Genomic DNA, 121896 nt, shown 5'->3' with positions numbered 1-121896 from the left:
CCGTGAGATCCGCCTTTCACATTGTCCAGCACTGCAGCAGAGCAGAATATGTGTACACATTGTCTTTTCATTTGTAAACACAGACAGCTCCCAGGTTCAGCTGCAAACCCAAGTCATGCACCATCAAAGCAGTATTGCACACGCCCCCCCCACCCGCTCCCCACACACACACACACACACACACACACACACACACACACACACACACACACACTCCCCATGGCTCAAGTGACGATACTAGGGCCGTCTCTCTGAGCCTCATCGCGCTCCGTGGCCCATACAATGTTACTTGCACAAGTGATTTGAATAACAAGAATAAATGGTGGAGAATCCTTGTAATCCCTCTCCCTTATCTGCCTTTAACCCTCTTCTCTCTTTCAGCCCCAGGAGCCACATCTAAAAGCCGTCCTTTGAGTTCTCTTAGAAGTGGGACAGCCAGGCCCGATCCAAATGTCACACTGCAGTGGAGGCATCTATTTCTGCTCCCGTTCTGTCCACACATCACACTCTTTATGCTTAGCGCAGGTTCACGAGGGAGACAAATCAAAAACAGCCCCATGAATAAATCAATGTGAATAAGTATTCAAAAATCATGTTGAAAAAACCTCCTGATAAATAAACCATAACAAATACCTATAAATACAGCGTAGAAGAAGGCAAACTCTCAGTATTTTTTTAAAGGTCAGACAGATTTCCGCTGGATGAAACGAGCCTCCTGAGCGTCTCTCGCTTGACAGCTAATTTCTCAAATGTATCGCTTGCATAAGGTGGCATATTGGAAACGTGTTCCTCCCGATCAGTCAACCCTGCTTGTCATTTTCATGGTATATGGTTATCATATGTCGTCCCGAGGCGGTCTGATTTCTACTGTCCTCCTTGTACCTAAACGCCACGGGAAGAGCAACTTCCATTTGAGGCGGAGAAGTATGGCAGCTCTCTGAGATGCATCCCCCTTTTGTCTGATGAGCATTCAAGTCATGTCACACACAAACACACACACACACACACACACAAATAAAAACGTTCAATAGTGTTGTGTGCGCGGCTCGCACACACTGGACTCTTAACACACACAAGCAGCCATTCAGACACATTCAGAGGCACACACATGCACACGGGAAATTGAGAAATTGTCACATTGGGCTGTGGATAAATGCTGAATCTATCCGTAAGAAACAGCAAAATGCAATATTCTCTGATAGCAAAACAAACGTCATTATTTTACATGCTAAAACCCATGTTGTTAAAAGTATATAATCTGGTTATATCTTCCAAATAATACAAGAACAAACCAAATCCCTTCAGCCACAATGCTTTATCGTGCCTGTGAGGCACACAATGACATTTTGATGACATCTATGTTGCTTGCCTCACACCTCCCGCTGCCTTCTGCAATTCCACCCCGGGAATGTCAAAGGTCAAACATTAACTACATGTAACGGATTATATTACATCAAAATTCTGCCGGAATATTTTTTTTGTTCCGTTTTTTTATTTGTATAAATACAATTTACTACACATTATAATCTGTCTCTCTCTCTCTGCCTTTCTCCCTTTTTCACTGAGTGGCACAGAAGAGCGAGAGGGTGAGAGATCAAGCAACGGGGGGGAGAGAGAGAGAGAGTTCATCATTCAGTTCACAAACTCCAAAACATTTTATTTTTTTCTTTCGTTGGTTTGTTGCAGTACAAGAAGTCATATTTCATAGTATTTGTTACTTTTTGTTGCTTTTGATCATCTGGTGTCTTTATTTACATAGTAGGAATAAAGTAGATTCATGTGTGGTTCTTATGTACACGGCTATACCAATTGGTCGACCAGTGAGTTTGCGGTGTTTACAGTCTTGCTTGTCACAACCACGCACAGGAAACAAGTCCACTTCAACTGGCTCTAACAGCAAAGTACAGGGGGAGGGGGGAGGAGGCGACACCAGTCCGCTGTTGCAGCCCCCAGAGGATGCAGACCCCAAAGTCAACAAATTGAATACTCTCTTCAAAACAAAAGCAAGGCAGTCATTTAACTTTTCAAATGCCTGAAGCAAACAACCAGAGAGAACAGTGGAGATGATCGGCCAGCCTTATGGATGCAGGTTCTGCTGCTCTGGAGGGCGGGTGCAGCGGCTCTTCAGTCTCCATCTCTGCCTCTACTCCACTTCTGTACATTGTCGTTTATTCACAGCAAGAGAAAATGAAGGCAACTACTCTGAATCTGCTCCCACTGCCTGCTTGGAACAAAGACTCCTGTTCCCTTTTACTTAGATGGAGTACTGTCTTCACTTTTGATGTTCAGTAATGAGCACTTCTGGGTGAGTGAGCATACGCGTGTGTGTGTGTGTGTGTGTGTGTGTGTGTGTGTGTGTGTGTGTGTGTGTGTGTGTGTGTGTTTGTTTGAATTGTGAATGCTCTAGTTTCTGTTCTGGCTCAATAAAAGATATTTTTGGCAACAATGAAGAGCTTTCAGTGAGACATTTTTTAGGTTTTAATAGTGTACTATATTCCCTGTCTCCACAGCTAACTACTCCGATCAAATGATGACTCAAAAAAGACCTATTGATGGTACGAACGGGAAATGAGACTAAATATAAAATGATATTCCCATCTCAGGAAGCAGGTCTGAAGAGAAATTACATATAAAAAACTTTTAAGTAAGTTTGTAAGTTTTTAAATATCTGAAGGTAAAGGGGGTGGATCGGTACATTCAGAGTGCTGGACTTGGCCTTAGGGTACCAAAGGAAGTGGGGAGGACTGGGGTTGGAGAGAGCCGACGAAGGCTCCACAGAAATACACCCATCACTCATCTCCTTAAGACGAGGGAGGGTTCAAGATAAAGGCAGCCACGACTCCCCCTGAAGGTCACTCTGCTCATCTGTTAGCTAAATAAAAGTCAAGAGAAATAAAGGCAACCAAACAAGCAGAAAGTGGAGAGACACGAGAACGAGGCGGGCTAGGAGGCGGCTTTGGCCATCACATTAGTCTCCAACTTCCTCCTCCAGGCGCCAGTCACAGGCTGGTGACCAGCTGCATCTGTCCGTCTCCCTCATTGTGGGCAGGCTCCTGGGCCAGGTGTCCGTCCCCACTCGGTCTCCGGGGTGGAGCCTGGTAGAAGGTCTGCATGGGGGCCCCACGAGAGCCCAGGGCGGGCCTCCCGGAGCTGTAGTACAGCTCCTCAGGGGGTTGGGCTGAACGGGGGACCACCTCCAGGGGCTCAGGACTGCTGTCGGGGTAAGGTGAGTCTCGCAGGTTGGTGATGCTGGTGTACAGGGAGTCACGGGCAGGGGAGTCTGGCGCTCTGTTGCCCACCTGCCCACCAGCGCTCTGGCCGCTGTGGCCGCTGTGGCCGAGGCTCTCGGTGAGGTCGGCTGTGTAGCTCTCTGACTCCTCTGGGTCGCTTTGGTAGAGGACCGACTGGGCTCGCTGCAACAGCAGGGGCTCCTCCAGAGCTTTATATAGCAGCTCCACATCCTGCGGGGTGCGCTGCCGCCCCTCTCTCATAAAGTCCTCGTCTTCATCCATGCTCATAGACAGCTCTGGCCCGGCCCCCAATGTCCCCCGACCAACCCCACCGTGAGGACGTCCCCTGGCCAGGCTGCCACACACCCTGTCCCCTACGTCACCTCCTCCTCCTCCTCCTCCTCCTGATCCTCCTCCTCCTCCAACACCACCTCTTAGGTTGTTGTGCACGAGCTCAGAGATGATCATTTTTTCGAAGGCAGCGGCATCAGAGAGGTTTCGTCGGATGCCTCCGCCTCCCAGTGCCTCTGAGCCGCGGGGATTGAGGAGGGGCGGGGGACTGTCTCCGCCTCCACCACCCAGGAAGTCACAGCTGCCCCCGCCCACACCCCCTGGGCCACTGCGCAGGGAGTAGCTGTTATTGAAGTTACCATTCAAGGGCAGGGTTTCCATCCCACAGGGGTCGCGGGCCTTTGATAACGTGCTCTCTAGACCCAAACACAAATAGAAGAAAGACAGGAGACAGAGGGTTTTGGCATTGTTATGATACAGTCAGATACAAGTGTTGGTGAGAACAGAGGGATAAATATCAGATAGAATTATGTGGACTGGGGTGAATTGCACTTACTTGGATCACGGAAGGTTCCTATGTGTCCCAGAGAAAGTCATGTGAAGAGAATAAAATGAAAGAAACTAGTCAGTAAGTGTTCTTTAATGGTGTAACATTAAGTTGATTCATTCATCATTAAGACATTTCAAAAGGGAACCATTAATGGAATAAAAAATATCCTTGTCCATTGGCCCCTTTTCTTTTCTCTCTGTCTCTCTCACACTCGATATCAAACCATCCAACTCTTACCACACGCAGAAACACATGTGCAGTCACATGAACTCTGATTTATGCAAACTCGGAGCTGTTTGTTTGGCACCAAATTCCTCCTACATTTACATCTAAGCCAAAGAAAATATTCTGGATATTTATTTACCACTGTCAGTGATATGTGGGTACATACATAATTCATATAAAAACCTTGTACAGTAGCAGTTATGTTTATTTTACGACATTCTTTCAACACACCAGATGTTTTGCTTTTTCTCTCAAATTACCATCACACCGCAAAGCAAAAACCACAGCCTCCAAAAGTGATTTTCTTCTTTTTTTTATATGTAGTAGTAGGACTTTAATCAACGTTTTTCAGTGGTGGTGTGGGTAATTAGACATTCTAATGAAGTGCTCTCCCTACTTCCTCTCCCACTCTCTTCTAAAAATGTCTTGGCTGCCAAGCCCGTGGCCATCAGCCCTGACGTATAGTGCAGAGAGGTTTTAAAATATTTAACAGAAACGCTGCCTTAAATTTCAGTCCTCAGACACTAGGCCTGATACACTGCAAGTGCACTCTCAGCCAGCAGCCAGCCACACGCAGTCACAGTTCTCCCTTACCAAGTAAATATTAGTATGTAGTGAAGCAATTACCAGAACATTCAGCAGTGATATGCATCCAAAGAAGGATGTAGGCGTGCAGCAATGAGATAAACAGCCATCGGGCTGTTTAAAGATAGAAGCAAGTAGTCACACACGCACGGACACACACACACACCTGAGTGACCTCCACACAGATGGGCCGTCCCGGGCCACAGAGCTGCCTGATCCTTTTCTACAATCTGTCATGATTTAAGCAGACTACTTTTTCTGCCTGGGAACAGAAAAACTGTCCTCAAGATTTCTGGCAGTCACAGCTGCAGCTAAACTTCTAAATCAATTTGTGGCTGCCGTTCTCATGAAGATTCGAGATCTGACCAGATGGCTGGTTAGGCTGTAAGCGCTGTTTGGCTCTGTTCTGCTCAGGCTCGTGAATCTGTCTGACAGCTACAAAGTCGGAAAAAACAACAGGCGCTCTCGCACACAAACACACACACACAGACACACACACACACACACACACACACACACACACACACACACACACACACACACACACACACACACACACACACACACACACACACACACACACACTCACACACACACACACACAGCAAAAAACTATATCATAGAAGCTCAAATGAGATGCAGAGATTGCATGATGGGCTGTAGTATTTATTTCTCATTAATTTACATTCATGATTCATAATTTTATGAATTGCATTTTTTGTTTCATTCAAAATGTTTCCGATTCATTACTCGTGTGAGGCTTACACAAACCAGTGTGCCACTTTTTTAATTTGCTCTTTAAAATACCTTTCTAGACCCATGAAGTTCGAGGTGTCGTAGGCCAACGACGTTGAAGATTTGATCATGCGTTACTCATCAGCGGGTGGACTATGCATGAGGTCACATGACCCCTGCCTCTCGCTCTGGCCCGGCGCCAACCAGCGCACTTCGCGGTCACACCTAGCTGATAGCTGATTAGCTTCGGTCAGCGTGGATATTTCAAACATTATCTTTTCAAGACAAAAGGAGATGCGATCACTAATGGTACAACACCTGGCCTGCGGACAAGGGTTTAAGATTTTAAGGACTTACGTGGAAAGAAGGACCGGCTATGTGTGTTTTAGTTTACCATGCATTCGCTTCTCCTCCAGCAGCGACAGCGTGGAGATGAAATGGAGCTACTGGGACTTGACCAATTTACCAACAGCGGCTCATGTCGGCTCTTAGATCACCATGACAACCCTCAGCAAAAGTCGAATTGACACGACCCTGGATGAGCAACGCAGGCTCCATACCAGCACGCACAATTGAAAGGCACAGAAACAGACATGTTACCTTGCCAAGCAAGAGCAAGGCTTTGAAGGAAACGACGAGAGCAAGAGCTCTGCCAATCTATTAAATATTGTTGAACGCTTGCGTGTGTTTGTCGGAGAAAACAAAAGATAAATAAGGAGATCGGCGCCACAAATCCTGTCAAGAGATGAGTGGGAAACAATATATATATAATGTTCTTGACAGCCTCACTGGAGAAATGAAAGACACGTTTGTCCATCTGAAGGAGCTCGATATCCTTGGCTTAGTTGAAAGCAGACTTTTCGCAGAAATGCTAAACTTGATGACAACGTACTGAAGAGCCTGTCTACATATGCAAAACCCTTCAATCTGATTAGATTAGTCTAGTCCGATTTGGTCCAGGTAATGGCGCCTGTACAGCTGCTTACTTTTTTGACAGACGAGGATCTGCAGGAGACTGTAAACTGGAGGCCACACAGCGGTTGAAGCTGTTTTTAATAACGTCACATTATATAACAATACTAACATGAAATCATATGTTTTCCATCAAGTGATATCATCGCAAAATATTTTAAAAAAACAAACATTTAAAGCCTCATTCGACATCTCGAGGAGAAGCTTAAAAAAACGCTTCGGCACTAAATTATTTATTTATTTTTGTACTTTGTTGGCGGCAAGACATTTTTCTTCATCCTGGTGCGCCGCCGCCAGACGTGCGTGTGGGTGCGCTTTTGGGCATTTAGTGGGATCGATTAAGCGTTTTTCTACCGGCGCGTCGACACTAATATTTCTCTTTTTAAAAATGTTATCCTGGTGGGTTGTCGCCAGAGCATGTGTGTTGCGCTTTTCCACATTTGGTAGTTAGTGAATAAGATGTTTCTGATGATGCACTCCACCAAGATTTTCTCTCTTTTGTTCTTTATCCCGGTGCACCGTCGCCAGATGCTCATTGTGTGTGGGTGTGCTATTGTGCATTTTGTAGGAGTGAATGAGCTGTTTTCCAGTGGTGACACCAAGCGCTCTCTCTTTGTTATTTGTCTGGCTAAGTAATAGTATTATTTAACTATATTGTATTTATCTGCGAGCAATGTAAACCTATGACCACACTGATTTGTTCACTGCAAAGATTCCTCCGCACCACACACACACACACACACACACACACACAAATATAGGGATTCATTTGTGTCAAACTGTCAGAAGGACAGCTACTGATTACGGCATACACACAGGTACCGACAAGCGTGCACACACAGACTTCTGTTTCGGAGCTAACCGGTAGAGTTGAAGACACCCGGTGAGGGTGGTGTGAAGCTCTCAGCCAGCAGAGTGTTGTAGGGAGAGGTACCAGTGCGAGTCTGTAACACCGGGTTCGTCAAAAGGTGGTTGCCCATGGTTGCTGCAAGACACAAACATTTAAGAAACAAACAAACAGTCATAAACGGGCTCTTATCTTTGTCTCAAATGTGAGCAAAGCAGTCACAAGCCAAAACACAACACACAATAGGTGTAACGCTCTGAAATGCACGTTTCCAGACTCGGTAATAACATCTGGAATCATAAAAATATTTACTGTTTATTCAGATGGGGTTATTTTTTGTTATGCCGGTGCTTTATGGAGTAATGCATTTCACAGTGTTCTCCTCAATGTTTATGAGTGCTGATTGTAACCTTTGCGTAAAAATACAATTGCAGGGGAAAGGTGCTGTTTGGAGCGTTGCCATTCTTTTTTTTCTCCTTTTGGCTCCTGACAATGTAGTCAGATGGGGGAGAACAGTAATGCATGCCATTATGTAGTCTAGGGGTGCAGCCATTGAAACACAGTTAATTTCCCAGTGCAATGTGAATGCCACTACAAGACAAATATAATTCAAGGAAATGGCACACGGAATGTTGTATAATGCCCTTGTATGGCTCGAGCCTCAGGCAACTCCAACAGAAATGCCATGAAATTAAAAATAGGACAGCATGACGGAGAGTCGTCCTAGGCAAAGTGCAACCTTCAGGTCTCACGCCTACCGTTCATCACACAGCAAGGGAGTAGGGAATTCTAAAAAAAATAAAATATGCACTCACACAGCTATTTATTTGTCATTTTCCCTCCTCTTACACTTCCGCTGTCCATCTTTCTGGCATGCCACACAAACCCCTCTCCCTCTATTCTCTGGCTCGTTTGGCTGTGTCTTGACTCAACCACATTTCCTCAGTTCCTCGTGCCAGGATTTTTACAAACAACACCAAATTAGTTGGGATTAGCTGCCTGTGCGTACCTCATAGGAATATCCTGTAGAAAATTAAAGGAACAAGCTTTAAGTGGCGAGAGAAAGTAGGACACAGGGAATCATGGTAGGGTGTGTGTGTGTGTGTGTGTGTTCTTCATGCTGTGTCTTCTGGACACATTACTATTCTCAGAAAGAGATTGTGGTTCATAAAGAAGTGAAGTGGAGGAATCAAAGAGATCCTAGATGCCAGTTATAGCGACGCAGCTTCTCTTCTCCGGATTTGGCCTCTTTAATTACTCCTCCATGATGGCGTCTTGCTCTGTCTCTCGCTTCTCTCCTCCCTCCCTCCCTTTGTCTTTTACTTTCTGCCAACTGACAAACTTTTCTCAGAAGCCCCAAAAAATAAAAGCTTCACAGCACAGTTGTTTGTGTTTGACAGCTCAACATGGAAGGATCCACATTGTGTGTCTTAACAGCCCTGGTGATTGCTCTGTCGTGACGAAAAGCCCCGGAAACTGACCCGCCTGACCACACACACACACACACACACACACACACACACACACACACACACACACACACACATTGACACACTCGCACATACATACATACATACATACATACATACATACATACATACATACACCCCCTCATCCTTGCAGCTCACTCAGAGCACCCTCTCCCTCACCTCCTGCCTTGCTCCTGTCACTCTCTTCAATTAGAATAATTACCCCCTGTTCATTCACACGCTAATCAGTTCATTAAAAACAAAATGGATGAAATTAGCATAGAGAGTGACGGCTGATTTAGCAACTGCCTCTGTTGCCATCATCAACACCCTCACCTCCCCGCTCCGGAAACCTGAGCCAACCTTGATCGCCTCTGTGTTAGTGATGACTGCAGCGGTGACGCCACCGGTTGCTGAGGCTGAGACAATCGGTGACTGCATACACATTTTTCACTTCTTAAATAATTGCTAGTGTGCTATTCGTGTCCTGTGGGGAGTTCAGCGGGGAGGGCATGCGTCACTGCATTCAGGCAGGGAAGAAATGGATGCAATTGATCCCGTGACACTATAAAAAAGGCTACGAGAACAGAGTTCAAACTAGGGATGGCAATCTCCGGCTGGCAATCTCGGGTTAACTCGCAGCCATAACAATGTTTTTCCATAATGATGAATCACAACACATGCAATTCTGTATAGACCCTTTTACAGCCAACGTCACAATTACATCACTGAAAAGAATGGAGGAAAACACAAATCACCTCAAATAGTGGGCTACAGTTACACATTGAATATGTCATCTTGCTGTGTTGTTGGGCGCCAGAATCAATATCTCATACATTTGAAATGATAAACTGTGATACGAAGCTCTAGCGAGCAACACTATCAGCAAAAACTGGAAATCGCAAAACAAAATCAACAAATGAAGCAAAGACGGATGACTCATCTTTAAGGATGAACTATTTCATTGCAACTGGCTGCAAACCACTTATGTGTTGAAAAATAACGATACCCCCGTTGTGGACGTGATCTATGATGTGGTCAGGTGGCGACACTCCCTTTTCCTTTAAGATAATTAATATTTATTACTTTAAATACAAAACAAATATTATAAGTTACCCTAATTACAAAAACAAGAGTATATTATGACCCACCCACACACACATTTACACATCAGAGTGTTTGAGCTTTTACTGACTGGCGGCTGCCGCAAACTGAAAACCCACCAACCATCCTTCAACCATATGCTATTCAATTCAAGCCATTAAGGCTGCTAACTGTTATTTGCTGGCTGCCCTTCTGGCTGCAGGGCGATCTAAATCATTAGTTGACCCTAATACACGAGGCGAGGGATATATTTCATCATCCTGTATACTGTGCACATTTAAGACTCTATAACAGTGCTTTGCCTGGGCTATGTCCACTTCTGCTTTATGTGTCTTTGTTCAATACGTCTATATGAGTATGCTGGACTCTATGGGCTATGTGTGCATTTAAGCGCGTACAACTTAACGGAGAGGAAGCAGAGCAGCGATAGAGGGAGGCCTCACCGCGGTTGAGTGTCGGGGTGCTATTGATATCTCCCGCCATGAAAGACGATTCCGTCTGCTTTCGAACCGTGTCGTTCCACATCCTGCGGATCCGACTCTGGAAGAAGGAGCAGAGCTCAGTGAGTGGCAGCAAACAGACAACAAGTTAAATATAGAAACGCGACGGGTCGACTTTGTAACTCAGTGGGGCTGCTGTAATCAAAACTGTGGGGCCCGCTCTAATCCACAAAGAACAATAGGCAAACACGGCAAACAAAGAGATTGAGGCGTTGGGTAAAGAGGTACACAGCCATGTCATGTTATCATGAGGGGGACTAATAAACTGGAGATGTGTAAGACATGATTGCAGTCGTTGATACAATTGTTCTTTGGAAGCGTCCTATTACAGTGTGCGGAAGCTTGTTTGTTGATTGTGAGGATTTATTGTCAATGTGTGTGTACAGTAAGTGTCATATGTGCCATAGCGCTTATGCCAGCGTGCACAGTATTTCCGGATGTCTTGTATGGTGCCGGTGTCTATAAATAGTACATGGGCTTCAAAGGATATCTTTAATAATGAGTCATGTGGAAAGCACAGGGCTGCCAGTAATGGCTGGTAACTTAAAAGTGAAAAGCTGAACGCATCATTATATTTTATGAAGTAACACATTTAACTCTGCTCCGTCACTGAAACAACATGTACTGTGACACTGGTGCTTTACTTGCGGCTTGTCTTTTTCTCATTGGCAAATTAAAACAATTTGACTGTGAGCTGAAAAGTTAACTAAGTAAATTTACGTGCTTCGCAAAAGTAATCATGCGTCATTTGTATTGATTAGGTGCGTCTCTTGCATAACAGACCTTTTAAAACAAAGGGGGGAAAAGCAGCATTACGAGGAAATGTCCCCTCGTTTCTAGAGCTAATTATTGAATCTTTACCGCCCTACAACAAAAAAGGTTACGAAAAAAGAACAATACGTTTTTAAAACTCGACAGTGCTGTGTGTGCACTGCTTTGCGTGTGCCATCGTTCACGTGTGCGGCTCGGTCTTGCACGCACCTGCCGGTGGGCGGCTGCGTGGCGAGCTTGGCTGCCGCTGTAGTAGCGGTTGTTGGCACGTAGGCCCGAGTTCTTCAGGGAGCCGTGGGAGCTGGTGGTGGAGGTGCGGCTGCAGCAGTAGGAGTGACGCAGACACTTACTGTACTCCTTATGGACCTGTAAAGAAACAACACCACAGGCACAGCGGGCAGGTTTTAAAGCCACTCGTAAACACAAACACTTAGTTTAAGACCCAATGTGGAGCAGCAAAGGCTTTTAACACACAGCAGCAGCAAAATGCAATCACTCTGAATATTCAATCTTCAGACATGCACATCCATTCATCTTCACATTCATCTCCTTATTCAAAACTATATATTTATTTATACAAGTCTTCATAGACTAGTCTTGGATCGTTACCTTCTTCTGAAGGGCACAGTGGAAGATGAAGATGAACATGCCCTGGAAGGCGTTGAAGGTGGTGAAGAGGTAAGCCATGATGACCGTGTTCTCATTGATAAAGAGGAGGCCAAAAGCCCACGTCATTCCCAACAGGAACAGCAGAGCAATGGCCCCCAGAGCCCACGACCTTATGGAAGTGGAGTGGACATGGAAATATTGACAAATATTGACTTGATACAGAGTTACTAAATCAATTAGGAATTAATCTGGCTGTGTGGTTTATTTATCATACGTGATTAAATAATTAGAACTCACTTGATGTTATCCAGGCGGCTGGAGTCAGGTTTGAGTGCGGAAGAGTTGCGGATCATCTTGTGTAAAGTGATCATGAGGAAAATGAGGTTGAGCTACGGAAGGAAAAAAGGAAGAATCAAACAAATGTGTGTTGAACATTACAGTCTGCACCAAAAGTACTGGCGTTGCACCGTTAACAACCTCATGAAAACAAGCATCGTGAAACACTTTTGGTTTGACTGGATGATATCAAAATAGAGAGGGAAATAATACTGTCTGACAGTAAAGCTAATACCATAATAACAAATGAAACGGGTCCAATGAAGCTCCAGATGAAGTAGTTATCCACTCGCAGCCAGCATCTGGAGTGGCACAAAGGAGAAGAGAGAGTTACACACAAGCTCACCAACACACACACACACACACACACACACACACACACACACACACACACACACACACACACACACACACACACTTTTCGACACGCGCACACAGCCAGAATTGCACACACTATTTCCCTGTCTCAGCGGATTATCTTATGAAGGCTAATCATCAGGCTTTGGCAAAGTGTGTTCAGAAAAGCCAGTCCGCAGGGAGGTGCAAGAGCCGTTCACACAGCACTGCATATTATATATCCAGCTGGGGGAATAGTATAATCCTACTTCTCAATCTGCAGGTGCAAAAGACCTGTCTTCACACGTACGCTTTCTTGGTCCCATAGCTCCTGTAGTCTATGGCCGCGGAGATGCCCACCACCAGTGCGGGGAAGCAGTAGCCGCACAGATAGTAGTACTTTTTGCGGGAGTACTCGCTCTCAAAGACCTCCACCAGCATGAGATAGAGTTGCACACCCTCCAGACACATCCAGGAGAAGGCAGCCAAGAAGAAGAAATGCAGAAGGCCAGCAAAGATGGGACAGGCAATCTGAAGACAGCATCAAGGAAGAGAGAAGAGAAGAAGAGGAGAATTGAAAATATTAGAATTAAAGAGAAGAAGGACGTGAGATCAAGGACGTAGTTTTGAAAAATTAAAAACTGACCTGATGATGTTGAGTTTTAAAGAAGAATATAAACTGAAGTAAAAACCTATTTCATGAGGTAACCCCAACATCCTGGCCACTTGGCTAGACACTCACATGGTATTCTGTCTTGTCGATGCCAATGAGGAAGAGCAGCTCGGCGATGAAGAGATTGATGCATAGGTTCTTGTGGATGGTGTTGCGGTCAGTCTGCAGGCCCCGCAGGAAGCAGAAAGTGGAGATGCAGATGGCTAGACACACTAGGGAGATGACAATCCCCACCCAGGTGATCACAAACAGGATCAGTTCATGCATTCGCTCCTGGTACTGAGGTCCGGGGAGCGTTGCATAAACAAAGACGGGGAATGAGAGAGTGGAGGGGAATCGGGTAGAAACAGAGGGCAGAGAGACATAGATACACAACAGGATCAGATAAATAGAGCAGGAAAAATATAGGAGGATCGGGGAATGGGAGATGGACAGAGATAGATGGGAAAATAGTGGAAGGATGAAACAATAGGGGATAGATGGACAGAACAGGGGGAGGGGAGAGAAAGAGCAAAATTGCTTTATTTAATATTTGTAAATATATGCAAGGAGCTAAAGTGTAGAGACAAGAGACAAGACGTCCTGAAATACATGACATTCAAATTCATGTGAATGTCAGCGAGAAGTAGCGGGACATGAATTTTTAAGCATGTGCCTCCCTGAATGTCGGAGTGAAAGAAGGAAAATAGAAAAATTCAAAACAAAGCGCTTGTCAGCCTTGAGAGGGTACATTAATGTGCATGTGTGTGAGGGTGTGTGACTGAGAGCCGGCGAACGCTAATGCTCGCACGAATGAACGTCTGCATAAATTACTCCGCTCGAATTTTAACCGTGTGTCTGCCCCGCTCTTGTTTACTCACATCGGGCTCGCGGTGAGCCATGAGCACGGCGAAGTTGGTGAGGTGGCTGCAGGAGCAGGTGGTGTGTGTGCTGTTGGTGTCCAGCAGCTTGCAGCCCTGCGACGACCACTGGCCCGTCATGGAGCGCTCAGAGTAGTTCCAGAAGGAGCAGTTGGGAGTGTTGTAATTATCCAACTGGAGAAGAAAGAAAAGGAAAGTGTGGGATGATGGAAAAATGTTAAATTGGAGTCTATGTGAATGAAAATGAAGTATGTTGTTGACTGCATTATGATAAGCCACCTGTAGGTGTTTGAGAGTGAAGACCACCGGCTCGATGAGAAACACCCTGCTGGACTCTTTGTTGATGGAGGCAGCGATTACATGCGAGTTGACCGCCAGGCGCTTCTTGTCGTGGCTTGGCCCGTCAACTTCCATCTTCACCGTGGCATTCTCAGTGGACAGGAAGGACCCCAAATTTTTATATAGGATGAACACCACCTTGACTTGTCCTGCACATGGAGGAGAGAAACACAGGAAGAGGAAGAGAGTGAAGGGGAAAGCCAGCAAAGAAAAGGCGATTGTATTTTAAAAGGAGGATGCAGACAGAACAATAAAGGGAGGAGGAGAAGGAGGAGAGGGGAGGAGGAGGAGGATGGGGGAGGGGAAAAAAGACCAAATACAGAAATAGGGGCATAATATGGTAATAGCAGTGAGAGTGACAGAGATAGAGAGTGGGGAGTGACAGGGTGAGCGAGAGGGAGACAGAGAGAGAGAGTTAGTGAAGGTTAGAATGATGGTAAGGACCGTTTCATTTTGACTGGGGGAAGAGAGCGAGATTTAATGTGGAGGGCAATGGAACATTCATCCCTCAAGCATTCACAGATCTCTTATTATTCCATATGAATATTTCATGTGCGTTTGTTTCAATCATTCTAATCTCGTTCCCACTGCAGAGCCGAGCGGAGACAGAAAACAGAAAGAGGTATGGGATGAGGGGCTACGGAGGGAGGAGGGGAGCGATGGAGAGGGGGATGACAGCGATGGGGGTTAGAAACAAGAGAGATGAGGGAGGGGGATAAGATGGCGAAGAGACGGAGCGAGGGGATGGAATGGGGAAGAGAGAAGAGAGGGAGTGCTGAGATTGCTCTGTCAGACTGGGGCCGATTGTAATCTACACGCCTCCCCAGCTATTCTATTAAGACTGCTGTTAAGAAACCATCAAGAAAAGAAATTGTCTCAGCACTTTTGTTAATCTGATTAGCCTATTATTATGAACCAATAATGTAGTCAACTGCATGCAGATTGTTTTAAGCTTGCATGAAATGGAAACATAAAAGTGGACTGCACGGGACGGTGTAATTTGTCTGGCTGTGGGGTGAGGACGGGGTGGGGTGAGCGCTGCTGACCGTTGCGACTGTACTGTTTGATAGTGGAAGCTGAAAGCTGGATGGTGCTGTCACTGGCGTAGTTCTGTGGGAAGGACAAGTCCTGCAGGTCCATCTCTGTGTTCAGGACGTGCACCTCGAGATCTGATGGCGGAAACACAGCACGCAAGAGTTAAAAGAAGACTTCCACGCTGTCAAATTTGCAAAAATACAACAAGTTAGATTCACAGCCTGGAGTTTTTCTTTTTCTTCCGCAAACCGCAGTTCATCCATACATTCACTATCATCAGCACACCATTAATGCTGCTTTCTTACCAACGCTGGGCGCTCGGTCGGTAAACCGATTCCCATACATGTTGTTGGCCAGCAGGAAAGCTCCTTTTTCCAGCACGTCTAGTAGCATGGTGGCGGTGTGGGCCTGCTCGGTGCTGTTCATGTCCTGCCACGACTCCAGGGCCTCAGGACGCAGCAAGTTGTCCACTGTCTGCACCACCGCCTGGCACATGCAGAAGACAAAGCGTTCTTTACGAACACTGAGAACACTTCACAGCAAGGTGCACAAAACCCAGAGCAGTCGACAAGGAACGAGTAACAAATAAATCAAGATCCACCCGATAATGAATGAATCGCTTACACGTAGTTCCAGATATGATGTGAATATATAAATTACGTTTAAATGCGCGGAATATTGATGTTTTTAACTTTCTCATCCTTGTGTCATTTGAGATCTAATCGCTCTTTCCCACTTAATCTTTAGAAGCTATTTCTCAGTCCACTAGGATTTTATAATTGCAAAGAAATCATGAAGTAAAGCTCCACTATCTGTTTACTATGATATTCTACTGCACATGAGAGGACAGAAAAATGTTAGTATGCAGATTTACAGATAACTGCAGGAGTAGCTAATTATTAGACACTCCAGAGACAGTCTGTTCTCAGTTTTCAGGAAGTGCTGTTAGATATAAATCAGCTATCTAGTTATTATCAGTTGGTTCTTGATTTGTTTATAAGACACTATTAGTATCACTCAGTTTTCTGCATGATATTGTTAAGTTAAATCATTTTACTTGACCACCATGTACAGAGTCACTCCAATTCCACTATAATTTCCTAGAAACTCACCACTTCCCTGCACTACATTTATTACTGTGCTATGTCAGACATATTACTTTTCTATTTCACACTTACAATTCATTTAATGGCAATTTTGATGGTTGTATCAGCTATCCAATTTATTGGAGTAGCCTGCTTGATGAATCATGTAATTCTCTTGCTCAGGCCTCTCAAAATGAAGGATTGACTGCTGCGTGGAATGAAGAGCATTGCTGTTAACAAAATGAATTCGTCGGCTAGAAAAGAAAAAGACGGAGGGTGTTTTTGGTTTATCCTCTGAACAGTAAGGAGCTAACTTGCAGCGAGTGACATAAAACAGAAGTCAGTGACACACCACACAGCAGCTTTTAAATTCATCTTGCACCAACAGGGATGAGTAGGTGTGGTGTCATATTACAGTCTATTGCAGACAGGTCAAGATACACCAAAGAATATGTGCTGCGGAGCGCCACATTTCATCATTAAAAAGAGGCATGCACATGGCCTTTTCATGATATTAGATTACAGCCTTCTCACAACCAGAGATATTGCACAAATATTGGAAAAGAACAGAAGGGTGTAGTAACACAAACGCTTGCCTCATGCAGTACCATCGTCAAATTACATTTTCTCAGAGCCCCAAATCTTGTACCTTTTTCTGCAATGCACATGAAATGGACCAATATAATACACTTAGGCTGAATCACAGTGCAACACAGCTAAGATTATGTCAAAGACAGAGATGACCTCCACATTAGCTGAACCCATATTTCAAGCATATGTACAGCAACAATGTCTGCCAGGAGTTATACCAAAACTTACTCTCACTGCTCTTTGGGAAAAGCAGAGAAAAAACAAAACAGAAATTCTATAAGTGATGATTCCAAAGGCAATATAAATCAAAATACAGAGCACTGAGCCAAAGGAATCTCATCCTCAAACCCGGTCTACTCAAGGATTTATCTTCCCTCAGTTATTCTAAGTCGCAGAGCAGTCCTACTCCACGGGCATGTAAAGCAGGCAGATAAAAGAGAAAAGCTACCTGGATGTAGGCCCGACAGGTCCGCTCTCGCTTCTGCAGCTGGAAGGGAGAAAACAAAGGATTGAATTAAACAGCTAAACAAAAAAAAACAAAAAAAAAAACACTGTAAATTAAAAACTCACTCGTCCTTGCATGTGCACTAGGGGGGCAAATTCGCATTAACCTCAGCACCCTTTTCTAATGCTTGAATTAAATACAGGCGTGTGTGAGCTTATGCATGGGTTTACACTTTGCTCTACCTTGTTGTAGTTCCGTGCAGCTGACTCCTTGTTTGCGGGCCTCAGGGCCTGAAGCTGGGCATCCAGTATGTCCAGCAGTTGCTCGATCAGTCGCACGGACGAGCTGACATCTCCAGCCTGGATCCGACCCCGCGTGTGGTTCACCAGCTCTCCCGCTATGTTGGCTGCATTCTCGCCGCTCTTTATCTGCCCGGGACCGCACGCAAACGCACGCGCGATTAAATACAGTGACGGTACAATGACACAGCCGACCTGGTTTGATGTTTCTGTTCAAAGTAACTGGTAAACCTTTAGATGCAGACTAAAATGACGAGAAACCACATGTCTCGAGGCAGGCCCATTTCTACTATCATCCTCTCTTGCATCATTGTAAACAAAGATGGGCCTTGTAGAACACTTTGTCAACTTTTTCTGCTCCCTTGTACTGATTCACTTGCAAATCACACCCGTAGCAACCACTTTGCAATTGCAATTGATTTTTGCCTAAAAGGAGAAGGTATAATGGATTCTTTCAACCGTGTTACTTTTCACAGTGATGCTGTGTTCCCTTTCAGGCACACGGACATACTTAAAAAAAGAGAGCTGATCAAGGGTAGGCGAGGCTCAACAATCTGGGTTACCTCCTGCAAAAATGTGACTGCGTTAAACAACTCACTTTAAATTCCCATTTGTGTGAACTGAAATCTGATTACTGCCCAAACTGGGATTGATCATATTACTACTCTGAATATCAGTGAGCCAAGGTAAAATCATGATGTTTAGCTACTGCACAGGTATAACGCATCAAATGAGACCATGGTGAACAAATTGAAGTGGCAGAGCGCTGATCGAGCCGCGAGGCCATAAGCCTGATTTTTAAAAATAATGTAACCAACTGTGATTAAAGTAAAGTACGAGAAAAAAAGAGAGTTAATTAAGTATCAAGAGCAAATGCCTCGTAATGAAGGGCCAGTTGGAAGAGTCTGTGTTTTAATCAGGCCAGCCTTGGAGATATGTTAATGTGTGTGTGGAGGTGGACAGGGAGGAGGGTCGGGGTGGTGGGGCAGAGGACGGGGACAGACCCGTGGCCAGAGGGGACGGCTCCAGGTCTCACCTTCTGGGCCACCTGGTTGACCCACGGGGAGGTGCAGTTACTCAGGTCAGGACCTCGCGGGTTCCACATGACCTGCTCCACCATGCACTGGAACGAAGCGATGCCTGGAGACGAGCAGAGGGGGAGGAAACAGAGGAGCAGGAAGTAATGGAGGGATAATAAGCGTTAGGTTTCTGCAATTGAAGAGGAAAGTGTGTAGGAGAGGAATGAGCACACAGAAAAAGTGCGATGGAATTATTTTCCTTGCCGGAAAAAAATGGAATGAAATGAATTTTAAAAATGTAATAGTCAAAGTGTTTGAAAATGAGAGGTAAGAAAAGAGGAAGGAGGTAGACAACAAATGGGTCACAAATGGAAATGGTTCAGGAGTGGAGTGTAGAGCAGTGAGAAAGTAAGGCAGAGAAAGGGAGGAAGAAGACAGCGTGTCTGCAAGCGCTAAAAGAAACGGTTTAAAAGGAATACATGCAGGCGTGCCACATGACATTTATTGTGTGCACATAGACACACAAACACCAAAGACATCAGGTATTATACCTCACTGTCAAATAAAAACACCTGAAGTAAAGCACCTTCAACCGACTCTCATTTCCAGCCTGGTTTTTCTTGTTCCGTGGGTTCAGAGAAAGGACACCACGTAGGGATAAAACCAGAGAAGGGTCTATATACTGCTGCTAAAACAAATAACCAACGTCATGTCACAAAGACAGGGCTGGGAAACGAGGAGATGAGAGACCACAGACAGACACAGAGAGAGAGAGAGAGAGAGAGAGAGAGAGAGAGAGAGAGAGAGAGAAGCACAATGGAAGAGCAGAGATGACAGAGAAAATGCAGCGACGCCTCACAGTTGTAGACGGATCAGAGCAGATGTGGCGTTGCATTTCATACTGCCTTCTTCTTCTCTCTCTATTTCGCTCTCTCTCTCCCAATGATTTTTTTCCTCCTCTTTCCTCTATACTCTACTCCATCGACCACAGATTGGCTTTGAGAGCTCTGCCAAGATGCGGCAATTAAGCCAGCTACTAATTTAACATTACTGCCGTTCACAGAGAGAACATACAGAAACAGCGAAAGAAAGGATAAACAGGAGAGAGAGAGATGGAGGGAGGCGTCCTTTTGATTGCTCCATGTTTATACGTATAGAAAGTAGCATGAAGGGAGGTAAAGCCTGTGTTGTCTAGCCTTTCATTTAATTATTTGCCACTTCCAATCAGCTCTGTTTCTGTGGGAGATGAGACTTTCATATGTGGAGGACGGGCTTTCATCTGCGAGTCCTCGGGGACTGTGCCTGCTGGTGGGACCAACGCGGGGACGGAAGAGGACAACAGTGGAAAAAAACAACTGTGAGCGCACAAACATGCTGTTCACTTGGGCACATGTTGAGAGATGTATCGCAGGCACAAAACACCCACATGCACGGGGAACATGCCGCGGGAGTACACTCTACCATGATGATGATTGTTTAATGGAGAGGAAAAAATGCACAGCAGTTAAAAAATACACGCATACAGACGTCCTCACCTAGAGACCCTTTGGGACACGGGCGGTCTACTGTTTCTCCTCGCTGCGTGGTGGGCCACCGGACACCGCGGACCAGCTTGGCCTCACAGACATGGTTCTCCGGGCCTTGAGGAGGGTGAGGCGGCCGGCGGGTGACTGGCACAGTGGCTGTGATTGGCCGAAGATCAGGGAGCTTGTTGATGGAGCCGATTGGGCGTGAGGTGGGAGCCAGAGGGCGGGCGGTAGAGGGGCTGGCACTGGAGGTTAAGGGCCTGGCTGCAGGAGTGGTGGTCACTTGGGAGGTGGTGAGAGGGCCTGAGGTAACCCAAGAGTAGCGCAGAGAGAACAGACGAGTTAGAGGCCACGAATGAGAACCAGAATGGGAGACAGAGAGTTATTAAAGGATGTAAGGGATTTGTTAGAGAGCATCGAAACCTGACAGCAAAGCCACAAAATATCAAGAGAATGAAGGACACATGCATGTGAATTAAAGATGTCTCTCAGAAGTTGAGTTCAAAAGTTGGCCTGACAATAATTGGGGTGACAAATACTTTTTTGAGCCTCTCAAAGCCTGCTTTCCAGAGAGATGAGAGAAGGCAGAGGGGGGCGGTGGAGGGAAGGGGGTCGGGGGGGGGGGGGGATGCATCATCTCAAGACAGGGAGAAGTAAATAATTGATCAAATGTATCAGAGAAGTCACCATCACTAACAACCAAACCTAATGCGAAGATAAAAGCAGCACATCACAACTACAAAATCCTGGCTGATCAAACGCAGAGGCGAGCACGCACAGTGAAAGTTGCTGCCTGTGTGTGTCTGCCTCTTCTCTCTCCGGGCCTAATTCGAGCTTTATACGGGCCTTTATGCGGCTTAGATCTCGGCCTACAATACATCCAAACCTCCCTTTTATATTGATGGACTGCCAAAATGCAGTGAGGTGTCCTCATTTTATCCTCCAGCTTATCGTTTCAGAATTACTTTTTCATTATCCATGACATGGAGAAGTTGATATGAAGCACTATAGCAGTCATACCTGAGAGGCTGCTCTTTACTGTAACTATGGCTGGGGATGGAAATATAATGATTTGATATCCGAGGAACCCAAATGGCAGATAAGAAACAGTCACAAACACATTCTGCATGAGCCCAGATTTAGCAAAAAGCTTCTTTTTTTTTTTTTTACCAAACACTGATAAAGGTTCAACAAGATTTCATTTTCTATGAAAATAAAATAATCCCAAAAGAAATACAGCCATTGCACGTGCAGGATAAGAACTGTGTATTGGTACGTGATACCTTTAAGGTGTCCACCAAATAATCCAGTACTAAGTAGAATCACAACCTCTAGAGTCAAACGGGACCTACATTTTACATTATTATTTCATTTTGTGCCCAGATCTAGAAAACAATGACTATTTGTATTTGGGGGGAGGGGCGCTTGATGGTCCGGCCACCGCGGGTCACGGGACGCCGTTATCTGCAGTGCTGAATGAGCGATGTGCGCTGTGAATTCCAGTGGGACTCTGACATCATGGGTAACAAATTAAGTGCTCTGTTGGTGTCTGGATCACAGCTGCTGTGCTTCTCCACATACTGTGTTTCTGTGTGTTCTCAGTGGGGTCACTTCTTACCCGTGGTGGGGTCCGGTGGGCCAAACTCCAGCGGGTAGCGCAGCACATTGTAGTTGTTCCAGACATAAAGCTGGTTGTCTCGAGGGTTGTAGTCCACAGAGGAGATGTACTGATAGGGGTTGGGGAAAGGGATGTTGACAGGCTCCTCGCGGGCTCGGTTCGTATTGTAGGCGTACATCACCAGGTCGCCGCCTGCCTCGCTGTCATCGTCCTGGTAGACGGACCGCACCGCGTAAAGCACACCACACGCCATGAAGGCGTTGGATGCCACCCTCTTGTCAAAGCTGGTCTCCCAGGTGCCTTCAAAACGCAGGGTGTAAGGGTTCACCTATGAGGGCAAAAAGGGAAAGGCTGAAGTCGGCCAAGGCTTATTGTATAATGGACTACTGGGAAGCTTGAAGAAGCTGTTTTGTTTTGGTGCAGGCTTTTACTTTTTTACTTCAGTTTCTTAGCAGAGATTATAAAAGACTAAAATAACAAAAAAGTCTATTTGCGTTAGATTTTTTTGACATCCTTTTTTATTGCTATGTGTGCTGTTTTTTGTTTATTAAACTTTGAAAATGATTTGATGTAACATTTTCATTATTACTCATGTTTACATGAGCCCAAAGCAGCACACATCTTACTTCTGTACAATAATGTTTAGATTCATAAGCACTTTCAAAAAACATTCAAAAAGTAATTAAACCTTCAGCTTTAGCTTTGGAGAAGAGATTTCTTAGCCTTTATGCAAAGCTGCTTCAACTCAATATACTGTACCTTAAAACTGTGTGCAGAGGAATAATAGAGATTTCAATGTGTTTGTTGCACTCTAAGTAGGAAAAAAACTCCCCAGAACCAAAATAAATTCCTTGATGATGAAAGTGATCACTTCCTTATTTATTACTTTGTTGCTCCATTATTCTACACCCCCATAGCTCATGCAGAGTTTGATATTTTAGATGAAAAGCTTAACTTATACAGTTAGAAAAACAATTTCATGGTTAGGTCAAAGATAGTGATTATAAATGGGACCTGTCTATCCAAGCAACACATTAATTCAAACTCTGTTTGTGTGGAAACTTGCTGGCTGATTGTAGTTTTATTTGTAAAGAAACAAAGAACCAACTTGTAGAAAAAAATCTGAATGTCCTGAAGTTCACAAAGATGGATCGTGTTTTGAGTTCATCATGTAAGCTAGGCAAAGAAATGTGATTAGTTTAAAACGGACTCGAAACTATTTCTATACAAACATATCCTATTTTCATCCATCCATTATCTTTAACAGCCTATCCTCAGGCTATTGCAACACTGACACATAGAAACAGACAACCATTCACATTTACACCTACGGGCAATTTAGAGTAATGAATTAACCCAAACTGCATGTCTTTGGACTGTGGGAATAAATCAGAGAACTCGGAGAGAAGCCATACTGAATATGTCACATTATAAGTCATTAAATCAATGTTTGCAGCCATAAAGAAACTAGTTGTGGACCTACATATCATATATCAAAATATTTGGATGCAAGGGGGATTAGAAATGACGCCCAGCCTTTTGCATATCAAATCATGTGACTCTTTTCATCTCATTTGTCAGAGCACCTGTGTAATCTCAGTAGTAAGTCATTCGCGTGTGACACATGACCTTTCGCCTGACTAGTCAAATGAGATTTAGACATAATCCACATCTCATCCCTTTCTGTGCAGCGCTGATCTCCCACCTGGCTGACTACCAGTCGTCCATTGTTCGCCTCAGTGGCGTAGATCACCCAGAGGCCGTTCTCATCCACAGCCAGGTCAATGTCCGACTTCCCTCCCCAGCGGTAGGGTGAGGTGTCGTGGTAGTTGGCATTTGTGATGATGGCCTCGCCGCTCTTGATGCGCGTCCGTAGGTCATACTTGACAATGTTTCGCGTGCGTTCTTTGTTGTAAAACACTGCACCATCGTACACCACAAACCCCGTGCCGTCAACTCTGTTGGGCAACCTGTTGAGAGAGAATCACATGAGCGGGGCAGGCACCGAGGAGAATAAGTCAATTCATCGCCTCGACATGACTGTCATGACACAATCCTACACGATGGCCACACTGTGAGCAAGCTGACACCACAGTGGGACCATTCTGCTATCACCATCCATATCCACATCAAAAGCCAATAAATCAATACAGCAACAGATGCTACTTGATCATCCGGGACAGTGGGAGGCGCCCTCACTTGTAGGTGGTGGTGGCTCGGTTCTGTTTGAAGTCTTCCCAGGAAGCGTACTCAAACAGCATGTCAGTTCGATAGGGGGTCCAGGGCATGACGTACAGTCGGTCCCCAGACTGCAGCGGGTCCTTACACCACGCCCCCGCCTGGTGCTCCGCCTCCTGCAAAGAGCTGGCCGCCTGAACCCGCAGCAGCGTACCCGGACAGACAAAGACTGGAGCAGGGGAGGCGTGTAGCAGCAGAGAGGAGCAGAAGAAGGGAAAAAAAGGAAAAGAAATAGAAAATGAAAACAAGGCATTGTATAAATGAAAGATATCATGGAGATGGCAGGGGAGGGAGAGAGGACACAGGAAATAGCCAAAGACCATGAAATATAGAACAGAAGAGAAAGACACATAGGAGACAGAACAAAGATGTGAGTAGATAATGTAAGTTGAGGATTGAAAAGGAGACAAAGAGTTGGAGGATAATGGTTGTTAGAGGAAAGAGTGTGGAGATACAATATCTGATTTAAAATGAAGGAACATATAAAGGCTCATTTGTGGGACATCAGCATTGTGGTCGGAAAGCATCTGACTATGATAAATGGGAGATTTCTGGCTACAGCCGCGGCTTAGTTGTATTCTTTAATTTAATTTATCTTGGCCTACTTTTTATTCGATTGTGCATTTTCTATTTCAAAGGCTTCGCTCTGCTTCTGGGTGGTAAAACAGTAATTGTGCAGATTGTTTTATTAGAACTCAAATTTGGCTCTCAGTCAAGAGTAATGCCTCAAAGAAAAAAGCATCCCAGGGTAAAGATGAGAGGTTGGCCAGCCCTCCCCTTCCTCCACACCTGAAACTTGGCTTCACACACCACACACACATTCAGACACAAACAACAGCCCCCATTTCAAACAACAGAAACAGATGCACACACAAAAATACATGGGAACCCTGACACACAATCTGTATACCAAACAAGAACACACAGAGGATGTCTACTTTAGGCAGGTGGAGGTCATCCACTGGGGACTGGTGCAAATTGGCTGGCGGGCGCACTGTGTCCCTCCCTGCCTGACAGAGAGAGAATGCCCTGGGAACACTGGGCACGTCAGGTGATATATGAGGAAAGCTGCTGGCATCCTCAGCACTCTGACGTCACAGTCGTTGCGGCAACACACAGAGAGAGAGAGGGAGAGAGAGAGGGAGAGGGAGAGAGAGAGGGAGAGAGAGAGAGAGAGAGAGAGAGAGAGGGAGAAAGAGAGAGGTTGGAGGCACTACAGAATAAAACAGCTGAGGAGTCCCCACATCTCCTCTGCCAACTTATTTATGTGGCTTTCTATCCTGGGGTTGCGACAGAACCAGACACCTGCTGGTCACCCCATGATTGAACGTATATCTGAACTAATTGGACATTGCAGGGGCAATAGGACACACATGACATACAGCACACACAGATGCATACAAACACACACACACACCTACACGCACACACACACACACACACACACACACACACACACGTTATCCCAATGCACACGACACGACAAAACATGCATGCACAAGCTGACACGCATGCATACGCTGTCACACAGTGACTGTTAGAGTGATGGATCAATGTGGGCTCAAACTGTCTTGAATATTGCATGGATTCTGACGCAGGAGGAGAATCATAATAGAGAAACGGAGCCGCTTCGGGCTTTTGGAAATCCAGCTTTCTGTTTCCGCTGCCTGTCGTGCTGCTGTTGTTGTTAGTGGCTGGTGATCTGTGGTGCTGGGCCACTTAGGAATCAGCCTGTTCTGTCTGAGGGTGTCCAACCGGGATTGAGACCGGCAGCCAAACAGGCATCTAATCAAGCTCAGGCATAAACAAACACTCTGAATACAAACTCTTCACAGGGAGGAAGCTTGTCATGCTCCATTGTTGAAGCAAAATGCTCCCATGAAAGCAGGAATGCCTGAGGTGTTTGCTTTGCAAATATGAGCATGAAATAATGGGGGGAGCAATGGTTAAATCTGGCACTTTTAGACAGCCGAACAAGGAATTCCTTGACTCACATCTGGGCTAATTCTAATAAATATGACATTTGTATTAATCAAAACACAGCAGGAGTTCACTGCAAAAAACAAAAAACAGAAGTTGTTCTTCAAAGTATTTCAAATAAAGGCTGTAAAGGGTGATATTGTCGGAGCAGAAAGCTAAGGGGTGGGGAACAAACAACCACTAAAAGTAGGACACTGCCCCAAAAGTACAATGCTACTGTAAATAGAGAAATAAACAGCATGCAGAAAGCAATGCAGCGGCTCTGCATGTAGGTGACCCATAAACAAAGCCAGGAACACTCTGCCTCAAGGTAGAATAAAGGACAAAGAAACACAATCATGCAAGCCGGTTCTCTACAGTCGCAGAAAAAGATGTCCAAACTAAGAAATGTAACTATTAATATGAACGCTAGGCTTCCAACTGATATGTTGCTATGATACAGTGAGACTGATATGTTGGTCATACAGTCAGGGCTCTGAGCTAACGATAGCACCGTCATCCAGGAATCATCCAGAAATTACTGTGGCCCATCCTTGATTTAAATCGTTATACCTTATTTATTTTAACTTCATCATCATTAGTTAAAAAGTGACCCTCGACATAAATGAAACATCAAACATGTAATGTTTATTTTTTGTTTATATCTGAATCATACAATTGAAGTACTTGTATGGGTTTGTTATTTGTAATAATGATAAGCTAATATCAATTTAAATATTTGTATCTGTTACTGCTGAGTGGCTGGCTCGCGGTTTCTGTAACGTTAGCTAACCGGTGATGTTAAAATAACCTCATTGGCCTGGGTTGAATTCCCTGATGCTGCTGCGGTTGTACGAAGGTCAGAGGTCAGCGTTTTGTGCTGTGTGTATGTTTATGTTGTCAAAGAACTGCATGCTGCACAAAATGTGCTGTCAATTTAATCGCGTACTTTTGGCCCAAATTTCCTCCAAAATGTAGATTCATCCCAGCTCAAGTCCTGAGTACAGTACAGTAAAGGACAGAAACACTTCCATGCTGTCTGCATATGCCACTGGACTGATGGAGGAACCTTAAATATCATTGCTCAATAGAAGAAAACAAACAAATGTACAAGTGTTTTCTGATACAATTCTGTAAATATGATTATATTTTATATTCATAGGCAAAAATAATAGTTTAGGATTTGATCTGGAGCTTTAGAGGAAGAGGCATAATGTTCTGTGTCTTGACTGGCTGTACTGTGTGGGGAAAAGACGAGAATGCACTACTTTCTAACACGGCACCAAAATAGTTGTTCTTGTCTGCAATACAATTTACTGTCACTACATTAAAGCCGCCACAGTGTTCCCCCCAATATATCATTGCACCTAACCTTCGAGCCCTGTCCTAAATTGGTAGCAGTCTGTACTCTATTGGGCTCATCATCACAACAACACTAAGGCGCAGCATAGACCAAACGTCACTGGCCTCCTCTTCCTCCTACATGCTCCTCTTTCACCCTCCTCTCCCATACGAAGCCTGCTGGCTGCCGATCAGCGGGCCTCGGTTTATAATAATGAACCGAGCGTTGGGTGGGCTCGCTGTCAAAGGAGCTCATCAGTGGCCTCCAGGCTGTATTGTACACGCAGGCCGTGAGGACACACACTCCCACACACACATACATGCACACACACAGGCCAAACAGAAACAGTGGCCACGCTTCACACCCTGCAAACCCTGCCTAGGGGGGCTTCATTAACTCTGACCTGCGATGCCCAGCCTTCCCGGCTGCCTCCCTGTTTACCAGCTCTTTCTGTGTCCGCTTCTCTCTCTCGCTCTCTCTCTCTCTTTTTCTCTCTCTCGCTCTCCTGCTAGCTGTGAATGGCGATTACAGCAGTGGTAAGCTGGAGCAGGCAATTCACCTAACAGTAGAGACTCTAGTACAAAAGGCTATTATGACCACAGTATGAATGAGGTATTAGGCAATAGGCATTAGACATTAGGCGTAAATCTTGAGATTAGGCATTATCCTAGTCTGGCTCGAGCAGGTTAGCTGGAGTAAGAGCCATCTGGGATTATGTGAGATAGTTAGATTAATAGATTAATTCCGGTTTTGGAGCAGATAGAAATCTTGCAGTCAGTGAAGACATTAGACAGCGCAAACACAACACTCCTTCACCCTAAAAACTAGCCAGATGGCTAATGAAACTTACCTTATCAGGGATTAAAACCCAGGCTGTAGCTATCATACTCTAGCATGCCAATTACTGCCACACATATAGGGAAATACTGGTGTAATAATTGACTATTTATCTCCATAATCCCTTTCCCAGGCACAGGTCAGCTGTTACTTGTCAATATGAGGCTGCAGTATAAAATGATTAAAGCGCCAGTACTTTTCAGAAAATGACAGTAAACATCTCCCATTAGTGTCTCGCTGCAATTTGTGATCGACTGGTAACGCAATTAAAAGTGAGCACTGACAGCTTTAGGCTAAATATAGACTTTTCATTTTGGTTGTCTTCTGCGATCCATGGTGTTTTTATGTTTGATGTGACAGCGCCATGGTGATGGTTAATGTAAGACTTTGATGATCTAAATACCCCCTGCCAATGGTTGGCAGCTGTTTCTAAAGTGGCGTCGTCGTGGTTGTTTGTGCTTTGGTTGTTTTATTGTTGTTGTTGTTGTTGTTTTCTGCCACAGGGATCTGAGAGCTGTGCTGGCCCAAGCCTGTGCCCAGTTCACAGCCATGGCCTGCTCACAGGACTGACTGCTGAGAGCATGCTGCTCTAATTGAATCCCACACCTGTTACTGGCAGGTGCAGTAGGTTGGCAGCAGGGGGCAGAGTGGAGCATGGCGTCCATGCTGGACAGTTAATGGGCTTTAAGGTTAGTTTGTGTGCATGGGTGTGCAGTGGGCTCCTGATGGTATGTTGATGTGCATTTGTCAGTCCATTAGTGTGTAGCTGTGCCTTACTGTGTGTGCGTGTGTGCGCGTGTGTGTGTGCGCGCACGTGCATGCATGCCTGTGTGCGGTTCAGTAAGACAGAGTGATAGAGGGAAAGAAAAGAGTGGAAAAGTATTTGAGTGTGTTCTGTGTGTGCAAACAAGAAGAGAGCGAGAGAGGAATGAGGTAAGAAAGAGTAAATAGGTTATTTCCTGTGAAATGAGAATTAGGAGTGAGTTAATCTTCTGAGGATTGACATATACGTAGTAAGAGAGAGAGAGAGACAGAGAGAGAGAGAGAGAGAGAGAGAGAGAGAGAGAGAGAGAGAGAGAGAGAGAGAGAAAAGAGATAAATAAGGGAAACGACAGAAGGGGTTCCCATTGTGTTTCCGCTTCCTTTTAGTATAAAAGGGGGTCAAGTCATGGGAGTAAATACACAATACAGGACAAACAGCCGTGCAAAGACGTACACATACTCCCTTAGCACACACACACACAAACTCTCGGACAATGTGCGCACACACAAACACATAACCACACACACACACACACACACACACACACGCACACACACTGTCCAGACAGTGGGAGAGGCAGGTGTCAAACTGGCACCTTTATCAACCCAAACATTCACCCCAGAGAATACCCTTCACTGAGACCAAAAGCTGGCAACAGCTCGAGATAACGTCCATTGAAAGCAAATTCTTATCTGCGTTGGAGGGAAGCTGACACTGAGTGACAGGAAACTTGGTCTGGACATGGCTGCAGATACAGTAAGCGACATGGGAGGGAGTTGTACAATATAGACTACTGACTGTTTGCCTAGCCTAGCCTGCCACCGCCCTACACGATCCTAATCTGAATCAGGCCTCCCGAAGGTGCTAAAGGTCCGGAAACCAGAAGCTGTGATTCATATTCATGTCCACCTGCCTCACTCACCTCCCTGTTCTTCGGTTCTAACAATGCTGTGCTCTGACTGCTGCATGTACAGTCAATCCCCACACTCTTTTCCATCTCCCTGTGCCACTAAACAGGGTGTCTGCACTGCCTCGGTCACATGACTATGCTTGTGTGTGGTGGGTCATCCCTAATGAGGCGATGCAGCCTGACTCGTCGTCTCTATTGCGACTGCTCTGCTTCTCGCTCTCCATTTGCGGCGATATCTCTTTGTGCTTTCCTGTCACACTATTGCAGCGGTTTCTCAATCATTCCCTCTCACTTTTCCAAAAATCACAAGTCGAGAGCTGTTTTTGTGAGCAATGGCTCTGTCCTTGTAAACCCCCCTCCCCTCCTCCCCCCGCTCCTTGTCGTGCCCCTTTTTCTTTAGAAGCAAACAGACTGGAGGTGAGAAAAATATAGCGGACACTAGTTTGGTCCTGTCAGCAGTGATAAATGAAATACTGTAATGATGTGGGTAGTGCACTCTGCTAGACTGTCAGCAAAAAGGGTGAGAAAAGGGACAGAGGGAGTGATGGGAAGAAGGGGAGGCGGCTGACGCTGACATAGTCTTAAAATAGCCTAACAGTAGGTAGGTTGACAGAGTATTGGACATTCATTGAACAGGATCTCCTGCATGTAACATCATCACCGCACGGTACACGTCATTCCAATCCAAATCTGTCGATCAGCTAATCAATCAGTGAGGATTAATTCGACAGACACGGACAAGACACAGGTCTGGAATGTTAATTCAGCCATAAACAGAGAGAGGGAGTGTGTTTAGCAGCAGTGGAGGGATGGATTAAGGTAAATGCAGACAGAGGAGAGGGGTTTTCATCTCAGTGTTAGTGGGAGGGAGAGTAGTAAATAAAAATAACTAGTTGGGTGAGGTGGAGCGGGAGGAGGAGGATGGTTTTGTAGTTTGTTATTCCACCGCAAGCAGGAGGAGTAAGCTAAAATGGCTGCTTGCGGTGGGGGAAAAATTTAAGACAATGTTAATGAAAATGGACACGACAACAGACGAAGGGGACCATAAACCATTAATGTTCTATCTGAAGGAGTTAATTCCTCCAACATAGGGATCCATTTCCCTGTCTGGCCTCATGGCCAGACAGGGAAATGGCTGAGGCTGAGACAAACGTAAGTAGGGGGGTTCAGAGAGAGTTGAGGAGGGTGAGGACCCGAGAGAGGGACTTAAGGCTCATTGGGACTCCAGCACTGATGGCCACTACTCTCACTGTGACCTTGGCTATGGGTCAGCTCTATCTCTCCTCTTTAAGAAGCTAGTGATTGGGGTGCCTGGCCATGCTGATTGGGGCTCTTTAGGAGTGCTTGTGGCGAGGCCTGCCTGTATCAGACAGGCCATTATGAGAAGCTGGAGCACTCCCTGCAGGGGATACACCTCCCTCCCCCATCCCGTCCCCTCTCCTCCCCCTCCGGAGCCTCATCGAACACATAAGGAAACAGGAGGAATTGACTGATGTGAAGGAGGGGGGGAGGGGCTGGTGTGGGGGGAGGCACAGGTTCACAGTGAATGTGCAATAAAGAGAACAGAGACAAACTGTAGAAAGAGAGGGATAAGGAGGAGGAGGCGGAGAAGGAGGAGGAGTGTAAGAGATGCTCAAAGGAGCCTGCAGCTGCTTGTGATGGCCAGATGTGATCTGAGAGATAAACCAATCAGAGGAAGGCGAGAGAAGGAGCAAGAGAAGAGGAGGATGAGAAACAGAGACAAATAAGAAGTAAGGAGACAGTGAGAGAAAAGGAGTTAGATGGAAGTGTGATTAATTGAAAAAGGAAGAGAAAGACAGGATGAGAGAAGTACACTGAGGCACCTGGAAATGGGATACTGTGAAATGATACTGAGAGCAACTTTGGCCAGTTACTGTGTTAACTTAACACAATGTTTTGCTTCGAGATTACAGCAACAACAAACTTTGAATCGGCCCTGAGAAACCAAAAAAAGCCGTGAGGGGGATACAGTGTAGAGAAAAGGAGCAGCTGGGTAATGAGAGAGAGTGGTTTTTTTCTCAGCTCTGGAGGGACAAATAAATCGCAATAGCAAAATGAGCTGACAGATACTTGAGAAATGTAATGAGAAATGTGAATTGTCATGTATATGTGAGGCAATGTGAGATAGTTTTGGAAAGGCATGGAAAAGAGAGGAGAGATTTGCCGTCCATGAGATGATATGAACGTATGTGGTCTGTAAATTTAGGCTGAGATGTACTTGGCACAAGAAAGGAATGAAGTTAATCTCTCGTTTATCTCTCATAGACCCCCCATGATGCCTTTGTGTGTGTGTGTGTGTGTGTGTGTGTGTGTGTGTGTGTGTGTGTGTGTGTGTGTGTGTGTGTGTGTGTGTGTGTGTGTGTGCGTGCGTGCGTGCGTGCAGGTCAGGCTGGTGTCATCAGAACCAAGGAGGAAATCTAGAAGGATTTTAGAGTTTTGGTTATAGTTTAAAGAGAGATAGAAAGAAAAAGGGCAGAGGAGGCGATTAGAGATCGAGAAAGAAAGGGGAAGGATATCAACATCAAACATGACCACAACACAAGGTGCTGGGTTAGGAGGGGATATGGGGGGAGGAAGGGAGACAAGGGAGGAGGAGAAGGGAGGAAGGGGCGAGCTGTGGTTGTTATGTTCATTGTGGTCTTTACCTTTTTGATCCACTTCTATTCAAGCATCGGAAAAAGGAGAAAGAAGGAGATAGAAAGATAAAAGAGAAAGACAGTAAAGAAAAGAGAGAGCGAGAGAGCAGGAGAGAGAGAGAGAGAGAGAGAGAGAGAGAGAGAGAGAGAGAGAGAGAGAGAGAGAGAGAGAGAGAAGGAAAGTGAAGAGAACGAAAGAAAAACAGGTGCAGGAAAAAAGAGAAAATTGAGATTAAATAAAACGCTGTCCTTTCTCTCTCGTACTCTCTCTCTCTCTTACGCTCTCTTTTTAAAGCAAGTTATCTGTCTGTGTTATGGTTGGCTACTCAGAGAAAGGATGGCTCAAATGGAAAATGAGGAGGGGGAAATGGCCTGACCTGGGTTTAAATCCATTTCCATTTCATTTCAGCTTTATCAATAATCCCCCAACAACACAATCCTCCCCCAACCACACACTCTCGACCCCACCTCCCACCCACTTTCCCTTACGCCCCAAAAGTGCAGCTCCAGGAACCTGTTGGAGAGAAACCGAGGGAGAGCCTCTTTGCGTTGTAGTCCTCTTCAGCTGTGGAAGCAAGCAAAGAATGAAAGGTGGAGAAAGCGATGAGGCGATGGTAGATGGGAAGGTGGCGATGGGGATGTCTGTCTGTGGCTAGTTGTCTTTGGCGGGATTGTTGAATCCCTCTCTCTCAATGTATAGTCTGTGTTGACATTACAGCGGCCCCCTTGGTCTGAAGAAAGCAACGCTTTAGGCTTTGCTCAATTTACAGAGTTAGGATGCTCACTATAGAAGCCAGCAAAAACACTCAACCCATCGACCGTCCAATCAATGGGGAGCTGCTGGCTTGCCTGACCGATGCTGGCTCATCAAAGAAAAAGAGAACAAACAACAGGGGAAAGGGAGGGCTTGACAGAGTGGAACGTCTCAGAAACACAGAGAGAAACTAACAGACACAGTCGAGGAGGGTGGGGGGAGGAAAAAAAAGATGGGAGAGACAAAAGAAAGATGAGAGCAATGTCTAGAGCGGGCGCATCACACACGAATCAATAGGTTGGTGTGTTGAGTCACACCGAGGCCTCTGCTGACAGCAGGTAAGGTGTGACTCCCTCCAAATCCATGACGCTGTTTGGCACCTGCTTGAGTTGCCTCGTCCTGGGAGGTCCGCTATAGCAACTGGAGACTCCGGCATGGATCTCAGCTCAGCCTTTCTCATCACAGTGGCGGCACACGCCTCTTTCGTCTGTGTCTGCTGAGGCACAAGCAGTGCGAGAGTGGATCGGCGTGTCTCTCGGGAAAGACACGCGTCAAAAAGCACGTGGCTGCTGGACCCCTGCTGCGGGCGTGATTGTCATGTACGTGTCGAGGGAAGTCTGATGTCCCAGGGGAGCCCTGTGAAATTGTCACGACACCGTGCAGGGCAAACCCATGAAGAAGGAATACAAGAAGAGAGAGAGAGAGCGAGAGAGAGAGAGAGAGAGAGAGAGAGAGAGAGAGAGAGAGAGAGAGAGAGAGAGAGAGAGAGAGAGAGAGATGTAAAGAGACAAATAGAGAGCAAAATAAAAAGGGAAAAAAGAGAGTGTTAGCTGCAGTAGCCTGATCTGTGTGGGGGATGGCCTTGCATCTTGCCAGCGATACGGCAGAGGCGGCATCAGCAGCACCACTGATCATTTATCATCTTGTGCCAAGATCAAACTGGACAAACAACCGGCATGAAGACCCGGGGAATGGAAGCCATGTTCACCCTAGAGGAGTAAACACGACAAAGCTATGGATGAGAGTCCTGTGAAGCTGGGGCAGGGGGCAAGAAAGCATTTCATCCCCGCCACCAACTGCGAGTGCAATCATTAGCTCTAAGATCAGGGGGGTGGGAGACAAACCAGAGAGCATCCTGCTTTCATCCTCTCTGGGTGGGGATTCAGGATTCAGCAGAGCTCAAACATAGGGAGCTTTTTCATAGATGTGACTACTGACATCAGAGCTTGTCCACTTCATGCAAGTGTCCTCAAAAATGTGTTTTCTAAATTTCATGAATGGACTACTAAGTATGTTTCCCTGAACAGGAGGCAAATGATATGTGTGATGCACAGCAGTGACGTGTGAAGAGAAAGAGAGAGGAAAGAAGGAATGAAAAAAAAGAAAGAACATGTCTTTGATACTGCAGGAAAGGAGAAGACAAATATTGGTGGAAGACCGTGGACTTCACTTCTTCTGCTCTTGGTCGACCTGAAAAATAGACACGAAGCACACACGCACACAAGATCATCACACGTACCCGAAGACACACACACACACACACAAACACAGAGAAAAGAGACAGAAACTCATCAAACTGTCCTCACAGTGAGCAGGAGGTTAGTTTAAGGCCACCTTGGTTGTTTGTCTGATTCATTCAGCATTTCTTTTTCAGGGCCCTTTTGAGAAATAAGCCACTGCCCTCTCTCCCCTTAATCACTCTGCTCAGCGCTCTCTACAACCCTATCAATTACTCCCACACTAATGAGTACAGCTAGAAACACACTCTCTCAAGCACACACGCACACACTCTCTCAAGCACACACACACACACACACACACACACACACACACACACACACTGTTGTACTCCAGGACATCTTCAGCCTCATCTGTCTCTTTCACAGTGCTGAGAGATAGTGTGTCCTCTCCAGCTTCTTCCGTCCTCTCCCTTCTTCTTTTCTCCTTCTCTCCCTTTAAATCTTTCATGGTAAAGATTCATCCCTTTCCACGGCCTGAGCAAAGCCGCCTGCTTCTCATCCACCAAGCATTTAGAAGCCACATCAACGTGTTTATTTTTCTTCCCCTAAAAACTTCATATTACAATGCCATTATTCCTTCTACCGACAAACTCTACCCAACAAGTCAACTAATATTTCCAGCGGCTTAATGTCCAGAAAGCGATGTTTCATAATGAATAGGCAGCGCTGAATACATTTGTGGTGACGAATCTTTTCCATGAAGTGAAACAGTGGCAGAGCCACGCGATATGAATGTAAAAGTGCAGAATATGGAGTTACTTCTGCAGAATCTCTACTGCACAGCCTCCTCGGTAGGCATTTTCACAGGCAGCTCTTCAGCTACCTGCACTGTGCATATCAGCAAGAGAAATCACAGCTGATGAAGTAGCAGAGGCACCACACTAAGTCTAATGGCTCTGGCATGGCGAGCATGGATGGCCCGAGTGGAGAGCATTAGGAGTCAATAATGATGTAGCACTGTGTCCCGGAGGAGGAGGGCGGGGGCGGGTAGGAGGGTGGGGGGACAGGTGGAGTTCTCTTGCCGGGTAGATTTACTTTGACTCAGTTTACATCTGTGCTATAAGACTGCAGTGTATGGTTTCCACTGCAGTAAATAAACACCGCAGCTGTGTGCGTGGATCTGTGATGTCTTAATGTTACCCAGAAGTCTACAGCAGGCTGTGACAGTGCAAAATGAGAGTTCTTGTTGAGCCGTTTTGTCTTGCTCTGTTCTGGCTGGCAAAAAACAATGCTTTGTGGCGGGGAGGCCTCGCAGGGCTTTTTGGCTCGATGAGATATGATTTGACTTGTTGGCGGATGTTGTATTTTGCCAAGGCAATCCCACGCGCTGCAAAAACCACACACGTTCCGGACCCTTGTTTCAGCTCAGCTGACAGCGATGTGTGTCTGTGTGTGTTTGTGTTTGCGTGTCAGCTCGGCTCTGGCTGTCACCTCGCCGTTCCAGGTGACTGGTAACGTGGCGCCTGTGTGACACGCACATAGAGGACCCTGTCAGGCGCTAACATCACACACAGTCGTCAACGTGGCTGCACAACATCTCAGCTGCTATGACACACAACCTCAACAAATCATCTCTCTTTTGTTCACCTTCTTTGTCGAGACAACCGATGAAAAACATGCGACGGCCTTGGGTGATGCCAGAGTGCCCAGCGTTCCCAGCCAGACGTGAACGATGGGGCATTACCAGAGCGATTAGCAGCAGCAAATTCAATTAATCTTGACAAATCTCTGCTGAGGCAGAACTGAGGAGAGCAACGCGCCCCCTCTCCTAGTAATTAAAAGTGGCCGAGTTGAGTGGCGTGTGGTGCGACGGTGACTAGGTTTTGGGACGAACAGTTCCAGCTCTGAGTTAGGTCGTATTTACTTTGTCAAATGAGAACAAGCACGTGGAGCAGCCCGTGGTGTAAGTTGTGTGTATACGCGTGCATGCTCTTTCTGGGTGTGTGAGTTAGTGTAGCGGAGTCGTGCCTCTCCCGCGGAGGAGAGTGACAGAGGACAGGGGTAATTGGCTCTTCTTTGTCACCTCAGACAGGCAGGACTTTTCATCATAGAGGGATCAGCTTCCAATTTTCTAAGCTGCGCCATACTTCAGACTCAATCATGAGTGTGTTTTTTTGCAAACAGGGCGGGGGGAAAATGCAAGTCAGCAGCTATTTAATCATCCCTTTGATTGCCTCGCAGAGAGAGAGAAAGCAAGCTCCCTTGTGCAGTCAGAGGGAGAAGAAAACAAGGTTAAAATGCATGAAGAGAAAAAGAAAGGTGCAACTACACAATGCTGCCTTGGCCCTTCGTGGACTTTACAATACAGGACACTAAGCGACAGCACAGAACTTCCAGATGGCTAACAACCAAGTCAGGCACCTGGAGAGGGTCAGTCTGACTGCAGCTAAGATCAACTGAAAGACAAGTATAGAGGCCAGAGGAGACTTGAGAAGAACACTTGTTGCCACTTGGGTTGCAGTAAAGAAAAGATTCTCACCAGAAAAAAAATCCCCAATGGGAAGAAACTCAACGAACTTCTTATCTGTGACTGTGGCTGCAACCTGACTCAACAAAGACTCTCAAAAGGTAAACCAAGGACACAAAGGCACAGAGCAGAGCAAGGGCAACGACTGAGAGAGGTGTTTGGATGTCCCTGAGTTTCTGCGAGCCTCTCCATCCAAGCTGGATGGTTGGATATTTGAATATTTGCTCCACCTGTAAAAGAAAACAAATGACAGAGACAGCAGAAGAGACTGAATAGAATGACAAGTGTCACAGTTAGATGGACAGAGAGTATAAATTGAAGAATAATGACAGAATTGGGGGTTGATGGATAAAGATTAAAGACTTAAAGTGCAGATAAGAGGTGAAATAGAGAAAAGCACAAAGAGAAAATAAGGGTGAGGGAGAGAGGGAGACCTCTGAGAGAAGAAATGAGATGAAGAGTAAGAAGAGAGGAAAGGAGGTTAACGGCTTGGCGACGACTCCAAACCCATGGCTCGCCACAACATCTGTGCCTGAGGAAAAAGCAGAGAGAATCACCCCATATCCCCACCCCGATCAATCAAACAGTCCCCTCCCCACTAGAAGACCCGTGTCGCACAGTTTCACACCACCCCAACACCCTTAATTGTCCTTGCACCCCTTCCTGCACCCCAATTATGCTTCTGTCTGGTGCCCCTCCCTTCCAGCCAGGTGTTCCTGCACAGTGAGGGGATCAATGCTGAGAGTAATAATACATGAAAGGGAGGAGGGGAGACTGAGCGGAGATTTTCACATGAATGAGGATCAACACAACGCCATATAATCTTTGTGTGTCTGCTTCCTTGGCTGTGTGCTTTGGTTTGTGTGTGTATGCTTGCTCTGGGGAAGACGAGTAAGAGGGAGGAAGAATGAGATCAACTGTGTTCCCCCTTTTTGCAAGTGTGCGGTAGACCTGTGTGTGTGTCACACATGCCATGGAGCGCCGAGTGGAAGTCAGCCAGGTCATGTGGACAAAAATAAACTCTTTTCTGTTTGTGCTAACATTCCTATTATGAGGTTTAGCACACACACAATGACCCCCCCCTCCTCCCCTCCCACCTCCCGCCTCCGAATCTCACAGCGACTAATTTTTATTTTTATTGGAAATCAGAGGGACAGCAAAGGTGTTTGGCACCTGATAAAGGCAGTGACATGCCCCTGGCAATCAGTGTGTGAGTGCGGGGCGGTATGTGTTACACTGTTGCGTTAAGGGATGACCCCACGTTTGCAGTGGGTCTGTGTGAAGTGCATCGGACCCTTTGTTTCCTTCCCCCATGTGAAAATCCCTCTCAGCGACTGTTGCGTTGCTCTGTCGATAAAGAAAAAAGGTTTAGCGTTCTGTGCGAGTGCGTGCATGTGTGTTTCTGTGTTTCTGTGCATTGTAAGTGTGTGAGAGAGAAAGAAAAGAGAGAGAGAGAGAGAGCGAGAGAGTGAGTGAGAGTGAGAGTGAGAGTGAGAGAGAGAGAGAGAGAGAGAGAGAAGCACAGCGTAAGAGAGAGAGAAAGCAGGTGAGAATGATCGTCTGTCGTGTTTTGTTGTGCTTGTGTCGGGAAAAAAGCCAAAGAGAGCATGTATGCACGTGTAAGTGTGAGAACGCCATTTGACGAGGGTTTTCGGGGGTTGAACAGGGGATGGGAGATTCAGGTTGGGGGAGGGGGTTGGGTGAATGGGGTGAGGGGGTTGGGGAGGTGGGGGAGGGTGACAGGGTCTCAGTACTCACTGTAGGGAACACACTCGTACTGGATCTCCAGGTACTTGTAGGTCCCTGGACAGGGATCTGGGAACACATCCGACCCCGCTACCACCACACACTGGGTGCGGTTATTACACCTGTGAGAGGAGACAGATGGGGGAAGGAAGAGAGAGAGAGAGAGAGAGAGAGAGAGAGAGAGAGAGAGAGAGAGAGAGAGAGAGAGAGTGGAGGAAGTAAGTGATAAAAGAAAACAAATGACGAGTGCCATTGTAAGAAAGACAAAGAGGAGCGAGTGCAAAAAAAACATCTTCAGGCTCTGAAAGATGAGGAGAACGGTAGGGAAGGGAGTAATTTCACACTAGACTAGATCATGTGACAGCTGCACCCGAGGGGAGGTGGGAAACGAAGAGGGAGGGACGGTGAGGGAAAGGAGAGGGATGAAGGATAGAGAGAAGGAAGGAGGGAGGTAAGAGGCAGCGAGAGGGCGAGTGACGTAAGAGGCTCCTCTCCTGGGGGATTGTGAGTGGGAGCAATTAGAGGTGAGAGAAGAGGGAAGGACGTGAGGGGCTCAGGCAAATACTCCACCGCCACATGCACAAGGAAAACATTCATATGCACATAATACCTACATCTAAACCGCATCACTGCATGCCTTCTCACGTTTGCACACCCAGAGACACCCAGATGAAAAGATACACATCCACACACATGTGCTCACTCATTCTCATCCCTTAATCCTTCTCTATCCAGCTTTTAGCATTTCTCCCCTGTGCTCTCTCTCTTACTCCCTTCATATCTCAAATCTCTGCTGAACTCACTTTATCATCCCATCATTTCTATCAGTCTCTCTTCCTTCTTTACCCCCTCCATGCTCCACTCCACGCCTCCCGTTGTCACTTCCCTCCCCCCCCTCGCTCTCTTCCTCGCTAGCACCCTGTGCCTCCATTACATGCGTGATGGATAGCTGGGAGAGGGTTTCCATTGATCTGAGCTCAGAGGAAGCAGATGCTGAGCGCAAACACAGTGAGCAGCTGTAGGAAGCCCAACAAACACTCCCGCAACAATCCAGAACATACGCATTCACATACACACACACACACACTTAATAAACCACCTTAGGCATGCACGTCTCGCCAAGACGTAGCGGGTGCTGACTTCAGTATTTCACACAGACATCAACACCTCAGGAGGAAAAGCAGGAAATTCTGGAGGGATTATGTTGTGAGAGTATCTTGTTTCTTTGGCCAATAGCAAAGTCTGACTGATCCAAACAGATCAATAGTTACCTCTGTGACATTATCTTGAAGGCGTCGGGCAGGTAGCACTGCACATTCTCCATCTGGAAGGGGTCCGCGTCACAGATCTTGTCATCGGTGCGGCCGTAGTTGGCCGTCTCAATCATGATGACATCACTTCCAGGGCAGCGCAGCTCGATCGGGTAGCCTTCACACGCCAGCTCTCGACGCATCAAGCCGAAGGGCATCATTGACCGGCTCAGAGCTGGAGTGGAAAAAGGGAGAGAGACAAAGTTATTGATAATTCAATGAACCTTAATACTTTTAGGAGGCACTTTATTATTCGACCACATTGTAAATATGATGTGTAGTATTTGACAAGAGTAGGTGGAATGAAAGTGGTTCCCAATGTCCTCATGTAAAACACAAATTAGCTATTATCGACTCGCCTTCACTGAGCAGTAACGTTTCACCAGTGTTGATGCATAGCCTCGTAATCTAGTTTTCACATTGGAACATCACAGATCACATATTGGCATGAGGGATTTGCAGCCACACCAACTTCTCCAATAAGATTGCACTTGTGAAACAAACTGAGAGTTTCATATATTAACAAACTCCTACACACATCCCAGCAGCTGCTTATCACACTCAGCCCCACACCAAAAAGGAAATGTGTATCTCTCCCAGCATCCTTAAAGTCTATTCCATCACCTCGGTGGGGTGTCGGAGCAGCACGTTAGCATTCACTCCGAGTAAGAGAGGAAGTCAGGCTAGAGGCAGCGAAGAAAGAGAATTAGTGTCTCTGTACACCTTCACCTCTGGTGTGTACACCATTTGCACAGCCGCTGCTGTTAATCAGCCATCTGAGAGGCATGTCAATGCACCGCTGTGACCAGCAGCGGGGCTCTATGTGGAGATGGGTCAGCTGGGACGGTGAGGTATTCAGGGTTAATCGCTGAGCCAAGCTGAGAGGCATGAAAGAGGGCTGCAAAGAGGCACTGAGAGAGACACTTGTTGTCTATCCAGCTCTCTCCATAACTGCATACCTATCCAACTTCTCTTTATTCAGCCACACATACACACACGCACGCACACACACACACACACACACACACACACACACACACACACACACACACACACACACAGACACAGAAATGACAAAATGGCTGCCGGCTTCCTTTCCAGCACAGGTGGAGACAGGGGCACAGAAACAGAATAGAAGTAGAGACAGAGTGAGTCATCTGGTAGTGTTTCTCTGTGCTGAGACTCGTGCCAGCGACTGTGAGAGCTGCTGTCCATGGTCCTGAACTGACAAAACTTCTTTGGGGGAAAATGACTGCTGCATCAAAGACTGTTAGGTGCTGTCCGCTGTCCTGAAGGAGTAGAGGTCTTTGACTGGGCTCTGCTTTCCTTCGTCAGTGGGGAGGACATGACACATAGTAAGCTGATAGGGGGCATGCTGTCATATCTAAACAGAGCAGTTCATGTGCCACTTAAGCAGGTTGGAATTTAGAAGTTCTGTATGCACCGAGGCTCTCGCTGCACAGCATTTCCCCTTGCCAGACGGACTCAGCAGCAGACGAGGGCACTGAGTCAGCCCCTCTCTCCCACTTCTGTTAGCGCTGAAACCCACAGAGCGGGGCTGTTTTCACTCCCTGACACTGAGCTAGCGCTGCTTAGGTTTCAGCTGCTGTCCATTCAGGAGCAGTGCCCATCTGGGTCAATGTCAATGTCAGTCATCCCCGACATGCTCTGCAGCGGTGTGCTACATGATTCACTGCCATCGGACTTCCTCATATTTCTAAATGCCACCCATTTATGCAGCAGGGACTTGAGTTCAGTTGTGTAACTAACGCCATTAAGGCTGAATGACTAGCACAGGCCGACTTCAAATCTTTTTATGCCTCGCCAGCATGCAGTGCCAGTGCCAAATCACAAAGGCCGAGATGCATAAACGCATACTAATTAAAGCATGCAGAGATGCAAACAGCAGGCGAGGCCAGACAAACAAATCCACACACCAATGCAAAAAACCCACACAAGCAAATTAGCACATAGGCCGACCTACTGGGCAGGTGAGTGTGCACGCTCACAGTTAAGCGCACACATACTTGCATGCATGCACAGTCTTGGTGTCACAGTGGGATTGCAACGCAGAGTGTCAGTGTGTGGCCTTGTTCTCCTAACTACCCTGTGGTGTAAGTACACAGCAGCGTACAGCTGGCCAGCTATTAGAACCACAGAGTGAGCCAAGAGGAGTGTTAAACTGAAGCGGACCACCAGGAGTGATCATGCTCATTCCACTTAGCCCCTATCAAAGGCGGCACACCACACGTTAAACGTACTTTATATACAAAACACACTTGATATGGTCACTATTTCTGGCCATTCAGGGCCATCTGTGACACCAATGAACGCTAATACTTCAGTGGAAGGGCTCAGCTCTTGGGCAAAACAACCCAAGGAGGAGATCATTTATTTTCTTGGCTGTTGGTTGACTTAGAACAGGGGTGTGTTAATAACATCATTTTTGCACTGTTTTAGATCAATAATAGGCCATTGCATTGCTGATAGTTATGCTGCTCAGCTTGTGTTTGTGCAGATAATTCCAGCTTGTTACCATGACTGTTATGTCTGGTATATTGCTTCTAGCTTGCTGAGTATTATGCCAAGTGTGGTAAGGCTCAAACTAAACATGTTGACAATATTGAATCAATGTAAACATTGGAAAAGAATCCAGTCCAACTTCACACAGATTGTAATGCATGAACCTAAATCCCTTAACTTTTCCAGACATTTCTTTTTCTGGCCCAACTGTTACTGTATAAATTTAGTCATAATTGAGCACACTCATTATTGAGTTAGAATACTTGAATGGTGACAGGAGCCACCGTAACTACAGCCTATTTCTGCCACCACTGCAATTCTCTACTTTCGGCATATTGTATCATATTTCACACCTACACTGTTTGACATGTTCCAGGTTTAAGGTGGAATTCACCGTGTAAATACAGCAGGGATGTACCTTACATGTTGATTTGCGAAGAGATTCTTGAATGGCGTATTCACAAACAAGCGTGGGACTTAACTTCAGGGACCAACTGCCTGTGTGTATTAGAGAGAGAGAGAGAGAGAGAGAGAGAGAGAGAGAGAGAGAGAGAGAGAGAGAGAGAGAGAGAGAGAGAGAGAGAGAGAGAGAGAGAGAGAGAGAGAGTGTGTGTGTGTGTGTGTGTGTGTGTGTGTGTACGTGGTTGTGTGTCATCCAGATGGCCTGAGGCCTAGCTGGAGCCGTGGCTGGCTCTGAGCTGAGTTGAGATGAGATGAGCAGAGGATAAGCTTGGACTGGCCATGGGCTACGATTGTCCTTCACTCTGCAGGAATCCATTAAGGTTTCAGGGTCTCTTCAGCCAACACACACATACACACACATACACACACACACACACACACACACACACACACACACACAGACAGATGCACACAGACTCACACGTGGCCATTTAGTCGTGCCTGTCAGAATCATAATAGCTGGATGACAAAGTGTCTTCAGCAGCAGCCATATGTATAGGTGGATCTAATCCCACACTGCGAGGCTATGACTCATCCCCCGTGGTATATAAAACTGTGTTAATACCTGTCAACCGCGAGACATGGTTACCAATTGTCCCACATACTGATAGTGATATGAGCCAATGTGATAATTGCATGAGTGGATATGCACAGACATGGCGGTGTGCAGGAGACGGAAGTCCCTCACACATGCACAAACACACACACACACACCTACACACACTCACTCAAACACAGAGAGAGCGGGAGAGGGTGAGGAGGGGGGCTGGTGTCACTCCAGGGCAGCTGGTGTGAGGGTCTGAAGTGGTTGCCTTCATAATAGAAGCTCCATACAAATTAAGAGCAAGAGAGAGAGAACTGATTTGATTTGACTCATTATCCTCACACAGTAATTAAAGCCTGAGGGTGAATAGATGTTTGGACCTTCAGACAAGAACATCATTTTGAAGAAGCTAAGCCAGCCTTTGCACAAATATATTCGTTCTTCCAAATCTAACACACACACACACACACACACACACACACACACACACACACACACACACACACACACACACACCAGGAGCTGTGACCAGCACTTAAAAGAAAATGTGGTTTGTTATTTCAAGACTGACTTGGAGAGAGAATTTCACAGTACGAGTAGAAAAGAAATTTCTCTTCACAGAAACATGATGATGAAAAACGTTCAGTCATCGGCGGTGTGCTTTCAAACATAAAAGCCTGTTTGATTGTACCATCATTTGACCTTCGACTGAGTTAGCACAGAGACTCTATAACGTGTTTTCTCAGAAATAATTGGGTGAGAAGGTTTGGCCTCACAGGTAGCCACTAGTCAGAGACTAAGATAGCAACTTTGCAATTGACTCACAATAGGAGATTATACGTGTGGAGCTCTGTGGCCCGAAGGCTGACTTGTTAGCTGGATGGCTGACCGTCTTTCAGGGCCTGAAATGTGATCAGCCGCTCTTAGCCCATCTGCCTGTTCCAGCAGTCGTCTCCTAATGTTACTCACCAGCATGGCACTGAAGCACAGAGCCAGAGAATATTCTCGCCAAGTTGTACTTGAGACACTTGGCAAGCTTCTGATGAAGTGGGATTCTTGTTATATCCCCATTTTTAAAATGTACTTCAAGTGGCATTAAGGCTAATAGGTGAGTATATCCTCTTTTTGCTCAGAGATAGTAGTGGAATATTACTGTTAAAGTACACTGCATACATCTACACAATCCCTTTAATTCAGCTCTGTATTATAAAATATTAAATTCCCTCACGAGTTTCAGGTTAGTTCCTTTGTAAACGTGGCAAAAAGAACACCTAATTCTACAGCCATCGGACAAAACTAAGCGGTATCATTGATGGGAATCCCTCTCTGCAGAATTAACTCAACCAATGTCTCCAGTACTTTATCAACTTAGTGCTGCATCTTAGCAACTCATTTAGCACTGCAAGTTAGCGTAATGACTCGCTGGAGCATGGCCTGTCAGCACAGACAAGCTGAGGCGATGCGGCCACAACTGTCAAATCTAGGCAGCCGTCAAGCTGAGGAGTTGTGACAAAGTGACATCCTGAGACAAACCTAAAGGCCTAACATGAGGGTGCGAGGGGTGGGGGGCTGTGTGAGCTTGTGGGACTGTGTGTGTGTGTGTGTGTGTGTGTGTGTGTGTGTGTGTGTGTGTGTGTGTGTGTTCGTGTGTATTGATGGGACGGGGTAACGCTGGCCTCAAAGCTGGGATGCTATCTCATCTCCTCTGACTCCTCCGCCTGTCTAAGCGAAGGAGACAGGGGAGATGAGATGAGGGGCGACTGTATGGGGAGTCACCCGTCGTGCTATAAGGTCAGAACACAAAGCAGCGCCAAAATGACACACATCTACTGTGATGGAGCCGAGTCAGGCTAACGCACAGGGAGGGAGAAAAGGAACGGCAGAGCAAATTAGACGGGGGAGAGGGTAACAATAGAAAAAGGTAGAAATCATCAAACTAGATGCCGGCCAAAGATGAACATGACGACCGTTCTTTGTGGAGGCACAAGGTCACCAACATAAAAGGAGTGAGGCAGACAGGTTTGTGGGAGCGAGGACCTCCTATTGTTCTGATCTACTCAGCACAGACAGCCTCTCTCCTCAGCAGCCCTCTAACTGAACCGCATTACAGCACAACCCATACCATTACATCATTCATAGGAGAATTTAACGTGCCCCCAATTCACACACTCGAATGCAACCCATACTCATGCATTTGCAATGATGCATGCACACACACACACACACACACACACACACACACACACCAGAGTTCTTGCAGGCACACAAGCCCCACCGCTCATCCACCTTCAACCACGAGAACTCTCAGTGTGTGTTGACAAACTTTGCTGTGGGGGGAACTAGCAGGCATAGCAGAGAGATCAAGACAGGCGGTTAAAAACCGCTGAGACACGAAGCAACACACACACACAAACTTGAGGAGGGAGGCGAGACAGGACGTGCTCACACTGTCAAACAACTTCATTGCTGGCCCTGGCGCCTAATTATGCAATAAAAGCACCTCAGCGGGGGGGAAAGCAGCATAGCCCAAAATAAAAATCAGCCTGCCTAAAAAGTAAGAAGTTCACCTGGTGTAAAATATCCTCCGTGTCCCCAGGGATGAGAGCTGTGCTACAGGCCCAACACAACTCTATTGTGTTCTCTGTTTCCAACACATATCACAAGAGGCAGGCCAACAGACAGTGAGTCAGACCTAGATTCATATAAACATTGTGGTGGAGTTAAACTGCAGGTGATGCAGGGACAGCAACAGGGATGAGGGGAGAATCGGGAAGCAGAGAGAGGAAAGTTAGGAAGGTGGTGAGAGACTGAAGCAAATGAAGTGATAAGAAAGAGGAGGGGGTGTGAAAAATAAAGTGTGAAGGAGAGAGAAGGGGAACTGGGTGAGTATACCATGCGAGGCCTGCTGACAGAAAGATGTGTGTATGTATTTGGAGGAGTTGCAAGTTGCATCCAGAGACCAGTTAGGAAAGATGAGTGTCAAAGCCCAGCCCTGCCGCTGCATTAGACACTTAATTAACCTCCGTGTACACTAACAGAGTGTGTGTCTGGGTGTATTTCTCTGTGCATGTTTATGAGCTGATCGATCTGTTTTCCAGTAGGTATCGACAGTGTGCAGCATTTCAAGTGCTCCGGTGCCTTCATTTTTCATATGACTTAAAAATGAATTTGGTAGAACAATGCTACTGAATCCCTCTTATTGTTGTATACCATCTTGTTCACCTGCAGTGCAATGAACATACTGTATGTTTCCTCCACCCTTTGTGATTTCTTTTTTTCTTTTTCCCCTCAGCAACATCCCTCGATCCCTCATCAAATTTCATCCACCCGGAAACTCTCTCATTTGCCCTCCCCATCCGTCCTCTTCCCCCTCCCCTTGTTCTCTCCATGTCTCCATCCCTCCCTCCTGTCCTGACCCTTCACCTCCAGTTTTCCACTCTTCCCTTCTCCTCCTTTTCTCTTATTTCATCCCCTCTCGCAATTGTATCAGCCTCCCCACTCATCCATCTCTCTTTTGCTCCGTTTCTTTCTCTCCCACACGCTCTGCCTTCGCCTTCGAGCCCGTAAGCTGCGACTGGTAATTATCAATCTGCAGTCCACAAAACACACGAAAAGCAAATGCACACATTCTCGAGCTCACAACATGCGTGATGCACCAGCACTCCTGCACGCATTCTCACACCAGCACACACACACACACACACACACACACACACAGTCCTTCACGGCTACAAAGCCTCAAAGTTACGCAGCGAGGCCCGGAGAGAAAAGAGGCAGCTATCACACAACTGCACAAACAGGAACACAGTCCCCAATCCTTTATGTAGGAGCTTGTTTGTGGTACACAAATCAATGTACACAAACTAACATACCCCGTTGCACACACCCGCAAGCAAACACAAACACACAAACAAACTTGGCACGCGCACAAACACACGTACACTAACACTGTGAACGAATGAATAAACAAAAAGGCACAGCCCCTGTATAGAGCCGCCGACACATGAGAGCAGTGTGCGTCATCTTCAAAGGGAGGTTTGAAAGAACACACCGCCACTCCGCCCCGGCCTCTCCCTCTTTCTCCCCGCCCGCCCCCGACTACCAATATGTGTTCAAAGGCCAACCATTAACCTTTCACTCACACAGGCCTCACTGTGATCTACTGCTCTCAGCCAAGGGCTTTGAAGAGCACAGCAACCACCAGGACTGAGAAGGGAGCGGAGGAGGTGCAGGGAGACAGAAAGAGGAAAAAGGGAGAGAAAGGAAAGAGGAAGGAGGAAATGATAACAAGAGAAGCGCCCCGTTAACAGATAGTAGGCAGAGGGTAAGGAAAGAAAGCTGAGCCAGGGGAGTGACACGTGAGGAGGGAGGCTGGATAGAAAGAAGGGTAAGGCGATGGGCAGAAGAGGGGGGGGAGGTGAAATAGAAGGTAGAAAATGGAAGAGAGGAGACGGATGGAAGCAGTAGAGGGAATAGGAGGGGAAGGCCGGCAAAAAGGGGGGCAGGGGGGCGCATCATGACGCAGAGAGAGGGAGTAATAGCTGTGGTGTTAGGGGACAGAAAGCAGAGAGATTGGTTGAAAATGAGTGCTGAGTGAGAGAAGTGAGAAGACTGTTGCTCGTAAGATGGGAGGCAACGAAAGCTTGAAAACACACACGAGGAGAAGAGGGAAAAGCGGGGAAAAAAAGGCTTCACAGCGTTTTTTTTTATTGCAAAATCCAAATGATACGCCGCAATATTCACAAGCCTCTACATTAGCAATTAGTGTCAGCGAGGCTCGTGGATTTCAGCTTTATGGGAGAGAAAAGACATAATAAAACATATTCAAAGGTCATTTTCAGACAAAATGAGGGCATTTACTTGTCTCTATAAACACATACACAACTAGCTGGTTCTGATGGTCTATAAAACACAAAGTTATTAGAAACTTGAATTTGCAAGTTGTCTGTATTGTTCTGAAATTAAAGTAAGTCATCTGTCTGTCAAATATTTTGCAACTCATATTTATGTCAAAGCAAATAGCTACAAAGAAATAGTAGCTACAATTGGTTGTGCTGTTCTATTTGGTGATAAAATGAAGGATACTTAGCAAATAAATATGTATGATGTATGATGAATCAGGAACCTTAACAGCTGCAGGTGCAGCACGTACGTGTTAATTTCACCTCATTGACTTCTAGCGTCACCTGTTTCTGATCAGCTAACACCATGCACAGCTTCAGTGCTCTCCCTGAAGTATGCGCAATTTTTTTTGATAGCTTTAAAAGTGTAGAGCTTCAAGTTTACAAAACACACATTAAAGCAATATGCGGTTCAGCAATTTATACAACAACAAGAAGCCAAGTGCACATACAGTAGCAAGGTTAGCGGCACTATCTCTTTATTGCCTCCTCTCAAGATATTATTGCTACGAGCCTGTCAGAGAATCAATTCTTATGAATTAGTGAGTAGGTTGCAATTTTGAAATTATCATTTTAATATTGTAGTATTGCGGGAGTGAAAGTCTACTCTCTCTCTCTCTTTCTCTCTCTCTCTCTCTCTGTGCAAAAATTAAATATGGGCTGTGGTTTCAGGTCAAGTATTATGTTATTTACTTTGAGCAACACTTAGACCCAAAATAACTGTCAGCTCAGTCATAAAAAAGCATCTGGCTCGCAAAAGCATAGTGCAGAGGCATTCTTCATGTGGCCCTGCATGAAAAATATCTAGCCATCTCTGCATTATATAAAAGCAAAATACTGCATTGAGATCAGTCTCCATTCAGACATTGGTAACATCCAAGGACAGGCGAGAGACTAAACTACTTTGTTGAGAAGATGTGTAAAAAAAAAAGAAGAAAAGAATCTATTCCCCAATCCTTAAATAATAACTCCCGTTCAGGAGAAAAGGCACAGAAGACAAGAGACGAGGAAAGGAGGGGAAGACAGATAAAAATGTCTGCGTGTGCACTAAAGGACCAGGGGCCTTTCCATGCGACTGATCTGAGAGCAGAGGCTTAAATACAGGGGAGACGAGAACAGATTCCACCAGTCAGCTGGCACCGCTGTCCTGATATGAGTGGCGCCCCCCCCCCCCGCCCCCACACACACACACACACACCCACACACACACCCACACACAGACTCTTTCACTTAAATTGCTGTACGTTATCGTGGACATACATGTACATATTTACCAATTTACATACCTCACACGTTACACGTATTATTACCGACTGAAATGTCGCACAAAGGGGCGTTTTATGGCCTAGCTTCCACCACTGGCGTGCATGAATACAAACGCACACTTACACATGCACACAACGATGCTTGTGCTGTGCTAAATGAAAGCTCTGTGACAGGACTTCATCATGTACGGTGCAGCTGCCTGCAATGCCTGCCACATTAAGCAAGCCTAATGGGCTTTCAGAGCAGCAACACTACGTGTGAAGGGTTGTACATCCTCAAGCATTCTGTGGAATCAGCGGGACATTCAGTTTGTCTGGGTTTGCATGTCAGCCTATCAAGTGGAGTAGTTGTGTGTATACTTCAAGAAACATGACTTTATTTGCCGAGGTTAATTTCAGTTTGAATACACGGATGAAAATATTGTTTTGGTTTCACACAGCCACTGCATTTCAAAGAGAAATGGGAAATTGTGATTTTACAAGATAATAGGGCAGGTGAGTGAGGACTGTGGGACAGAGAAGTATGTCTACACAGCTCATGCTGGTTAGGAACATTTGCATTACAGAACTGCTTCCAGAGGAGAATAACTGTGTGAATGTGAGGGGTAAATATTAGAATGTGCAGCCAGGAGTAGCATGGGGTTAAAGCATGGCAGATTAGTTGGGACACGGAGGAGGAGCAGAGGTACACATTAGGCTGTGAAGCCATGTGTGATGATCCTGCAGGTTTCCAAATGAGCTCTGATTAGCCTGAGAGTGATTTCGGCGTCTCTCATCACATCAAAAAACCCTGCCCTCTTCCTTTAGACTCTAAATTCCTTGCTTCCTTTTCTTATTCTCCCCTGCTCTCTGATCACACTAACAGTATAAAGAGAATACGTCGCAGCCAAAATTCAGCTGCCAACATTATGAGCACCAGAGCGGTGTGGGTGTGCAAGAGCATGTGTCTTTGCGCATGCACGTGTGCCGGATTCCATTAGAAATATTCTTAATTTTATCAAACCGAATGTTGCGCCAGTGCTTTGGGGCTGAATACAGATAACAGTCAATTGATTATTAATGCATTATTAATACCCCCAAGTGCCAGGTCACATAGATAGTTGGATTATTTTCACACACACACAAATAAACACATCGCCAGAGGCCAAATGTGTCTGATGGAACAGAACGTACGCTGCTCAAATTCAATGTTACAAAAGCAGCCAAATTAAGATGGGAAAAAAACATCAGCTACTCAAATTAGAACTGCACCTGGCCAATCAGAGCTTACACAAAGGGAAAGCTAAAGCCACTGCTGACACAGGCGTACACGGACACATTTTAATTTTAACCTCCCTCCCTCCTTTCCTCAGTTCCGTTGACTCCTCCTGCTTCATCACTTGCTCCTCCCTGTGGCGACTGTGCCTCCACCTAAGGCTCCTCCTCCTGCTAGTCCGAGCTGTCCATCATCCAGTGGCTCGTTGGCACGGAGCTGACTGAGAGCATACAGCAGATGGTGTGCCGCTGTCTGTGTGGCAGGCCACTAGCAGGACACCCAACAGCCCCTCCCTTCCCGCCTTGGTCCTCCGCCTCTCCCTGCAATCCCTGTTCCTTCCCTCCTACACATCCACTGAGACACACACCCTCCAGCATCACTACAACCCAACCAGGTCACCTGCTGCCAGGCTAACAGCTAGCTCACACACAATGAAATTTCTCATGGTACATGGCACATTCAAGGAGGTCACACATATGGCACCATTACATGCACGGATTCCCCCTTATATTCTTGACACGCTCCAACTAACATCAAGATGACAACATTTTTTATTGACATTCACACACACTCGCAAGCTCTCTCCGTCCCTGTAGAGGCCATTTGGTTAATCAAGTGCAGTGCTTCTGGCCTGGTCAGCAAGTCAATATACTTACAACCTCCATCACGTAGCTGACGTATAAATATTACATCCTCATTTGCTACAACCTGGTCAGGCCAGTTACAGTGAACCCAACAGGAACTCATGTGCTGCATTACAAGTTGGCTCAGTGGAGCAGTGCAACGTAATCTGTATGACTGAAGATATAAATGAACAAAGATAAATGAATACAAATAAATATTGAATAGCCACCATTTTAGTCATTTGTAATGTTACAATATATAAATTACGTAATTGTCATTACGCACCTGGCGAGGACGGAGCAACGTTGCTGAAAGCCACAGCACAGGTGAAGATGATCCAGGCTGCTAGAGCCATGTTGGGGGCTGAGCAGGGGGAAGGGGTGGTGCTAAAGTGAAGAGCCGGTCAGCAGGCACAGGTGAGCAGGGCGGCACTTCCTCAGCTTACACCCTCCCGGAGGGTGATCCTGCAGAAAAAGTGTGATAAAAACGATCAGAAAGGTTAGGGCCTCATACACATTTCTATGTCACTGTATGTTCATAAAGAGCAATTATTCCACTGTTCTGTTTTTCAATTCCAGCCCTCTCCGTATGGCATTTGAATGAGACGGCGTTGACTAATTTATTCTGCATTCATCGCTGGAATATGTGATAATAACTGCACAAAACGGAATGGCTCTCGAGTGGTGTAGCATACTAAATGGTACCACAGCAGGCGGAGGAAAGGAGAGGAGAGGCTCCCCCTGTGGTGGTCAGGTATAATGATCAGACAGGGAGATCTGAGGCCATTTTGTGCAGGATGGCATGGCAACAGCTGTTACCACTACCAGCTCATCACTCTAAAGCATTTGAACGCTTGATTGAATCCGACATGCAGCATATGTTTTAGGGCTGTAAACGGGGCAGTATTCAACATGTGAGGAAATACACGTCTTGTATGTGTGTGCGTGCGTTTGTGTTTGCGTCCGGGCATGCACACAAAGCGTGGCTCTGTCGGCAGTGCCGTAGGGCTTACACATCTCAGTTGCCTAATGAAATAAATCATAATCTGGAACTTTAGCTCTGATTTCTTCTAGAAACTGTTCTGCCTCTCCGGTGGCTGAAAGAGAGAACAGTAGAGACGGTATTGTTGGAGCTAAAGCTCCTCCTGCTGAGCTTGCTGATGAAAGAGACAGATTGGACTGTGTCTGTCTGTGTCTGTGTGCAATTTTATATTTTTTTGAAGGGGGTTTAGAGGATTTCCTTTGATCTCACCAACCCTCTATCTCCTTTATTTGAGTGATCCTTACAACTTGAAACTGTACGAGGGCATAATATAATAGATTAACCATGGACACACACGCGCGCACACACACACACACACACACACACACACACACACACACACACACACACACACACAGCTACTATACAAAACTTGTTTTGACTTTTAAATTACTTTATTTACAACTTCTGAGCCTGAGTATCTTAAGCGAACCCATACAATTACTACTTCAGCCCAACTAACCATTTAACAGCTCCAACTCCTCTAATTTGTCCCTGGCTGACAAGCCGACAGACATTTTCAGAGCCAAACATTTTCGACGCTAGCAAATATGTCATGCTTAATCACACACAAACTCATATGTTTTCATTTCATAATGTCTTTTAGCCATAACATGTGATAAAGCGCACAGATGCACATATAGCAGAATATGTGAAAATGTGTCTTACGGTATAATATTATTGAAGTAAATATTCAAAGTAGATATCGTGAATTTTTAACCCGAATAGTAATCTGGATTTTAAATTCAAAATATAAATTAAACATTTGGAGCTCTGACACTAGCAGAAAACCAAAAGCACTTTTGTAATCTTTTGATCTCTGAATGTTTGCTCAACAACACACACATCAACATGCAGGCATGGCAAAGCTCTCTTCTCCTGGCAGCCAAGATGGCAGATCCTGAGTGACTGGGTTTTTTCACCCCCTCTCTTCGTCATCACTGATTTGGCTTCCCCTCTACCTCTCCAGCCCCTCCTCCTCCTGACCTTCTCTGATATTTACCCTCCTCCCCGGTGGCGACGCCCGGCCCGCAGCCACCGACCTGCCTGGGTGTCGCCGTGTGGATTAGTATGTTGGATGTCGTAGAGTACGAGCATGACAGCGCGAGAGTGAAGAGGTAGAGCAAACAGCGAAGAGGGAGAGAGAACGCGAGCATAACAGGGTACAAAGCACATCCGCAGCAGCTGTTCTTTACACCAACGTTTATTTCAATCATATGCACAACACATACAAACACGACCTCTGCACTAGTGAAGCCTGTGCCTTGATTTGTGTTTGTTTGCGACCACCCTCTATGACCAGAAGCTGAGAGAAAAGGACACGCTCAGAGGGAGGGCAGGAGAGACAAAGAAAGAGTAGAAAAACAGTAAACAAATATCAGTAGACATGTGATGTGGTGCTGTAGAGGCCGAGGCGGTGCCGCTCTTTCACGGCCTTTCCTCCCCAGCCCTCATTCTCGCTGTGTTATTAATGGTCCAAAAGTGAGCCCCTCCTGTGCAGTGACAGGCTGTCGTTATTTTTCTCCAACTTCTGTGGTTTTAATAAGAAAAATCTGTCTTTCCTTTTGTTTGTTTTTTCAACTGTGCTTCTGTCCGTACTTTTCAACAATAGCTCTCCTGTGGTCTCAGAAGATGAGAGGGGCTAGCGAAAGAGCAAGGAGGGAGGGCAGGTTTAAGATTAAGGGAAGGAGGGAGAGAAAAGTGGATGAATTGATTTCATTTTGTGACAAAAAGAAAGGCAGCATTACACAACACTTGATTTTAATGTGGGGAGAAGGGAGAACACAGGGAATAGAGGAAAGAAGGATGTACTTGTGGCCAAAATGGAGGGAAACTAGAAAACAAAGGAATGAAAGAACGATGGAACAAAAAAGAGAGGAAGCATCACACTGCCTGACTAACCAATAAACAAGGGACAGAAGGAGCAAAGGAAGTAAGGAACAAACAAACTAAGGGAGGGATGACTTTCTGCACAACCAGAATAAATATGAGCGTGGGAGGAAAAACAGCTGAAAATAGCCAAGTGAGAACAGCAAAGAATAGTAAGAAAGCAGGAAGTAATGTCAAAGGAGAAAGCGTTTCTTCAGCCTGTGTCTGTGAGTCAGTGTGCCTCTGGGGGAGGGAGGTTAGGAGTCTTTGCTGGGTGTGAGATGGGTGTCTTAACCCTCCATGCTCTCCCTACTTGGTGGATGTTGCCCACTGGAGGCCAGAGGCTGACCTTTTTGCGCTGATCACATCCACAAGTATTATTATCACTATTCCTCTTCGAATAAACTGGAATATCATACCCCTATGAGACCGGAGCCTACAAAATGGGTAGATGGATGACAATTTCACGACACTGGTTGAAAGGTGAGGAGGGTGAGCACTGGGAAAGGGGGAAGTGGGGGCGAATGAGAGAAGCAGTGGCTTTTGGGACGCTACCCTCTGTTTCTCCAACTCATTTATAGGCTGCCTTGATCCAAAGCAAATAACCTTATTATCCACTTCTATTGGATCATTATGATAATGACCATCATTAAGACTGTTTGCTTTAGCAGACATCCTCTTTCAGAACAGGGTGTCACAAGTCCTTTTAATACGGGGTGGGGGGTAGTGTGTGTGTCTGTCACGGAAACCATTCATGTTCATCCCATCACGCAAATTATATCTGTACAGAAGAAAGCGGCATTTAGGAACATTACCCGACCAGAATCAAAAGGAGGGAGAACAAAGAGTTTACGTTACAATTTTTGCTGCATAATTAAAAAAGGTGGTGTAACTCTCCAAGCTGCTGTAGCTCCAGGCTTTCTCTCGTCATTTTATTTCCCCCTCCGAGGGGAATTTGATATCAACGTGAGAGAGAAAAGTATAATAAGTGACGATTCGGCGCATGTATGTGCGCGTGTGACTGAGCAGCTCATGGTCAGAGAGCTCGAGATCCACACTGCTGATTGGACGACTGCACCTCAAAAGGAAACATTTCACTAAGAGCTTGACAAAGACGCTTTGCAGAAATGAGGTTCTTCATTTGCATTTCAATATATTTGAAAATGAGGTATGTTGTATGAACAAGTGAAAATCATGCAGGGCAACGGGTAGCAGAGCTGGGAGTGTGCAAACACAAACATGCAAATGTATTTGGTTAGGAAAACACTCGTGATTGATTTAAAGATTTGACAGTCATAACTTGTGACCGTCTGTTGCTTCATGCAAAGAGAACTCTTTGCATCCTAAGATGAAGCACCAGCATTTCCTATGCTATTAGGATTGATGTTTATGCCTCAGATGCTTCAACAACAAATAGTTGGTTCAGTCGCAAATCTCCCGCTACGAAGGAAATGATTGCCTCCTAGCAACCGACACAGTCAAGCGTGCAAAACTGAATGGCAATCACATCTCACTTACAAATCAAAAAGTGATGCAAAGTGCTGCATTAAATATTTGTAATCAAGTAAAAATTCACTTTAGATAAACTTCCAACATCCACTTAAATTGGAATAAATGGAAAACAAGTACTTCTTTTTCAAATGCTGTTGGGATTTGCTTTCAGTCAGTTCTGAGACAGGCACTTTATTTCAGAGCAGAGTATCACTAGACTCAGTGAAGGCTAGCCATGTAGTATTAGAGTCTGATGAGACTGCAGAGAACGACAAAAACGTATGCTTCGCCTGGGGGCCTCTAAGTAATTCTCCCTCTGACTCATCGGTGCTGAAGCTTTGTCACACTCGATACTCTTTTGTACTCTCTTGAGTTGGGCAGGAGGGAGCTATACAACGGAGTGTAACAATAAATGAGGATGAAAAAGAATTCATTAATTACTTCTTCACTTCCATAAAACTAATCACTCGCCAAAGTGAATATAATAATCCTACTTTTCCTTTTGAAACGTAACAGACATACGATGAAATATCATTACCATCACCATCTGTGACTGAGCTTTGCTGAGTGGGAGGTTGTGTTTTTACTGTCAAACCTGCCTTCCAGGATGCTGAGGTATGACAGTAGAATTTAATTCAATGATTATTCAAATTAGCCAGAGAGATGATTTGGACACACTTCTCCTTGCAGTGTGTGTTTGTGTTAAAATCCCCCATTATCGGAGCGCATGGAATCCGATTACTCTGATTATGAGAAAGAGTTAGCTTCAGTCACTGTGGAAATAAATGGCATGCGCATCGGCTGGCATAATCTGACATCATTATCTGAGGAATTCAAAACAACAGGAAGTATGCCCTTTTAGCAGTTAATGTCCAACAACTCTAACATTGTACAATTTCCCCAAAAATTACAATTCTACATCTGTACAGTTAACAGATGCCAAAACAAGATTGAATCAATGTCACTGCAACAAAAAAAAGAAAGGAAAAAAAAAAGACACCAGCTTGTCCTCCACCCCCCTTCAATGTTATCTTCCAGTTGGGCCAATCACTAATCTCTCTAATCCTTTTTGGTGAGGCTATCGCTAAGACAACGTAATAGCATTAGATATTATTCCCTCACAACAACCTCTATTACATTTGCATTGACGCGCAATAGCCCACACGCTCTCGGTCATAGTGAGAACTGCCCTGTTAACGCCAGAGCATCCATTCAGGATGGATAATGTTGTTAAGATAGCGACTACACAAACACATTCAGGTCAACTCATCCCAACACTTCTCCATTTGCTGCGGTGGGTCAGTTAGGGCCGGGGCTCTGGTGTGGTAGTAGCTCGCTGGCTGCAGCAGCAGGGCTGTTTATATAATGACACCATTGTGCCGGCTGTGTGCAGATGGAACATCAGAGCTCTTCTAATGGCCTGTGTATTAGGGCCAATGTGTTTGATTACTGACTCAGGGAGAGCGGGGATAGGCTGTGTAGTCAACAGGGAATAAGGCTCCTTCCGAAACAGCAACCCAGGAAAAAAAAAAAAAAAACTATTTGAAGAAACAGAAGGAGAGTGGAAAGAGACAAAAAACAGGGGGAGACTTTAATGGAAGTGTGCTTTAAGGGAATGCAAATGAGACAAGGGAATCTGCAGAGCTGCAGAACACAGCAGAGGGATATCAAACACGACTAGTATGGCTGTCAAAGAGGTAAAGGAAAAAGGAAGGGGCTAGAGAGAGATCCCCACTCACTTTATTCAATAGACACTCCTGTACCACTTTTTCCTGCTTCAGCGTTTGCCCTCAGCTGCAGTTCTCCACAAATCCCAACCCACATGGCTCCTCATCTCTTGAGTCTACACTTCCACTATTATATGTTTCTGAAACAGTAGCAGGCCTCACTGCCAATAAAGCAGCCAGTAAGAGTCCAATATTCCCAACTGACAGATGTACTTGCTAATCGGAGTCCTGAGTATCTGAAAGGGGGCCGTCAGTGTGTGATAATGTGGCCTCGTCGGTGAGTGAGTGATATAGTCTGCCCCAAGCCAGCCATCCAGCCAGCCAGCCAGTCTGCCAGCCAGTCAGTCAGTCAGTCCGTTCGGCAGTAACGACACCACGCAGCAGACAGAGCGTGCTCTCCGGCCCGGTCTTCACTGTCTCCTGTGTGGCCAGTGATTTATTGTGGCGGCAGAGAGCTTGTCACTGTTCATTATTACTGATGCAACAGGAGGCAACGCCACCACCCATCAATGCTAGCCCTGTGATGCCGGCCACAGCTGCCAGAGGAAGTGACCTCAGCACCCACCTGTCTTCTACCACAAACACTGGCTGCAGCCCCGCTCTAATGGGATCTAATATCTTACAGGGATGGAACCCTTGACCCAATCTGACAGCCAATCACTAACCAGTTGAACAAGTATTCAGTTTAGCCTGAAAATTGCAATTTAGTAATGACAAATACATTTGTTACATGGAAATAGCTTAGAAGATGCAGAAAGTTGAGCCACATCTGTATGCACTGACGCATAACTTCCTCTTGTTTCTTCATTTTGACTTTTCCCCTCACTCATTCTCCTCCATTCCTTCTCCCCTGCGTCCCAGCTTCACAGTCAAATTAGATATACTCCATATCAGTCAACCTGGGCTGTCAACTTTGTCAGCACAAGTTGCGTCGAATCAATAGAAGGCAATGAATAATTCACTGTGACCATTAAGTCTACACAAAGAGTGATAACTGCCGGCCCTGACATTAATCTTATGAGCCACCAACAATGGATTATGATATAACATGATAATGTTATGAAATTGTACTCTCTGGTGAATCTTGCTCCCTCCCGCCCTTTGCATTGAGCTGTTCCCAGATGTCACTTGGCTGTGACTGGCAGGCTGCCACCCCGAGTGCCTGTGCACCGCCAGGCCCCGGCTAGATCCATCTTCATTAAGGACAGAAGCGCTGTGAGTTGTGTGTGTTATTATCAGTGTCTATCTATTAATCTGAAAGCTCCAGCAGGGCAACCCCCGCCTCGCTGTCGCGCTACGGTTCACCATAGCCAAGCCACGCTTTGTTGAAACACACCAGGATGCACACCAAACAAACACACACAGACACAATCATTTTATACTCCCGCCTATCCACAGCTCTGTCTAATAATGAGCACAGCAACAGACAATTTGCAGATAATTCATACTCACTCATAATTGACAACAATTATGTGTGGGAAAAAAACTAATTCATACTTTTCTAATTCTGCTAACTGTAGACACCCCATCCTAAGTGTTGACGTCAGTGAGTAACACGCACATGATCATGTCTTGAACCACTCATACGTGTCCACCTTCATGCACACACTCACACATGTACACACACACACACACACACACACATACACACACACACACACACACACAAGGGCCCATCAGGGCGCCACATGTGATGTTGACCCAGTTTAGATCTGTGGCACAAAGTAGAGCAGGGATTCAGAACAAAAAGAGACAGTGACATTTAAAAATAGGTTGACATTCTTTTCATCTCATTGCTGAGGCCCATACAATGAAAGCATCCATCTTTTGTGTCAACTAATTATTCCATCACATCTTCAACTTACAACTTCAGAAAGCCACCATGGCCAGGTTTAGATTTGGTTTCAGTAGAGCAAGTTGGAGGAGGGTCCAACAGACCAAAAAAACAAACTTAGACATATTCATTTTAGTTTTGAACACAGATATTGATTATTCCCCGCTTCAGTAGTTGGAACATGTAATGCACTGATATTGTGTTGTGTGTCTTATTCGCCCAAATGATTTGTTTCCTCCTCTTTACTTGATATTGAGTTTAACATGCTCCATCCCTTTCAATGCATTTGGTTTAAAAAGTGTGCTGCAGGCTGCTCATTGAACATGAAGCCAACACAGTGATTGTGCTGCGGTGCATTTAATGTTTGTAAGAATGTTCAGGTTTCCAAAATGTTGGCAGAGCAGCCTTTTATTAAAAAGAAGAAGAAAAAAAATCTATGATGTCCTTTTGACAACGTCGATATTTCATTTGCCAGGTTTATGTTTGTTTTCAAGGTTTGGATTTCTGGAACGACAGCTTGAGAGTGCTGTTTATTAGCAATACTCCGAATGTCGGAGCTTCACACCAGCAAGTAAATGCCCCCCCCACCCTGCTCTCACACACACACATTTGCATTCAGAGCGCTTCATAAACCTCATATGGTTCTGGCTTTTAATGTGAGTGAACATTAATTAAACCTCAGATGTGTATCTGGATTTCTATCAGCTGCATCTAAGTGTCTTCTCTCTTTGTGACAGCTGGGCAGAGAACCCGATTCAAGGCGACTTCAGCAATTCTACCAAACTCTCAACTTCTCCTTGAGCCTCGATATCTGTCTGGAGTCATCCAGATGGTTTTGTTGTGCATTGCCAGAGCACAGCAAGTTTGCTTGTTTATGCAGATGCAGACATGTCCACCTTATCCAAATGCACATGTCAGAGTGATTTGTGTGCAACGTTGTGCGTGCACATGTGTGTGCATGTGTGTGTGTGTGTGTGTGTGTGTGTGTGTGTGTGTGTGTGTGTGTGTGTGTGTGAGAGTGATGTATCTAATTTGATAGTAGTGACCCCAATCTGCCTGCCAAGGTTATCCAGCTTTAGGATAGGCAGAGTCGGCATCAGGATATTCTGACACAGCAGGCCTGGCTGACATGCTCAAATTCTGAAACATGGCTGTCACTCACTTCCTCTCTCGCTTCCTCCGTCGGTCTACCTCTGCCACACACGCATATTTCCCCCTATCCTCTATATGAAGGCACACCGTCCCACATGCATACAGCACAGTCGAAGCCTTCATAGCTACTCAGGAACAACAGGAGCAATACAAGTCTCCACACAGATGCGTGACCGCTCGCAAACACAAGCAGGCGGTCGTCTTATTTAGCTAAATCTCAAGTTAATGCTCATTTATTAACCAATATTTGCAATCTGAAACAACTGAATCCGAGGCAGAGAATTTGCTAGCTTTTGTAAATAAAAAAGTCTTAACGGAGGTGGCACAAATAGACTGTTTACAGATTCACACTAAAAAGGGTAAAATCAAGTCACACAGCAGCCTTTGCATTACTCTATTACTCAGCTCTCTGGGAACCAGACAGGTAAATGTTTGACAACAGCCTGCTCGTTTTCTGGAAATAACACTCAGAGCCACACAGAGCCTCAGGCAATGTGTGGAGCCACCATTACTACTGAAGTATTTGTAGAATATCTTCTCCTTTGTCCCCACCTCCTTTTAATCTGCCTCTTTTTTACTTGGTATGAATAACCCACGTAATCGCACAAACACACGAGTGCATGCATTCATGCTGCGAGACGGTGGTCTGATTATTAGAGAGGAGCAATGGGAGACACAGCCAAGAGCCCAGAGCTCAGGGCCCCAGTCAGTCAGGCTGTAACAGGTGCTGCTTTCCACTGCCTGCTTCTGTTAATTACTAACAGCACGATGCTGGAAACCCTTTGCTGGGATCCACACAAGGTGAACACCCATTAGTGCATGGAGAGGATCCAGAGGGTCTAAGCAGACCGCCTTCCCCCACTGCTGCTCATAGTCTAAAAGCTAGTATACACGCACTGAAGAAAAAATACACACATGTATAAGAATCCCGTGCATTCCTTGCACACACACACTGTATTTTTCAGTTGCTGTGTGCATGTTATGGTGTAATGAATCTGCCTGGAGACATGTACACCCTGACAAACACCTTTAAATGTACACACAGTTCTACACCCACTCTTTTTTTTTCTTGTTCTTTCTTTTTGTATACTAATTTTCCCCTCCATCTCCTCTTGTCCCCAGAGGTCTGAGTACATCAGTTCATCGAAACATTTCGTTGTGGTCGGTGGTCTCCATGGAGCCTCCTGTTTCATGTGACCTTTTCCCCCTCTGTTCCGGGAGTCTCGGGCGTCTGGTCACTCTGAATCACTCCCTCCGTCTGCCTTTGTTCGGCTAAAAAGGTTCGGCGGAGAAAGAGAACCGAGCGAATAATGGGAGATGAATCAACAGACATCTCATGGCGTCCGTCTGCTGCTGATATCCAACTGAAGGATAGTACTGTTTGTACTCATCCACCTTATCACCCCTCCCCCTCTACATATCTCTCAGCCTCACGTCTTTGCCACTCCATACCCCCCACCGCCTGTTTTGTACTCACATGCTGCCTCCATCCCTCTGCAGTCCTCATCCCATTTTCGCATCTCATCATCAGATTCCAGTTTGCCTCATTCCCATTAATAATTGAAGAGTTTATGACTGAATGAAAATAAATAACTCTCAACCAATCAAGGGGGCGCTTACAGGCATTCCCACCAGCTGCTCTCAGCCAATGGGAACAGAGCTTCAGTGGCTCAAATGAGATCAGATGTGTGCCGGTGCTCTGATCCCATTGAAAGGAAAAGTAAATTATTCAGGTGGCACTTTTTTCATGCCAACCTCCCCATAAACTAGCACAACCGTTTTTGCTCCGTGGAGACGACCGGGGCATCGAAGGAAGTGTTGTTTTTTTTTCCCCACACAGTGAAACATTTAAAATGCAAATAGGCATTCACTTACAGTAGCACTCAGTCATAAATTGAAACACCCTGAAAGATAACTAAACACATGCAAATGAGCTGATAAGCTGAATATGGTAATTGAATCATTATTTGCATTTATATGTTAATCGACACAGTGGTTCACTGTAGATTAATTGTATGTATTAAACATTAAGTATAGAATAATCTATAGCAATGGATACAGATAAATAGGATAAGGATAACAATTAGTTGCCGTTAGTACGTCTCTTTCTTTTCCATTGATTTGACATATGGCTCTGACCCAAGTTACAAATTGAAGAAATCTCATTCCAATGTTCGCGAAGCGGAGCAGAGCTCCCATGAATATCCACGTGAAAGCAGAACGCTGGCTCTGCATTCAGAGAGGATGGGTGAGGGGGAGCACTACTAGCTGTAGGCTCTGAAGGCTCCTCTCTCTCTTTTACTGTCTCTCATCCCCACTGTGTCTTGGCCCTCTGACCTGAGCAGGTCTCACGTTCCTGACTCCTCTCTCAGCAAGTAGCCGATCGATACATGGATCTGACTTCACCCTGACTCGATAACCCCTCATGCACATCCTCTTCCACTGAGGAGGGAGTGTGCATGTACGTGTTTGAGTGTGTGTGTGTGTGTGTGTGTGTGTGCCAGTATAGTGGAAGGGTTTGGGTCTGCGTGTGTGCGTTTGTGAGTTTGTGCTTGCAAGGCATGGTTTTTGGGCATTGTTGGCAGAGCTGTCCATGTGTGTCTGAGTCTGCCAGCTCCAGTCTCTCACCCCAGGGCCTAGAAGTCACGGCAGTGAGAAAACAGATTGATTTCTCCTCTCCCACGCACAAACAATTAACTACACAGCGCTCAATTAGACACACGCTGGAGACGCCTTCAGACAAGCCTTTGCCTTGACCTGGGATCTGTTTCACGCAAACCGACCTATAGTACTTCTTTATCTCCCCCCCGCCCCGACCAAGCATCAGAGGATTGGGAGTGGTGGGAGCCAGTGAGATGACAGGTGGAAGGCGTTTATGTGCCCCGCACTTGCAAAATGAGCTCTTCCCGTTGTTCACGGCATCTTCCTCGGATTATGTGTCCCAGCACAAAATGAGCCAAGATTATCTTTAATGATGTCGACGGTGAGCAGTTTCATTATCGCCAGTGTTCACACACTGCTCCGCAGCTTGTGCCGTTAGCTGAGTAAGCGGAGTTAGGATGCTAATTTAAAGGGGGATTCCAGCAGAGCGTGGAACCCACTGTATCAGCCTCCCCGTGTCAACCTTTGGGACCCATATCCGCGTAACACATGTTGATCATTCAGTAAAGGACAAACAAGGTTGTCATCCCTCTGTCAGCTTTCTGTCACTTTTCATTTTTCCATGTGAAACACTCTGGTGAGCATGTCTCTCTCTGTATCTCTCTTCCTTTCATTGGAGCCAAGACATTTGTCAGAATTTCAACAATGTCCTCCTACTGCTTCAGTAAACCAGCCTCTGTTTGTTGACTGTCTCAAAAATAGATATCTATTGTCTATGTCTATTCAGGGATATAACATGCAATTTATCGTCTTTAATTCTTATCCTGCAGTCAGTTCAATTTGGAAATAGAATTGCAAGATGGCGAAATCATACAATAAAGATTGTAATACAAAATGACATTGTACATACTGACTTAAATTTCAACTCAGTAAAATCTAATTATTGTCCTGAACTGATTACGCTATTTGCATGTTATCTGTATTGACGGAACAATGCACATTTTTTCAGTACTTTTAATTTGGCTTACATTTAATTCACACATGAATATAGAAAAACATAGCCTTTGCCATGTTGTTATTTAATACACTGTAGATCATGTAATTATTGAATTACCAAAAAACATGCAATACCCTCGTGATAGAGGATTTAGGCATTATCGTCTGATTAAACCATCTGTGAATTCAATAATGAAGTAATTATTTATATCCTTTCATTTTCACCTTTCTTTATTGAATATACTGTAATTACCAACTAGTTCTCGCAATTCAAATAAACTTGCAAATTTGCAAAACTGCACTAAACAAATGAATAATCCTATGTACAAATAGATGTAAATTAAATTGAGTATTTCATATTAAAAGTAGGGAAAACAGCTCATCAGCACATTCGAATTGAGCTATGACAATTATTTCCGCAGATGCTGGCGTTAACGTTAATTGTGATCCACTGCTGCACGGCCAAGTCATTCCAGGCTTTAAGTGTGTCATTCATAACACGGGCTGAGGGAGATAATGTAATTTGAGAGTGTGTATGTGTGTGTTTGGACAGGCAGAAGAAAGAGAAAATGAGAGAGAGAGAGAGCGAGAGAGAGAGAGAGAGAGAGAGAGAGAGAGAGAGAGAGAGAGAGAGAGAGAGAGGGAGACTGAGAATTCATAGAAGTACAAGCTCCCGTAAGTGTTAACATTTCTAATTATCTCACTGTCACGTTTGGAGGCTAAGAAGATAACACCTAAAGTCACCAGGGCGGCAGAGCGGGCAAATACAGAGTACACACACACACACACACACACACACACACACACACACCTCACCTCACCTCCTGCACCTCCATGCTAGGCTCTCAGATTTGTGTCTCTCTGCATGATTGCCTCCACCTCTCGCTCTTTTTTTGCTCTTCCCCTAATTTCATTCTCTTTGTTGCACTCACACTCGCTGTATGAGGTGTAAGTGAGGTCCAGCGTGTGGGCTCTCCCCTGTTTACTTACGTAAGTGCTGATGTCAAGACGCTGCACTCGCCTCACCCCTGCTGCCGTTATACATGCAGCCAAGGCCAGCAATATGTTGCGTTTATCCTTGTCATGCCCATTGAACACGGCTTATGGCCTGTGTTTGACATTAAATCCCATGCTGGGGGGTTAGCTGGTTGCTCCACTGATCAGATAAGCACCAGAAAGAAGGAGGGTGGATTTAACTGGTTTTAGTCACAACAGTACATTGCTCCTCTTATATCCATGCTACTGTACGTCTGAGGGATTTGCATTAACACTGGAGGCTAGTTTGGACTCTGCTACCATATAAATGAAAACCCTCAAGCACAAGACTATATGCGGCTTCACAGTATAGCACTGCATTGCTACTATAGCTGTAACGCCATCGAGAACCTGCTATATACTACAACTTAGATATTCACAGGCCTGAGTGTTCCAGCAATATATTGCGCCGTGAAGCTTTTTAAGGTCAACTTTCACTGAGCCTCTCTCTTGTCACTCTGTCCCGTTTCCCCTCTGATGCCCTGCAGAGGGCCTTTCGGTAGTGACAGCGACTCTCCTGAGACTTCCCTCTCTCTATCACCCAGCCGTCCGCCACGCCTCTGGCCTACTAACCGCAGGTGGCGAGAGAGCTGGTGAGAGTTCCACTGTAGGTCTGCGTCAGGGTGACTCACAGGGTTGCACTCTGTGAGACTGAAATAAAAGAGGCATTCACACAGAGGAGAGCCTTGAAATCACATTAGAATGAACAGGACTGTCAGTCACACTAGTTTATATATGTACAGTGTATTGTCCTCGTGCGCTAACCGCGAGGGCTACAGTGTCACTGCCATCATCTGCAAAGTAAAACAAAAGTCAGAAATGCTAATTTTCTACAGTAAACACACGAAAAGCACAGATATGTGTACTAGACTGCTCCCTCATGAATAAAGAAGGAGAGCTTGTGTACAGGCCAACAATTCCTTCTTGTCAGTAAAGATGCACAAACAACGCCGCCCACATTTCCAGGCACACAAATGACAACAGCCTGGTTTCAGTGACCCATGCAGCATCCTGGTCAGCAGCACGGTGCGCCCCCTCACGCCTCAACATCCAATCCGCTGACGCTTACATAGCTACGGCCTGATAGTGTACTCCGTGGTCTAACTAGCTGGCTTTACAAGCACAGAGGTCCAATGTGATTCATGGCATTTACTCCTCCCGGCTCCCATGAAATGCAGAGCTCTGCTGCTTTGACATCACAGCGAGGGCCCTGATTGGTCACCAGATGGCTGCCCTGATTGGATTCAGGCCCAAACTGTGCAGGCTGAATCAGTGGCTCAGTGCTGCTCTGGATACTGATCCAGCCCACCTGCGCTGCCCAGCAAACACACGCATTTGCAGACGTGGACGCATGCACATAATCAAAGACACACGCACAGAACAAGTATCAATGACATTTAATTAAACAAGCTCATTCATAAAGATAAGTCACTTAACTGCCAACAACTACACCTTCCTCTCAATCTGTCTTTACCTTTTATATGTCTTGTCAATTGATTTTAAAGCGCCCCTTTTTGAAGATTATGGCCCTTTAAAATCTAAGTGCCCTTGTTTAACTTAGCTTAAACGACTCTCCCTCTTTGCTTCGTGGGTTAGGCCCCATTTCAACATTTCTGAGCACTGTCCTGGGAGACATAAAGCGAATGAGAAAGCAAGGGCATTCAAAGAGAGAGTGAGAGGGAGGTTTGCTGTGCTATGTGTCAGTCTCTGAGTGTACCAAGGCTTTTACGCATGTATCTACTTTCGTTCACTGTCTCTGTTCTGCTACGTGAAGCAATAAGTAGCCCTTAAGTGCATGCATTCTCTTTTAAATACACTACAAATGGACGTTAGCTTCTACTTGAGCCTTGAGAGGTACTCCTGAAGCTTTCCAGATTGAGGCCTGAAACCAGAGCACTCGTCTATTCCCTCCCCTTCTTGCATTCCCAAAGGGATGCCTGCAGCGCGCCTCTCTAAAGATACCCCTGGCACACACATCTGCACCAAACACCGTTCCCTGAGGACAGCTGCAGGCACACTGCAGTGTCCGTACAACAGGACCTCCACACATTTCTGGTGTGTCCCAGAGCTGCACAACGCTAAAACACTAAAACAATTGCAACAGCTGCTGTAACTTACATCAGTCCTGCGAAAATCTCCATCAAGAATGTTCAATATCTTTAGTTTTCCGTCTGCACTTTTGACTCACTCTCTCCCGTTTGCTGTTGTATCGGCAGGCTGATCAAACACTTGCATCTGCAGCTTTTCAATCCCCCCAGAAGCGAAAGAGAGAGCTGCACAACCCACTCATAAGCCCAAAGGAAACAGAAGCACAACGTTTGGCAGTGGGACAAACCCCCTGCTGCACCTGTGCCCGTTCAAGCAGATCAGTCTTTAGCTGGGGCTGCCTGCTGCCCCGGGGACAATGAAAGGGGATGGACGGATGGACCGAGGATTTGAGAGGAGGACTTGGACACGGTTACCCACCCTGTGTGCCAGCGTTATGGGTCGAGTGGACCAAATGTCTACTCATTGGCACTAACACACAGCTGTTTGGTGATCTGCCTTTGGGCCAGACCCACACAGACACACACGCGTGAAGAGGAACACATGCAACATCTTGTCCAACATTGCCATCTCCTCTTTTTTTTCTAGACTATAAAAGAAGAAAAGGGAAAGGGAGTGTGTATAGGGAGGGATGGGATTGAAATGATGGCCACAGTTAACAAGCACTTGCAATTAACAGACTGTTTGATATGAAAGGGCTATAAGCAGGAAGTAACAGATGCAACAAATGAATACCACTATGCGCTTTGCAACTGCACCTCTATCTACACCGCCTTTCTTTGCATTTCAATGCACGCCGACAAGGCTTCAGACCCTTCATACGCTCTTTCCCTGAGGCCGTCGTTACAACAGAACAAGCTTTTGCTCTGAATTCAGAGAGAAAATGTCGCCGCTGGTGCCAAACATTCCCTCACCCCTCCCATCTAATATTTAAGAAAGCTGTTGATCACACCTGTTCCCGCTCCACTCTCGGATGTGGGAATTACGATGAAGGGAATGGCACCGAATGTGTTATCTGCTTAGGAGCTGTGACGCTGTGACGCTGCGTTTCTATGGCAACACTCCACCCGGTGTTACAGTCACTTTTCTTTCACTGCCAGATATTCTGCGAGACAGTCTGGGTCTTGTTGAAAAGGGCCAAAAGGAGTGAACTCAGGAAAGGAAGACAGGAAAAGAGGGCAGGCTCAAGTCTCCCACGTATGCACCTGATATTGTTTTGTTTATTTCCCCCTGAATGTTGACGTTTCCTCTCTCATCTTCACAATTTAAGTTACATTTGAGGAAGCTCCTGTACTGTTCAATAACCAGGTTTGCAGCTTATTATTCACTAGGAAAGATTTAGTTCATGAATCCATTCCGCTATTGACTAAGAGCTATGTTTACCTGATTATGCACAAAACAGACATTTATCAGAGTGACATTTGTTTGTGTTTCCTCTTGAATAAATGAACATGCGTGGCCTGTGGCGAGGCTGTAACACCCTCCCCCGGGAGCCTGGTGTCCTGCAGGGACGTCGATCTGCATTGGTGACAAACTGTTGTCCCGATCGATACGGCCCATCATCGATCATTCGTTGATGATCAATGTCTTCTCCGTGTCTGTATCATTATTGCAACGAGTGACATTAATGAGCCCTGCTGCTCTCATTATCCAAGCCTATATATATACACTCTCACACTCTCTATTTTGCACTTACACATACTCACACTGTAAGCTCTCAGGCACACAGGGGGAGCAAAGATACCTTATACGCCATTAAATTAATTAGATCATGACATGTGCAGGCGATCACACACGTGTCTGCGTGCACACATGCATTCACACACAGTTGCTTGAAAGGCAGAAATCTTGCGGTGGAGTCTGTAGCAGAACAATAAACTGGACCTCAGTCCACACAGGGGAGAGATGGAGAGTGAGAGCAGCAGAAGGAGAGGCGAGATGAGATGGGAGGCTAGAGAATAAAAGACCAGTGGAGATGTACACTAGCCATATCACTCTCTCCTTCTTTCCCTCGGGCTCTGGAGCTTTGCTGGAGAGAGGGGAAGGAGAAAGTTTGCGTGTGAATGAGAGTCAGGGCCGAGAGACTGACCGCTCTCTGAGGCTACAAAGGGCTGAAGGGGGAATGGGGCGTGCAGTGTAAAGGCAAAGCTGTGCACAGTCGACCACCTTACTAACTCCTTTCCACTTATAACAGCACCACTGAATACAAACGCGCACACAGACATGCTGAGGGCGTAAAACAGACAGTAATGGAGACATGAGGAGAAAAGACGAGAGACAGCAGCGTAGAGGGGTGCCTGATGGGAGAAGACAAAGAGGAGGGGAGGGAAGGATGGGGAGGGAGATTGAGCGCATAAAAGAGTTGTAATTTGCCTAACGAAAGATGAGAGTGACAGTTAGTGGAAAATGTGTATGTTGAACGAAGAAGAAAATTATGGGTTAGGGAGCGTGTTGCTGGGTTCAAAAAGGTTGAAGGAGAAACAATACGGGAGAAAAAAGAGAAGGTCAGAGATGCAAATGCAGGAGAAGGCAAAGAAAAGAAAGTGAGAAGAGTGTATGAATGTGAGAACTGCTGGGCTGGGGGGGGGGCACTCTAGGACATAACAGGTGTATAGAAAGCTGGCAGCAGAGAGGGAGAGGAGAGCTGATGAAGACGGAGGAGGGCCGGGTGGGGAGGGTGGTCTTTAATCAAAATGTTTTTCAATTAATTTTACAATTAGGGCGCTGCTCGTTAGCTTTGGCACACACAAGAGATGACATTGCTAGCAGTGCTATGCGTGTCATTAATATAATGATGACAGATTGGCGCTCCGGTGGGACTGCCTCTGCTCCGTGACAGCTGGGCCCCTTCGAAACAACGTCACCTGACCGGCATGACATCGCCTAACCTCATTCAACATGGCTGCCAGTGGTACACGGGATGCGGCCAGTACACAACAGCTACCGCACACCCACTTGTCTCAATGACACAGACGGAGAAGCGGCTCCTTACCCTCCCTCCGTCATTCTTACAAGGACATTTCAGCAAACAATAGTAGAAGGAAATAAACTCCCGCCCACCTCTTTTACAAAAAAATGCCCAAGGTGCACTCGTGTTACGGTATCCTACTGTATATTTTCTCACAGACAATCAATCACTTGAGGAGCCGAGCACACACACACACACACACACACACACACACACACACACACACACACACACACACACACACACACACCACAAACTCTGCTGGAGCCTGACTCTCTTATACACTGTTGTCATGGCAACCCCATTAAGGGAGGACACTCAGGCTGCAAATGTGGTGAAATCAGCTTGTCTCTCTTCTACCTCTATCCCTCTTTCTTTCTCACACACACACACACACACACACACACACACACACACACACACACACACACACACACACACACACCTTCTTTTTCTCTCACTGCCAGCCACTTCTATTTGTCTCCCTCCATTACTTTCTCTTCCTCGCCCATTGTCCTTCTCCTTCTATCCTTGCATCACCCTTGGTGCACCTCTTTGCCCGTCTCTCTCCATCACTGCGCTACCTTTTCATCTTCTCACCTCCCGCCTTCCACTTCCAAGGCGAACATAAATATGTCATCTCACTCCTCAAATTCTCGTTGTATTTATATCTCTGACTTTTGTTTAGTCCCCACCCACACATTCTCAGGACTTCTGTCCGTCTCTCTCTCTTTCTTTCTCTCTCCCTCTCTCATCCATCCTTAGAGACACAGAATACATTTGTGATTGAGGCAGCACCTCTCTTCTTGTGCCCTCTCCAATTAGAGGGGAGATTTACAGGGGGAATCAGTCAGAGGGCAGCCTTGGAGGACAGCTTTAATAAGGGCTCCGTGCTGCACCACTCTCTTTTTCCTTCTCTCTTAGGGAGATGGCTTGCCATTTAGCAGGTGCGAGGACAGGAGACAGGAGAAACAGGTTACATGATAACCCACCTTGACGGGAACATTAAACAGTGGCCCGGCCGTTAAAAAGCCAGCCGACCAACAATGATCAATGCCAATTTGCGCCAGCGCAGTTGAAATGATCACACAGAAGCAAGCTCAAGAAGTCTACTGCTAAGACAGATATTATTCAAGCTCATGCCTTGGGACTCAGCTGCCACATTAGTTCCAGCAGCCATGTCATCCATCTCGTAGCTCACGAGCAGTTGGTGGGCCCGACTGTAGCTTCACAACTTCATGATATTGATGGCTAGCCTTAGCAAGTAAATGCCTTGTTGTTTAGAAACCATGCCAGTTCAGAAAAGATTGCTATAGAAACGTGACCATCCTTCCATGCCTTCGCACTTATCGCCGTTAGTGCCCATCCCTATGGACCACCTGTTTGCCACAAGCCAGAGCATCAGGCCTTCACCCCCACCAGTCCTGATCCACTTCAACCCATTTGATAAGCTAGATAGCACAGTATGGTGGAGAGCACACACAGGATGCCCCCCTGAGAAATAATCTCGAGATACAAGGAGTGAATACAGAGGATAAGCTGCAGGGCCCAGGGCTTGTAGGCGGTCTGCATGATGAGAAGAGGAGGAGAGAGAGAAAAAACAGAGGGACAGAGATGGAGAGAAAAGGAGAGTTTGGGACAACGTAGGGAGAGACTAAAGAACGATGAGGCGTCTGAATGAAAAGTAAGAACAAGTGGGGGCCATCTTCATTAAAGGAGGCAGAAAGGAGAGCAAGAGAGAGGGATGTGAGCTGTAGGGAGTGAGTAGGTGGTCGGATGTGAATGGATAGGAAGGGAGGAGTGGGCATTAGAGGGAGACGGAGGCATCTGCTGCTGCTCCACATGGATGTTTATCCAGCCTGTAGCTTCCTTGGAGACACATAGAAGAAGTTCACTCCCCGGAAGCACCCTTCTCACATCACTTCGTGGGCCTGCGTGTTTGTGTGTGCACTGAAGTCCTGATGCATTTTTTGGGCTTTGCATGTACTACACTCTGGCCCAGTATGTGTGCCTGTGGTGTGCCTGGGCCCGTCTAAGTATAGCATTGGTGTCTTTTTTGCATGTGTGCTAGTTTACACGTCTCGGGCTTCAGCTGGGTTTCAGCGTAGTGTAAAGCAGCACGACCCCTTTCGCACGCTGGTGGCTGTGCTCAGCCTGGCTGAGGGGGAGGGTTGGAAGTGGATGGAGGAAACGCGGCAAAGAGTGTTTATATTTAGCGCCATGCAGTTGCAAAGCCAGACTGATAATTCGAACCTTTGTCTTAATAGTACGTATACTGTTAGTGCATACTGACCACAGAGTAGTTGACTCGAAGAACAGGAATCGTGTTCAGGCTAACAGCAGCTATAGCCGGAGAATTGCCTCTCAAAATGGAGAGGCAGCGGAGGGCTCTGTGTTTGCAGCGTGGCTGTTATGAATATTTGAAGCAGCCATATCGCTAGGCTCCTGGTTGTTGCTTGAGGGGGGAAACATGGGCGCGGGCACAGAGTGGTTGGCAGTGCAGAGAGTCCGAGATGGAGGGGGGGTGGCGGGCAGTGGCGGAGGCAGCGGCCCATCCTGAGGCTGGCAGCAGGCGGCTCAGTGAATGAAAGCAGGACAGGTCATGTGTGGGTGGGGAGGCGGGACTCTCCTGCTGCTGAGACAGATGCCACGGTTGTTAGGCTTAATTTCTTCTGCCAAGCACCACCCAGCACTGGCCAAAAACAAACTCAAATGCTTGTGGCCAGTGTGTGTGTGTGTGTGTGTGTGTGTGTGTGTGTGTGTGTGTGTGTGTGTGTGTGTGTGTGTGTGTGTGTGTGTGTGTGTGTGTGTGCGTGTGTGTGTGTCAATAGAGAGAAGGATCACTGTTTGATTCAGTATCAGGCTCCACCAGGAGCATACAAGAGCAGAGCTGCAATCGTTTGCTCTTCAATCCCGTCCACCTTCTATCTCCTCCTCTGTTCTCTGAGTGTCTTTCTCAGGCCTATCTCCATTTCTCAATGTCCATCTTCCTGACTCTTTCTACTCTCTCCCTCTCCCCCCATCTTTACTCCATCGTTCCCTCTGCAGCAAAGCTGGCTCCCACTGCAGTGAAAAGGAAAAAGGCAGAGAGGGGGTGGGTGTGTGGGGCGGGTGGGAGGGGTGGGGGGGGGGCACAGAGAGACGGAGAGTGAGAAAGAGAAGTGAGAGATGAAGAAAGAGCAGCGTGGTATTTGCCTCAGTGTTGCATTATTGGCTCTGGTTGATCTGATCAGAGCAGATTACAGGAATACAATACTCACAAATCACCGTTCTGCCTCTTGAGTCTCACACCCTGTCACTCGCATGCACACACCAACTCCCTCTCACACACACACACACACTCACAGCCCCCCTGAGCCGACACCCACACCTGTGGCCTGTCTAGCCTTTCTGTAGTCGCTGCTCTTTATACCCAACATTACATGCTGCCGCAACACTTGAGCTCACGCGTCATTCAGCACACCGCTGCCTTCCTTGACAAGAGGCATCACCCATGCAGCAAGACATAATTACCTCTCAACTAATAATTAGCCAAATTAATACAGCAGCAAAAAGAAAGCTGAATGCATTCCAATTCGCCCTCCCAAAATGTATTCATTATAAATGAAGACTTATTTCTTCTTCTCCACACACTCTGTTGCTTTTTCCTTTCTCTTCGCTCTTTTCTTGACTTCTCCCAGCCCGGCTGGGTTGGAGGCTGTCGGAGGCTGGGTGGGGGGGGGGGGGATGAGCGGGGCAGTGGCCAGTGCCAAGGCCAGTGCAACATGTTTTGACTCTTTACTTAGACATTAATTCAAGTATTGATCATGTTTGTGTTAAGAGCGATGAAAGAGAGAGCAGGGAAGTCAGAAAAACACCAAACAGAATTTATCAGAAACAACAGCCACCGTTGCGATTCAGGAAACAAAAAAGATGCTTGTGTGCAAGCATGAAAACACACATACAAACACAGTTGGCACACACCCCTCAACTCCAAAGGACAAACACATCATACAAATACTTACACAACTATATAGTTGAAGAAGCATCACAGCAGGCTCGAAAACAAGCTCCCACAGCGTCTTACTGACAAACACACAAAGCCACCTCTACATTTATTTCATCTGAAGCGCAGCAGGTCTTTGGATGACAATCCATAAACATTGATTCACACTTCGACAGCACTTATTCATTTATCTATTCTCATGCAATCGCTTATACATTTTGCATCAAAGACGTGTCATCTGTGAGGCTGAAGTCTGGTAATTGACTCATGTAGGAATTTCTTTCTTCTTCTTTTTTTGTTTTTGAACTCATTGGACACAAGAATGAGAGCAAAGTTGATATTGTTAGTTGTGGAAGACTGTGAGGCGAGGTATTGACAGACCTACAATCTTCAGACCATTAGACTTTCTTGAATAAAATGGAGCCAAACTGCTACACAATTGCATTACAGGGCTTTGAAAAAAATACACATCACATTACAAGTGCTACACTGGCTATTGTGCAGAACACAGCAGTAATCTCTCTTGCTCTCTCACTCGCACACACACACACACACACACACACACACACACACACACACAATAGTGAAAGCACTACCAAAGCGCGTCATGGTGTCTGGGTGGTAGACAGGCTTCGGAGACAACAACGGTGAAAATTAAATTCCATTTAAGGATAATCCCATTTTCAACCTCTGCTGAGTATCACCGCTATTGTGACAGTCAAGGAAATCTGTCTCAATTGTTCCATTGGAGGGAATTGATGGTGGAACGCGATACAGCATAAATAATGGAGCTTGATCACCAAGAGACAGGCCCTGAAGGAGACTACGACAGGGTCAGACAAGCATGCTGCAGCCAAGGGTGGTGGAGAGAGCATGAGACAGAGATGGCCGGACAAGACAGTGAGAAAGACAGGCGAGCGGAAAAAGTAAAAAAAGTTTGAAGAGAAAAGGGAACAGCCAACAATGTGTGTGCATTTACGCAACGCTAATTCTCTTGACATGTCACGGGCAATATTGTTTTGCTGCTGTCGTTACTGACAGAGACGAGGTGAGAGGGGGGACAGATTTGAGTGTAGCACAGGCTGCAGGACAGACAATAGCCTTGTCCCAAACGTCCCTACATCAACACGGCGCCGGTGTCACCCGCATAAACAAACGTGTACACGCACTTCTTGCCGTTGAAAGCGAATCGGCCATTGGCATCCCAGGGGGAAGAGAGCAAGAATAAATTATCTTGCAGCTCTCTAGTAACAGCTCCTCTCTAATCGAGCACTGGCATCGCTTAGTGTTCCTCTCCCTACGCGAGTAAATATACTCATCTATTACACAAAACAAAATGGTTCCCAGTTACAGTCTGCCAAGAAGGTTGGGATTATTATTGAATAAAGTTCAATCTGAATCAAAAGTACAAACCTTTTATTTTGACAAGAGGCAAGAATCGAGGACCCTCCCTGAAAACTAAAACACGGAGCAATCCCAGTCGCTATAATTACACAGAACATGAAGGTGTTCAAATGGCTGCATTTATGTGCCAAAGATGCTTATCTCCGGGGCTCTTCTGAAATTATGTTGAACAGACAGGAGACTGACACATCGAGATGGATGCGCAAACACCTTCCACCTACTTTCCAAATTTGCATTCATTTCACATCCAACTCGAAATTCACATCCAATTTTACAGTCAGTTCACGTCCAAGCTGGGACTCAAATTCAGCCACTTGTGCATGCAGCATGTACACGCGGGTCAGTATGGTTAAAGCTGACACTTTCTGTCAACACACCCATCACTAACCCCCATTACGCGCTCACTTAGTCTTTTCCATCTCTCACTCATTCATTTGCCGGCACGCACGTGTGCAAACGCCCCCGCAGTCTGCACAAACACAAACACACAGTCATCACCCACTTGTTTGTTCAGCAATTTGTTCATTTGCTCAGGCCGTCACTTGATCACAATATTCTCACCCACTCATTCATTGTCCCAGCCACTTGTGCCCTCATCTTGTCCCCGATCTCTGCCATCGCTCCTCAGTCACATGCTCGCTCTTGCTGTCACCCACTCGCTCCTTCTACTTTCCACCCATTGTTCCCAGTAGCACACTCTCTCTCCCGCTGTATCTGTCACACACTGCACATCCACTGCACGTCTGTCTGTATCCCCCACGTTCATTAACCCCCTGGATGACAGAGTCCCTCACCTTGTCCCACTGTTCATCCTCCATAACTCTCTCTCCAGCTAAGACTGCTGTCTGCTGCTGTTTATGGATTGCCTCCACCCATTCCAATAAAAGATTTAAGAGCTCCTTTAAGTGCTAATCAGGTTGTCATCCGTGCAGCCAAAATCAGAGGCTTGATAAATAAAGGCTTGTCTCTGTTGGCTATTGGCTCAGTGTGTTTAAATAGGTGACACCGGAGTGCATTCTGAGCACACCGGATCGATGCCAGAACCCCTGGGGTCCCCTGAAACGGTGAACAGAGACAAAGCTTAGCGCTCGATAATAATGCAGGAATAGGCGGCTTGCTCCCTATTTTCAGAGGAACTCTCCCTGGGCTTGCCCTCCACTCCCCTCAATCTTTTTTTTTTTCTGTCGTCCTTTCATCATGACGGGCCTTTTCACCTCGCCAGTTGGCAGAATTGCATAAACATAGGGACACAAAACGTTTATTTTCATCCATTACACAGAAGGTTAAGCTGTTGCGCTGAGAGAAGTGCATTAAAAAACAGACACAACAAGCACTCCTATCTTCAATCCCCAACCAGCACACACTCTGCTGTCCAATCATCCCATCACATCCCCCTACGGCCAATTTACCGCTGTGCCCAATCTCTCTTCCGCAGTCAAACTGTTCGCCATCACTCGAAATAGCATATCCCCAGCCATCGCAGTCAGCCGTCACGCCATATCACCAAAACTCCCGCCCTCGTCCAATATATCCACCACCAAGACCGGTTTGACATGTGCCGTCACTGACCCATGACAGTCCTACACCATGTTGTGCTCCTCATCAACTCTCCTTATCGGCCCATACCTCATATCACCTTGCGTACACTTAAATTCTCTCCCATGAAAGCTCTTCACCCTGTGATGGTAATATAAAGGTCCACCTCTCCCTCTGTGGTTCTTTTCCCTCACTTTGATTTTCTGTCCATCAAGGGGGCGTGGATTAGCGGTCTCTTGTTTATCTGCTCGTCAGTTTTATCTATCTATCACTAAGCCATCCGCTGTGCTGCAGCGGCCTCAGCACTGCATTAATCCCCTATCAGCCAGCCGGCCATCCATCACGCCGTTGTCTATCACGTCAGATCCATCATCCGCCCATCTGTCTCACACTGCCCATGCTCTGAGATGATCTCCTCGGAAAGCCCCAGCGGTGACTCACAGAGGGTGGAGGGGACAGCGTGGCAAGAGGAAATTAGAGGGAAATATAAAAACAAGAGACGAAGGGTGAGGGAGGGAAGATTATACCCTGCCCTTCTTTCCCTCTCATAGTCTGCATGCTGCTCGCTGAAAGCATTCTCAAGTCACTACATGCTTATTTACGGTTGTTTTTGTTTCCTTATGATGTGTTTGTTTTCCTCGCCTACTAATTCTAGCCAGTGGAAGAAGTGCTAAAGAGATAGCTGCAGGGGATGGGGGTCATACAGCCCGTGAAACCCAGATGTAGTGAGAAACCGCGGCTTCTCCTTCTGCAGCACGTTGGAGCAAGGAGGGGATATTGTCTAAGCCTCCAGCTTTAAAACAGCTCAATATCTGGGTTCATCAAGGGTCATTTGTATTTCCATCCATATCTGCTCCCATCGGAAGGTGAGTGAGGGGAGCACATGAGCAGGAGAGAAGGTGAGTGTAGGGCAAATGTTAGTACAGTCACAGAGGAAGCGGAGTCCACAGCGATGTATGTGCAACGTACAGAGGCAAGACAATGTAAACAGGCACATATTAGGAGACTGGCAAAAGGTCGGATATATATGTTGGCTTTAGCGTCATAATTATTTTAGACCAGAATAAATTGTTTAGAGGATAACAGTAGATGTGTGAACAAGTTAGTTTAAATGCACACTATCACCTGTTTGCTGTGAATAACCACCTTATGATTTGCAGTAACTCGATTTGGTCGCTAGCCGTTGTTAACATGATGTGTTTGATGCGAAGTAGCCGAGCACATCGTGTTGGCACCACGAGGAAAACTGAGGGAGTATGTGTCCATGTTTTATTGTGATGATGAATTCACAAAACGCCGTAACACAGACTCTGTCGCTTGCAGAAAGCCACTTTGCTGTTGTCCTAAATTTTCATTTATTTTCCTTTGTGTACACCGCTAGCCATGCAGCTGTTTGTGCAGAAACATCACTTTGCACAGAATGAAAACGCCAAAAGAAATCAGAGTGGTGTACGCCAGAGTACAGCAAAAGATCACTTTTTGGATCAGACAATTCAGTTATCTTTCTTCAATTCTGGATTTAATTCAACTAAAATAATCCTGTTAACAGCTATACATGATTAATCTGGTCATAATAAAGCTACTGGCATTCATGTATCCTCTCAGAGTGTAAAGCGTTGTTGTATAAACCCTTTTTGTTTTTGTTTAAATGCTGAAGGTTAATGCTTCTTTGTGTGTCTGTAGAGGCAGGTAATGAGTTTCAGGAATCCACAGTCTACACATTATGCTTTAAAGCGATTGTAGGCGGCTTTTGTTGAAAACCACCGACTATACAAAACAAAATGAATTACATTAGATTACCGGTAGATGGTATTTCTTACTAAATGGAAGCACTTCCCTATCATTTTACCTGTAAACACAAGGATCATACCTTGAGTACCTTCAGCTGTTCATCTTATTAACAATAGACATTGTAGTATAATGCACAGCAGAAATGCCAGTGTAATAGAGTGCTGCCCTTTGCATTTATTTGAACTTGTATGGTAATTACGACCTGAGCAGTGGTCCATGTCATATGATTAAATAAACACATAGAGTAGGAGTTAAAATTTCAGCTGTGTTCAAGTTTGCCCTCCAGTAACAAGCTACCGCTGCTCCCACCGGATCTACAATAGTATACTGCACAATAGCATACAGTCGAAGGACTCTATTGAACACTTACATGCAAAGCTTTGGAAAGTCATCCTTTTCTTCGCGGATGCTCTCTCAAATCCAGTCTATTGTTTGTACTCCTGTGTACTTGAATATCCTTGTAGGATTAGGACCGCACGATGTCTGGTGAATAGAAGTATCTCTATGAATGCATGCAGCCAAATGACAGCTGAGATTTACTTCTGTGTAACGTCAACATCAGTGGTCACCCAGTGCACATGGAAAAGGGAGAAAGAGATGTGGAAAGCTTCTGTTTTTATCCATAATGAGCCTAAACAAACATCTTCAAACTAATGTTCTTCTTCCTCATGCTGCCGCATCAGAAGAGACAGCTGTCAGAAACCATCCATATCCATCCTGAGTTAGCTCTAATTGGAGAACTACTCTCCCTCCTCTGGCCCTACTTGACAGATACTGCTCAATCACACACCGGTGCCAAGCACTGCTCCAGCCCTAAAATATACGGCCCGCAACTACGACACATGCTGGGACACTATGATACCTCACACACTGCAAGCACATAAGCACAGTACTCATACATATATATATAATGTAATTTTGTGTGACGTGTGGTGTGTGTTTGTTCATGGATGCATGTTCCCATGTGCATTAGTGCTGAACGAGCATGTGCTGAGGCTGCATGTAGTGTGTCATTTCATAACATACGATAGCAGCTTGCTTTTGCATGTACAGAAAAGAAAGGGTATAAATTGAAAACGCTATTTTTCCAATAACCAGACCTGTAGTCCATAACAGATTCAATTACCAGTTCTGCAAATATACAGAGAGAGAGAGAGAGAGAGAGAGAGAGAGAGAGAGAGAGAGAGAGAGAGAGAGAGAGAGAGAGAGAGAGAGAGAGAGAGAGAGAGAGAGAGAGAGAGAGAAACACACACACACACACACACAAACAAACATAAACACTCGCACAGCCTCATAAACGCACACCTACATTATTTCGAACACTCTGAATTAATCAGCTCTTAGACAAATAGCTGAATAAATACTGTGGATAACCAGATCAATATTGTACACTCAATTCATCTGAGTTCACAGAGATGTCAAATTCTGCATAGTTCCATAGCACACTGATTAAACTGGCACCACATTAATTCAGTAAATCAATAAAACCAATCTTTCAAATAAATCAAGTCGCATGGACGGCTTGAGCCAATTGGAGGCCAAGAACACATTAGAATTCTCTTGCTAAAACTGCGTATCTATGTCATGCAGGCAGCCCACTGATTTGCTATGTGGATTCTACAATTTGTGGAATGAAAATGATTAATCCATGAAACAATAACAAGGGTGCCAAGAAGGCACATGGTAATTCTATAATGATCAAAGACTCAATTAAATCCTTTTCCATTCTGTTCCCTAAATGCCTTGTGTCTGTGGCTGCAGAGCAACTGTGTGTGTGTGTGTGTGTGTGTGTGTGTGTGTGTGTGTGTGTGTGTGTGTGTGTGTGTGTGTGTGTGTGTGTGTGTGTGTGTGTGTGTGTGTGTGTGTGTGTGTGTGTGTGTGCCTTTGGTGGTCAGTTATTGTTGCGCGTGTGTGCCTTTGTTTGTCTTGTCTTGGTGCTGTGAGTTGACCAGAGGTTAAGCTGTGGTCTGGCAAGTGTCATTTGTGGTTAGATGATTTATTACGTGTGGTTCGTTTTCATATTCTAATAGCACGACAGGACGGGAACACAAGTGGTGTGTTAGTAATTGTTATTGGTTTATAAGCATATTCATATCCTGAAAAACAAGCCAGTGTGAAAATAGAAAAATGTCCGTCAGCATCCACCATGTGACTTTTCAAGTTGCCCATCATTTAGATTTAGTTTTCTCCTTGAAACTCTTTATTTTAAAGGAGAGTAGCAAAGTATTCACTTGCTAAAAAAAATGCTGCACTGTGCTGTAGTTTTGAGAAACAAACTGCAAACATGCTGAGGATGCATGGTCATTTTTAGCAGCAGCTTACTTCACAGTGAGTCTGTTCCACAGCTGCGTGCCAGTTGTTGATCATTGTAGATCTTCACTGGATAACACGGGGCTCTCTCCTCTGAATGGCATCAGACATCGCAATCTCAATCCTATTTTAACCCTAACCCCAGCCCTGTAAAGAAAAGAGAAAATCTGAAACCAAAAACCTCTCCAGAGGTTGCCAGCACTGCCCGTCTCTGAAACGGGGTGATACTTGAGGCCTTGACACACCGGGCGCCCGACGAATAAGATAAATGTCTTGAAAGATGTGAATATTGGCCTGCAAATATTTTTTATTTAAACTATTCATTCCGACGCCAATGCAAATTTGCGACAGTTGCAACAAATTTTCAAAACAAGGTTTTAACAGCAAGATGATGTAAATTGTGTAACCTTAGCTACTGTACGGTATTTTATTGAGCTTCCTTTTACATACCTAGCATACACTACCTGCTTAGCACTGAACGACAGACAAAAAAAACGTCAAGCAAATAGTGAAGCATTTAAAGAGGCAGAGTTGGTGGAGACCAAAAACAGAGCATTAAGAGTGTTACAGGTGTCACAAATATGTCTTCAAATAAGTGATTTTGCTTTGTATCTTCTCGTTGTGTAAATATGTGACTTGTTCAACACATCTACTTTATAATGTGAGATTATGTCAATGTTATATTTGCAGCGTGTTCCACTGCCCCCTAGTGGTATAAAAAAATATTGCATTAATTGGTCTTTTCACTACAGCTAGTGATGTTCATAAACCACAGTATTTGTCTGAAAATAAACCCTAATGTACCAAGGAAAGTCTTATTGCACTCTGACAATTTTCAGCATACTTAACTTGACACATTTATAGTGTGAACACACAGTAACTGTGTTGTAGTGGGTTGATTCAAAAAGCAGCCATAAAGGTTAATACGCCATTGCGCTCATTCACTCTTCTGCACAGTGTGTTATGAGAAGTGAATCTATGATACCGCAATTGCGGGTAGTATTTTCCTGTGGTTGGTGTCCATATGTGCAGAGGAGCAGAGGGCATGAGGATTGGCGAGGAGCGGCACGGGGCAGTCTCAGGTGAGACATGCATAGTCCCAACATAATTATAATCCTTAATTAATCCACTCTGGATTCTCTCTCTCTCCCTCTCCCTCTCTCTCTCTCTCTCCTGAAGTTCATTGCTCTAGGTGTTTGTGGACTTTTTCCATCATGGTGCACCTCCCCCCTTTGTGTCTCATCTGGCATCTGCCTACTGCATGTATTATGCTCTAGGTGTTTTTGCAGCTGTTTATGAATATACGTGCCCTTTCACACCTCCATGCAGGAGCTTCATCTCCCTCAACTTCCCCCTCCTCTCTCTTTTCACTACCGGTTTCCCTCCAACTCCCATATTGGCAGATGGATAAACAAACAACTTTCTTCGGTCCTGTGTTGCTTCTTGGTGTTGCCTCTTCTCACAATTGACACCACTGACACACACATACGCAGAGACGCAAACATGCTCACACCAGTCTAACACCTGATACTCCAAGGGAAGTCCTGCTGACACAAATACGAACCCAGAGTTATCCCTGGTGGACTGACTCAGGTGAGTCTCAGGTAAAAATCCCTGCCTGTAAAGGCCAGAAAGCCAGAGACACACACAACACACAAGCACACAGAAATGGTGATCTGTTTAGATACACGTCTTTCCTGATTCTGCTGCCCGACCAAATGCCTTGATAGCTGAGACGATGTTGAGTAGCTCCTGTATTAGCCATTGAGTGTGAGGGGTCAGTGTCAGAAAGCGAGGAGTGGATCGTGTACAGGGAGGTGTAATGAAGGAACATTGAAGTTCTCTAGCAGCAGATGAAAGGCCTGTACATGGCACTAAGCTGAAGGTAATGAGGACAATGGTGTCAGTATTGACGCTGGTAGAGTGAAAGCGCCAGGTGTGAGGAGGGACAAGGACTACTCCTGCCATTACCACTCAGCCTCCCACTCTGGCCGCTCTGGCCAAGCCAATTAGAGGGGCTCATCCGCCACTCTGGTCTGCACCCTCTGTCAAGCTATCAGAAAAAACATAAGGATTGATTGGACAAGCTATTAGGTCAATTGATCCCTGTTTCCTTTCATCTATGTGTGCCTCCTTTTTTCAGATGGACAGATTGGACATGGAAAGCTACTCCAATTACCTGAGGACAAGAGTTTAACCAAGATGGCCTGATGGACATTCTCTGCATCTTGAGTCTGAGGCTCTGTAGTCTTTCGCTTCATCTGAGATACAGTTGTTATTCTCCGCCAGTGCCGCTGAACATGCGTTTGTGCTTGCTTCCTGTTTCTGTAATGGTGTATCTATGCATTTGGTAATTTCTCTGTGTGTGTGTGCATGCTTTGCTTCAGGTGCAGAAAGATCAGTATCCATCTCTCAGTGTTAAGAGCACCTTTGCCATTATGCACCTTTGGCAGGAGCTGCCAAAACTGATTTGCTAAAATGGCAGACAACAAGCAGTATAAGATTAAATTGATTTGTGATCATTATTCCCAAGTGCCTTCAAAATTGTATCTTGGCACAGGGCCTTGAATAACCATTAAACACATGTTAAGAAATGAAAACTGACAAACACGGAGAGAGCTGATAACTGGTACTTGAAGTTGCTTTTAACAACATGAATACGATAATCAGGCAGGCTAAAAGGGCAATCAAAGCCGACCATTGCAAACAGCGGTTAGAGTTTGGTCGTCAAAAAGGCACTGAGTCACTTTTTAAACACCAATTCAGAGGCACCTTCTCCCTTACAAATCTGTGTAAAACCAAATGAATTGCTGGTGAGGCTGATTGGTTACATTGATTGAGCATCACACCGTCTTCTCACTGCCGAACACCAAGTTGTCTCCCAGTCGATAGAAACCACCCAAATACACCAGGCACTCAATCCAATGTGTTGCTACATGGGCCCATCCAGCTAATTTAACACCCACTCAATTTATGAAAAAGAGTCCTCATCGATTTTTTCTGTTCATGTGCTTTTGTTGCTCCTGCTCATTTTCGCCAAGCCGGCGCCTACACATGCTCAAGCCTGGCAGCAATTGAATTGAATTAGTGTGTGGTAGGGTTCCTGTAAGATTGACTACTCAAAGCCCACATCTTCAGTCTTTCTCGAGATGAAGCAGAGAGCAGCAGTTACAGGCTGCTGTGTGCATGGATACATTCACAGAGATCTCCACAGCACAAAGGCCACAAGCTTCAAAATGGACGCACACTGCCCATTGCTTTTGCACCTCGACACCACAGCAAAGATTTATGCTTTGTGCCCGTTATGTACCTCTCCTCTTCAACTATTGCACTGTACTATTCGCTCTACTCTATTTTCTTTACCCTTCTTGCCCTTGCCTTGTCCCTCTCTTTCCAATCTGTTATTGCATGTTCATGCTCCCGAAATGTAATCTCGCATTTAGCGGAAAACAGCCAACACATAACGAAAATCCTTAGAAAACATAATAGGGTATTTGTGATTGCAATAATTAGTTCAACAACAGCTGTTTAAACCCATTTCCAGTGTGTTTTGTCGGCTGTGGTAAAACACTGAACCACAATAACTGTCATTATAATCATAATGGCTTTCTTGTCAGCCTTATCGGGCTGGTGACAACCACAGAGCTGCCAGGTAAACAGTGCTGCCTACGAAGGGAAGCAGCGAGGAAAAGCTATCTGGCAAAATACAATAAACTGTTTCTAGGTCTTTCCAGTGAAATCTTCCCAACAAGGACTTAGCATTTTAGCATAACTGGAAAGGGAATAAAAAAATTGAAAACAAATGTGTCATAAAACTGCCACACCATTCACTAGATACTTCCATAATGACATGAAAACGGGAGAAGAGAGTTCACTGATCAGCCACTAAATTTAAACTACAGTAAACAATTTCAATCTCCCACCTATTCTGATTATGTATCAACCAATGTGTAGAAATTGTGTTGCAAATTTCTAATCATAGCGTGGCAAATGCTGTTCCAAAATTGTTGAGGGTTATGCCAAAATGACATTTGGGGAAAAAAAAGGTTTTAAAAAAAATCAATCTTGCGGAGGGTCGTTTTGAACGGATTATATTTACAAATGATCTTCAGAAATATAATAAATCAATATGGACTATGGACATGATTGTTTTAAAAAACAATTCCCAACAGAGGACCACGAGAGGACTGGTAGACTAGCTTGGAAGGCTTATAGCTCTAATCGGTTATCATATCTGGGAGCCTTTAATCATCAAAAGACAAAAACAAGGTTAAGTTCATCATGAGAATAAACTGCCGTGCCAGCGTGGACGTCCTCTGCTCTGAACCGCCACATGAGATTCTCCAATCACTTCTTCCTGAAAGTTGAACAAGCTTTAATAGCAGCATGTGTGTACAGTAAGTACAAGTGTGTGTGTTTGACTACATCAGGAAACAACCGGATTGCATATATGGGGTGTACCGGAGCAATTTAACTTCATATAAAAATGGGATAAAATGGGATCCATATTTGTTATTAGGCAAAACACATAAGGTTGATGCACTTATTGTGAATTGACGACTGTGATTCTTAATCTACTCACATAAGACTAACAAAAAGAAAACATTATGGGAAAAAAGTAAAATGGCTCCGTATTTTGTGGTGTGTAGTTGTAGATACATGTTTGCAGGATTATACTTGTTCATTGTCTCTTTTGCATTTAATCCTCAAATTTAATATTGTGTTTTTCCCTGGATATTTCTCCTTCTTGTGTATTAGAAAAACCATCTCTTGAATTGACGTCTTCGTAATGGATTTGTGGGTACTGATTTTTTTTTTCTTCATTTTTGATAAATCATATTTGATAAAGTAAAAATTGTAGACAGGTCAAATCGTCTTGAGAAATGGGAGACAATATATATTCTTAAAAAATACAAAGTAATAATCGTGGATTTGGTGAATTCTTACAGCCGTGTGCAAAATCTGTTTTTCTCTGCCTTTTAAATGATGTTATGTGTTCCTCCGAAGCCCATTGCAAGTGCAGAATAATTTGCTGCTGCTAAAAAACACACTAATTTAATTTCACGCCATCAAATGCATGAAGAAAAAAACGATATAAATGTATTTCGCAGGTTTAGGTCAAATCTCCATGCAGTATCAGAATCAACAATCCTTTATTGACATGTAGCATTCGATAGGTGTCCCCTGCTGTAATTAATAACCATGCTGGGGGAAAACTGAGACATGGTGAAATTATATCTTTATACAAAAAGCTTTCAACATCTTTTTGAATCCGGTTAATGTTATTCTCACATTTTTTCTTTGGACCGGCAGAAATGCAATACTATATGCAAACTGTCTTGGGGATATAAAACATCATAGGTCATATTTTTTGTATTATTCATAAGAGTGCTGTATCTTTCTGCTTAATTTCAATTATGACATTAATTTAGTCCGCCTTGTCATACATATTGCATTACCGAGAGAGTAACACAAATTCAAAGGAAGCATTCAAGTACTCACTTTGTAGACAGCACTTGTATTCTTATTCAAACAAAACAGCGTGTGCAGGTGTGTGTATGTGTGTGTGTGTGTGTGTGTGTGTGTGTGTGTGTGTGTGTGTGTGTGTGTGTGTGTGTGTGTGTGTGTGTGTGTGTGTGTGTATACACACTTTTACTGTAAGCATGAGGATGTGCATTTTTAGTGTGCACCTGCACCAAACACACTTCTTCTTTTTTTAAACTAAATGCATTTGGCAGCTTTTGCATACAGTATTTCCTTCAGGATACCTTCAACAGATTATGGCTGTTCAAGCCTGACCACAGCATTGCAGAGCGTCCCAAAACGCTGAACTCACACTGAAATAAATCTAATTATGATTAGTGACTTATTAAAAGTCTGACGACCATTAATGCCATGCTAATGTATGCCTATTATTCACCCATTGAAAGCCGAGAATAATTTTTCTGATGGTGATGTGACACACAGACAAGGGGGAAATAAATCCTTCTGTCTTCCCGGGGAGAGTGTTTGGCGGTAAACCAATTCCAAGTCTGGCTTCTTGAATGCCCAGATAACGCAATCAGACAGTTGCAATATTGCTGTTTTACCACCTGAAGAATTTGAATTTCATTCAGCCCCTTCAGAATAGTAGACATGCCAATTTTTCCCCAAGAATTGGCAGGATAAACAAATGCACCCCGGTGAAATGAGGAAAAGGCTTACCAGCAGAAAATAACTGTTTTCAGAGTCTTTCATGTGCTTCTGCTCAGGTTCATTTTGATCATAATAACACACACTGAAAAATAGGTTTTAGGCTGTTGATGTATTTTTATTAGATGTTTTATTATTAAATTGGGAATTAGTTCAGAATAGTAACAAAACAAGGGCGCCTCGATTTTCATCATGTGAACCCCACGTTACAGTCACATTTGATCAAATTTGGATATATGGGAGGATTTTTCCTGCTGTTTTACGCTGTAATGGAGGTGGTGCATGTATTATTTAAGACATGAAGCCAACAGGTTTGCTATTTTGGTACGTTCTCTAATTGTGATTTCAGATTAGTTGAATTTAACGGAAAGCTAAGTCTCTTTTTGTGGAGGAACACATCCCTCAGTGACTCCTGGGGCTCCCCAGACCCCTCTGAGAGCAGCTGGTCCAAAGGTAATGATTTGACGAGGTACAGGATTAATGGTGTAGTCTGGGACATGGGGGATTGGGCAGAGGAGTTCACTTTGAGGCTGTACACTTTGCTCTGATGCATTTATTCCTCTAATAGTCAAAGGGGTACTCAATGTATTTCTCTCTTGTAAAGAACTTGTGCTCAGTCAGATAAAAAAAAGAAGCAGTGAGAGGGATGTTAAATCACACGTGGAGCCAACATCCCGGGACATGTTGGCTACATTTCCTTATTTGCTTTTTCTGGTGTGCAATTTGGAAATAATGAATTACTCACTTGGCTATTTAACAGCCTCGTAATCTGCCTGTTTTATATTTCCAGTGTCACCTCTCTTAACCCAGCTGGAAATGTCTTCCACCACTTCGCTTTCATGGGACAATAAAAACACACATTTCTTCTCCTTTTCAACGACTGTATGTATTTCTAGAAAAATGCCAACCTATTTTAGTGTGCAAGCCACGGTGCAATGCACAGGCCCACAAACGGGACCCCTGCTCTCAAATCCCACTAATTTAGAGCATCTAACACGCATTTTAAAATTGAAGCGACTGCCGTTGACGCACCGTAAACACAAACTCCGTATCTGTCAAAGCAAAATATTGTAATAAAGAAATCGGCTTACACGCCTGAACACCTCGTGAAGCTTGATACGGGAAGCTTGGGTAGTGCACATTACATGCTATTATTGAATACACTGAATCGCATGTGTGAAGAACATTTCATATGGAAAGTGTGCTTCGTTCTTACCTTGAATCCTCCAATCTCCTTTTCCTTGGTTGCTCAGTGTGTCTCATTCATTCTCGCTTCCCTCCTCACTTGCCTCCGTCTCCTTCTCCCCCTCTCTGGTTATCACTCGTTTTCTTCTCTCTGGTCCCGTGTTCGTGCGGATGCATAAGAATTAAAAATTAATAGCCTGCTATCTTAAAGACAAACCGACGAAAAACGGGCGAGAGGGAAAAAAATCCAACCGACTAAAAATATGATAAAAGGCAGCGGGAGAAAATCCTCAGGGACAGAGCAGATTCTCACGAAAATGCGCCCGTGTGGGCATCAAAATAAATAACAGCGACGACACCATTGTCTTGCTTAACAACAGTAATAACATGCAAGTTACTACAACGTTAAGCGGTGACGGAAATGTCAAACTGAGGTGGAATACGAAGACATTTGAAGTTGTAATCGTGCTGTCCGTCCGTCGGTGAGCATGCGAACAAATGTGCCACCGTTGCAAAACGTCTGCGTAACACAAATCAGACTCTTGAATGTCTGTGTGTCTGCTCGCAGGACGCTTCCATTGTCAAATTGTGGACTCTTCGCCTTCATGTGCTCTAGTCTGAAGAAAGAAGAAGAAGAAGAAGAAAAAAAGCTCTACGGTTTAAAATCAGCCGATCTAATTCGGATAGTGTACACAGGCCATCTGCGGCTGTCCTGTGCGTCCTGACGCACCAAGCGGATCACTCGTCTATGTTTCCCTCTTCGTCGGCAGGCAGCGCACACTCTCATCAGGACCATTCACGCGGTATTCTCGACCACTGCAGTTCTGCATCAGGCCTATTACAACCTGGCGCACTCATCATTGCCTTTCTTCACAGTTTGGTGGCAGAAAGACGGTTTCAGGACAGTTTTTATAGGCGACCCAGACTTAACGTTGGAAACATGTGCCACCTCCGCCCACTTGTTTAATTGATTCCTCTGTATAGCATTACACTTTGGTCTTTCTTTATTTTTAGTTTCCCGCCTAACGTGGTTTCCCAAGGTATAAGACTCAGGGACCCTCTGGCTTCTATGAAATGGTAATCTATGGCTGCCCTGCAAAAGGAGTGTTTAAATACATACTAATTCATCACCAAGGGGAAATGTGTTTGTCAAGCAAGGTTACATAGAACAAATATCGGAATGGAAATACTTAACAACAAAACACAATATATACAACTAATTAGAAGAGCTTATTAATTTAGGAAATTAACGAATAAATAAAGTGAAAAAGTATGCAGTGTATGATGTATGAAGTGTGTAAGTAGTGACTAACAAACTCCACAAGGCCTTAGAAAAAATACTAAATACTTAATTCACAACTGCCCCCACTGTTACCTTCCAACTCACTGTGACATATAGGTCATACTTTAAATAAAGTATAGCCAGTACCATTTACTATACCCTTATCTTTACTGCACTAACTTAAAGGTGTAGTGCATGTGCGCATGCTCCACTGCTCATGGCCGCCACTCTTCAGCACACTTATACAGTTACAGCTGATAACACCATTGTGGTCATTGAGGAAGCGTAGCGCCCATCTGGTTCCCCCTCAGGTCTTACAGCACTGTTGCCGTTGTTTGCACCGTTAGCTGCGAGCAGCCATCTCAGCCGTCGCCACGTTGAGAGCCATGTGGAGGACAAAGATAGCACCTTTTCCAATAACATACTCAGCGAATTAATAAACAAAGCTGTTGAAACATTGTGTTTATTCATACACATGCAACAACTACAACAACTAATCTGTAATAACAGACTTCTTGGCGCTCCATCTTAAATGCATCTCAATAGCTCTTTTATATTTTTTCATTAGTTTTACACTACTATGTGTAATGTCAATGATTCTCAGAGAGGACCATAATTCTTCTCAGATAGTTTGTTGCCCTTGTTGTGCACACAGATGTATTTTTCTTCAGAATATTTTTCTGGTATACTTCCACTGACAGACAAGTTGCTGTAGAATCTAATTGACTGGGTTTATGGAGTGTCATAAACTGGCAGTGCAGGGACAGAGCAGAAACTGAAAATAATCTGAGGAATACAAAGTTAAGAAGTTAAAACTCTTTACTGGAACATGATTTGGCTACTGTGCAGACATACGCTCTACGGGTGAGGGGGTGAGTCAGGGGATGACACACAGCACCACTTTCTAACAGAGTTGGACTTCATGTGTTACTTCTCAGCCTGCTGAACTACCAGCCTGCACCACACTGACAAGTAGTCAAGTTTCTCACATGCAGTTTTATTCAGGAGGTAAAAATAGAAAACTGTCATGAGAACACTTGCTCTAAAACACAGTGGCAATGCAGGTTGGTGCTATACTGCTAATTAGTAATTGACAAATCAGTTATTCACTCACTTACCAAATTTGTTAGAAATTAGCTATCTTGTCTTTTTTTTTATTCACAACAAAAGAGTTTATATTTGTTCACGCATAAAAAAACTAAGCCATATAGTATATTTTATGATACAATGTACTGTCGTATATATATATATATATATATATATATATATATATATATATATATATATATATATATATATATATATATATATATATATATTCATGAACACATATTCAAACTTACATATTGTCACTGTCGCACAGCAGTCAAACAGTCCAGCCCAGTCTTCTTACTACGGTGGTTCAGATTAGCCTGCATATTTTTGTAGAGAACATCATAATAAGAACAAACTGTATGGAGGAGATTCATTGAGCTATTCTATTTCCTGAAGCCATTACCTTCTCATCTGCACCCGTGGTCTGACTTAAATATATATATGTGAAAACACTGTTGGGAACGACAGCTCCATCCTTAATTGTAACATTTGTCATTCACTTTATGGTGCCTCACTAACTCTTTTCACTTTTGGTTCGAACGCAATCATATCCGTTCTTTGAAATTTAGCACAATAGTTTGATTGTAAAACCATTAATAATATTTGGGACATTCAGCAGCTACACTGTGGTTCTATCTTACCACAGTACCACAGAAGCGTAAGGAATAAAATTAATAGTTTAAGCTGCCAGTATACTATTGCTGCGTTGGAAATGTCACTTTTATCACATCGGACCCCATTTCTCATCAGTCCTATGGCTTAAGGTCATTCATCCATACATGTCAAGTCTTAAACCAATGTTTTGACAATTTCATAATCAAGCCTTGTATTTATCTTTTATTCTTGCAGCTTGCTTTTCTTGCTTTTATTCGTTTGCCTTCCTACTTTGATTTCCCTTTCCTCTCATTAATACACACACTTTGTGTGAGGTCACATGGTGATGAGACATTTAATTTGTTCTAGATCAATTCCTATAACTATTTAATTATTTATAATCTCCATCTTTCCTATTGCTGTGTTCTTAGTAGTGCTCCTCCCTTTCGATGGGCCTGAGATCTTCTTTGGTTGATGAGAGGTGAGGTATTGGTGACATAAAGGTCCCAAAATGACCAGTTCTGGTTCATCTTGCGCTTCTGGGTCTTCAGTTGTGAAATAGGCCTTTTGTGGTCCTTATTTTAGGGTATTTCTCCTCTAGGCTGCCTTTGTCCTATTTCTGTGGCTCAACAGGGTTGTTATCTGGCCTTCTGCTTTCATGGAACCCCTAAGATCTCTAGAATTTGCAATCGGCTTCCATTTTTTTGGTTTTCTTTGAAAACATCCAAGAATACGTACAGAAAATATTAAATCGCAGCACTTTAACCACAACAGATCTATATTCCCTAAAGCGACCCTATGCTAACCTTAAAATATGACATATTTCTTCTCCTACAAATAAAAAGTTGCATTAATTATTAAAATGGTGCATGTTTTTTTCTAGCAACAATTTCACTGCATCTGTTATGAACCCTAAGTATTTATTGAACTCTGAATGCAGATTATATTGTATTTTATTGTTTAATTTGTTGTAACCTCAACCTTGCCAAGAGTGCGTATAACTCTGGATCCACAGTGGTTGTTCTCCAGGTGACCACAAAGTAGGCTACACATGCCAGATAAAATTATTTAACTTCCATATCACATGCAATAATTGCACCAGTCCGCAGTGCATGCTGCAACCCTTCTCTCCCCTCTGAAAATGCCTTTGTCAGTTTCTATTATGAAAGCTAATACTGGGCTCTATTGAATGGGCTCTACACGCCTTTGCCACTTAGCCTTCTGTCACACAGTAGCCTACCTACTCTGTTATACTGCTCTCAAATCCAGTCCATTGACCTTCATGGGCCGCCTGACTCATTGTGCCAATAAGCAGCTGGCATAATGTAGTTTGTGCTCTATGGCAGTCAGTCGCACACTATCAGGACTTTATTTTTCAAGATCAAATGTGATTCATGCAAAGTCACGGTGCTCTGTGCAATCAGATGAGACTGTATGCAAACCTCGTCGCCTACTTTACAGAATGGTCCAGGAAGAACAAAACATGGCCAGATTTACAGCAACAAGTCAGGCTTTGCACCGTCTGAGAATTTATTCATCCCACCCTGGTCTCTTAGCAACAAAAATAGTGACGACACATGATTAAGTGGGGATTGGCCGACTGCTGCCCTCACTGCTTGATCACTTAACGCACAAAAACATAATTATACAAAGTCAAAAGTAAAGATTGCTATTTAAAGATTATTAGATGCTCTTCACTTTGATACTCAGGGCTGGTCACCATTATATCACATGGTTGTGAAACTGATTTGTAATGCAGGCTAAATATTTGTGTTTAGGTCAGTGCCATGGTTTTAAAATACACAACAAACACAATTGTAAAATCTCCACATGTGTAAACCAACACAGTATACAGTTACCTCATAACTACAGTGAAACCACATTAAGCATTAAGACATTTCCAAATATGTGAATTGTCCATGTGCAATTGTTCGTTTTAATCTGCCTTCAAGGCTTTCTAAGCTGCTCACTGTTATTGTCATTTTGCAGGGAGATAACAAAAAAAAAAAGTATGTACATTCAAAATGGTGTTAAATTGCTCTTTGCGTGGTTGTGCTGTCTGAAGAGACTCTCAAATCAGCAGATTCATCTCAGAAACACACAGGAAAGTGATTTATCTGGATCGAGTACTGATCAAAAGTCCAGCAGCTCCAGTAAAGTAGAATTTTTCGGCACCTCATCATAATAATTTCCCTTCTTACGCCCAAATAAAATGATCCTGATAAGTGTTGATACATGCAGTGGTTAAAATACACAGGGTATGGGAAAAATGAAAGGAAGTCCCAGATAAGAGCCTGCCAATGTGTCGCTTTGTAGTGGTTTTGTGCGAGTGTGTGGGGACGTTCTAGCTCTGAATAAATTCATTCAGGCTCGACCATGACTGTGAAAATTTCCGTCATTGTTAATAATAATTCTTTTTGTTCGCCTGTGTCCCATGTTGCATTTATATTCTCAATAGAGTGATGTCTTGCAAGATAACACAGACATTATCAACAGAGCATCAGTGGTCCTGTTTGCCGGAATATTTCATGTTTCTTTTTTTGCCTCTAAAATATCTGGAGAAAATGGAGTCATACAGCTGGCATATTTTAATTTGCTCTCGCTCATGTTTGATTAATGCCAATTTTTCCATCAGAGCTCATGCTTATGCAGCACCATTATTTACATAACACCTCGCCCTATTTGCAAATAGCGTACTTTCGCAGATCTAAAGCTTCTTGTTCTGCAGGCAAATTTATCACTACTGACTGCAAAACACAAAATCCCATTTTGTTTTGGTGTGATACCTTGTAATGATAAATGATGGTACATGTAATAATAATTAACAATTAGACAATTGTATATTTTGATTTAAATAAAATAATTTGTTATGATATCATATATTGAAAGCAGCAATTAATGACTTGAAAATGTAAAAAAAAAAAAAAAGTTAAGTGACTGTATTATATTGTGGCACATTAATTGCCAAAATACCTCCATTTGTTTTCACAGTGTTTATATTTTTTGAATAGCTATAAACAGAAAAGGCAACTGTATGGCATTTCCCGTCGTGGAAGAGGAAGAAACAAATGAAAAAGGTTTAAAAGTCCAACACAGCCAAACAGACGTCGGTATTTGGAGCCAGCACAACGTTGGTGTAACACCTCAGCTTTTATACAGCCACCCTGTGACCGCCAAAGCGCTCTTCCCATCATGCTCTTTCCATTGGATGTTCACAACTAATGCAACATTTCAACAATTTCAGAGACCACATCCATAAAGACACGTCAACCTCCCCTCTCTTTTTCTCTCTGTCTCTCTCCCTTCCTCACTCACCCTCTCAATCTTGCTCTCTTTTTCTCTCTTTCACTCGCTGTGTCTCACTTTCCCTTTTGCAATATGACAAAGTCCATTATCTGCTCTTAGTACTAATTGGTGTATTAACGCCCTGCTGTGGGTGACACAGTGAGGAGAGAGAGAGAGAGAGAGAGAGAGAGAGAGAGAGAGAGAGAGAGAGAGAGAGAGAGAGAGAGAGAGAGAGAGCGAGCATGAATATGGATGAGGCTCAGGCAGGGTGGGAGTGAGGCTCTGGGGGAGGCAAGTACAGAGTGATTCTGCGGGAGTTAGAGAGAACGGGAGGCCAAGGTAAATCTTTTCAGCTGCACAAGTGGTTAAGAGCAGCATGGCAAAATGACGAGTGAAGGGGGAAAAAAAGAGAACCATTCTGTAATGGCTTGTGTTTTTTTTTCACTTGGCCTTCTCTGTATCCCTTTCTATCCTGCTCTCACCGTCACCACTTTCAACCCAATTATCCACTCTCTCTGGCGCCACTGGCAGCATATGGAAATGTAAATTGCAAGCAAGATGTTTTTTTTTTTTTCCAAAGCTGTGGAAGGTAAGCAGCTCTTGAGGGTGTGGAGAGTAGGAGGAAGAAAAAGAAGAGATGACAAACAACTGAAACTGAAGGACCGCCTTTAGTCCCAATAACTTGTCAGTATTGCTCCTCGATCAGATACACAAATCCACCCACAGAAAAAAATGTAATATACTGAGGTGGATTTCTGCTGCTTCACAACACACACACACACACACACACACACACACACACACACACACACACACACACACACACTACAAATATAAAATGTGCATAAACATTCACTTTGATATTCACATTATGATTCCATAGTGGACACTTACATGTTACGTTTACATAAAAACAGTATCCATGGGCGTGCACACTCACACATGCCCAGTGCTGAATTCACACATTTAATTAAATGCAGAGACTCCAACACAGTTGCACCATAGAGGTACACTTCCTCTGTGCTTGAGAGGCTTTCCAGACTGGGGCCAGGATGTAAGCCCTCAGGCTGGTGAATAACTGCTGAAGCTCAGGATGCAGAGATCAAAGGTGCTCATCTTCTCCCAAGCATGTGACATTGAGACATGTACGGGCAGATTATTCAGATAAGCAGGTCTATCCTCGGGGGTTGGGGGGCAAAATGGAGGCGAGTGTTTTGTTCATTATCATTAAGATCAGGCTTTTCCTCTGTTCACCTCTCTTCTCTCCACATGCTTATATTCCGCCCCCGCAGTGCTGATGAAGCCAACTTCTCAAATCTGCAATTTGCTCAATTATTTTCAATTATCCCGCCATTGCTGCTTCTATCATTCCCCTTAGTTCAATTGTGAACAGAAATCACTTGTTGATTGACAGCAAAGGCCAATTAGAGGCGGGAGAAAAACTCAAACCCCAACGGTAATTAGTGCTGATTGGTGTCATGCAGACATTTTGCAGGCCCTACCCACAGAATTGAAACCTTTGCACTGATAAATGTCCTTTTTACAACAGAGCCACTCTCTTCACCAGCATATTGTAAGTTTCAAATGGGTTGCTGCTTGGGTAATTTAAAGTTTGCAGAATTACAAAATGACACTTGAATGTTTCTCTGCATGGCCAAATGAAATTGAGTACGATGAGTTCTTTCAAAGGAAGTGTTGCGATAGTATGAAGTTCCATCGAACCAGAGCACCATGCCTGTGTGCCTTTAGCACATTAACTTCAAGGTAGTGCTGTCTCAAGCTTTAGGAGAACACGACACAGACCCACAAATTAAATACCTTCAGCAGTTTTCCCGACTGGGTTTCTTCAATATTCCTTATAGGAGCTTAATGTAGTGTAATCACAGGCAAAATAGAAAATCAGTTTCTTTATTTTAATTTTGTTGTGCATGTGTGGATATTTTATGCTTTATTAGGTTTTCTAGGTACTAATCCATTTTGTTCTTTATTTTGCAGTCTACAATGAAACTTACAAATGTGACCTTGCAACTGCTTTTGTTTATGTGTAACATACGTGGCATTATCTACCCTGATGTTGATTGCTTGTTCTTTGAGCTAACTTCTGGAGACAGTTATTGTGCATATGTGGGTCAGGTTTCAGGGTCAGCACAGGTGCTGGTCAATGCTTAACCAATTTTGTGTTGTATAGTTTTGTTTTAAGGGTTGTCTGAAGTTCAGAGAATAATTAAAGCATGAAACAACTATTTGTAATGTAAGGAGAGTAATGTCTACTAATATCTACCAAAAAGACATCCTGGTGCTCCAATGCATTTCCATCTGAAATTGTTCTCATAGACGTGAGGTTGAACTTTCAGTGTTCTCTAGTTTGATAGTTCTTCTCTAAAATGGACTGAACCTCCTCTCCTTTAAGAAGCAGTTCACATGCGCCACAGCGGCTGACTTGCACCAGTGTTTGTGATGAGTGGGCCGCCTATGCAAGTGGTGGTTACTCAAGACTCTCATAATGACATTATGGGCCTAATGAGTTTTAATTGTGAGGAGATCTTAACTTGCAGGCCTAATTGCATCTGATTAAAGACAATATTAGTTTTACTGCTGGTAAATTGGATAGGGAGGGTGGTTTGGGGGAGGGTTGGAGGGATCGATGGTGTCCTTGTGGAAATATCCTAAATGCCCTCCAAATAGTGATGAAGAGTTTGAACAAAGGCACAGGAGGAGGCAGGGCCAGGTGAAGAAACACTCAGCATGCACAATAGTGTGTTGAGGGGAATTGCAGAGGGGAAGGGATAAGATGAGCAGGGCTGAAGGTTAAACTCATCCAGAACAACTCTTTGTCTCACCCCGAGATTTTGAGCACACGTTCTGTGATTGCGTGAAATGTACACCTTTTGATTGCAGACAAAGAAAAAATGTAGTTGACTCCGTTGCACATATATTGTCTTTTGCTCCATCTGCTTCCCAACCACTTTCACTCTGCATAAGCTGAACTGTCGCATGCCTTATACTTCTGTGTGTATTTTTGGATATGTCTTACTGTAGCTCACAGTTTTCTCATGAGTGGTAGAGTCTGGAGTAATGAAAATCTACCCTTAAAAAGATTTTCAGGTGTAATTTGTGTAGTCTTCGACAAATAAGTCAATATTTGAGAAAATGAACAGCTAGCTCTCAAAGCTGGGAAACCAGCATGGTGTTTTCATCTCTGCAGCTGCTTGATGGAATTTTTTTTGTTGAGATGTTTACATTTGCTTCATTTCCTGTAAAGCTCACTACCCTGAATCTACAAATATGGCCATCTCTCTATAAAGTTGGCGTATTGAGGATTAAACCCTGCGGGAGTTATTGGTCTTTGAGGACATCGTCTTACCTTCTGAGACGAATTCACAGAAGCAAAACTGTTCAAAATAATCATATTAATATGTAAGAAAATGTGTTATAATGATTTCACTGGGAGAACATACTCACTTTGTTGTAGACCTTGCAGTGACATTATTAAATAATTCAGTAATTTGCATTCAAGTAATAGATTAAAACTTGCAGTGCAACCACATCACCCTGAGTTATTATCATAATGATGCATATTTACATCCATACACCATCAGAAAACATAGGCATGCACACATGTTTGCCTCCTCACAAACATACACACACTGATGCAAATAAACAAAAGCACAAACAGTGATTGTTCCCTCTCCATGCCACCATAAATATGTGGCCTGGATCGGCGGTGATTTAAAGCCAGACACAAGAGAGTATAGTAAATTATGCGTGTATGAGGCTTCATTTCCTCCTCTTCTTAAGCACTTGCTTAATTGCCATTCTCACCTGAGCAATTGTATAATTTCCTTTATTTTTCTCCTCCTCTGCCCAGAATATGAGTCTATAATGAGCTGTGGGTGTCCCCCAAAGCTAAGCCTGGCGCCTTGAAATAGGTTTCACTAATTTACCAATTAGTCATAAGATACAATTAGTGCGCAAGTTCCCTAAGTCCATGAGTGCCGCCACCCCCCCCCCCCCCCCCACACCCTCACTTTGATTGTTCAATCTCTGCAGTGATCATCACTCCATTACTTGTCTCATGCTCTCGCCCTGCTTTGTTCAGCCTCGCTACAAAAGCGAGGTCCCACCTGCACTTTGGATATTACTCTAACCCTATGTGCCTCAGAGGGAATCGGTGAGGGAGTGGGAGTGTGTGAATGTGTCTACGTCCGCAGCTCTGGGTTTCTGTTTAAGTGCAGCTGGGACCGGTTTCACTGACCAGGAGGATGAGAGTTGGGGAGGAGAGGGGAGGGGAGGGCAGGGTGTCTGGAGACCAGAAAACTTATGAGAACGGAGACAAGTTACCAAGCAGCAAAGTGAAAGTTTGCTGGAGGTGCAAATCTAATTTATGATTGGAGAACAACGTGTTGTGTTTCTCTCCTTGGTAGCTCAACCATTAAAACTAAACCTGAGGAATAATAGGAATTACAAACAAAACAAAAACAGATATCAACGCTACAGTGCTCGCTGTTTGTTATTATGCTGTGTGTGAGGGCCTAGGTGAGCAGCAATCAATATGTGAGAGGTCATTTGTCAGTGCCTTTTTCTGTAAGGATGACTCATTTTTCTTTATGGCAACAGAGACCTCCGCAGTTCTGTCATTTCTTCTGTTACTGAAGTAAATCCCCTCATGTTTTCATCATATGAGAATACATAGGTGGTCTCAATAAAAACTAAAGGAATTACTTTAGGTTGTTATTACATTTGATGTCAAATCTAATGTAATAAATAAGAGATACTGATATTTAATTATGTCACTATTATCTTAGTACTAAAGTTAAATCGTACTGTGTACAGTATGCACCTCGGATTTATGAAAGCGATCTGCATGCCATCAAATTTACCTTCTTCTTTTGCCCATAATGTATAAAACATTCACAGGGTTTACAAAGAACAAATGTGTGTCTAGAAAGGTGTATTGCTCAAGAACATCTATTATCTTTCCCTGTAACTTTCAACTGTATGAATACAAAAATCTTTTGAACAGGTTCTAGCTTCAGCAGCTTCTCAGTTAGCGGATACTGAGGCAGCAGTTTACGTGTCAATTGCAGTGAGAATGAAGGGACACTTAGAGTGTGATCACACCAAACATGTTTGGAGCAGTTTATTTGAACAGTGGAACGGTCTATGTTTCATTTTGACGAGATAGAACAACGCCATTCAGTCTCCAAATAACAGCAAATATCTGCGCTGAGACCGGGGGAGCGCTAACTACGAGATAGAAAGAGACACTTTTTTTATGAGCTCTGCCTGCACAATCGTAGGCTTTTACAGTTTACTACAGAAACATGACTAATCACTTCTACGGACATGTGTAAGCTACAGATTACACACTCTTTGGTCTTATTGAGGAAGATTCAGTTGGTACCACGGAGTAAAGCTCTCTTTTATACCCTTTCACAATCGGGGATGGATCCTTCATTCAAAGTTGTAATACTGAAGATATATATATATATATATATATATATATATATATATATATATATATATATATATATATATATATATATATATATATATGAATATATATATATGAATATATATATATATATATATATATATATATATATATATATGAATATATATATATATATATATATATATATATATATATATATATATATATACAGAAAATTTGTCAGAAATACTATGTAACCAATTTTTACTTCATTTCTTTTCATCGATCTGTGGTGTTCTTGGTCCACAGTATAACATCAGTCACGGGTCATAGCTGACACCTTAGAATTAAATTGAGAATGTATGTGTTTTTTTGTTTAAACTTTTTTAAACAAAGTTTAAAAAAGTTGGCCCCGTTTCTTGCACTTTAACTGCCAAAGGCTCTGTCGTCCATGTGTTTTTTATTGTTCTATTGCATTTTACGCTTCGATAAACAGTTACCATCTTACTATGCTAAGACAACCGCACTATACCCCATGGACCGGATAGACTTACAGACTCACTACCTGTCAATTCCACTCTGGATCAACACTTTTAATGTAATTTTATATGTGAAGCTTTCAGGCACCAGGAGCCATGGAGCCTTCTACATGAACTTAAATTTAAATATCCACCTCTTCTTCGCTGTTCAGATGTCAGGAAATAGGCGGGTGTTGCCAGTGGCTGGTGTAAGGTTTTATATATATATATATATATATGTGTGTGTGTGTGTGTGTGTGTGATTGTATAACATAAATAAACTAGTTGATCACAAGGATACTGCTGGCTATCGGCATCGACCTGAGCACATCTCTGAGCAGGAAGGGAGAAGTAGAAATAAAAGAACTTGGTTTTTCAGAAGTTTTCAGGACTATGCTGGAGTAAATTTTGGTCTCTGAGTCCGTCGCCAGGAATGAAAACTATCCTATGTCAATGAAAAACTTACACCCATGGGTAATAGTGTATAATTAATGCAGATAATTTAGTCAATTAAGTTGTTTGAATAAAAGGAAAATGTTCTATCCCATCGGTGCATATCAAATATGCATTGTGCATTTATTTACTTGTCATTCGCTTCACAGTGTCTTTGACAATTCTGTATCTCAGCCTCTCTTTCTCTCTCTCTCCTTCACTGTACCTTCCTCTCTCACTCACTTCCTCTCAGAGATTCATTCCCCTCATGCTAATGGACCCCCCCACCCTCCTCCAACCCTCGTCCTCATGTCTATCTAATCAAAAATCAATTAAAAACACCTCGCCGCCGAGTCTCCAGAGCCGAGCCTCGGTTGAGGGTGGAACAGAAACGCTTCCCGCACTCTCTCGCTCTTTTTCTCTCTCACACGCTCTCTCCCTTACTCCCTCCCTCTCCATCTCTGCCTCTACCTCCATCTTCCTCCTATGGTCTGCCTCTCTCTCTCACTCTCTCCCCGAAGCTCCGCCCTCCTGTCTACTGGAAGTTGGCAACATGATTTACGAGAACGAAGAACTTAATTTATATATTTTTTTCCTCTTGCATCCTCTCATTTATTTATTAGATTTTTCTCCCAGCCGCCTCTTCCTGTCTCTGGCGTGGAGGGGAGGCGGAGGATAGAGGGAGAGAGAGGATAGGATTAGATGGAGAGTGGTCTCGGGGCAGACCAGTAGACTGGCAGGCCTGCAGACATGGAACAGATCTGTCCCACACTTAATGGCATTAGTGCCGTCCCTGAAAGGGGGAGGGGAGGCCAGCAGGGAGACAGGCTAACATATTAAAACTGCTTCTATACCAGACGCTTGTCTACTCCTCTCAAACTCACAACTTGGACTCCAACTCTCTTTCTTTCTGGGTATCGTTGAGTGTTGTAGTTGAGTGTTGTAGTTGTGTGTTGTAGTTGTGTGTTGTACCATCAAAACTGAGTTCTTAACCGAGACATAAAAACTATTCCTCAAACAAATTAAAATATAATACATGCTTATAAATATTCTCACACTACAAACACATATTCTCGCACACACGCGCACACACACACACACACATACACACACACACACACACCTACACACACACACACAGAACAAAGCCTTTATCCTGACCTGGACACGTGTGGATTCAGGCAGAAAACTTGCTCTCCTATTGTGTCAGGTGCAAATGGACTTCAGCTCAAAAGCTAACATGGCCCGCGGTGGCAAGTGACATCTCTGTCAACTCTGTCTTTGTGGATAAAACTACAATCACTTCTTTCTCTGCACTCTCTCTTAAACTCATTTACACTTGCCTTCTCCCCACCAGGGTTTTACACATCTAACCGATCTGTGTGACTTTGGTGTGATCAGTGCCGGATTGCTGACTGTCAGCACACCTTCCAAAACTAGATCCAAGCCCCACGGCGCCCTCACAGGCTCAAATTACCTTCTCTAACCTGCTTGGACAGCACACTCTTACTACACACTACTACTGTTCCAAGAGCATTGGGAAATTGCATACAGGAGTTGGACAAGAAAAGGGAAGAAAAAGACTGGTGGGAGATTGGAGTCAGCAAGAAAAGACCGAGGACAGAAAAGAGTCGGGCAAGACGGAGAGGAGATCGCTCTCCTTTTTAAACATGCACATATCAAGTGTAGGAGGCCAATGGAGTGGCCAGGGAAGAAGAAGTGGCCAGGGAATGTGAGAGGACACTGACAGACAGGTGGAGCCAACATGCTGTGTCTTTTGATTAATGGAGCAGAGAGTTAGTGAATATACATGGACCCCGCCCTCCAGCTCTTTCAGCTGTCTCAGCAGCACGCCCCAGCATGGATGGATTGGGGAGGCTTCTCCTTGTCTTTAAGAAAAGGTTAAGTCACGACAATATTGTTGTCGTGAAAATATTTGCAATATTTCCCCCTCTGTCATGGGAGTTTGATTCATCCATCTTCCTCTGTGCAGGTTTGAGGAGGAGGAGGAGAAGGAGAAGGAGGAAAAGCAGAGACAGGAGGAGATCAGCAGACACTAACAGCCTGGGGAGTGTTTTCTCTTTATCTCTGTGTCACAAAGGCCACCTCGGGTACCGCAGGTGTGTCTGGGAACAGCTTCAGCGAGAGCTATTGATCCTACTGAGTACTCCTACTGTATATAGCCGAGCTCTGCCCACAACCTCGCACCCTGAGGGAAACTATACAGGAACAGGCCATGCTAAAGGTCACCCTCTGATGGAGATAGAGAGCTGCAACTGGCTCTGCATACCTATTTAGTGTCTTAATGGCTTCAAGACTTATTACAAAGTCAACCCACATTATCACACCCTTTTAATTCAAAGTAGCAGTTGTTAACATGCCGTGGAAAGTGAAGGCTACAGAAGTCACAGAAAAGCCTGAGTAGTGTCTAATCAGATATTAGTAATTAATAAATAGGCTGTTTACAGAATATAACAATTAGCAGTGTGTTGATTTAGTAGCTAGTATGTTAAGCTAATTATAAGCTTTTGATTGAATTTGATGAATTTGATGCATAATCAAGGTTTCTCTGTCACTTAACCAAATGTTGTACCTTCTCAAAAGTTTCACATTTTCAAGATCTTCTTAGACGCAAGCTTAAAATCTTTCAGTAAATTTCGGCGTTTTAAATCTAAAAATGAGTACCTGCATTTTTCCACTAGACTCGTATCAGAAAAGCATTGCTAAAATCTAAAACTAGCCATTCGCAATTAGCATCATATGCTGGGGTTAGCACAGCTGATGGACATGCAAGTCAGTCACACTTCTACTGACAATAGTGAATACTGTCAATGTGCAGTTGGAATAAGAGACAGCAGCAACAAATGTGAAAGTAACAAGGATTCTCTCTTTTCTTTCTTGTTGTAGATTATGGTTGCCTTTAAAACCTTAAAAAGCATGCCTGAAAACGTCTTTCTGAGAAACTATTTCTGAGACAAAACATAGTTTTTAGTATCAATTGGTTTCTTTTCTGTGTCTGAATGTCTGAACATTACGAGAAAATTCACAATTTTAAAGAACAAGTTCATATTGCAGAACATCGAGTTCAAAACAAGGTCACAACATGGCAATGGCATCATTATATGTGTGGACCTTTTTAGAGCAATGATGACATACGTGACTACACACTCAGTTTGAGGGATGCACTGAGGAGTCCAAGAGCTAGTCCAGCTACACAAGGGCATAAATGTCAACGATCGCGAATGTTGACATTCCAGATCAGTGTGCTGTGAGTGAACTAGCCAAGTATTCAGTGGCCGGACAGAAACATGTATTTGTATTTGTATTTCTTGGGGTTGCTGGGTTTTTCCCCAGAGAGAAAATGTGAGCATACATGTCACAAAACCTACAGTCTAAGTTATCTGTGGTCATGTACAGAGCATCAAATACCTTAACATATTTAGAAGCTTGACTTTTATTGAGGCTATTGAGTTTAAAAATGGGTGCTACAAAAACACAAGCATGTTTGGTGGCAGTCAAAACGTTTAACAGCTTGCAGCTATTGACATCACCGGTGTTTTGGTATAACAAGTTAACGTGTTGAGTCTCAGCAGAATGCGTCTGACTGTAGCTGCTGAAAGCACTAACAAAACAGGTGTCCTCATCGAAGCTTGTAATCAATTTTAAATACATACTTACATGTGTTTATAATCTAAGCTAGCCATTTATGTAAGTTACTACGAGCAGCAATGGAAACAATTGGCCGAAAGTCACCATTCAACACGATCACTTGGTGAACTGAAACACCTGTTGCAGTGTGTTTGAACAACCAAACATGCAACCAGACGTTTTGATGCAGTCAACATAATTATTTCTAGCTAACTCGTCTGGATGACTGAGGGTAAATGCACTTTTGCTGCCAACATGTGCACACATAGTTAATGACATTGGCCATAAAAGTCTTTTGAAAAATCTGAAAAATCTGAAAAGGCTCAGCTGATAAATAAATAGCCTACATTGTATTCCATTTAGCTGACACTAAAACCAATATTCACAAAATACTTTTATTTGATTCAAGATTTTTTTTATTTAGCTGTGTGTTCCTCAGCCATTTCTTTAAACACTGGATACTCCATTGGTTTATTGGACACTGTTATCCGCAGCTGTATGTGTTTAGCCTGCAGTTAATTCTGGATGCGAGTGAATGTCCATTAAATGTAATCTTGTTTTTCAGTCCAGCGTTCAAACCACAACTTCAGAGAATTGGCCGCCGATGAAGACATCATCCATCATCCCACTGACGCTCTGCCAGAACACTTAGAATATGGAGGCTTTTCAAGTTGTACCTAGGTGTCTTTAAAAAACCACACAATCATAAACAGTAGTAGAGTAAGAATACACAGACAGATAATTCCCATCTATTTTTGTAAATCAAATGTATAAAATCCATCTTTCTCCTGCCTATTCATCATCTGCGGCTCACTCTGTCAGCGGCAGCTTTATCTCGCATCATAATTTCCCATCTTGCTGCTGTATGTACTGTATGTCTGTGTGTGTGTATGCGTATGCAAGCTCCTTTGCCCCATCTTACCTCATCAAAATGTATAAAGAAACCCAAAATGGTCCACTCAGAAATTTGAGTTCTTGGTTTAATGAAATAGTGCTTTTAAAGTTGATCTGAGGAGCCCACTAGAACACTTATCTCAGCATCAACAGTGCTGCAGAAAAAAAAAAAGCTGCCTTAATCGGATTGCTGAAGCTCTAAAAGGTTTTCTGCATATGGGTTCCTCTGCAGGCCGCTGGGCTCCAGGGCCAGGCTGGGCACTGAGGCCTGACTGCCAGCCCGACTCTATGGCTGGACTGGTTGATAAAGTCCAGAGACTCATTGGTGTCTTTGTTAGCCGCTACGAGCCTACGAGTAAGATGATACCAATTAGAGGCTTTAAATATGTAATTCAATCAGCGAACACACACAGACGGATGCAAAAGTGCTCAGATACACAGCATCCACACCTTTTTTGCACTAAAAAGATATACAGTATGTAGATAGCATGCTTTGTGTACTCGCACACATGCAGACACCGCACTTCTAGACTGTGTGATTTGCTTTTGTTCTCTTTTTCTTACTGTACACCTACACATCACTCCATGGACTCACACAGAGGAATCCATTTATCAGTGGTTCACTGTGCCCTGCAGCAAGTGGGAGCTGCAGCAGACATTGATCAAACTGACTTCTAACATGAAGAAGTTCAAAAACGCACTTTTCAAATCCCTTTACTGCCAGCAACCTTCCACTACCGAAATAAAAGAAATCACACAGACACACACACACACACACACACACACACACACACACACACACACACACACACACACACACACACACACACACACAATGCTGTATGTATTCTAGCAAACATGAGCACATAGATGAACAGATCCCCCTTGCACACTTTTACAAAATGCAACATAATCCTAACATTTTTAGCTTACACTCGTACAAAACTGTCATCATTCCCTTACACATTCCTTAACCGAATGACGATGGAAATAGTTTAGAAATAGCAAAAGGTTTTTCAAAAGCGCCGTTGAAAACAATGACTGGATTCTCTGTTTCCGAAGAACCCATTTACGTTCTGGGGTGACATTTGTTTCATGAATTGTTCCCTGAAATCAACACATTGTGTTTTTAAGTGCAAATCATTCTCCTAAATGACTAATTTGTGTTCTCTATATTCTTTTTCATTCCCTCAAGTTGGGAATTTGTTACCCTCACATTACTCAATCGGCTCCTTTGAATAAATAATTTTAAATCACACATTAAAATTCGTTCCAGTTATTAGCGTTATCACCTTCATTTCATTTGTCCTTGTTATCCCGGCATTCTTGCTATCGACACTTAGATTCAATACCGTTTTGCCAGGTTTTAGGCTGTAAGATAAAACGTTACATTATCTTTTCCATTACTTAAACGTATTCTACAGGATGACAGATGAACTCTGCTGAAAGAGAAAGAATACAAGTGTGAACGCTAAGTAATTTTAATTTCACCCGTGTCAGTCTGCTATTGAGACTCAGAATCTCTCCCAATGGTTCAGATGAGCTCTCAACACGACTCAAGCAACATCAGCTTGTGTTCCTCCTCCAAACGATACTAAATCCTGTTTGGCTTCCTCAAAAGTCAAGGAAATGTACCATCTTTTTTTGCACAGCAGCTCCAGAGTTATTAGCCTTTGTTCCAACTGTTTTGCATATTCATCCTCCCTTTCAGCCCACATAGATGTTAATGCACTCCCACACAAACAGATCGGTGTGAACAGGGCAAACATATTCTCTCTCTCTCTCGCTCACACACACACACACACACACACACACACACTTTCTCAACTGTCTTTCACCGCTGTCTTTTCCTAAAAACCCACTCAAATCACACGCAACTAGACACACGTGTGCACGGACACACACATACACACAGAGGTGCACAAAGTAAGTTTTTTGTCAGTCTCCGGCAACCACCTCTCAGTGTGCTGGATCAGCTGAAATCGGATCCATCCCTCAGATCCCGCTGTACCTCTCACACATACTGATGTAGCCTGATCTCCTGTCAGTGAGACAGCCTGCAGGGAGCGAGTCTGGGGCTTATAGCACAGCCTCCAGAGACCATCTCAGCCAGATGCTCAAAGAGCTGGAAAGCCAGGAAACAATAGCCGCTACAGACAGCCAGGGATATTGTGGGGCCGGGGAGGCTGCTGTGTGGGCCCGTGCTGCTTTAGGCTGCTTTGTATGACATCACCACACAGTTCACATCTGGCAAGTCACCAGTGTTTTGACGCAAGACAGTATCACACTATAGTGATACACCTCAGGACACGCGCACATGCGAGGTAACACGCTCCTGCATACAAAAGCGGACACGCACAGTTAGTTCCCTGCGGCAGTGTCACAATAGTGGGCATGAGGACAGACTGTGTCAAAGCAAATCTACAGTACAAAGGCTGCGTGTCACTGCATGATGGCGTTCAAATGAAGCCACATCCTCGGTTCTGGCTCTGCACGGGCTGGCTTTCAAGGTGTTTCAGGAAAAATATTGTATGTTTGCAACTTGGTCTTATTTTGCTGTATATTGGCTACGATTACACTTTTTACAACAGTTTGTTCAGCAATGTGTAAATCTCAGTAATTAAGTTGATCGGTTTGTAGCTTCATTTGATTTGTGGATGTTTAATGTGTTCATTAGTATCCCAGTAAACCCTTGTGAATAAGAATCAAGGTTAATGTGGAGATAGCTCCAATGACCAATATCAATAACAGCCTATATAGAAAATAAGTCATAATGTAAGTTTATGAACAAAAGTGAGAGGTATATGGAGTCATCACTGGGAGTAAAGTGAATCAACAATGAATATCAATTCATTAAAAGTCAACAGGACTTTCTTTACACAGAGGAGCACGTCAGTGAAATGAAAACCGCACAGACGCACCTTGTTGTGGTAATGTTTCATTCATTTCCTCCCGCAATCCCGGTCTTTCTCCCAGGAGAAGGAAATGCTCCACTCTCTGCAATTCAATGTGGTGTATTCCTCACGGTTTTCTCCCATCTGTATAACTTTCTTTACATGAGAATGTGTAAATATGGAATTATTGCGAAATTGATTGTTGCTCTTTTCTGTCCAGTGCGGCCTTCCGCCCATTAATCTCTCATGCTTGCAGAAGAAGCTAAAAATCCATCGAGGGCCCTCGCTGCAGACAATTGTCTGAAAGACCCGTTCCATGCAAACTGAATTAGAATCAATGTGGAACATACACAAGCAAGAGCATCATTAGATCAAGAGACATAAGTAAAGAGAGGGACAGTGAAGGAGGAGGAGATAAGCAGCTGGTCGCTCTCCTCCTTTTGAGGCCATGTCGTCCTCAAATAAGATCAGCATGAATGAAATTGTGTTTTTCTTCTTTTCGGTTCTTCAAGTGTTCATCTCTGCATCTGCCTGACAGTTGCTTTCTAGCACTTTCACACACAAGAAGTACTATGCATGTGTGCGCATGCACACACACACACACACACACACACACACACACACACACACACACACACACACACACACACACACACACACACACACACACACAGAACTCATAACTTTTCGAAGCAAACCCAGCTTTGAGTCTTCGAGTATTGATGTAGGCCTCAACATTCCCTAACTGTAGACAAGAAGAACAAAGAGATGCAGAGTTGAAAGAGGAGGAGGAGCAGAAGGAGGTGGTGGTGGAGCAGGAGACGAATGAGGAGTGAGAGAGCACAGAAAAAAAAGAGAGGAAGCGCCGTCGAGTCATGTGCAAAGACGACACAGCTGGTGTGACTGGGCTGCCTGAGTGAGAGCAAGATGGGTGACAGAGACTGAGAGGAAGATGAAAGGCTGTGGGAGGGTACAGTGGAAGAGGAAGAGGCGTATTATAGTGAAGATGAAAGCAGGTCAGCGACAAATGGAAATACAAGGTGATTGATATGCCTGTCACAGTGGCAAAAGCCAGAGATATGAGTTAGGGGGAAATGGTACAGAACCTAGAGAGGAGTCAGCAGGAGATTAGTGAGTGTTAGATTGAGATTTAGTCGACAAGAGATGACGAGATACGTTGGAGAGAGCAAAGCTAAAAAGCAAAGGAGTACAGGGTAGGCGGACGATTTAAGTAATTTTGAAACTGATACAGTTTGTAGGCAGGAGAGAGTTGTGTGAGGGGGTTGAGGCAGCGAGACAGGAGATATGGTGTGAAAAAGAGAGATACAGAGAAAGTACGATATGAGAGGGGGTGAGATAGAGATAGATAGGCCGGCCTGGAGTGAGACAGAGTTATCGGCCGTGATCGATCTGGCCGGCTGATGCCAAATGGGGGGTGTAATGATGGGTAATGATATGAGCCTGGAGAGGGAGTGTGTGTGTGTGTGTGTGTGTGTGTGTGTGTGTGTGTGTGTGTGTGTGTGTATGACCACACAGTGGCTCACACTTTCATTAATAGAGCCAATTCATCGCACACGTCGCAGAGAGGGTTTAAGGTTTAATACACGCCCCCATAACAATCTATATATACTCCTGTACATGTCACTACTCTCTCCATCTCACTCTTTCCTCTTCCTCCTGATCCACACTCTCGTCCCCTTCGGCTCTCTGTCCCTCACCATTCATTGCACCATTCATTGTGTACTCTTCCCCCGTCATTTGTCCGTTTCTTTTTTTTTTACCTTCACCATTACTTTTTTCATTTCTTTCTCGCCTCTTTTTTTTTTTAAATGAACCCGTCAAATGTGCATTTGCTGCCGCCAGCTAGCACAACGTTTCAATTGAGGAAACACATAGCGGCCTCTGCCAAGCCACACATGCACACACTCACCGACATTGACATGTTTATCTGCACACCCTTGGCGGACCTGCTGACTCTTAAACAGTTTCCACAGCAACATGAAGTGGCTAAGAATAATGTATTCTGTTATGGATGGGGATGATTAGCATTACGCTGTTCTGTTTCAACATTACTGTTCGACTCCTTGTCTCACGCTGCTGTTCCAGAGGCATCAAATCACAAGTGAGTGTAACCTGCCACTCAATGTGATGCTATATGATTCAAATGAGAGCAGTTTTCTTTGAATAATGATGTTGGGAGATGGGAACTAAATACATCTAAAGTGCATGTCCACTGGCACCCTCCAATGAATGAAGTAGTCTGTGGCCATTACTATGGAAACCAAAACCAATCCAATTCAGAAATGAAGATCACATCTTTCAGAGCTGACTATTTTCCAGCAAAATAATCTAACCGTACTGATAGTAAGTCACAAGCAGGCTGAATCAGTGACGAGCAGAATAACAAACAGTGTTTTTAATCACTAGCAAACCCACAGCATTAAACCACTGAATATTTGCATCTATTCTTTGTTCCGATTCAACACAATTTTACTGACATTTGTAACAAATTGTCTTCATTTTTCTCGATTGTAAAGTAGATCCATTTAAGTTTCAATCTTGTACAAAATGTATTAGATGATTTTAACGAATGACTAGATTTATGTAACTATTTTACACAATCATACATAAATAATTCCAGCTCTCCCTCAGATGAGGAGCTTCAATAAAATCTAATTTAATTGAAACAATGCAACTTCAGCTGAGTGGAGGGCAGAAGGGACTTGCATTAGCAAACCAAAGATCAGTGCAGAGGAAATCAAATGTTTTGTTTCACAATCTACAGTCAAATCATGATTTTTAGAAGGTGTTTAAAGCTGCTTAAGGAATTAAAAACAGTGTGATTTTTTGTTCTTTCTGGTATGGCAAACACTGTCTCTCCATCTCTTTATCATGGTGCTGCAGACACGAGACAAATGGAAAATAAAGAGAAAATGTGTAATTAAACAGTCATAATGAACTGAATAGTATGATTGTAAAAGCTTGCGGAGGAGAGATTTTCAGCAGCAGCTAAATCCATCAGTCAAATGCAGCTTTCGCTCCACCTCACATGGTTGTTTGACAAAGATGGCTTTCTTTCATCACAATTACAGTCACAGCAACCCTGTTGGTGTAGCAGATGTAAAATATTATTTGCACACAAAATGGTGGGCAGGATTGATTTCTTATATTCAGTAAGACTTGATCATACTGCTATTTAATAGACTTCTGTGATGAAGTATTGAGAGACGGCTAACCTATCAGCATGCTTCAATATGTTGAGGCTGATCTATTCTTCCTGACAGTAGTGAGTGATTGAAACATAACTTGATAGTACTCGTATAACTTTACCTTTCCTCCTTTTATCATTTTTACAAATTGACCTAAATAAGACCAATGAAGCATTACGCCTTCAACTCACAGAGACATAAAAACTCACATCAAGGCACCATGACAAGACTGTGAATACATGTATCTATTTGTGTGCCTCATTCATAAGAAATAGAAGCCATTCATTTTGTTTTTCAATGTAAAGACTGCTGAGGCTGCAGTCCCAGCAAAACAGATGCATCAATTTACCGTTGCGTCTGGGATTTACTGCATCGATCTTGCTTTATTTAAAGCACAAAAATCCAATCATTCCAGTATAAAGTCTGTTGCTGTTGAATTCGGCCTGAAACAGTATGAGCAGCAAGCTGGGGACTGACTTGTTGCTGATATTTTGCATAGCGCTGAAAGTGAGTCACGCCCCTCCAACCAAATTTGTCAGAAGCACACAAGTATGAGCCGAGATCCAGTGCTGATGGTGAAGGAGCGACGCAGGCCATGTTGGTGCTGATTCATCCCAATGATGGGTTTTGTCTATATTAAAAGCGGTTAATTGGATGCAAAATATATATGCCCCTGAGTGCAGGATGAATCATCAACGTTTTTTTAATCTTAGAATTTAAAATAACTCCAAAATGTCATGAAGAAAAACCTGCTAAATTACTCTTTTGTCATTGCTTGGCCAGTGACTTGCAAATCAGTGACAACCAGTGCAACACTACCGTGATATATTATTTCAATTTAATGGAAACTTTAACTGTCTAGAATGAACTTGAATGCTCCTCTGTCATATATTAAATATATGTCATGTTCATAAATTGTAAATGACAATGCCTTGTAATGTTTCATGAAGATGAAACCAGACAGGCTGATCTCATACACGATTTGCTATGGTTGTACCTACGAAAAGTAATGCTCTGTAATTTGTATATAGCCCACATAATCAATGTGTATGTAATCCATCGTGAGCCAGGGCAGGTGACGTAGTATAAGAGGCGATAAAGTCTGAGTATGGAGGAGGTCGGGCTGGATGGATTGGTCTAAAAACAAAAGACTTTCAACCAAAAGGCTGCTGTCTGTGTACCGTGTGAAAGACGTGAATACAAAGGGAAAAATCTAGACAACAGTAATGTTAAACATTTGTTTTAAACCCAAACCATGATCTTTTCCAAACCCTCACGAAATAGTTGTGTAGCCTAAACACTGAAGGGGCTTTCACATACACACTGATCCTGTGTTTGTCTGGACATTCAGTGGAAAACACACGACAAATAACAAAGCAGTAAGATATCATATGTTAAACTGGAGCCCACCTGTGCCCAAAGTAAACTTTTTTTTATTTTAAATGGAGGTCATTAGCAGTCTGTTTATACTTAAGCAAAGGGTATCTCAACTATTATTTTTTCTTCACATTTAGAACTGTTTTAGAAAACCAGGTGAAGTAAATAGTGTGAATGAACGAGGTAAAAAGTGATTTCTTCAGTCAACAAAATTAGACCTTGAATAACTTTCTGTTATTTCTTTGTCTGGTGCAAACATTATTCATACCAAGCAGAAACCAATGGAACAAAACTGGTTGTTTCATTCACTTTATGTAACTTGATTTGTCAGACGCTTTTGAGTTGATCATTGAAATGACAATGAGTTCCTGATGAAAGCCTGCTGAGGGCTGAATTTAGGAAGGCGCAGAAAGGAACGGACACCAAGTGTCGGCCCATTATCTTTTCTCCAGCAACTCCTCCTCACAACTTCACAAGCTGTGCCTAAAAAAAACACTCATGTGGACAAACTGGCAAGTGAGGATGAGGAAAATAAATGAGAGGGAAAGGCTGGTTAATGAGAAATGCTATTTTTACTGCTTTGATGTCCCCCATCCACATAAGCACACAGCTTAGACAAAAACAAATTAGAGATGTCGACTGCATCCCAAAGACATTAAAAACATATTAGCACAACAACCATTTGAGACTGTGTCCACACACATTCACATGTGGTGAGTGCGTCTGCATTTCAAATTCAGAAAAAGTATTCTCAATGTATTTCATAGTGCTTGTCCACACTTGCTGGCATTATGCATATCACTGTAAGCAGTTGTTCCTTATGGCTAATAGTAGACAAAATATCAACATAATGACACCATAGTTTCTGCACGGCTAGATGACTCAGAGGCATAGTGTCATGATTCATTTCCCCACTGAGAACTGTATAGAATACAGATTAACATCATCAACACATCCAGAAAGATCTAAAGGCACTTTGTCTAACTTTTCAAACTGAACGTCATTTGTCTGTCGGCTCCTCACACAGCGTCCATCTTCACATGAAGTGAGAGAGGAGGAGGTCAGTTAGTGAAAGAAGAGAAAACCAGTGAGAGAATGAAAGGCTGGCCAAACAACAACTAATGAAGAAAACAAAGGGAGATAAGAGTTTCCCAATTACAATATTCTTTGCTCTACTGTGGGAAACCACTTGAGTGTCATCACCTTTGCCACCTCTTGCTTGTCGCTGTGGGCGTGTTAAGACTTATAAGGCAAACTTTGCTTGTTTAAACACATTGAGGAAATGAGCAATGCAACTCTCTTTAGGAATTTGAATGACTTTGTGTCGAGCAGCACTTCATTAGTTGTTTGTGTTGTGGGTCACACAAAAAGGAATCCCAGGCTACTCAAGCTACGATGAGGAACTTGTAACTGGTTACGAAACAGTCTCAAATTAATAACAATGCCTCGATATGATCAAACACAAATCAACACACAATGAAAGTTTGTTCAAAAGATGATGTGTTCCCATACAAAATACAAAATGGATCGCAGCAGAGATCTTGATGCACTGATTATACGTGTCTCAAAACAGATTCCAATACCTAAAAATCACTGCTCTCAAACTGTGTGCACCCTTTCTTCTATGTGTAAGGTAATAAAACTAAACTAAACAAAAACTGTATGTATGTACATTTATAAAGTTTTATAAACACTTTTAGAACAACAAAAGTAAATAAGGTATACTCTTTTTTTGATGCATTTTGAATATATAATGTAGTTTGGACACATCTGGGAAATACTCACATCTGTTCAACAAATCCCCCAAACTGATAAAGAAACATAATTTTTTACCTTCTCCTCATGAGCCCTCTCTGAACCAGGGCCTGTATTAGAAGGTCACCACTGTGTGGCCGTTCTATATGACTGTTACAACATTTTAATATAATAATAATATAATGCTGCATTTTCATGGAATTAAGCAGACATCACTTTAACCAGGGCACGGGAAAAACAAACATACAGCCCAAGGACAACTATAGAAAAACACAATATGTTGTTATGTTGATGGAATAAAATATCTGAAAAAAATGTACTTAAAAACATTATTCTTGTATGAGTGAGCTACATCACATCAAGTTGTAATGTCTTGAAGGACAGCCAAAAGTTAAAATATTTCAAACGTTGAACAGCGATGCCTTCTACTGTTTCCGTTGTTGGTGTTCTGCTCGCCTCATTTACTTTAACTCACATTTAACTAAATTCATCCAGTTTGTTGTGTACCTGATTCCATGCAAATGCATCATACAGTTCAGTTTGGGTCCAAAACTTCTCTGGAAAAGGAACTGTGGTCACTAAAGTCCGAAGAGCTTTTGAGATATTAACATAGGTCCATCAAAGCTTTGAACAAAGAACCAAAACCGTAACTCCTCTGACGATAATCTGATCTCTTTATTAAAAAGCAATATAGTTGTGATACTGATCCAGTGTATCTGATTTGTATGTTATTGGAAAGGTGTCGGATCCTTGTATAGCACACATTGCGTGAAACAGAGGAAAAGAAGCATGCGGACGAGGGCGAGACACAGGAAGACAACAAAGGAAGTTGAGGGTACTCATGACATTAAGGGAACGGTAATGGGTGACACTGAGAACTCGCACTGTATCTCAGGGAAAACAGAGGAGACAGGAAAGATGAGGCAAGATTGGTTAAAATGAGGAAAATAGAAATGGCTGCAATAACTGACCACTGACTCTAGACCACAGTCAATATATCTAAGTGGATTTTAGCTGTGGCGCGATGGAAGAAATGCTCCAGCACGCCCACAATGCACACACACACACACACACCAAACAAACAAGCTCAGAATTGGTTTAATTCCACCAGCTGGGTTTGAATGTGAAAATAGAAAGTGACATTATACACACACAGTGCTACGGTTTCGTGCCTGCCTGCAGCTTCATTGGGTAGGTGGGGGCAGCAAGGTTGCAGGCTGCAATATTAAACCATCAATCACCCCCCAAATTAGGCATTTTACATCACACAAGCACTTACAGCTCTCTCTCCCTCTCCCACAGGTGGGGTCCAAGCCAGGGGAAAACAGATTACATCACAAAAGCAATGATGGTGCAGCAAGACCCATGAATACATTTCACCATCATATACACGCAGAGCATGGGCTGAAAGTGCCAACAAAATAATAAATCATAATGAATAATATCAAATCATCTTGTTATTTCTTGACTCTGAGGTATTTGAAGTATGCATATATGCAGGAACCTTTCGTACGGTGATTAGCTTACACTAATCAAATTGGAGCGAGTTATTTGTATTAACAGTTGCTCACAGTGTCTCGTACCTGATTCATAACGCAATACTTTTTTATTTATATAGCTTGTGCCCATGTCAAACACAGCAGAGAGCTCATTTCTATCACCCATGTGGAAGAGACGGAGCCGTGACCACTCTGCTGTTTCTCATGTTTTTATTATAAAAAAAAAACAAAAAAAAACATCTGGGTTATCAATGAGCCGAGAAGCCATTAACAAGCACAAGCAAAAGGAGATACAGACGACATGGAAGAGGGGAAAGAGGAGGTTAAAGTAGAAGCGAAGAATGAGGAAGGAAATGTGAGGGGGGGAAGAAAGGAATAGAGATGGTGAGGGTAAATGATGCATGGAGTTGCATTCATCCCAATTAGCTACTGCAGGGGTCTTGGGTGAGAAGGGAGAGATTGTCCACCCCCATTAACAGTGTTTACTGACATGCCTGCTGATTACAAGCTGGGGATAGAAACTGATTGCACAGCTCTCCTCTCTTTGCAAACATGAAAAAGAAAAAAACAAAAACACTCAGGCCCGGCACAGAGAGACACACACACAACCACAGCGAACCCATCTTCGTTTTCATCCTCTTTCCTCTCACCACCCTACGACTCATTCTCTCTCAATCTGCCGGTGTGCACGCGCTGAAGGTAGATTTAATATGTCGCCTTTGTGAGTCGTCTCAATTCTCATCATCCTCCGCTCTTTCGCTCTGTGTTGGGTGGCGTGATGATAATGGAAGTAATTACACCGGCTCCATGTCTGCACAGCGGCAGCCGCACAGGCAGGCTATGGCACCATGGTGCCTGTTGCCCGGCCTCATCCACACACAATCAGGAGAATCACCGTTGAAGGGCCTGCACACTGTCGTACGGAAACACAGGCACCAGGGAATTAAATGGTGTTTGCCTCTGAGGTGAATGAAAGCCTGTGGATATTCTTTTTTGCGTTGCAGTTTTCACTCCCTGTTCATTCTGCAAGTATTTCACCAACTCAAATATGTTATGCGGTCTCAGTGGGATATGCAGGAATCTAGTCTTATGGCATTGCTGAGATAAGCTGCCCGTGGGCGAACATACTGCTGCACTTTTGACCCTCCAATACAAAATGATATAACCTCTGTAGCGCAGGATTGCAGTTCATACAAGGGAATAGAAGAGCAGACAATAAAGGGCAAGGAGAAAATGTTTGAGTTCCTCTTGAAGAGGGGGGAGGACAAAGGAATAGAAATGCAGAGCAGCATATCTCAACGAAACCAGAGTGGAAGAGAAAGAGAATGTGCATTCGGCAGGACTAAAGGCCTAGGGAGGTTAAAAAGGAAGATAAATAATGAATACAAAGTACTTGTTTGGTAAATAAAAACATGAAAAAGAGACATTTCATTCACTGGCTTCCTGGATTTAAGAAACATTTTATCTCTGCACTACTTATAGGTCGCAGTTCTGCATTTTGCGTTCTGCATTTTACATCACAAATGAGTTGAGGCAAATAGGTGAGCAGAATGCACCTGAAGGATTATTCAAAAAAGCAACAAGCACAGTTAGGCACCAAGCCTTTGTGGCTCTCAAGGCCACTGGCTCGTCTGTCTACAAACAAGGGCACAAAGAGAAGCAGAGAAGCAAGTGGAGTTTCCCTCACTTCTTTCGTCCCCTCGCCTCTCTCCTCCCTCTCCACCCTCTTCTCTGGGTCTGACCTCTCTCAGCCCCTCAGTCAGTTCCAAGCCTCGGCCTTTAAGCCATCTGAAGAGGGACACCTAGTGGTGAAGAACAAACCCTCTGCCTCTGGACGTGGACAACGCTCTCCATCCCAGTTGACTTAAGTGCACATCACTGTGACACTATCTCCTCTCTTAAAATGACCTTTAACAAAGTCACATTAATCAAACTGAACCACTAACTAAAGCAATTATTGGTGTGATTTGCACATTGCTCGCTATCATCTTCAAATGCTTTGTCAAAGAATTAGTTGGTGGGGGGCGTGGGGGCTTTCTGTGAGGTCCGACAAAATGGAGATCAGTTGGTTATAGATGAGGTGCCAGCTTTTGTTGCTGCTTAGTTTGTGTTATAGAGGAGGAATGAGACTCATATTACTGACCGAGGATGATTAAAAGCCACCCTTCAGGTAGGCGGCGTAATTACAAATCAATTAAAAGCTGAATGCAAAAAGAGTAGCCTGATAATGGCAATGTTCAAAAGTTAATATATACTCCTACTTTGTATTGCATTTAGTGTATTCTGTGAGTTAATGATTTTTTTTTTAAATCCTTCTATATGTGGAAACATCTGAACAACCAGAAAATATATCTAAGTGAAATCAAAAACACCTAACTGTGAGAATGAATCAATCACACCTCTCATGCTGGAAGTTCTCTTGGGGGGTTAATAACACTGTTTAAATTAATGTGACAGGTTGCACACAGCATGTCATTATTCTCCCCAAGAGGAGGTAGACATGACAATTATAATTGGACCGTACATTTAAAACACCCGTCTCGCCTTATAGGTCCGACACTAAATCAGCTGACACCAACATCGCTACATTCCCTTCCAGTCAAAAATCTGTTGAATCATGAAGCTCTTGAGGAGCTGATCTGCCATGACTGCTCAATGGGCTTCTTTGATAAAGCCAGACAAGGTAGTATTACAATAGCGAGCCCCAATCAGAAAGGCTGCATCGATCTATCATAGTGTTATCTGCGGAAGAGGTATATTACCTGAGGCCCAGACAGCCCTGGGCATGCGTGGATGTATGGGGCCGATAGCAGAGCTGGCTGTCATCCCTCTGGGCTGATTAATGAGGAGCTCGGCCCAGTGTTTAATGTGTTTAATATGGGCCGCTGACGAGGCCGTCACACTGACGGAACCCACCTGTCTCTCTGACTGATGAAGTCACCTGCGGCTCTCCCTCTTGCTTTCTCTTTCACAGATACAGTAAAATAGAAACACATACACACACCGCGGAAGCCTGCCTTCCACTGCCACTGCATAACCTCTACCCGGTTTACCAACTTACATAGAACCCTTAAAGAAACAGTTTGCCACAAATTAAAAAATACAAATGTGGTGCTATTTTTAAGTCCGGGTTGTTTTGGTGTGAGTGGCCAAGTGTTAGAGATATTGTCTGTAGAGATTTTCTTTCTCCCGAACTACACGAGCCAACTGTATCACGGGACAGAAGGAGGAATGGCCCTATGGAAAGCATCAGGAATGAGTTCCCAAACTCGGGAATGACTCAGCATTTTCACACTCCCGGTTCCCTCGTCCAGAAGCTTTGTTTGATGTGGGTTTTTTTCTTCAGATGCCTAAAATAAGGTCTGTGGTTAACATAAGCTTAATAGAGTTGAATGTGTTGTTCTTCAATCTAAAATATCAAAGTAAATACCGCTCTCACAAATTTTTAAGCTTTTACCTGTCTTTTGAAGACATTAGTTTTTTTACTTTTGCCGATTGCATGTGATTGCAAAATCATGTCCTAATGTGCAGCACCCTATACTCGATACTGGTAGCTCCAGTGGCGGGCCTGCATTTTCTACCTCGGCCTGCTGTCTGATATCTACATACATACATACGCGCATGACGGGATGCTGTTCAGAGACCGCAGCTGTGCAATGAGAAAATAAGCTAATAGGTAAAAATGATTACTACATTATAAAATAGATATAACATTTAAGTTTAAAAAAAAGGAAAAAAAAATTGTCAAATTTAAAAATGTAATTATAAAATATTTATTACATTTGGATTCTGTTTAGGCCAGCAGAGAAGGTTTAGCAGGTCTGACAGCTCATGAGCACCACTAAACTAGCTAATGGTACACCTAAACTGAGGAAGATGCCATTAATGTTAGTACACATACACACACACACACACACACACACACACACACACACACACACACACACACACAAATACAAACGTCTTTCCCTTGAACAGATGCATGCTTATTTCTGCATGGTGGCACTGGCACAGGTTTTGGGTGTAGTTCGGTAGAAAGAAATAGTTGCTGCATGAAAACTGCTCTAAAGCAGATATGTGTCTGATTTCCTTGAGTAACTAAGTTATTATTTTTAGAAAGAGACATTGCTGTTTTTTCAAATGTAGTTTGGTTATCTTATTACATTTGAGAGAAGGCTAAATTCGGCAACACACACCAAAACAATTAGGATTGGTATATGGCACTACAGGTAAAAGGAAAACGATGTAATTGTTGTATTTTGTGTACCCCTTTAAGGAGCTGCTGTGTATCAGAGATGTCTCTGTCCTTTGATAATCCCAGTCACAGTACCTAGAACATTGCCTTCCCAAAATAACATCTAGTCTATTTCAGAATAGACAGCTGTAAACATGTATTAAATTCATAGACAGCTGAACACACACACACACACACACACACACACAGACAGGCAAGACTGCTCAACACTTTGCTGTGACCCTTTTGTGGTGAATGGGAAAGAAAATGAGGGCCAAACGGAGAGCTCTGTTCTAGGGGTATTTTGGGAGTCTGAGCTCTCTAATGGAAGGTACCTTACTGTGTGGAAAGATCCAGGCTCTCTTGCTCTGTGTAATGAACAGCTAATGTTCTTGTACCTTCTCTGACCAGCAATCAGACTATTTTCCTCCATTCCCCCCTTCCTGCCACTCCATG

The 121896-nt window shown here is 44.2% G+C and overlaps 1 protein-coding gene across 1 annotated transcript; it reads right to left on the bottom strand.

Annotated features, from left to right (window-relative positions):
- Positions 1 to 209: 209 nt before the first annotated feature.
- Positions 210 to 90042, bottom strand: adgrl1a (adhesion G protein-coupled receptor L1a). Its single transcript, XM_068579546.1, has 25 exons — positions 89322 to 90042; positions 52413 to 52591; positions 40515 to 40728; positions 39256 to 39365; positions 24250 to 24457; positions 23756 to 24020; positions 22051 to 22378; positions 20442 to 20735; positions 18924 to 19027; positions 17831 to 18016; positions 17592 to 17630; positions 15773 to 15953; positions 15479 to 15601; positions 14373 to 14581; positions 14094 to 14267; positions 13303 to 13512; positions 12871 to 13091; positions 12460 to 12526; positions 12186 to 12277; positions 11889 to 12057; positions 11490 to 11645; positions 10452 to 10548; positions 7451 to 7573; positions 4078 to 4095; positions 210 to 3937 (listed from the first exon to the last, which is right to left on the bottom strand). Exons 2-25 carry the CDS (start codon positions 52480 to 52482, stop codon positions 3000 to 3002), a joined length of 4596 nt encoding a protein of 1531 aa, XP_068435647.1. The 5' UTR covers positions 52483 to 52591; positions 89322 to 90042; the 3' UTR covers positions 210 to 2999.
- Positions 90043 to 121896: the final 31854 nt, after the last annotated feature.

This window comes from Clinocottus analis, unplaced genomic scaffold (assembly GCF_023055335.1).
Source record: "Clinocottus analis isolate CAN_PGR_092001 unplaced genomic scaffold, fCliAna1.0.p SCAF_16, whole genome shotgun sequence".
Taxonomy (NCBI): domain Eukaryota; kingdom Metazoa; phylum Chordata; class Actinopteri; order Perciformes; family Cottidae; genus Clinocottus; species Clinocottus analis.
This window is presented reverse-complemented; position numbering and strand designations above follow the sequence as displayed.

What these genes read in the sequence shown, in the direction of transcription:
- adgrl1a (XM_068579546.1), bottom strand. Translation starts at nt 52,482, where the DNA reads ATGGCTCTAGCAGCCTGGATCATCTTCACCTGTGCTGTGGCTTTCAGC. An exon ending in CCTGTCGGGCCTACATCCAG is followed by an intron (nt 15,954 to 17,591) that starts GTAGCTTTTCTC and finishes TGCATGTGCCAG; the next exon opens with GCGGTGGTGCAGACAGTGGA. An exon ending in CACCCCGACACTCAACCGCG is followed by an intron (nt 7,574 to 10,451) that starts GTGAGGCCTCCC and finishes TGTGTCTTGCAG; the next exon opens with CAACCATGGGCAACCACCTT.